Raw genomic sequence first — 144,179 nt, 5'->3', positions numbered from 1 at the left:
TTTAATCAAAGAGGGTTTTTATCCCCCACTCGCTCAATACTATGTTGTTCTTGATTAATTCGATTTTTCGTTTCCTACGCTAAAATGTCGCGTTTAGTTGTCACACACTGTAAATAAAAGAGAACCAAAAACAAAAATACTATATAAATATCGGAAGATAACTAATTATCTTAGCACATGACTCTTTTTATTTCATCAATGGGTCCTAAGGGATTTTTAGTGGCCCATCTGCTTACATTAACGGTCAAATGATGAGCCTTGGCCCCATGATTCAGAATGATTGAACTGGCCAATTTCATATGTTCGAGTTAAGGTAAAGTATTATAAACTTTCATGTTCGATAAGAGCCTTCAAAAAGTGCACCTCATCTCCCTCCCATGTGCCACTGCCACAAAATAGGTCTCCCAAGCGTTTTTCTATACTTTATTAGCCATTTAACCCGTATTTATAAAAGTAAAAAATATATAGAAGCTTTGATTTCTGGAATTTTTTGTAAGTACTATTGGAACAGAACGTTAAAATCTCATTTTTAGCTTTCACCGTCTGTCCATTGAATGCACGTTCCATGGAACAACATTCAATTTTGCTTTTCGTTTACAAGCCTGGAATTTCTAAGTCTAGAATGTATTTTTAACACTTAATAGAAAACGTCATAAGTTTTAATAATTCTGAAATTTATTAGAAGTCTAAACTAAATATAGATAAAGATCTTTATTAGCAACTATTATTTTGTATTAATGTATACAGTTTTATGTTATCAATTTAGGGTATTTAATTTCTAATTATAATTGTTTAGTCTCCTTGTACACTAAAACAATCGTTTGTTAAGAGTTAGATTTCTGACATTTTGATTACTTTCTTCGATATTTTTCAATAAATTCTAAAAAATCAGTAAATTTTGAATTCCAAAGGCCTGAAGCATCTCAAGTCTCTCCTCAATTGTGAAAAGCAGATAACAAGAGTAATTGATCTTCTCACTCAATGTCGCACATTATAAGATAATAGGAAGTGAGGCTTGAAGTGTCAAGAATTAGAGAAAAATGCAACCCTATATATGGATTAAGTGTGATAGAAATGAGTGATTTGCTACATTAAGGACACTAAAGGACTCTGCAAATCAATGAATGAGTTATATTATATATGTAGTAATTCATTTTATGTGTGTATCGCTATTCTGACAGCAGTTTGTTCACTGAAACGTTTTCGCAAAAATGTTAATTTATTTGAATTTGTATGATTCTAGCAGAATGTAAGAGGTTTTGTGAAGCTTCATAATTAAGTCTGGCCTCTGTTGTTCATAAATATATATATAAATATAGAGCTTATGACGTCACTCAATACAAGCTTAGAGATAAATAAATAAAAGTTGTTAAAATTAATTTTTATTTTAAATTTGAAATAAAATACTAATAGTACTCGATGAAAGGATCTTTCCCCGGAGCGTACAATTCCAAAATTCAGTTCTCCTGTTGTTCTTGCCATTTCGAATATAAAGTACTCGATAACAGGCTCCATCATACTACTCCCAAGGTTCGAGAAAAAGGATACAGGGACCTGGTTCGTTAGGACAGAGTTGCTTTTTAATTCTCAAGTTTATAAACTGAATAATAATATCATATAATAATCATAGTCTGAGAGATGTACCTCCTAATGATTGGGCCTCATATAACATTTTGAAGTGTCAAGCGAATAAGAAGAGTTATTGAGATTTGTAACCGTCTCTTGCAACTTGTTAGGGACTCTTAGTAAAGATGTTATAGAAGGTATTTACCAGTTTCTGATTTACTTATGGGACGCCGAATAGTCAAACTAGATTTGTTTGTTTGGCTGAATGTTGTGACTTTCTTAAGCATTCAGCGACCTCAGGTTCTATAGCCAGTTTTAGTGAATTCTACCACCCAGCCTTCATCCCTGGGTTAAACTCATGAAGATATCACAACAGTTTTACAACAGGAAGAATATAGTATAAAATAGGGAAACACGAATATACCGACAGCATATGACTTGCCTCAATTACCCTTTTCATTTTCTGAGGTCATAAAAATTAATAATACTTCAGCTATTCAAAGCTGAAGTATTTAATTTCAACACAGATCTACTCTGTAAATACTATTATAATTTATATCAACTAGGTTAGTCCTTATGCTTCCAAAAAACCGAATCTACTCTCTCTCTCGTTGTTTCATAAGGATATGGAATCATTTCTGCTGGAATTTAATCGATGGAATCGTTTTAGAAAGGACAATGTTATTGGACCTTTTTGGTTGTCAATCAGGCACAACTCATTTTGAGTGCTGTTTTTTTTAAAGAGACAAAGGTATATCTATAGAATCAATCAACGATTACTACATAATAGAACACGATAGTATGAAATAATATTATACGAGTTAGCTCCTATTATTATCATAACATCAAAAATTCAGATTCGTAATTTGATCTCTAAAGTTAAATCGTTCTGGTCTGGAAATAGGAAACGCTGACTTCGTGATTGAAAATTTTATTTATTTGCTTTATGAAACTGTTGAGAATATAAATAGTAACATAAGACAATCCTTAGAATTTGAATTTTGTAAATCAAAAAGAACTCTTAAATGCAAATTGGTAATTATTGGTTTTAATGAATTTATCATTTTTATATTAACTTATTGCCTTAAGATTTAGCAATGGCTCTTATTTGGAAAAGAGCATTGACGTCTTTATATGTAATTATATATGGAAAAAAAAGGATTATAAAATTCCTTCCATTCAGTAGGTTACAAAAATTACAAGTTTCTTTGAAGTTGTGTCATCAAGAAAAATAATATTTGAAATAGAGAATACATATTTTTTACAGCATTCAAAGAATTGTTAATGCCATTATTGATTATGTTTATTGATAAGTAGCTGGAAATTCAAGTTATTTTTTTAACAATCATGAAATACATGCTTATTGTTTCTTTCAGTTCAAAACTATGTGCAAGGATATGAACTTTTTAACAAAGTAAATACATACCAACTAAGACTTCTCTGCATATAGTTAATTATCAAAGGCTGAACTTATAAGTATGAAGACACTATTGCGATGTTATCATTAACAAAATTAGATTCAATAATTCCAAAGAAATAGTTTAATTTTACAGTGATGAACTATTTAGTGGTTCATTGGATACGGAAGTAATCAGTCCCTTTAACATTGATAAGAAATTGTATCATTTGATTAAGTACATATATTTAAATGTATTTACAACAATTTATTTGGAGAAACCCCTTTATTTGATGGAGAATGGAGAACCGAATTAATCCATGTTAAGAATGATCTATAAAAAACAAAGACTGTTAAGTATTTCTACAAATAGAATGATATAGTCATCAATCCTCATCCCATGGAGAATACTAATGTAAAATTAGTGGATCCCTTGCATGAGGGTAGTATTCCTGGGATATAATGATTTATTAGATCCCAGAGTATTCATAGATTTGATTTTTATGTTTAGAATGTCTATCTACAGCTTCAAACAACAACCAAGCTAATAAGTTCATTGGTGGAACTTATTCAGTTTGAAATCTTCAACCACATGACCGAAAAAGCAAGAAGCCAATTGAGAGACAACTAAAACTATGTATTATGACTTTTGTGATAAGCTCATATACTGGTTGGAAGAGTTTCAGGACACAATCAACAAAGGGAAAATATTTTAGTGCAGAAATTTTTTAACATTAAATCAAATAACTTGTGCAACGAAGGAATTGACTCAATATTTGATTTCTGAAAATCTGACTGACTGAAAAATTAATGATACCCATTATAAAGAATTTTGGTTTCTACAGATACAATAGTTATTAATAATGATTATACAAGTCAAAGACAGCAGTTCCTTCAAACAGAAAAATTTATCTCTACTTATGAACTTTAACAAAATGAATAGTATATAAATTTATGACCATTTCGAACAACAGGATGAGAGTGGCATTTGGACTTCAATAGATATCTTATTAGAAAATATCATTGTCGGATACATCTCCGACTATATTTCATCTACAACTAAATGTTCTGAATACAAATTCAAATTAATAATAGAAGAAGAAACTTTGTAATGTAAGTTTTCAATGAATTTTACGTTTAATGATATCATTACTCAAAACATTGAACCATACAATAGTTTTATAAATGATATTCATAAGAAAAACTCTTAAAACCATTAAAGGAGCTATTTATTGTGAATAAAGAGACTTAGAAGTGTTATTTATTTATTTTGTAGGCTATTTTACATTAAATAATACTGGTTGAATATCCAAATCCACGAAATTTGATGGTTGAAAATTTGATATAACACAAGAAAAACGGATCTCGTTTTCTTCTTGAACGGAGATATGCAAATATTATTATTTAAATATGTTATACAAGGATCATTTCAATTGTTTGTGTTCATGAGTAGAATCTTTGCACAGAAAGACATGTAAAATCAGTAGACTATAGGGTCCAACATAAGATATTAATACTCACAACTGAAAAGAAATTAACTTTATTCCATTTATTTGACTTCGAAATGTATGTCCAAATTGATATGTATAGAGATTTTGTCAGCCTCAGTGATAAACAAATTGCTTTTAATTCACTTCCCCCATTAAAAATGTAAAACATTGCCTATGTTACAACGAATCATTCTATCCATTATGAAAACTTGATGCAGAGTTTTAATGGCGTAAATCATTCAGCACCCAGGGTTATTCCTGAGCCTCCTTATATATTTAGTGTCTGTTTTAAATGTTTTCATAAATATTATCATAATTATTCAATTTTATTTTATTTGTTTAATTCAGTTAATCTACTAATGTTTTTGATTCCTTCTATATATTACTAGCTGATCCAAACTATTTTTCTCGTCGTTCAAAAACTTTTCATTATATATACGTATAGCCTCAAGCACCTTAGCATATTTTAGGTATACACACAGACAATTTTTGTTTCAATTTCTGCTATAGCTTTGGTATTTATATACAAAACTCTGTTAATCCAAAATTTTGAGCCTTATTCTACATATAATTAATGAGGATTACACAACTTTTATTTTTATGACAAAAGCCTCTATTTTGCTCTGTTTTGCAGATAAAATCTCTATCAAAAAAGTTACATAAATACATGTACCTATGATTTTATTCATTACTTAACAAGACCCGGTATCACAAAACGTTAAAAATGTATAGTCTACCATAACTTAAGAACAAATTGACATACATCACTAAATTTGATTTTAGGGGAGGTTTTGCACTCTATCGAGTACCCATTCTAGGTCTTATCTTTTTTGCTTTGAATCCCTGCCCGAAAAGAAATCTTATAAAGACCTAGTGAACCTCATTTTTAAGCTTGACACTTCAAATAACAGGATAGGGTTGAATGCTATTTGACCGATATTTTTGTGGGAAATAAGTTCTTACAAAAGTGAGAAAATGGTATTTGTCGACGCCTTAAAGACGTCCTGGCGTTTGGTGTAGAGTATCCAAAGAGACTCATATTTCAAAAATCAGCTCAATCCATGTAGCTGTTTTGAATTTTATACATAACAGATTGACTGAAGTCAACAACTTATATAAAATGTAAATTCTAATTAGATATTAATGCATTTTATAATGGACGCAGACCTGAATGACCAATAGATAGTGATAAAAATCCATGTATTTTGGGCATGTTAAATGAAAATCAACATGGTAACCCGGACTATTTGAAGAATGTTTTGGAGGAGAACAGCATAGTTGTCATGACGTTTCAATAAAATCAGCTGTGACAAGAAATCAGGGGAGAAAGAAATAAACATGGACATTGACAAGAATTACTCGATCCCCAAGGACTTACAATTATAACTCCGCAGCAAATCTTCAAGGTTACTCTCCGTCTTTTAGGCTTTGAATATAATTGAATGTAGTTGAAAAGGAAGTTCATTAAATAGGAGTTAAATAAAAATGACAACAGCTAAGGAAAAGAAAATTCATTCTTCAGATTACCAATTCCAAAATAACGGACTAGCTAATAAATGCACACGATTTACAGCACTACCAAAAGATCCCTTTTAGTTTCTATGCAAAAATAACTTTGTAATATATTCGGTCTTTGTTTGTAAGGTTAAATGGCGTGTTCGCTTATATTAATAATAACTATTATATTTAGGCGTTTCAGTTTGTAACGTAACACACATGCTTATTGCTTACACTGCATGAAAAGTATATAGAATATTATCCACCTACTTTTCCTACACTGTATAGGAGACACACACACATCGTATAAAAGAAGGATACTTATTTGTTTATTCTATCGAGACTTTGCATTGCGCCTTCATAGAGTGTATGAAGACTACTAATTACGGGCAATCGTCTAAATATTTATGAATTTTCTGCGAATATTCGTCGTCGACGCTTTATTTTTTTTTTTCTCTTTCTTTTAATGAGGAACTGAATCTCAGTCATATTTTGATAATGAAGGAGGCCACTTACTATTTTCCTTCAATAAAGTGACGTAAATGTATAATATAAAGTTTGTCCGTGCAAAGATTTTCGTTAATATTATGTGAGGACTAATGAGTCAAACACTTAATAAAGATGAGATTTGCCCTTACCATCAAATTTAAAATGTCATGGTCAACACCTTTCAACATAACACACGTCCTCATCCGATATTTTCTTCTCTTGGAGTGGAACTTTATATGATTCTTGATGGATTAGAATAATTATATTCATTTTCATTTATAACCCATATCTAAATTGTGTCTGTGATTACATTCTCTAATGGAAGTATTAATATGTCTGATTCTATAATAAATTTTAAGGCTGTTTTTCATCAAATATTTATTATTTATTGATTGACTATTGAATAAATTATCCAAGTGTATTAAGGAAATGAAATGAACGTTGATGCTCTTTCCATGTGTATCCGTCCCCATGATCCAATGATAAAGTCACCTAGTATGGTGTTTTTTTGTATTTGTTTCATATACGATTGATTCCATAGTATTTACTAGTGCTGAAAATCGGCATGGAAAAAATAGTCGTCTGGGTGGTTATGAAGAGACGAAATAGAAAAATCTAGATTGTTAAATTTTTAGGTTGTATGGTTATTTATATATGTTATAATCAGTTCCTCCTAGCAGATAAAACAATATTTCTAGTGGACAACTGAATTTAGAACAAATTGATCACATGGGCCTCGATTGTATCCTGGTTTATAAATTTGGCTAACATTAGCTGCCTGTTACATAATTTTGGGAGAATAATCATAAGATGCACAATATGCATATAATACTAGAAACCTTTAAGTGAGCGAAGGCTCAAGTGCACCTCCTAAAAATGATGTAGAAGAACTGAGAAATTACTTCAATGGCATAACATAAGTTCAAAAGGCCATTTCTCATATTTTTATGGAAAATAATTATTTATTAGATTTAAATAGTCAAACATATATCTATATACAATGTCAGGACTGTGAATATCATAAATCGTAGTTTTTATGAAATTATCTAATTCCAATATCAAGCCCATCACATGCCTCCTTTTATGGTGTAAGTATTTGACTATTTGAATCTAATAAATGAGTGTTTTCTTCATAAAAATGAGACAAATGGTCATTTTGAACTTATATTATGTAATTCTAGTGATTTCCAAGGTTAATAGAAATACAAGGTTATAACATAACACATGTACAACTGAACTTTGACCTCCACCCACCATACTTTTAATATTGACGTCATAGACTATGAGTGGTTGCGTGTTTTGTCAAATCTGTTTGTCTTGCCCAGCAGTCGGTACGATACATCCAATTGAAAATTATAGCAATAGTGACGTCATATACTATGAGTGGTTGCGTGTTTTGTCAAAATCTGCCTGTCTTGCCTAGCAGTCGGTACAATACATCAGATTGAAAATTCTAGCAGGCCCTATTACATGATGGTCTAATCTTGTATTTCTATTAACCTTGGTAATTTCCTAGCTATTCTATAAGATTTGTAGCGGGCCCGCTTCAGCTTTCGCTTACAGGTTTCTTGTATTATATGGAAAAACTAAGAATTTTCCAAAACGAAATAAAATAAGTCTATAAGTCATTTTATTATCAATTTGTCCTATTTTTTTGGGAAAAACTTATTTATTAGATTTTATTAGTGAAAATATAATTCTATATAAAAAATATCAGGACATTGAAATGTATAAATCGCAGTTTTATGAAATTATTTAATTCCTGTCACAGGCCTCGTTTTTAGGTATAGCTATATATTTGACTATTTGAATTTAATAAATGAGTGGTGTTGTTTTTTTCTTCATAAAAATAGGACAAATGGCTTAATGAACTGATATTATATCATTAAAGTAATTTCTGAGTTATTACTTATTCTACAACATTTGTAATGGGCGTGTTTGAGCCTTCGCTTACAGGTTTATATTATTATATGAGTTTGTAAAGTATGATGGACGCCTGCCAGACACTTTTATCTAAAAATTATCGACTGGGCACCTTAAAACTAGTATATATGGTGACCCCACTTTTTGAGAGTTTACAATTATCATATATCTAGGTCAGAGGTCGGCAAACTGCGAGTGAATTTTGACCTGTTCGCCATTTTTTCATGCACCATCATCTAATTATAAGCATACTAATCCAAAAATTGAGAGCCCATATATACATGTGAACAACTTTTTTCCAAAATGAAGTACACTAAAAGTTATTTGGGAACAAGATTGCGTGACGACCACCTGGTTGATGTTTTGCTCCAGTCATTGACAAATATTTCACCTGGTATAGAAAAAATATATAAAAAAAAAAGCAGAAACAAGTGTCTCATTAAATAATTAATTAGCATATTTCCTTTTTTTATAACTAAAATATACAATTTTTCTTCTAAATTGTGTTTATATTTCATTTCATTATTAATACTCTAGTAAAAACAAGGGTATTCTTTAAATAAAATTATATTTTATCCTTGTTTTCTCTAAACACCCAGAAAATCAATTATATATTTAATAACATGGTTTTCCACAATGCCTCTACAGCGATAGCTGTTTGATCCCTACTCTCCAAAAGGTTGCCGACCTCTGATCTAGGGTGATCATATTTTGATTTCCAGAAATACACATGTGGTCCAATTAGTGTCTGTTTTATGAGGGTAGAGGGTAAATATAGTAAAAATTTAGGCTAAATTTGGATTCTTGTTTATTATATTTGATTTTTTTTGTCCTTTAGGGCTAGGTACGTATATTGCATACTCCAGTATATCTCAAAATACATATGGATCAAAATCTAAGGATGAAAGCCATGTATCTAACAAAGCTTAAGAATTTAAAATATCCTCATCTGGATCTTCTTAACCATTCAAATTATAATTGCTCATATCCTTCGAAGAACTACATATATATATTTCAGAGGTGGGGGACCAGGGGCGTTCATAGGATTATATATTTTGGCTTGTTTTTTTTTAAAGTTTCAAAAATTATTTAATAAAAAATCTAAATCCATCATTTTTTCTTGATAAAGACAAATGTTCCTTCATTTGAGGGGAACTACAGTCCCTCCAGGATCCCCGCCCCGTGGACGCCCCTGGGAAATCAAACTTATGTCTAATTAAACTGCAACTTTATACTTGACTTGGATTTGTAAAAAACGACGCGTGAACAGCTCTTATATACATTTAAGAGATATAAAGAAACACATTTTCAACTTGTTAAGGCTTATATATGATATTATCATTCCTCCAGGGTTATTCTAAAAAAATGAAATGTAATTGAAAAGTAAAAAACTAATATGAAAAATGATGTTGCAATTTATGAATACTTGATTATTTATTTATTTTTTTCCCAACTCATGATGAGTGTAGGAAGAAAGACTTTGTTAATACCTTATTAAAATTCTTATTATGTCTAAAATCATTGTTTTTCTTCCAGAGAACATTGACAATATTTTGAAATTAGCTTTAAAAAATTAAGTGTGGGCACAGAATATACAAGGTGCGCCAGATATCTGTGCCGCCGATTTGGCAGGCTCTCTTGAACAAACAAAGCCACTTAGGAATGTTTTTTTCCATATATATATATTTTTATATATGTAGCTAGTTCAAATGTTGGAAAAAAAATGGAATCAATTAACGAATTCGTTGCCCCAAATATTTGGAAAAGGCACGGAGTCCTCCTTGGAATCTGCACCAAGAGCGTCAACTTAACTCTTGCTCAACCTCTCTGATGTGTGTTTGCAAGGTTAGAAGGGTATTTGAGGCCTTTAAAGGACTCGGCTCCCCACCATGACCTCAAATTAAAAGTCTCAAAATGGCTGGCAGACCATTTTGACGACTTCATCTTGTAAGATTTAAATTGCGATTCCAAAAACAAAATTATCAGTTGGATCAATGAGAAAATTCAAAATTTGCCAAGGGACCAAGTGCCGAAGGCTAGCACGCGCTTTCATCCTAGTATAGAGACTGCAATTGAGGTTGAAGGTGATTTTTATTAAATAATATAAATTAGAATCCATCAAGTTTCAGAATCTGGTTATATTTTTTAGAATATAACAACTGTTTGGACAGAAAATTGCGTTTAAAAAAATCATTTTCGCGGCACAGATAACTTGAACTGTATTGTTGGTATGAAACACAAAGATCGAGTATGATTATTGAAGATGAAATAATATTTACAGCAAAGTATGTGAGTATACCTTTCCGACATTAAGTACCTATGTAAAACGTTTGAAAGGTTCATTTTATTTATTAGGAACGAAGCATGCATAAAGTGATAGGAAATATATTAGAGAAATGCGTAAGCAAATATGAACAAACAACTGAGCATGAATAGTTGTATTATATTGTATACTCAGGTTTGAGTCACGTTGAATAGTAGTATTACGTAACGTGCTTCATAATTTCTCCTGTGAGACCTCTTTTAAGGCTTAAAAAGAACTCTCGAGATGAGCAAAAACAAGTAATATATTTTATCTATTTACGATGTATAAATAGATCAGAAAAGGAAATCTCTTAGTTTATTGGATAAGTACCAGGTTGTCCATTGAAATCTGAGCACTTATTTATTCAATAACTAATGAAGATTGAGTGATTGAAATTAATTCATATTTTGATACATAAAAGCATAAACAATTGGTTACAAAACAACCCAAAATTGATCTCTACGTACAAGTCGAAAAAATGACAATTGAACGTGATCGACGAATATCCATTTGTGCACTCCAAGCTGTTTGGTTATTCCAGGACCCCCGACTACACCGTCAGCAAGTCTGAAACGTTAGAGAGGAAGAAGGGCTCTGTCAAAACGGCCAAATTGAACTCGGAGGAGTGAAGGAAAAAGTGATTGCCAACCCCCTCAAGTACATGAGGGCATAATTGCAAGAGATCTAGGGGTTTCACACCAGATTGTCCAGAAAACCATCAAAAAAGTGGGTGGAAAGAGCCTTGTGAGGGTAGAGAGGCCGCTTATATACCAGCAATGGAAAAAACACATCTCCTCTTCCGTTGCAAGACTCTTTTGAGTTCTTTTGAACTCTTTTAGCCCTCCTACAGCTCTGATGCTAACTCCCTCGACTACATTTTTTGTGTGTATGCCGAGGGGAAGGCCTGCAGTGTCTATTATCCAATCACCAATGCCCCAATGTCACTGTCAGCCAGCACTGCGACGCAATATCAGTGGACTTCATCCGCAGCGAGGCCTTCTGCCACCGCCAATAGTTGCCATTAAGGGTGGCTACATTATTGATTAAGAGATCTCAGACACACATATACCTATAGTACTAGTTTTGTTGAAATTCTGTAGTTAATTAATAAATTATATCTTGTTGAAGTTTAAAATTCAAAGTGTTCTGATTTTAATGGACCACTCGGTACATATGTACAATTACACCTATCTCTAGATTTATTTATACATATTACAACTCTTCCTAATTCAACTTTGAGATTTTTGTAAAGAATAAATTTGCAAAAGCATTCTTTATATAAACAATGTTAAAATAAATATTGTAACAAAAAAAAATCAGACTCATAGTAACTATAAACATATATTTGACATTTACACAAATAATAAATTACAAGAAATTTATCTTCGATGTATGATTATATAGAATTAACCATGTCTTAAAAGCTGTGTGGTGTGTCAACATAAAAATAATCTTAAATAAAAGCGAGAAAATTCCAATTTATTATTTTACAACTTGCAGTTGTTATATAACAACTGTTTGAGTGAGTTGAGGTTCGAGATGTCAATAATATATATTTTTTAAAGTGTAACCTTTAAATATATTAAAACAATAGCGTCTACTTGGTTTTTTGATTTTTTTAACTTAAAAATTAAAATTTTATGGAAAAAAATTCAAAAATTAAGCTTTAAATATTAAAATAAAATTGGAAAAATTAATTTTTTTGAAAAAATTTCCAAAATTTCTTTTCAAATACTAAATTTTTTTTGAACAAAATTTCAAAAATCCATAGTTGTTTATAAAAACTTTCAAAAATTACAATTAAAAAAATTCCAATTTAATCATTAAAAAAAAAATTCCAATTTAAACTTAAAATTTCAAATATTCAATATAAAAAAAATAGGAAATATAAAAATTTTTAGTAAAAAACCTCTCAAGATTTTTTATTCGATTTAAGATACTTTTAGGGCTCCGATATCGCCCCTATCAAAAGCATAAAATCTATCTATTTCTACTCGTTTAAAGTGACGATCCGTTTTGGCAACTTTAATCTGAATTTGTAGCACACCCAAAGAGTTAATTAGTATAATTTGTTGATAGAAATTGAGGATAATTTTGTTGGAGAAATCAAATGGAGGTAATCCACACTCCATATTGAGAAAAATCATTCTAGCTTGCTTTTGTGTTGACGAGCCACATATATATATATAAACAAAATAAGAATTTAATCGATTTGACGAAAATGTGTTATAATTAAGTAACCTAGTTACTAATATTGTTGGCAAGTTATGTTAAGATATATTAATAAATAATATCGCACGTGTAACTGATGCATGAAAGCGCCACCTGGCTATTCAACTGTGTCAAAAGAAAGAAACTATGTGTTATTATAGTAAGTAATATTATATTAGTTAATATATAAGTGATGTGTCCTACTTAAATGAGAATATTATATACTATGTGTACAAATAACTTGAATGATAACTTAGTTCCTCGTTTTATGTATATGGATGTCTTTATACATCAAACCATCCTTTTACTGACCTCAGAATTAACCATTACCATTATCATAGGAAAAAGTATTCCTTTATATCAATAAATAACTTGTATAAACTTAGTTCACAAATTGGATATTGACCTTCCTCTATAAACTCTTGAATCTTGTACAAATATTTACTAAGGAGAAATGGAATTATCATTAGGTATCAGTGGAAAATGGAAAAGGTCAAAATCCAGGTTACTGCAGACATACCCCGTATACCAGTTGGCCATTGAAATCTAAACACTAACTAATTCAATAATTAATGAAGATTAAGATGTTGAAATAAATTCATATTCGATAACAAACTTGAACTCTCTAGCTTACGTACAAGAAAAGAAAATGACACTTGAACGTGATCGACGAATTTCCATTTGCACACTCCAAGCAGTTAAGCGTCTACGCTATATGCAAGTCCAAAAAGTTGGAGAGGAAGAAGGACTCTGTCAAAAAGGACACACTGGACCCGGAAGAGTGAAAGAAACAGCCTAGGTGAATCCCCTCAAGTCCATGAGGGCCCATGGTTGTATTCTTGAGGTTTCACACCAGACTGGCCAGAGAGCTATCAAAAAAGTGGGTGGAAAGAACCTTGCGAGAGTGGAGAGGCCACTTTTGATACCAGCAATGAAAGAAACCCATCTCATACATTGCAAGACTCTTTTGAATGAGTCTTCTGAGCTTTTCTGGCCCACCTACAGACCTTCGACCATTTATATCATTAATTTTGTTCAAATTCTATTGTTAATTAATAAATCATATATTGTTGAAGTATAAAATTCAAAATATTCAGATTTAATGGACAACTTGATATTGGTATTTTTCTCCTAAATCGAAATAAATTCTATTTCCTTGGTTGCACCCAAGAAAGTAATATTTAATGTTGAGGTGTTAATCAAGTCACATGAAAAATGAGCTCTCATTTCTTCAAAATTCATATCGCTGAGCCCATTTGAAATCATTTTGTTTTGGCCGAAACAAGTCATTTTAACCATTTTATACCAGAAAGTTATTTTAGTAACATTTACTTGATTTTTAATACGTTCCTTTCATTACTGTACAATTTCACAAATAATCGGAACATAATCAAAATTTATTCAGCAACCTTTTTAATTTCAACTTTGTATAATAAGTAATAAGTCTAGGTATCAAATCAAATACTTAATGGATACTCCCTCTCACCCTATCCAAAATAATACACTTTTATAAAATGAATATATAGTCATTTTATGAAAGAACTCATCAACAACTTCATAAATTCTCGTTTACCTTAATATATATATTTTTTTATAATTTATAATCATACTATAAATGTCAAGATATTAGGAGAATATACTGCACTATGCATATTACTGTTTTTTCGTTTCTTTAGTTCGAAAATTGACTCAAATCTTTAAAAAAGTAAAAACCTCAAATCCAAAATTTGATATTTGCTTGAAACAGGACTTTATTTTTTCAAAAATGAGACAATGAGGATTTGCTCGGTGTTATCTTCAACATGATATCGTATAATAACAGCATGGTCAATTTAAACACTCTATACACGGGCAAGGTGACTTTATATAAAAGTGAGGCAACAAGGATCTTCTAAGTCAGTCTGGTTGGCTGACTCAGCTGATTTGGTGACGTCACTGTTGCGGCAGTTCAGATAATTTCATTGAAGTTAAGTGCACTTATTTGGATCTGTTTAGTTAAAATGGTATTATCTCGAGGTTTAAAGCGTGTTTGTGCCATGGGTTACTGTCCCAATCCATGGGATGCCCTGTATTTTGCATTTCTTCAGATATTTTTGATGCTCAGCGTCTTAGGATCTCGGTCTGTAGGAGAAAAGACCCAATTATTAATTAATATTAAGAATGCCAAGATTTGTGATAGGCATTTTACATCCAAGGATTTTGAGCAGAATCTCTATGCTGAGCTACTTGACTTAAAGGCTAGGAAGAAATAAAAAAGTGATGCAGTCCCCTCACTCCATCACTTCTTTACTTTTCCCAGTTCAGATGAACCCAAATCCTCCAGAGATATTTGGAAGGAAAGAACTTGTGAAACAACTTTTGGGCAAAAATAACTTTCTTTGACGAAAAGAGAATTGTGTCAGTACAAAACCAAGTGCAAGTTACTATAACTCAAAGAAGTTTAAACAAAATTTAATAAGGACCACCCTAGAAAAGATCCTCTCCAAAATCCAAGTAAGAAGAATTATAGATACTTTAAAGAATTTCAATCGAGGATACTCTGAAGAGGATGTAACCACTGCTCTCATCTTACAATGCATTAGTTCTCGATCCTTTGAATATTTACGTTCCAGGAAACTTCTTCCATTGGCCAGTCGCTAGACTCAAGTAATCTTTCTATAAGATTTTAAGAGTGAACCTGGCTTCCTCGAAGATAGCATCCAAATTATCTCTGAAAAAATGAGTATTTCAGAAGAATATCAAGAGCGTATGGCTGTTCTTTGTTTCGATGAGATGGAAGTTAGAAGGACGTTCGAAATTTCCTCTAAGCTTAAGCAAATATTTTTACCTTGGTTAGAGCCCTTGTATTGAATTGTTCTCTAAGGGAGGTCTTACGATCCCCTCGTGTGAGTTTTTGAATTTTTTGATTGTCTGGAAAAGCATTTGAAAGCTTTACATTGTAACCAAGGAGACGCAATTGACAAAAACCCAAAACGTATTTGAAAGGCTGCATAATCATCTAATTGAATTAGATCCTAATTGGCCAAAAGAAGTCATCATATCCTTGTGAAAACAAGGACAAGAATTACAATAAATAACCTTAATCTGACAAAGCTTAGACAGTATGGTCAATTTACAAATTAATATTTATTATTCATGTATGAATGTTAAAAAATATGAATACTATAATTTTTAGTCATTGCTATTCTTTTATTCCTCACTATTATATTATGTAATAAAATGGCAAATTAGATAACAGACATGTAATAAATTAAAATGTACAGAAGTTCAAATTGATTTTGCAAATTAGTTCTAAAATTGATTTTATTATTCTATAAAGTATCAAGCAAGGATATCATCGTCAAGTTTCACAACAATCGAAATAAGTATTGGAAAGGATTTACTTTTATAGATATTAATACCAATATAAATGAAATATTTTTACTTTTTATACTTTTTGACATGGTCCTAAGTTTACCATCTTGTACTATAGATTAATATTAATTATATTTATTTAATTTATTCACATAATTTGTGTTGTCTTACAATGAATTAAGTCTGAATTTTAAAATTATTACTTTACAATTATATAGTACAGAGTGCTCTGTGCCTCAACAATGACGTCATTAAATTTTCCTCTCTTGATAATGAAAAAAACATTAGCGTATAATTTCTTTGCTGCCTCCCTTCTAAATATATAGTCACCTAGATACACGGCGTTACCTCCCTAACACAAAAATACCTATATATTTTGTTGTCAGCAGTCAATTCCCTCTTTTCCCTTGGTACTTCATGGCTTTTTCATGATTTATTCCTTTTGATAAACCCACAAAGGAAAAGGTTATGCAATACTTATGCTCCGTTTCAAAAAGTATAGGAAAACGATTTCTTGTTGATCCCTGTTTGTTTATATTATATTTATATTGCCCATTTTATTATTCCTATCAAGAAATTTGGCTATTATCATACACAATTACTAATGCATAACTTCCCTTTTAATAAAATACTATGTCGATGATTTGAATAATATGTAATTCATTTTTAAAATGATGAAGAAATAATATGTCAGTGATAATCTGGGAGTAAAAAAGAGATAATTTGCAATTGGTATGAAATACATATTTGGCCAACTATCAGATGATTTCGGGCCTTTTTCCCTGATTCTTTATGGAGGAAAGGTTGCGTGATACAATAAAGGTGACGACGTGTAAATACTATTGACTTGTTATTGGTCATTGATTAAGGATATAATATATAAAATGGTGTCTAGTAATTTGGCCTCATTTTGCTTCGGGACATTTTCTCTCAAGGATATTTTACCTTACTATATAAATAATTGAAGTTTATACTTCGTTATTGTTCAGTTCTGGTTAAAGCTAATGTTCCCTTTGAATATTTTAAATCAAAACACATTAAATGGTTGTTTTCTGTTGTAATAATGATGGAAATGTGCTCTCACGTCATATTATTCTTGTTCGTCTATCCATGAGTCATTTGTAGAATGAATAATCCATCATGTCTAATGATAATTACTAAAGAAGAAGTGATTGGAAATTAATCGTTTCGTTTTATTTTTATGATACTAAATTTTAATACCTTTTTTGTCTCTGGTTGGAATTCATTAGATAGTGAGATTTTGTTGATGTATGAATTACTTATAATTAAAGCACTCGATTTTGAGTCGGGAGGAGGGAGTTAAATCGATATAAATGAGAAATTGTCTTGTATAAAAAAAGAAAATTCAATTTTTAAGAAATAATAATAATAATGCGAATCTCAAAATACATCAGGGACCCCTCCCAGTGTATGGGGTAGAGGGGCTGTAGCTCCCTCTCCCCCCCCAAAAAAAAAAAAATAGTAAAGGAGTTTTACTGCTACTACAATTTTTTTTTGGGTCAGGATAAAAAAAAAAAAATTCTGAAAAATCCGGATAATAGAAATTTTTTTAAAATTTATTTTCTTAAAAAAAGGTCGGTCTGGAAAAATATGCAGCAAAGCAAGAAATCTAATATTTGAAATTTTTTCCCAAAAAATTCAATTTTTTCAATACAGCTATTGATTTTTGAAACTTTTTTATAAAAAAATTTTTTTTTAAATGCTGAGAATTTTTTAATTTTTTTCGATGAATTTAATTTTTTGAGAAAAGCTGTCGATTTTTGAAAAAAAAATTCCCGAAAGTTTAATTTTTCATATTTTTTTTCCAAAAAAATAAATTTTCTGTAAACACCTATAAATTTTTGAAATTATTTGTGAATAGCTATAGAAATTTATATAATTTTTTTTTTTGAATAGCTGTGAATTTTTGAAATTGTTTCCAAAAATTTAATTTTGTGTGAATGTTCGTGAATTTTTGAATTTTTTTTACAAAAAGTATATTTTTTCCCCCAAAAATTTAATTTTCTGCTTTTTAATTTTTTTCGAAAAACAAAGCCCCCCCCCCTCCAAAGCCTCCTGTATATGCATTGAAACGTCACATTTTTTTTATTTGCAATACCTTTTAAGTAAAATTTGTATATTTTAATTGTAAATGCATTTATTCCGTCTTCCTAAGGAGGTTGTTTGTAATGAATGCTGATGTCTTTTTAGCAGATGTGATCCGGATGTTGTAAATATCTAAATACAATCACCGGATCTCCCCATTATTTCTTTTAATTACACAGGCTACCCATGTATGTATATTGTAGATATTTGTTGCTCGATCGACATATGATAATGCATATGGCTAGAGGCAAATAGACCTCACACTGACACACAATATCCATGATGATAATTATATATATCGTGTTGTACAAGTGAGGATTCTATACAAGTTGTAAGTTAACACAGCAAGCAAGCAAATTATCACATAATCCAGATTGTCCAACTGACATCTCATTTCTCCATTTCACATAATCCATAGGTGGGGTCGTCATCCTCTTGTGGATACTGCCTTGACATATGTCTGTGCTGATCATATTGCAGTATGTATTCAAGTACCATCAGCGGTTGGATAGAAACTTCTTTCTAAAATCATTTCTTAATCCCTTATTCATCATTAAACCAGTGCTTATCATCAACCTTTGGACTTGTGTTCCACAGGTCAAAAGTTTGAAATGGCTTCCTATATTTTTTAATAGAGATAATACTTGAAATTGAGCCTCGCTCCACTTTTGGAACGAATTCCACAGTTTGAGAAGCTCTCCTTTATGTCTAGAGAATATTGTTTGAGTTTAAGTATTTGCATTATAAATTATAATTGATACACTCTACTTGGACTCTGCTGAGAGGTCCATTAAAATCTAAATATTTTAACCTCAACTCAACTGGTTGACAGTTGCTTTTAGGGTCTCGGTGTTGGATGACGGACACTCCAGCCCTTCCCCTCTAGAAACTCAATTTTCTCGACTTGTCCGTAAGCTACAGAGCTCAAATCTGTATTGTCTTGTATCTAATTGTTTAGGCTTTAATATATCGAGATATGAATTAATTTCAATCACTCAACCTTCATTAATAGCTTAATTAAATTTAAAAAAACTATGAGACGTACAAATTACAACCCGTACACAATATATAGTAATATAATGCCTACCTATAATAGTTAAAATAAAACACAATATTTCAACTTTTGTCTGGGGATATTTTTATTGGTATTAAGATTCTTTTTTTTTAAATTGTTTAAAATGTGTTGCTATAAGAATACGGTAGGTTTTTTTTGTTTTTTTTCTTAAAAAAATATTTGATTTTTTTTCTATGTATAATATAATAAATTATTTAATTACCATAAATAGAGATAAAACACATACATAGGACAACATATGTTAAGCTAAATATTATTAAAAATTTCATTGCATAATATGATAATTGTTCTGACAAACGTCGACAAAGAGATAATATAATTTGTAAAAAAGGGAGTGAGGGAATAATTATGTTATGTATCAATCTATCTATTCAAACAAATAATAATTTATCTAATATTGTTACAAAATAAATGGGATTAAAATTAGAGAGAAACATTGGATTTGATATTCTTACTTTGTACCTGGCTTTCATACAAAAATGAAAAAAATATATTACAGATTTATGTATAAAAAAACAAATGTATACATATCGATATATAATTAATATAATATATATATATACATAGCTATAAATATATATGATTTTACGGAAAGAAGTATGTACTGAATGAATTGCGCATCGTTGGTTGAAAAGTCACCCATTTCCAAAATGAATCATTTACCCCAGAATCACTACATTCAAAAATACTTCTAAAACCATGAGGAAAGGGGCACAGTCTGACAATAGAGATGACGCATCAGATTCCACCTCAATTTCAGTTGTTGAACTAGTAGGAGAAGACGTGGAGGAAGTAGAGAAGGGATTCCAATTATTCCAATCCTCATCACTCTCTTCATCATCTGGTAAATCTTGGCCGGAAAAGGACTCATCCAATTCATCCCCTGAGAACATCACATTGTCAAAAATATCACCTGATCCATATTCTCCACTTGCTTCTCCTCCACCATTTAGCAGAAATCGCTCATCAAAGTCACTCTCTTGGTCAAACCATTCAACATCCTGTCCTCCAGTTGCTAATTTGACTTGATTCAATACTGAGCGAAGACGGAATTTTTTTTCATGAAAGACACTAGGTATGGGATCATCATCTAATGCACTTTCATCATTATCTTGATCTCGAGAAGGGATACCGTTCCTCAAATGCTCAGAAGAAGGAACATTAACATTGAAGTTAGGGATAGATTGATGTGAGGCAATGGGATTTTGAAGAGACTCTCCGTTCCAACAATCAGACTGAGGAGGATTTTCAAATGTTTCGTCGTTTCCTTCATTGCAAAACTTGGCAGGGAGGGATTTCCAGAAGCCTTTGGTGGAATTTAGCTAAATCAATACAGAAAATTAGATAAGTATAATTACTTAGTACAAGTAGTATGATAGCTTACAACTTCTCTGACTTCCTCAACAATACGGTAAAGCTGTGAACCTTGAGCAAAATATGCAGGAGATAAGGAGTCTTCACTCGGTTGTTCAAATATGAAACTAGTCATTGGTTCATCAACAGAACGTTTCATTAATTTGGGGGAACCACACATTTCAAACACTTTTGAGTTTACCTATATGACATTTCGTTAGGCTTAATTAATATAAAATTCAATAAACTTACGCCTGCAACATTTGGTTGATAGTTCATTATGGCATCGGAAATGGATATATCCTTTCGTTTCATGACGGCTTCAAAATCGAATGGTCCAGATATGCGATCCAAAAGAGCTACAGTACTATTGATGAAATCATCCCAAAGCTCTTGTAAATTTAAATGCCTTGAAACACAAGATTGCATAACATCAAGACAAAATGGTTGACATATTCTGACAGAGGAGACACCCATGCAGGCTGGACATGTATACATGGTTTGAAGAGCCTTAAAGCACCAAGTGGAAGGCTCTGCAGCATCTCCCAGCTGAACTGCGACTTCTAAAGCATCCTTAAGAGATTTTGATAAGGCTCTAATTGCCACCATAGAATGTCTAAGTCCCATAGCAAGGTGTTTAGGAATGTCATTGAATGGAACGACAGCATTCATGGTTTCAGCGACACAGCTCATGTACTGATCATCCAATACATATTGAGAATTCATGACCTAAATAGATGGAAAAGAACATTTATTTATATTAAAGGAACATTTTAAGGATAAATTCGAGATTTTACTTTAAACATTTTTTGATACAACTCGCTGAAGAAAGTATAGGTTGCATCCACCAAATTCGTTCTTCCACGAACATAGTAATCCCTTATTTCATCCCAGAAGCGATCAAATATCTCCTCATTTTTAATGTAGAAAATGCCATAGGTCTTAATGAAAAAATCATTCTCTTGTTTTTGAGTATGATCTATAAGTTGTTCAATATACTCTAAATTTAAAAAAAAAATCAAGATTATTTAAAATGAGAAAATATCCCAGAATCCTTACTCACTCTCTAATTTCGATGCGTAAAGCTTCAAAGGAGCAGCGATTTTTTGTGTATGTTTCTTCATTTGCAAAACAAAGTCTGTTTTTGCCCAATTTCCTAGATCCTGTTCTGTTTCCTTGCTGCAACATGACGGACCTCTAGGGCAATAGTCCAGCTCTACATCTGCAATAAAAATAAAAAATACATTCATGATCAACAAAAATAAACAATGGTTATTAAAGTTAAAAAGTAGTTGTTTTGCTCAAAAATATTTAATCAATTATAAAGTCGGCGCATTCAAAGGATTGACATTGGGATGACATACTTTAAGGAATCGAAAAAAACTCAAGTCCCCTAATTAGTATCCACATATTTATATCTTCTATACAATTTCAAGAAACTAAAAAGGAGTGAAACATGGATATAAACATCTATTTATTTATGTATGAATAGGATTAAAGGTGTCTAAAAATAGTTATTTATGTTTAATCTGTATCAATCGATGAATTTATAAACGAAAGAAATATCTCATATTGTACATGTTTCAACAACATTAAATAAATGTTCAAGAAGGTTTTATCTTACATTCAATAAATCATCGTAAATGATGATGATATACTTTAATATATGTCAATAAAGCAACGAAATACAAGTTGTTTAAAAAGTTCAAAAGGTTAAACGCTATGCATGATCAGAATAACAAATCCCTTACTCCATATGTTCAAATTATCCTATTGCCACTCAGTAATACTATTTAACAAGTTTGTTCCCTTATCGGTCTAGCGGTTCCAGTTCTAGAAACGAAACCGACAAAGTCGACCGAAGACCGCAATATATTACCTATCGGTCTCGGTGCTTGTACAAATTTCCGTTTGTTGTATTTTTTCCTATATTTATCACCAATATTCCACCTAAATAATTTTGGCGTTGAGGAAACACGTCGTTACCTCTATGGTATTACGCAAACTTTCCTCTAAAAAGCAACAAAAATGAAGCCATAAATCGACTGGTAGGTAGTCAAATAAGTCATCCATACCAACAGCTCTTAGGTACTACGAAACTATAATTGTCATATTATTTCTTCATAATTTATATATATATATATATATAATCATAATATTAAAACCACCCCCACCCCCTAGCCTCCTCTTACGGCTACCACTTTGAACCCCATTGTCTTAAGCAACCTTAGTTTTCGGAGCCCCAGCTGGAGCTTGGAGTACTACGCACTCTGCATATAAGGTAGCTGCATCCCTGTTTGTATCTAATATCATTTTCTGGGACCGAATTTTCTAACGACGCCCCTTGTTTTAAGTTCCTGTTATCAAACTGAGTCTGTATTAAAAAGAACCGAGACCGATAGAGCCACTACACCTGAACCGGGAACACCCTTGGTATTTAATTAATAATTAACCAATCAAAGTATATAAGATTACTAATTAGTAATACAACGGTAATGTTCCGTCTAAAAGTATTCAAAGTCGATTACTAATGAATAATTTTAGACTGACCCTGCTAGTTTATATATTAAAATATTACACAGTGAATGAAGCAATCCATACATAAATATAGTTTCAGTGAATAATACATTCAAATGAATTCATCATAACCCAGTTATTTGGTTTTAATATTATTATATTTATTAATAGCAAAATCATTGGTTACTCCTTCTAATTATAGTCATTTTAAGAAATATCCATTTATCAATCTATTTTTGTATATTTGAGCATATAGAAACGTAATTACCATTGGAATGTCGCCTCTAATCCCCTCTCAAAGGAACAGAAGAGTGAACCAAATTGTAAATATTGTTTTAACATTGGATTTATATATATTTAGAAACATAGAAAAAGGTTATTTATTGAACTAATTGTTTCACTTAATGACAGAAGATCCACCCAATTCCATCCTAGGTATAATCTCCTCCCATAAAATAAACCCCCTAAAAGCTTTTGTACGTACATGTCCACGTATATTATAAGGTATTTAGGTTGATATAGATAAATGTATTAATTTGAGTGAATCTCTGAGCGATGGATGCTCCTTTAAGATTTGTAGGTATTGTTATAATACAAAGATTCTACATTTTATATGCAGTGACGGCGGACGGTTATTATCCACCCATACCTTCATTTTGCATTGAGATACTATTGGAAAAATGTCAAAATATGGATTCATATTTTACAGATGAAAAAGGGAAGCACTTGGTAAGTAAATGATATCGGATGGTGGATTGCATCCCGTGAATAGTTACAAAATTAAATTTCAAATATCAAATTTTTGTAAAAAAAATTTTCTAAGATATTTAATTTTTCCTTTATTTTCTCCTTAATTTTTCCATACTGACCAAAAAAAAATCTCATAAAAAGCAAAAATTCCTTAATTTCCGAGGGGATTAGGCCCCTACAGCCCAACCCCTGAAAAGGATGGGACTTCTCTACTAAGGACATCACATATCTCGAAAGAAAAGAAATTGAGAGAGAAAGAGATCAATACATTACCATTAATAAGAGACGATGAAAATCCAGAGAGTCGAATCCCTTGACGTTCCTTTTCTAGAGAAATTTTTACATTTTGACAATGAATCCTTTCTCCCCTGGGCTCCACATATCTCAAGGATAGGAATAAGACACTTGACACAAAATAAATTCCTTGAGTAAACATAGTTGCTGACAGAGACACACTTTCCAACACGGAAGCCTTCAATAGAACCTCACTCAACACTGACTGGAATTCTTGAGAAAATATATTACTACAAACTACATTAAACGACAACAGAAACATTGAGCTATTCTATTCCAGGATAATATATGCCGGCGAGCTCGGGGGAGGGGGTTAAAAGAAAAGTTCTTGCAGCAGGGTCAGTTTCTTCTTTTTTTATTTTGTCCGATGATGATGTTTCTCAATTCTTCTTCTCTCCCCCGGCCACTCACTCAACTCCAGGACCCAGGTGATTCCCTGTCTAGCTAGCTCAAAATACAGGGTTATATTTTCTCTTTCTTCCTTCTTTTAAAACTCAAACACAATTATTATTTAGGGGGTGAATATGAGTTTGAGTTTCTATGAATGAAAGTTTATAGCTTTTCATGATCAATATAATTAATCTGTTTATGAGGTAGGGTTCATGGCACACCGTGTACACTTACAAGGAGAGGGAGAATGTGTTTTTTATTTTTTTAAATAGAGTGGGTGCATATTTGAAATTATCCACATGATTGGAATAGGGAGGGGGGAGGGGAGTTATGTGTTGTTTGAGCTTTTGTCATTCTTCCCCAATTAATTGAAGAATATTTAAATATCTTTCTAATTTACTTTATATTACTGAGTGGTCCATTAAAATCTCAACACTTTGAATTTTAAATTTCAACAAGACTTAATTTATTAATTAACAATATAATTTTAACAAAATTAATACTATTAATAGATGTGTATCTTAGCTCACTTCATCTTTTATCAAGCCACCCTTAGCTGCAATGATGGCGTCCATGCCGCGGTGGAAGGCCTAGCGCACCCTACAGATGTAGTCATCTGTCAAGGTGTTCAGTGCTGGCTGACAGTGGCCTTGGTGTTCCAATGAAGGACACTGCAGGCCTTCCCTTAGACATGCACCCAAAAGATTTAATCGAGGAGTTTGGTACCAGGGCAGTTGGGGAGGAAAAAGTGTTAAAAAAGAGTTCAAAAGAACTCAAAAGGCTAATTCAAACGAGTCTTGCAACAAAGGAGATGGGTTTCTTTCATTGCTGGTGTCAAAAGTGGCCTCCCCATCCTCCTAAGGCTCTTTCCACCCACTTTTTTGATGGCTTTTTGGACGATCTGGTATGAAAGCTCGAGATCTCTTGCTGATCTCGAGATGGCGTAGACTGTGGTCCTGGAGACGTCCAACTGCTTGGAGTGTGCGAATGGAAATTCGATGATTACGTTCAACTGTCATTTTTTTTTTTTGTATATATGCCATATGCTTTAATATATTGAAAATGAATGAATTTCAATCATTCAACCTTAATTGACAATTGAATTAGTAAGTGTTCAAATTTTAATTGACTACCCGGTAAACCAGACGTGCTATTTGTGAACCCTTTCTAAGATTTTTTATTCTTGTAATTTTGTACATGCTTTAAATATCATATGAATGCATTCAAAAATAATATATTAAAATTTCAAGAATGTATTTTTGGGAACACTCTTCAGACATTGTTCCTGGTACACGTTTATGACTTTATGCCAAATTTGAAAATGATGATAGATTGAAATTTAGTCTAATGCATTTTTCATTGAATTTATAAAATTTAAATTTTTTTAGATATACATGAATCTCAATCAAAAGCATGACAAAGGTTTTGTACTAAAACATATTTCAAGGGGACTTATTAAATCAATTATTATCAAATACCAAGTGTACCTTCTAAAAATACACTTTTGAATAGGTATTGTTGATTAAATCTTAAACTTCGATTATTTTTATACAACTTACATTCTAAGCCTTTGATTGATGAAAAAATTATGTATATGTCGCGATGGAGGCGAGAAGAGCCATCCTAGGGAATTTAATTCGTACTAGGAGGACTCCCTCGGACATCATGAAGGCCTTAAACGTAAGCAAGGCCACAGTCTGTCGGGTCAGACATCGTTTGGCTGATGGGAACAACCTTAAGGACAACCCCAAGAGTGAAATACCCATCAAAGTGAAGCCTGAAGACATCATGGAGGCTTTTAAGCTCAACCCAACGATGAAGATGTCAGAGTACGCTAAGAAGAAGAAGAAGGTGCATCGGTCTACTGAGGACAAGGCCATCCGAAAGGCTGGAGGAAGGTCGCTTAGAAGAATTGAGAGGTAACTCCCTTTCCAACGTCAAAAATAACTTCGTTTTCAGCTATGTCAACAACTCTTGAATGGTCTTAATCACCATTCTTTTCTCTGATGAAAATACCTTAAACCGTCGACTCCCTAATAGTTTATGAAGCCCCCAATTTTTTTTAATCATAAATACATGTCATATACAAGTTAAGACATTGTAAAAAACTAAAATGATCCTACTGTAATAATATAATATTACATGGATGATCCACATATTCATGGTGTTATTTTTGACTATATCATTACAAATAACTAAAATATAAGTATTATAAGGTAGATTATAGAGTTCAACTGCCCAAAGTTATATTGCTCATAAATACATAACAACCTTATTCTTTTAATAGATCAAAATGAAATGATAATATCAATCAATAGTTGGTAAATAGAATGATAAATGTTGTAACTAAATAATGCATTTTAAGACAAAGAAATTGCAAATTGTACACAGCATATATATGATATATACATTGTTGATAATTTTTGGGGCTAGCCCTCCCAATGACTAAGGTTAGCTGAACCCCTGGTCCAACTTATGCTGAAACCAGCCATGTTCATTTCACAAGAACACATTGATATTTTTATTAATTATGATACACTAATTGTAAGTAATTAATGTTCCATATACTTTAATTATTTTCGACAAAAATTAGATCGTTCATAACACGATTCCCCTCATCACAAGTTCACCAATATCAACCATGGACAGATATTATGACAAAAAATAAAAATAAATTATTCCTTTGATTCACCGACTACGTCACTGTGTTAAAAGAAAATCTGTATTAGGGGACATTCTATTTTTATATTATTTAGTTTTAGGGGCATGGATCCCTACGATTCCGAGTTAATGTTATATTTTTCCTCCTTGTTAATATTATTATTCTTGCTTAGAAACGAGGGACCTCCCTTGAAATAATGAGTGACATCATTTAGATTTTATAACCTGTAAAAAGATTTATTTAAAAAAGTTTCCTTCAAAAGACGCGGAGAGAAAGAAAGAACAATGTTTTACGATCTGTAAAGTCTCGATATTGAACATCGATAAGAGATTTTATTTATAAATATGATAATATATATGACGTTATAAATGTTTTTAAAAGATAGGTCTTTTGTTTTGTTAAACGAAGAAACAAAAAACTCAATAGTTGTTGACAAAGTTCTAATCATAATAATTACATATTTTGACGAATTGGAAGGAAGTTGTAAAAATACATCTTGTGGGTAAACACTCAAACTATACTTCAAGTAGGGGACTGATTCTTTTGTAGAGGGATCTGGTGGGACCTTGACAAATCAAAAATTAATTCGTGTCCACTTAGAAAAAATAAAGCTTTCACTTTTTCTAAATTGCTTGAGGGAAGAGCGATTCGAAAATTGTCATTTTTATAAAATAATGCATTGTTTCAATTTATGACTAGATGGATAATTTCAAACCAATTAGTTGTAATTATTGTTATTGCCCAAGTGATGTTACTTCCATGTGAGGAGTAACACTGCTTAAAAGTAACAAAATACCGGGTGTTACATTAAAATCTGATCACTTATTAATTCAATAATTAATGAAGGTTGAGAGATTGAAATTAATTCATATTTCTATATATAAAAGCATAAATAACTACAGTTTTACAAAAAAAAACAAAAAAACCTAAGCTCTCTATCTTACGTACAAGTCCAAAAAATCACACTTGAACGTGGTGGAAGAATTTCCATTCTGACACTTCAAGCAGTTGGACGTCTCCAAGACCTTTGTCTACGTCGTCAACCAGTCTGAAACGTTGGAGAGGAAGAACATCTCTGTCAAAAAGGTCAAATTGGAACCGTGGGAGTAAAAGAAAACATCCCAGGCCAATCCCCTTCAGTTCATAAGGGTCCATGCAAGAGAACTTGAGGTTTCACAACATACTGCCCAGACAGCTATCAAAAAAGTGGATGGAAAAGCCTTGTGAGGGTGGAGAGGCCGCTTTTGACACCAGCAATGAAAGACTCTTGTGAACTCTTTTTTGACACTTTTGGCTGCCCATCAGCCCTGATTCCAACCTCCTCGACTGCATCTTTTGAGTGCATGTCAAGGGAAAGGCCTTCAGTGTGTGTCATCCAAACACCGCGGCCCTCAAGGCCACTGTTAGCCAGTACTAGGATGCCATGACAGAGAGCCACATCCACAACGGTTGCCAGGCCTTCTGCCGCCGCCAGGAAGCCATCATTGCCGCTAAGGACGACAACATTATTGATGAAGAGAGCTCAGACACACATCTATTTATAGTATTAATTCTGTTGAAATTCTACTGTTTAAAAAATCGACTTGGACTCAAACTTGGACCGGTTTTAACATGAAATTATTTCAGGGGCATTTTTATTTCCTTTTTGTAAAAAAAAAATATAATTTAGATTTGTTTCAAAGAAATCATTTCTAATCCTAGTCTTTCTGATGTAGATCCACTATTACGTTAAAGTACATCCCCTAAAACCGACTCTGACTCGACTTAAATGACTTGAAGATTGAGTTGAATTTGCGAAACACCTCTATCTAGGATGTAATATTATAAATCTGGTTGTACATAAAAAAGGAATGTCGTGACGCGTCAAAGGAAATTCGCTTCCTTTGAATGTCCCCATTATAATAATAATATATTAGTAGTTAACTTATATGTTAATATTTTTGGGTTAACTCCTTGGGAATTCTCTTGGATGTCAGTTGGCTCCAATTGTTTAAAAAACATTCCAAAGGTCAATCTCATTATTGAATTCGAAACAAAGGGACAAATGTACATTGTAGACCAAGTAAGAGCTTTATAGCAAAAAGGAGCTTTCGAAAAGGTTTCGTGTGAACAACCGGTGTCGGAATGTTTATTTACAAGTGGGGGAGGGGGTAGGACCGTTTGATATTATAATTTTTTTTGATAGAATGTCTTTATTCAATGTATAATACATTTAAAAGTTAAATTTTTAAAAAGAGACAAAATTTGAACGAATCACCAGACTTTTTTTGGAATGATAGGTCGATGTTTGGTGGAAGAATGGGCAAAGTAGAACTATGCCTCATGACCCTATGGGCCAATTGCTGGTATCGTTTGTGGTACAGTCTTTATGTCAGTTTTTACGGAATTATTGGTCAAAGAGAGTTGTTCTTATCTAGTAGTACACATTTTATTATTTTCAAGAGTAAAACTTAAACGAATGGTTTTGTGAGGGCATTTATTTAACAAAGTCATCTGAAAATAGTGATCGGCACAACTTTAATGAAATATGTGAGCCCTCAGCTCTAATAATTACCTCAATACGAGGCCTAAATCCATTGGAGACCCTAACTATGTAGTCAGACTCAAGCTTGGTCCACTCCTTCTTGATGGAAGCCTCTAGAGATTGTACCCTCCTGTAAGGAGTAGCACACATCCTCTCATTCAGAGGTGCCTAGATAGAGTAGTCCAAGATGTTCATGGCTGGGAAGGATGGTGGCCGCGTTTTGAGGTTCCAAAAGTACGAAAAGTTGTCTCAGAGGAAGGTGTATGTTTTAGAGGCCTGATGACATGGAAAAAAGTTGTCCCCGAGCTTTATCTCTGGCCCAAGGAATTGCTTTCTTATCCAGAAGTTCTATGTAAGCATCTGCAAAAATGTGACTTTGCCTGTGCTGGCTACAGGATTTTATGTTCAGAGGACATGTTTCACTGAAGCAGAGACATTGTCTGGATGTTCGGTTGTGATGTAGCGACTGTTCTGCTTATTCAAAATGGCATAAACGGTGATTTTTTTTCCAGCAAAACTTTCCCCAAATTTTTGTTGGCCTTGCAAAAATTTAGAATCTTCTTTGCTCTTTCCAACGGTCTTAGCAGCTTGCTCTGTTCAGAGATAAGATGTGTCGTTGTCCTTCTCCTTGATTTTGCACCAATGTCCTTTCGATTTGAAAATGACAAAATGTATAACACTAGATAAGATCAACCCTGTAGGACTCTATGAAAACCATATTCCACAAAATCACGAAAAACGATACAGGCAACAGGGAAGCGTCCATAGGACAATGAGGCATAGTTTTATTTTGTACGTTCCTCCAGCAAAAATCGACCTTATGTTAGAGTTAAAAATTTTTGAAGGGATAGAATTTGATAGAGGAACATTTTTTCCCTCCCAAAAATTATGACATTTATAATTTTTGTTAAAAAGACAAATATTTTTTACTGCAATTATAATAAAAATTCCCCAAAAGTGTATGGGGGGTGGGTGAGAATGGTCCCTATGGTTTCGGCGCCATTGGTGTGAACAGAATAATCAGTTAAAAGGTCCAATCACACATGGTAATATGTAATAATATTCTGTCCCCTTAATTGTTATAATTTATAAAATATATAAACCCGTATTACGTAACTATTTTAGGAAATTTTTGAAAAAAAATATATATTGTTTGTTTGATTTATTTTTTAAATATTACCCATATTTCGGTTTAGACCGAGAGTTCAGACCGTAGACTGAAATTTATTAGTTTTCAAATCGTGGAGGAAATGTGTACTATCCCTAATTTACTATTAATTATCATTAGACATGATGGATTATTTATATTGGAAAAAATACTCATGGATTGACAAACAAGCGTAATTTGAGGCAAGAGCATAATTCCATAACTAATTCAACAGAAAACAACATTTTAATGTGTTTTATAGTAATACTCATTACATATTTTGATTAAAAAATTCAGAGGGACCATCAATTCAACCAAAAATAACATAAACGACATATAAATCTTATTTCTTTATATATTAAGGGGAAATATCCTTGATGGAAAAAGGCTGTCAGGCAAAATATACTAATGTACCGGTACCCTAAAATTCATCTCTATATCCATTAAAAAATGATGAAAATTTATAGATGTACTATGATTGCATTTTATTTTTCTGAAATTGATCAAAAAAACAACTACGAAAAGACCCAAAAAAGTGAACGATTAAACAAATTCAAATTGAACGATTTAGTGAGCTAAATGAATTAGAAAAAGTGAATCATGAAAGTGAACTAAACGAGGATTAAAAAAGGTTAAAGGCAACTAGTCGGGTCATGGTATATTATAAAGGTAACGGCGTACTTAATTCAATAAAAGCATAAATCTCCTTATCCTGAAACTCTCATCCGTGGCTATTTGACATTTTAAATATTATGATACCCAAAGATTGAGTCATCCTTTTGAATGTAAGACATTGTATAATGAATCTAATTTTATAATATTTCGGTTAAAAAAATTAAATTTGTTAAAATGAAATAACATAAAAAAAATTTGTTGGAGTTATTTTCCTTCTTTTTCAAAAGTGTGTTTAAAGTTACATCTATGTAGTTAATCATACAACTTTGATCTTACCTATTTCTCAAGTCAATTTTTGTTCCTTTATCCAATAAAAAATTAAGGAAACAAAAAAAAAATAACTGCCACAACAGTCAACAGATATATATGTATATAATAATTCAACATCAAAGAATCCTGCCGCTTTAAGATAATAGTGATTCCGTTGCGGCAAGTCTTAAAACTCATGTGTGTGGAATAAGCTTCATTTGGTTCAAAATATATAATAATAAAAATGTAATGTGTCCCTCTTTGAAATTCTTGTCAAACATTTTTTTGAATAAAAAGGTACATATACCAAGGGTGTTCGCAGGATTATATTTGGAGGGGAGATTTGGAGTTTGCTTAGTTTTTGGATTTATTTATTTCAAAAATTATAATTTTTCGGAAAAAAATTGATTTTTTTTTTAAAGTTCCAAAATCCATGGTAACAGTCAAAATCTTATAATTTTGGAAAAAAATATTCAGAGTTGGTCACAAAAATTGAAATTTTTAGGGGAAAAAATTTCAAAAATTAATTTTTCGGCAAAAAAAAATTCATATGCTCAATAAAAACTCTTAAAATATTAAATAGGTAACCGTGGAAAGGATCGTTTCACGTAAATTATGATCATGTTAGGTACCTTATGGTTCTTATACCGACTGGTGCATTGAAATCTGAACACTTACTAATTCAATAATTAATAATGGTTCTGTCATTGAAATTTATTCATGTTTGTTTAGCTCCAGGATACACCCCCACCTCGATGGAACTCAATCCAGTATTACCCGGTAAAGGTTCCTCTATGAGTTTCTAACTATATTGTTATAATATAAATCATAATTACACAATATATTAAAAATCCTCAAAAGTTGTTCCTCCATTCATCTTTTCTTTTCCACAGACCCCATGGCAAGATCAGGCATTTCCTCCATTGTATGTCCACAGTCATAGAGAAGATTAAATAGTGTTTCCTCATCTTCTTCACAGAGTCGACAGATGGGCTCAGGTTTTAACCCATTTTAAAAAGATGTCTATTGTACGTAGCCACTAGCCATACAGACTATACTTGAGAGTTGATGTCTCTTGTATGTTTAAACTTTTGCTCCAATGTATGGCTCGACAATCAGCTGCTTAGATTGGCGGCAGCTACCCAACTGTTGCCAGATAATCCCCCACTCATTCAAAGTGGATTTTCTGATAGCTTTCTTAGCCTGACACACGGAATCGGAGACAGAGACAGTACCCCCTTCAAGACCCTCCTTAGCCAAAACATCAGGAAACTTGTTCCCTCTGCTATTATTATGACCCTTGACCCATCCAATTTTGAGAACACTCTTGGAATTCTCGAGGGCATTTTTACAGCAAGAAAATTATTTTCTCAATATACCCCCTTGTTTTATATTTAAACCATCTAAAGCGGACAGGATTATATTAATATTCTCTTGCCATTCGTTTCGTCAAATGGGAAATTAATTACTATATTTCTTATAGCTTCAACTTCAGCTTGGAATACTGTGTTTGTATCATCCAGTCTTAATGAACATTCCCAAATTACGGTGTCATGTTGTGTTAAGGCCCATCCAGCACCTGTGTCACCATTTATTCTAGATCCGTCACTATATCCAACTATATCGTTTTCTTCTATATTCCATACCCTTGTCACTTTGTACCGTCGTTTATATGGCCAGACCTGTGTACATTGGCTCGGGGTTGGAAACTTTATACCTCGCTAGGTAGCCATCAAGTTATTATAGATGCACTTTACGTGAATGATCGAACCATTTAACTGGGTTGTCTATTTTTGTTTCTAGTCTTGTCAGGCAGGCACATTCCATCACATAAAGATGTAAAGGAATTAATCCATATAAAACTTCCATGGTTGCTGTTGGCGTTGACCGCATAGCCCGGTAATTCCTCAAAGACATAATCTTTGTAGTTTGCGAAGCTCAGTTGTCATTAACTCGCGATTAAAATTATTCATATTCCGATATATTAAAGGATAACCAATTACAAAACAAAACAAACCTGACCTCTCTAGCTTGCATACCAGTGGAGAAAATGACACTTGAACGTAATCCACAGATTTCCATTGGCGCACTCCAAGCAATTGGGCGTCTTAAAGACTCGCGTCTACGTCATCAGCAATTCCAATAATTTGGAAAGGAAGAAAGGCTCTGTCAAAAAGGTCAAACTGGAACCGTAGGAGTTTAAGAAAACAGCCCAGGCCAATCCCCCCAAGTCCATAAGGGACCGTGCAAGAAATCTTGAGGTTTCACACCAGACAATCCAGAGAGCTATCAAAAAAGTGGAAGGAAAGAGCCTTTTGAGAGTGGAGAGGCCGCTTTTGACACCGCCAGCAATGAAAAAAACCATCTCCTCCGTTACAATACTCTTTTGAAATATTTTTTTAACACTTTTGCCCATCCCCCCCCCCACAGCCCTAATGCCAACCTCCTCCACGACACCTCTAGGTGCATGTTGAGAGGAAGGCCTACAGTGTCCTTCTTCAAGACACCAAGATCTTCAAAGCCACTTTCAGCCATTACTGGGACACCATGCAAGAGGACTACATCCGCAGGGGGTTCCAGTCCTTACTCCGCCGACTGGGAACCATTATTGTCGCTAAAGGGGCTACATTAATTGTTAAGAGAGCTCAGGCACACATCTATTTATGGCATTAATTTTGTTGGAATTCTATTATTAATTGATAAATTATATCTTGTTGAATTTTAAAATTCAAAGTTTTCTGATTTTAATGGACTACTCTGTAATCTGTGGATAAATATTGAGGACAATTCGTCTTAGAATGAAAATATATCCCATACTCAATCTTGAAAAAAAACATTCCAGCTTGCTTTAGCGTTGACGGGCCACATATCTATATTTTTAAACTATAAAAATGCAAATGTGGGTATTTCAATCAATACGGAGTATTGCCCATACATTTGCAAATATTTCTAAAATGTATATAATCTGATAATGAAAATATTCGATACAACACTAATTTGCGATGTATCAAATATTTTATAATTCAATATTATACAGAAAGTTAAACAAAAAATATACAGAAGCCCCAACACATCAATGGTGAAAATGGCTTAGAAGATCAACGTTTCAAGGATTTTGATGAATCGAATCATCCATAAGGACCAAGGGATTGTTTCTCTGAAGTCTTGCTACGGTTAGAATATCACGGAAGATACACGGATGAAACGGATTCAAAGATGTAAAATGTTATTAGAACTTTGCTCAAGGAGAGGAAATATTGTCTTTCTGGATGAGAAGAAATTGGGCGTGGATCAAAAATTCAACCGTCAAAACGACAGAATCATGGCATTATCATTAAAAGTTGTATCCTTAGATCAAAGAACAATTCCGAAACAGGTTAATAGTCAATCCCTTTTGGTTTGGGCAGGGATTTCAAGTAAAGGAGATAATCTTCCTGTGGGCCTTCCGTGGTTTAAAGCCAATTCATCTGAAACAGCGAAGGTAGAGGGAGCTCGAATACATACCAGCGTTCTATGCAAAGAGTGGTTGAATGCAAATATTCGTTTTTGAGACAAATATATGTGGCCCCCCTCTAGTCCAGATCTTAACCCCCTCGAGTACTTTGTGCAGGGTTATCTCGAGTCCAAGTTAAAAACTTGTCAATATTTAAATTTGGAAGATCTCCGTGCCTCAATTCAGGTGGAATAATCTCAATCACGTCTAAGGGAGGTAGTCGATAAAGAAGGCAGTTATATTGATTCATTTATAAAATATGGAATAAAATTTAATAAATTGGACCCATGACAACAATGCAATCTCCATTAGTTTTTGCCAGCGTCCAAAAGTGCGCGGGCAAAATTTGTTGGACACGTTAAGATGACATTTTCTCGGCTTTTGAGACACTTAAGAAGATCTAGTTTTTTTTAATTTCATTATTTTTTAGTATTTGACCTGAATTTTTTTTACTGTGTTCACAAAAACATTGATTTATGTAGCAAAAACAAAGTGTAATGATTTTTTCGCCGCACTCGGTATAAGGGGTGATCCATTTAATCATTTAAAGATTTTTTAAGATGAGCGGGAAGAAGTTGGTATGGGATATTTCAGAGTTCTGATCACTGTTTCACTGATCAAAAAAACCTTTCAATATAAAGTAGATCAGCAGGGGTGTCCATAGGGAGGGGCTGTAGCCCTACCCCCAAAGGAAGGAATTTTTGTTTTATAATATAATTTTTTTGGTTAGTAAATTTTATGAGAAAATATTTTTTTATAAGAATAAATTTACTAAAGAAAAGGACTTTATTCGACCAAATTATGCAACCCAGCGCCCAAAGACATCGAAGGGTTTATCAAATTTTGGACAAAGAGATAATAGGGAGGTGCAATCAAAAACTGTACATTTTGTGATCGTCATAAATGTAAACCCGCTAAGTGAAAAAACATTGATAAAAATATTTAATTTACTTATTTTTGGCATTTGATTCGTTCACTCTTGCCCCATATGAGGGCCTAGAAAGTAGACCTACTAACTCAAATTATTTTTTGTAAAACAATAAACAATGAACGAAACCTTACTATTGCATAAAGAGTAGGCCGGCCGTTCGAGAGAATGGCAATATTGGCTAACTAACATTTGATTGAAGTTTTTTTTCGTTTTCTTTTTACATCAGTTCTGTTATTCCGGGGTTTTTTAATTAGGGAAAGGGGACTGATTTGAATAGCAATGGATAACTCACCAATAACAGAATGATAAATATTACTACTGAAAAAATTATTGTGGTCCAGACTCTCATTCCCCTCAGTGGCATGGAAAGATAGGTTGATATAAGATATGTGCAATAAAAGTGACTTGTCTTTGAAAGGCTATAAAAATTTTTTAAATCAGATTCAATAAAAAGTCTGAATGGAATTAGATCAATAAAAATAAAAATTCATTGTCTTTAAGTAAAATGGTTTTTGGAAATGACCGTTTTTATTGGTTATAGAGACATTCTATTTTCCGTTATGTAGGTATTTGATCACATATTATCATGTCAGTTTTAATCAGTTCGTTGATATGTTCTTACTCTTTGTCAGTTTCCTGTCAAAGAGTGGATTATTATTGATCCAAAAACCTAGTTTTGAAGTTTTATTAAGTGAAAGAATTTTTATTGTTGGGTGAGGATTTATGGGAGAGAGTGCTTCACATAACCATCCTTTTTTTCTTTTAAAGAAACAGCAAATACGTTCAACCCACATTGACAAAATTTATATATAGAAATGCAGGGGTATATGTACCTCCCTCCCCTCCCTAAATAAAACTTTTAGAAAAAGAAAAAAAAAATATTGGAAAAAAATTAAATTTTTTGAAAAAACTAAGCTGCTTTTCTCCCAAAAATTTGTAAATTTTTCTGCTTCTTTTTTTAGCATACCGGTAGAGCATATTATTTTCAACTATGGTAATATTTGGGGCAATATAAAGCTATCAAAGTTATATTACTCGTAATACATAATAAATACGAAATTTTAAAATGTAAAAATAAAATGATAATATGAATTAATTAGGGGTGTACCAATGCATCGGAATCGGTTTGTTTTTTGATCGTCCTTTTTTGAAGTATTTGAATCCTATGCATAAATATTTATATGGATAATATGACTTATTTGAGCTTATTTTTGGATACGAAAATTAAGGTTACAAATCTATTAATTAGCTACATTAGACCAAGGATTCTCAACCTTTTTTTTTTTAGTAATTTGCCAAATATTTATTTAACCCAAGTACACCCTTACCAACACAAAACATTTTTAGATTAAATAACAGCGGTGTCTCGAGGATTATATTTTGGAAGGTGTCTTTTTTTTTTGAAAATAAATCCAATCAAATAATATCAAAATATTTGATTTTTTCGAAAGAAAATTCAAAAATCCATAGTTATTCACAAAAAAAAATTCAAAAATTCTTACCCATTCTAAAAACGTTAATTTTTTGGGGAAAAAAATCAAAAATCTACACCTATTCTCAAAAATCAAGTTTTTGGGAAAACAAGTTCAAAATCTACAGCTTTTTTAAAATGAATTCAAAAATCCTTTCCTTTAATAAAAAGTAGAAAAAAAAATTCAAAATTGATATCTATTCGCAAAAAATTATGTTTTTTAAAAAAAGAAAAATGAAAATACACAGCTGTTTCAAAAAATTTCAATTATAAAATTTGTTGAAAAAAAATTTCAAATATTAAATTTTTTGGAGAAATTCTGTTTAAATCCATAAGTATTTACAGATAATTAAATCAAATTTCAAATATTACATTTTCTAATAAAAATATAAAAAAATCTTAATTGGAGGGGAGGGCTACAGCCCTCAAGCCCACCCCCCGCGGATGTGGACTTGTAAAATATTCTTTCAAAATCTGTAGTACCCCCTGGAGTTCCTCCAAATACCCTAAGGGGTATGCGTACCCCCATTTGAGAACCACTGGATTAGACGATGTCGTTCAGACAAATTTTATAAAAAAGGTGGGGGAAGGTCTGCAGAAAGATTATAAAATTTGCAGGTTTGTACAGGACATATACTTGAAAGTAACAATTTAGAATAAACACAAAGGAGTTGGGTGTAGCGGTTCACTCCGAAACCATTTTCGAACCAACTTCTTTTTCACTAAAAAAATTAATTTTTTTCTATATGTGTTGAATAATATAATTTATAACAGAAAAGGAAATATACTTTATGTATATGGACTTCAAAGAAGATTCCTAGGTCAGGTGGAGTGAATGTAATATTATAATGTTAACTTATGATTCATAAAAAAATAAAAGATCAAATCGGCGTATCTTTCAAAAATCTGTAAATTATGACTGAGACTACATTTTTCGGCGGATTTACATATAAATTGGCTTGAATTGTACATATGAATTTTGAAAAAGAGCTACTTTGATGTATCCGCCTCCAACATAAATTACGGCTTGTACATATGGCGTTGACGAAGTAGTTCCTTGGTATGTTGGTCATTGTATCCTTGGTGGAGGGGATCAGAGAGTCCCTGAGGGCAAAAAATATTGGATTTGTTTTAGATTCAACATATATCTAGGCAAAATAATACATCAAATTAAGGTCTGGACTTCTGGGGGCCATATTTCCTTCCCATTGAAGTGATAGTATTGCTCAAGATGCTGAGTCTGGTTGACAAGGGCGATCTCCAGCGATTTGCTTGATCCAAGAGAGCACAATAACCATTTTGTAGTGGACCAAAATCATCGTCACGGCGCAACCCCGTTCCTCCACTGTAAATTCATTCTTCTTTATATCTGGAGCAGCTGTTCCAATGATACCCAAAACTTCACTTAAGTCAGTTGACACAACAATGTTTCTCTCAAAGAGATGTTATCAGAGAGCTGCCTTGTAACAAAATCCCCAGAGCACACAAGCGCCGATTTGATCTTAACACCCTGTATATCAATACCATTGTTTCTGATTAAGGATATAAGTATCCTTTTAGGTAGGCTAACCCCACCAAGCAAAATCTTTTGGAGCCCCCAGTTATATGTGTAGAGGTGATCTATAGCAATGGTTCCCAAAGGAGGGATTGTGAGACACGACAGAGGGGTTGCAAGGTGATTTCTAAAAAAGAAGGGTATGATTTAACTTGATATTACTTTGAGTGGTATCAAAACCTTTAATATGCTGAATGTAAATATTTTATATAATTTTCTTCTGGATTATTTTAAAAAGCATTTCCCAGAAGATAGTGTTCCACAAAGACATGACTGAATACATCCTTTCCCCACCATATCTAATCATCCGTCGTCTCATTTGGAAGATTTTATCGAGCTTTTCATTTGACCAAGCACAAAAAAAAACAAATTCTAAAACACTTGATGAATTCTGGATTTCTGTGATGAATGATCGTCGAACTTTATAGGGTTGAAATGGCCTTTAAGTCTTATATTTGTAATGCACTCCAAATGTTATATTCATCTCTCAATGAGAGTTGTGGGGGTCCTGCAACATATTTTTAAGGGTCGACAAAAAAAGTTTGAGAACCACTGATTTATGGCAGTGGTCAACAACCGGTGATCCGGATAAAAATTAAGACATTGCCATATCATACCGCCCATTTTCTTTATTTCTTTTTTGAATATTTGCAATTAAATTCGATCATTTTTTTCGAATGACCTTTATTAAAAAAGAATTTTTATTTCTTTTTTCAATCAAGTGTGGAGCCCATTGCGACCGCCACTGGGTATAACCCAGGACAACTAAAGAACTTGATGCTAATGTTGGATTGTTGAGTACACTTTGATGTTATTTGGGAATGATTTTATTTAATTGCAAAATAGATTATTGGCACTAAAAAATATGATTCATTTTGGAACTTGTAGTTATATATTAAAAACCCTTCCAAATAGATAATGATTTTTCTCATAAATTTATCTGATATAATTATATCTAGATACAATCTTTCTTAACAACCAATATATTAATAGCTCATGAGAAGCAATATAAATTAAAAGTATTTCACCCAATACCTGGACGTCTCATGGAATCATAAATCATAATATTTCTTAAAGTGTTTAGTGGTCATATAATAATAAATATCTGTTTGTGTACTCACGAGTGAAATATTTGTCAAAGTGCCATTAAATTATTTGTTTTGCCAAAATAAAACAAATGCAAACAATTAAAACATTAAAATAAAGTAACTCAACGCAACCATTAGTCTGAGGAGATACGCTGCACGTGTTTTAACATTTTTCGTAAGATGTTTCTTTTCCTGACGTCACTCTGTTATTTTCTTACTGACGTAGTCTGGCATATAAATTATAATTTCTAATAAAGAAGGATGAAGCACTCCTCACTCTAAAATAGCTGATGGGAAAAGTGAAATTATTTTCTTCTTGGATTTTTCCTTTTTTGAATATCCTACCAATGAGGAGATGAGTTTTCAATTATACATTTACAACTTATTAATTGTTATTATAATTATTAATAGTTTTATAATAAATGTATAATTTAAGATACATTTGTCAATTGTTGTCAGAGGTGGGAACTTGGACTAGATACTAGGCTAGAACTCCATATTTTAATTATGAAATATATATTTTTAGATTAATGACTTGCACAAACAAGCTATCTTAAAGATAGCCAATAGTTAAAAAGATTTTATTCATATTTAGCTTATTTATGTAAAAATTCTAAAGTAATACGATTGACTATAAACTATAATATTATAATGGGTAAATTTATATGCTAAAACCTCCTTTTTACAACATTTATATTGTTTTTTGTCCATTTGATGTAAATATAATCAAACCTCCACCCCTTTTTGACACTCTTAAAAATGCAACATATAATTGTCCATATGAAAATACTGATTTTATCACTGTTTTAATGAGGAATAAATTACATTTATCATAAATACAGTAAAATCATCATGAACAACAGCATGAATGGTCTCAAAGGGGGTCTTAGCTTCAAATGGCGTGCATATAGTTTGTCTAACATCAGTTTCTTCATGTGTTAAGACTTGGGTAAGTTATTATTGATGTATTTACATATTCAAAAATTAATTAAACAAATACTTCTTCAAATTTAGGATTATCATATAGCTAAATGTTCAAATTCTCCGAGATAAGGTGTAAGAAAACTATTGTAATATGGTCAAGAACAGCAGTATGAATGGTGTCAAAATGGCTTACAAATAGTTTGTCTAACATCAGTTTCCTCGGGTTAAGACTTGGGTATGTTCCATGGACTCCAAATTGTTGAAGTCAATTTATTTAAGATAAGTATAAGTCGTGTTAAATACTTAACATATTAATTTACTTTTTCTTTTCTTAGATTTACAAATTACTTAGATGAGGAAGAACAAGGATTCTACATGGAATTTGAAGAATGATAGGATAAAGACGGATTTTATTTCTATTCATAATTACTATATTTTGTTCTGAATAAAGATGTCCCATTATATTTTGTTTATTTTAACTTCAATTTCGTATCCTTTGTCTCGAATAATTTGTTGAATCCATTTGTAATATTTAGTGTTAATAACTTCAATTTCGTATCGTTTCTTATTAATAATTATTATTACCTTCTGTGTATGTATAACTACTATTAAAATTTCTAATTGATATATATTTCGTAATAATTAATCGGTTTTTTTAGTTGTGTTTTTATTTTACCAATACTTCTTTAGCTGAATATCACAAATATACGTTATAATACTTTAATTTATAAATTTACTAGTAATTTTCTGCTACTATAGTTAGAAATATAGAATATTTTCATTTCTATACCCGCATCACTTCATATTCTATCCTCCAAAACTGTAACATTAATCAATAGTACCATATGTATCGCCCTAATTTTTACTCACACTCGCTCGATGCCCATCTCTAAATTGATGATATACATAAGAGACCAATAAAAAAACCCAGAAACATTACTCTTGTTATACATGCACACACCTGCAATATTTCATAAGTACGAATACGTAATCGTTCATTGTGCAGATTTCCCTTAACATCAAGGTCCATCATAGTGATCTTTCTGGGTATTATTCTGTCTTTTTATGAAAGTCTATAGTTCTTATAAAAGGGTACGATGATTCCGTAGAAGATCTGGAGAACTTTATGTGTTCTTGCGCATAGAGGTTAGAAGTCACTATCATAGACCTTGATGTTAAGGAGAATATCTGCACAATGAACGATCCTTCCAATAAAGGAGATAATATCCACTGAGTGAGGCACGAGAGGCAAGATCCCTTGGACAGAAAGTTGAAAAGAAGATCAAAAGGTGTGTGGATTGGATATCCAAATTAGAATATATGAGTTCCTAGGAAAGGGAAGGATGACTGGATGCGGATGTATATATCCGTATGCAAACTGTATCACTGCTTACCCATGTAGAGATAGATTCTATCATATTCTTGTTGCTAAGTGGGATTGTAAACAGGGTTAATAGATCCAGGAAGAGTTGGAAAATGGTCAATTAACTTACACTATGGAATTATAATTATTCAATGGTCATGTTCCTCCTTGGACGTCCTTATTATATACAGAAACCCCAAGATTATATGAATTTTCTAAACTAAAATCCAAGAACCCAAGATGATAGGTAACACCGAAGATCTAGGGGCAAAACTCAAGCATTGTCAGTCCTTATAATGATTCGTTTGCCAATGCATTATAGGCAGAGTGTTGTAATCATCAGAGGAGCCAGAAGGGCTAATCCCACACAATATTTTTTTAAGAAGTAGTATTATCTGTCTTATTAATCTTCAATGATTACTCAAATCTGGCTTCCAGCCTCTCCAATAATAATAACTTTATTTCTGTATGGAGCACTTACATCTGAGTGTTTTATATTTACGATGTATTCGATTTTTTTGTGTTTGTGTTTCTTATTATTTTTCTGCAATTTATCCTACGTAGTATTAAAATAATTTATGTCTGTGTGTGATGTAAATCCCACTTAGAAAAACAATAATGAAAACGCATTTATCTATTTTAAAGACAGATACAGGCTTTAGGTATAAAAGTTGTTTAGAATTTTAAGTTAAGTACGTCGGGCTATGTTTAATTCTGATTAGACCATATTCCTGGGCTTTGGAGGGCAAGTTTGATTTTTCGTTAATAATTTTTTTTGTTTTCTTTTTTTTTTCATAAAACAAGATCGATTCCCCGTGTCTCGAAGTTTTATTTGGTTTTTTTAAGGCAGGGGTTGTAGATTCGAAAATGCAACAAAAAATTGAAAATCTCAAAAACGAATTATTGTACTAACTGAAAAAATATATTAATTACAAATTAAAAAAGGAAATTAAGAAGAGCGAGTTAATTTTAGTATTTATCCTCAATCCTCACTTTGGTTGAAGAAGGAAAATGGCAAGTTAGCAATGACAATGACAATAAATAAATAAACCAGTGGGTCAAACATTTGAAAAAATTGCTTTAAATTTACCAAAATCAGTATTTTCATAAGGATGCATTTTTAAGAGTGTCAAAAGGTGGTGCAGGTTTGATTACATTTAAATCAAATTTTACAATTTTTAAAATAGAAATTTACCTTCCATATATTTAAAGTTAACAATAGATCGTTTTAGTTTAGAATTTTAATATAAATAGATCTTTTTTAATTAAGATAGCGTGTTCGTTCTGGTGTAGAATATTTTTTTTTATTTTTTTATCAATAAGGTCAAATAACTTAAATTATTTGCCTCTGGGTTGAACTTTAAAGGTGTTATATTGCCTTTAAATCATCTACTTATATAAAATGTCCAGTAAATTTTTTATTTATTTATCAAAGGGTAGATGTCCCACATTGTATAGCCACATATTTTAAGGATCGAACTCAAAAAAGTGGGGGAACAACTGCCGAACATATTGTATCCTTTTATGTTTACAAAAAATTATTACTTTATATTGCATTTTATTTGAGCAGGTGTATTTTTCTTCTGGAGCCCCAAACACAGCCCTTTCACCCTACAAAACATCAATCAATAATCAAAGACAGGTGTAAGAAAATGAGCATTCAGATCCATAACAAACACTGCATTTTGAATCAAAGCTTTTTAATAAATATTTGTTATCAGGGACTAGATAGACTAGAATCACAAATAGGATTTGATTTGTGTTGAGTCTATGTGATTTGTTCATGACTAATTTTTTGAAAAAAAAATTAGAAATCCATAGCTATTCACAAAATTATTTAAAAATTAAGTTACAAATTTTAAATTTTTTGAAAAAAAAATTAAAATATTAAATTTCTAGGAAAAAGTTCCAAAATCCATACTTATTCAAAAAAGAAACTTACATTTTTTTTTTTTTTTTTTTTTTTTTGAAAAATTTTTTTTTTTTTTTTTTAATTACATTTATTTTGATTTTTTTTGAAAAATTACATTTTTTGGAAAAACATTTCAAAAATTGCTTTTTTTTTAATTTAAAAAATTTAATTTTTCCATAAAAATTCACTAATTCACCTCTATTCACTATTTTTGGAAAAAAAATTTCTAATAATAACTTTTTGAGAAAAAATATACAAATTCATAGCTATTCATTGAAAATTTAATTTTTTGGAAACAAATTTGAAAAATTAAATTTTTTGGAAACATACTTGAAAAATTAAATTTTTTGGAAACAAATTTGAAAAATTAAATTTTTTGGAGAAAAAATTTAAAAACGTAATTTTTTTGGGGGAAAAAAATTAAAGATTTAATTTCTAATATTCAAATATTGAATTTTCTAGTAAAAAGTGAAAAATTCCTTAATTTGTGGGGGCTACAGCACCTCCAGCCTACCCCCCTGGGGACGCCCCTGCTATTAATTAATTCAATCACTCTTTTCAGACAAGACAATATATATTTATTACAATTTATTTCAATATTTATTTTCGTAGCCAAATGATAATGAGTTTTTTTTATTACCTTTTTTACAATTTGAATGATTAACATAATAATTATTAAATGTCAACCCTCCTCTATTTGGCAAGACAAGAGTCAAATCCTTTTACAACAGGGAGGCTTATAGAATACAATAATCTTGTCTTTCTCAAAAAAAAAAAAAAAAAACCATAAAAACGCATCCCTGTTTATCAAGATATTGCAACATTCCATAAAGAGATAAGAAATTATAGATTTAAAACTCACTCCCACTTGGAAAATCAACAAACAAAAGTGTTATATTATATCCATTGATAAATGAAACTTTGATGTTTAGAATAAAGTAAATTACCCAGAAACAGTGTTGAATCAATCCTAGAACTGATTGCCAAATCAATCTTTCTTTCTTCTCTCTCCTGCATTCTTTTTTGTCTGTCTGATCTTTTAACCAGAGCCCTATAAGAAGAGTTACGACACCAAGCAAACTGCCTGACGTCAGCTGACAATCAGCTGTAATAATTTTGTTGGCTTATTCAACTCTTATAAACTGTGAAAACAAGGTAATTTTTATAATAAATCGATCTAAAATCCCAAAATTAGAATAGAAATGCCTTCGTGTAGCTCTGTTAAACACTTGAGGAAATCTGGTTAAAAAGATTCCACGCTTTTTTCCTTTCCAAAGGATAAGAGTATCTCAGAAAAATGGATACTACGAATGAACCAACCTGATATCCTTAAGAAATTAAACGTCTTCAAACGGCTCTAAAAAATTTTTAGAGGAATTTTCGAACGTGGAAATCATTTTAAGGTCAATGATTTTTTTAAAAATGACAAAAGTTGAAAAATCTATTATCGAAATGACTATTGGAATGATAACGTCCTCTACAGAAATTCTTAAATGCCAGTACATAGTTAATTTTTTGATTAGTTGCTATATTCATATTCGGTCTACACATACATTTACGAGAAAAAAACAAAATTATAATAGAGGGTAAAAAAGTTTCAAATAGTTTCAGGAGTCGTAGAATGTTCATCAAAATAAATGTTTTTCAAAAAAATAATTGATTATTATTGCATTATTTCCTTATATAATCGATTTTTTTGATATTATAAGTTTATAAAATCAATTTTTGTTTGGGGGGAGGGGGATTCTTAAAGCTAAAGCATTATTCAGTTCATTTTAGATTTAAAATATTGGCATGTGTTGTTCTTTTTTTAATTACAAGCAATTGCTTCATTTTCTATCATTTCCACTGAAAATTAAAGACTAAAATACAATGATAGTTCCAGTTGCTCCTCTGAGAGAAGAAATCAATTATTAAAAATAAATTTAGAACAAAAAGTTTATAAAGCAACAGAAATTTAAAAATATTGTATAAAATAATCGTCGAATCTAATTGAAAATTGGAAGCCCATAAGAATAAATATTTAATGAAAAGGTTAATTCCTTATTACGATAACACCTTCATTTAATTTACATTTTTGGTCATTTATAATTGCAGCCAAACATTTTCTGTAAATGTTAGTTGTCATATTTATGGAGCATATGTATAATAGACAAGGTTGTCTAATTTTAGGTCGTACTTGTATGGTTATTTAATTTGAATTAGATGTTTAAACTAAAATGAACGTATTATGTTTATTAAAAAAAATAATGTTATCATAAAATAATGATTTTATTAGGTTTTATCCACTTTCAATGTAATGGATTTAAATTGTTTAAGGCTTCAATTGTAGTTATATAAGATCGAAGCAATGTGGCACTCAAGCCTATTGTCCCAACTCTTATTATAGGACTCTGTTTTTTACCATTCAACGGTCCTAAAGCTTTAACCCAAGTAGCAAAATAAGGACCCACGTTCTCAATACCATAAAATATTTTGGTCCACAGAAGCTTTTTTTCTCCGTTAGAGGTATTGTGGTGTTATTATTTGGAGATATATTCTCTAATATATTTTATTTTTAAGAAGATGCTCATTTGAGTTTCGAAAGACGGGCTTAGCTTAGCTAGAGAAGATATTTGTTATTTGAAGCTTTATTGACCCGCTAATTTTTTTATTTTATTCAAATTCAAAGAAGATGATGTTAATTAATGTAAAAATATATACAAGTATTTTATAATTAAACTATGGAGTTCAAGTCAAGTCACGACTCCAAGTTCCTATCTCCGACAATAATTGACCCTTGAGTCTTAAATTATTCATTTATTCTTATACTATTAATTACTATAATTAATAACAATCAATAAATGATAATTGTATTATTGAAAACTTATCTTCTCTTTGGTGGGATATTCAAAAAAGTAAAATCAAAGAAATAAATGATTTCTTATTTCCCCACAGCAATTTTTGGGTGTTTTTTTTTTTTCAAAAAATGATGTATAAGAAATTAAATTTTGTAATTTTTTTTGCTAAATCTTTTTAACTGATTTACAACATGTTAAGTATGAATCAACATCACACTATTAATTATACAATTAATGCAGTAAATAGACATAGGTATTTAATACAATCAGTGAATGAATACTATTATCAAGTATAAAGACGTTCAATAAGTTGCAACTAAAATCTGTTAAAGAAGAGTTCTTCTGATATTCGACATCGTATTTTCTTTTCTTACCTGGTTTTAAAATTTACTAAAAAAATATTATTATATCCATATTCACAAGTAATAGAATATATGTTGTTTATCAATTAAAAAATTTGAGAGCTGAGCACTGAAATTGTCCATCAATTCAAAATAAATAAATAAATTTGCCTTACTAAATCACAAAAACTTATTATTAATGCAAGTAAGTAATTGTAAAATAGGTTAATCAAATAAAATTCTTAACAAATCAGATTTAAAATCCAGTAAATATTTTTTTCTAATCCTGCAATGAAACCAAAATAACATAATAAAGTTGGGTAAAATTGAAAGATCTACTTGGGTATAATTAATTATGGCAGGGGCGTCCGCAGGATTATATTTGAGGGGGAAGGTGGTTGGTTTCTGGATTTATTTATTTTTTGAAAAAAATTAAAAAATTACGATTTTGTGGAATAAAATTTGTTAAATAAAATTTTTCTTAAAAAAATCCAGAAACCAACCACCTTCAAAAATTTCAAAAATTTCAAAAATCCATACAGATTCTCAAAAAACAAAAATTGTCTAAAAAAAATTTAAAAATTCAGAGCTGTTCATAAATAAATGAAACTTTAGAAAAAAAATTCTAAAATTAATTTCCAATATTAAATTTTTCATAGAAAAATTTCAAAAATACATAGCTATAATAAAATTAATTTTTGGGAAAAATAATTCAAAAATCCTAAGCTATATTCAAAAAATTCATTTTTTAGTAAAAAAAATTCAAAAATCCAGATTTTTGAAAAAAAAATTAAATTAAAAAAAAAACAGTAATACTACATTTTACAAAGAAATTTTTTTTTTTAAATTCATAGTTATTCACAGAAAAATTTGTTAAATTTTCTAATAAGAATCAAAAATTCCTTATTTTGGGAGCTAGAGCCAGTCCGGCCCTATCTTTGGGGATACCCCTGTATGGATTGATTGCAATCTATATAAAGAAACATCATTAGAATGGGCACTGAATAGAGTGTAAACCTCCACGTGAAACCATCTTACCTAAAAAATAATATTTATCCGACTGATGTATATCGATTTATTCAAAAGTTGTGGTCAATTATGCATTTTTATTAAAAGAGACATGGCATTACCAAAATTTCAGCTGATTCAGATTCTAATACCAACTATATCCGTGAACTCTGATTACTTATGAAAAATATTAAGTATAAAGGAATTTAATAAAGACAAAGGACAAAATGATTTACTTTTTTTAATGTTTGATTAGGCCTTGACAAGAAAAGACATATAGCCATGCGCTTCAGTCTTGGGACCCCACATAAAAAAAAACACGTTAGGATAAAATGTTTATTGATCTAATGATTGATTAATTATCTAAACTTTGTCTCCTTTAATTAACAGGAAAATTTATACTTTTTCATTTTTGAGGCAATAATAAAATTTAAAAAAATATATGCCAAAAGTATTGGCACCTCTTTCATTAGTAGTCAATTATGTAAAATTTATTTATGATAACTACGCTGAATCTTGTATTATTATTTACAATTAAGTTCAAACAAGATGTAGAAGAAATATTTCGCCACTATTCAAATCTAAATGACTCTAGTTCTGGAATAATTTTGGGTTTTCTGGCATGAACCCATTCTTTTAACTAACTCCAAGGATTGAGGTCTGGATTGAAGAAAACACCAGTCCAAAACCTTAATCTTACTCCTTTGAAGGCATGAGAATGCATATATGATGGAATGTTTTAGGTCATTGTCCTGTTAGAATAACATCTGACAACAAAGGTTTAAGCTTTTTGCGGAGGATTTCAAATTTTCGTCTAAAATATCGATATAACCTTTTTTTTCATTTTTCTATTCACTCTTACATGCCTTTGAGTACCTTTGGAAGAAAAGCAAATAGAGGCGTTCACAGGGGTTGGATGGAGGATCTGTTACGCCCCCTCCCTAAAAAAAAAAGGAATTTTAATTTTTTACTAAAAATTTTATATTTCAAATTTACTTTAATTTTTTTGGAAAAAAAATTAATTTTCTCTTTGAATAGCTATAGATTTTGGTAATTTTTCTCCGAAAAATTTGAGATTTGAAATTTTTTTCCACATAAAGATAACTTTTTGGGAACAAAAGTAGATTTTTGAAAAAAATATCCCGAAAAATTTAATTTTTTAAATTAATTTTTCTCAGAAAATTAAATTCTTTGGAAAATAATTCCAAAAGTTCATAGTTGTTGTAAAAAGTTAATTTTTCAGGAAATTTTTTCCAAAAAAATAATTTTTTGAATTTTTGAAATTATTTTTCAAACAATTTCATTTCCTGAGAATAGTCAATGTATTTTTGGTTATTTTTACTAAAAAATCTACTATTTGAAACTTTTTCCAAAACATTTAATATTTGAAATAATTTTTGAATTAACATTTTGATTTTTTTTTCTCAACTACAAGGTCTTTTTTTGCAAATATTTAGATGTGCATAACTAAAAATCAACACATAAATGGAAATTACTGTTTGTAACATCCTTTACAATTATGTTATAAAATGAATTTCCTTCTAAAAGACCTAAAAACTCAAAACAATCAAATAATTAAGCTAATAAAGACGACGTTTCGCATAATCAAATACTGACACCCAATGTACTTAACATAAAAAAACAACAACAAAACAATTCAAATAAATAAAACATTAAAAGAAAAATCCGACTATATCCGTATTTTCTTTTCTATACTTCTTATATACCCGAATAATCATCCTAAGACATTCATATCGAAATGATATCCTTGGAAAATGTCTAATTAATTCAGTGGTATAGTTCCATAATGAGTCTTGCAATTGGGAAATCCTCAGGGATAAAGTGGTGTATCTAGCTGCAGCCAAGATTAAGATATTCCTTAAATTTCTTCGGTCAATTACCCTATCTTTTGTGAGCTGTTGAGTCATAAAAGCTTTAAAATTACTGACAGCCACACTAATTCATTTTTCCTCATCTGAACTCTGCTTCCTGTAAGAAGGAAAAACCAAATAGCACAAATGCTTCCCAATGTCTTGCTTCAAAATCTAAACTATTCTTGGATGCTTATAAAGAACTTGTCGAGTGAGTGATGAACATGGGGAGCGTTTTCACCAAGAGATTCACACCAAGAGTTGGTTGCTGTATCAAGAGAATCCAACCAAAATATACAAAAGAAATACACATTCACAACGTTTCTAATGTATAATCTTTATTGCATATTGTTGTTTCGTGTTCTCAAATTTAGACTATTTGCATAAAGTTTAATCTATGTCATATAAAATTTCAAAAAAATGATAAAATGTCAAACCACTGTATTTCCAAAACTCAGCATCCTACTGTGACGAACTTTTTATGTAGCGCCCTCTGTACAGATAAAGAATAAGTAATCGTATGTATATATATATAAGTCGATAATATGAGTATAGTTGATAATATTGTAGAGAAAAACGCGTGCAAGGAGAGGGGGGAAAGACATATGGTATCATTGTTTAAAATACTGATGTGATTATCATCTGCCTGCTTTATTATGATTATTGAGGGTATAACGAATGTATTTATTAGCAAAATGTTTAATGAAGATATACTAAGTATAATTGACTTCGAAGTTTTTATCCGTTACAGTAGATTTGAAAACGTCACACTCCGTGAAATTGTAATTCATTATGAACCTTATTCTCAGAATAATAGCTAATGAAACGACAAAGGAGAGTATTTGAAATATATTTGAAGCTCAAAGTTTAAAAAAGATGGCTTTAATTATATATAATCTACATACTAAAAAATAAACCATTAAACATTTAAGTTAAACATACAAAATTAAACAATTAAAATCATATAACTATTAATAATAATAAATTATAAATACAGAATATTGAAATAATAGATTGATCCAGATAATTTTTTCTTGTTCTAACATCGGAATTCAGTTAAATATGTCATAACTTTAGGTTGCAATACACAAGCGAGACGTGGAGTTTAATTAAAAAAATAATGACCCCTCTTCTTCATGTGGAAGTTGCTATATACAATTGTGCACAGGATAGATATATCTCTACCGATGAGATCTAACTAATTATTAATAATAAAGTAAATGTCAAAATCATAAAATTAGACAATAAATATATTAATAAGAAAAGGTTAGAAATAAATTAATCGTAAAGATTTAGAGCAAAAGCTAATTATGTAGTAATGTCCGGCGATATTACTCCCTATTAAGAGCATCAAAAAAGATTTTTCCCCGTTATTTAGGTATGCTTATATAACATACTATTATTATGAAGGATATACACAATTGTTAATTATAATGCAACACCCAATGTAACTACCCTCGTTATTGTGACCATTTAAACAGTTGTTTTTGCCTTTTATGAGTTTTCTGAACACCATTTCTTGGAGCCCATCAACCATAGCTAAGCCTTAAGTGATAAAAAAGTAATATTTATTAACTATGTAATATTGGAAAACCTAATTATCATACCCAAGTCTTAAAGCGAAGTAAGTAGTCTCAGATAAACTAGTTGCAAACCATCCAAAGCTACTACCCCTGTTGTTGTGACCATTTAAGCAGTTGTTTTTGCCCTTTACTCAGTTGTGTAACATAATTCTTGATATGTTTAGCTAAAATAGAATCATATTTTATGGTTAGATTTTAAAAAAATTGAATACTTACTGTGAGATAGTACAAAATTCAGAGTTCCATTTCGATATTCGTAAATACTTTTTACTGATAACTTGATCGTCATTTGGTGTGGATGACTCAAAACATTTTTATATGTATTTCTATAAATGACATCAGTAACAACATCCTCCATTAATTTAATGATGGTTCCTCGGGAAGGGATATGTTTACCCTTGTATTTCTCCATAAATTTTTTGAACGTAGATGGTTAGCAATGGATAAGGTTATATCACATGCAATAAGCATCGTTGTGAGATCAAAGTTAAAGTCTGACTTGATGTATTCATCGTTAAATTGATTTTATAGATGAATATCCATGCTCTTGATATGAGATGAGGATAATGAGTGGCGTGTAATTCTAGACAGGGGACTAAAGGCACATTTATATCGACAAATCCGACAAACCATCTGTTTCTCATCCGGTAAGTATTTTCCAAATTCCTAGGCCTCCATTTTCAGAAATCCAGACAGAAGGCGACGTTATTTTAGGCATTTTATTCAGTTCTATATCGACTATCCCCATCTAATATTATTATATTAATATTGAATAATAAAGGCGGGAATGATAACGTTCATGATTGACAGAAGAAGATGTATATTATTTAATCAATGATGCCATAAGTATTTCTTCTCTTCTCCTCGCACGCTTTTCTATTCTTACCAAAATTATCACCCTTAAATATGAGATATTAGAATATACTTTTCGAGTAGTAAAGATATCCCTAAATTGGTGACCCCGAACGTTAGAATATCGAGGATGGAGATGGACAACAAAACAACACAAATCGTCCGTGCACTGTCCGTTAAACTTCCGACGTTTTATACCAAACGACCTTCGTTATGGTTTGCTCAAACTGAATGCCAGTTTCTCGTCAGTGGCATAACACAAGAGGAAACGAAATATGACTACGTCTGCTTGTCACTGGACGATATAACAGCTTCTTGAGTGCCACCACTGATAGAAAATTAGATTTGAAATCAAACCGAAAAATGCATTTAGAAGAATGGCTCCGGAAGTTGCCCGGAGAGGTGTCCGTCGCCCCCCTAACGTGAACTCCCTCAAGGCCGCAGTGGACAAGGCCTAAAGTAACTTTGGAAAAGCTGCACCGCTTTTTGACCTCGCCTCGAGAGCTGGATTACCGCTGAGAGTGTCTATATTGATTAAAAATGCTAATCAAAAGAATACAAATCTATTCCATATACAGAGTGAGTGGACAAAATCTGCCACTTCAAAAAACAACAACTACAAGCTTATGTAATAATATTTATTGATAAAATAAAAACGAATATCTTTATTAGGATATAGAGCAGCTATCTATTTAATGTAGCCGCCGTCTGCGGACAACCCCCGCTCAATGCGGCTACGAAACCGAGAACAGGCATTTTGGATCTGCGCTGCTTCTATCTCATTGAATTTCTCCTTGATGCAGGTGATGAGAGACTGCTTGGTGTTATGGAAGGAGCGGTTGGTCATGTTCTCCACGTAAGACCAGACAAAGTAGTCCAACGGGCTCAAATCCGGTGATGAGGGAGGCCAAGAGGAGAAGGGTACGAACGCAAAAATATTGCTTTTCAACCATTCTTGCGTCCTCTTAGCTTTGTGGCCCGGAACCGAGTCCTGCTGCCGCATTCACGGCCTGTCACTGACAACAGACTTGCCATGACTCTCATGGAACGCTGGGGGTCCTCGTCGATGATGTCCCTGACATTGTTGATGAAGGTGACGTCCCAGACAATCCTGGTGCTCTTCTCCTCCTTCTTCTTCCTCTCAACAACATCCATCGGATCCGATGACTCCTTCATCTGCTTCCTGAGACTTCTGACCGTTCTAACTGTCATTGACAGAAGGCTAGAGATGTCAGCATTGCTTAATTTCATGATATCACTAAGCATAATCTGATTAGCAGCGCGCATACAATCTCTCTCATTGAACATAATGACATTTCTTGGGCACTTAAAATGATGCTATCGCTACATGTGGTAAACAATAACTGAAGCCTATGACTCGGGAAAAATTTTAACACCAAAAACAGACAGATTAGACATCAGCTGATGGAGTAATGTTGTCTTTAAAATGCGGCAGATTTTTGTAAACAATGATATTTGCTAGATTACTCCGATGTCGATCCCCATTTCGACTCTGAGTCCAACAAGAACTAACACTTATAACTCTGCAATAAATCCTCACTCCGTCTTTTATGTGCACAGTCGAATGTTGAATCAGGTTTTGAATATAACTACCCAGGAATTAAATGATAATGACAACCGCTAAGGGAAAAAAAAATCATTCTTCTGATTACCAATTACAAAAGAAATAAAACTGGCCTCCCAAAAAATTCACCGGATTTACATCACTACCAATAGCAACAAAAGAATATAGGTGTTGGAAAGGAATATTTTTAAAGTACCCGAGTCCCTTTAGTCCTTTGGTAAAGGGAAGTCAATATCAGGACCTCATCTAGCCCCAAGAAAAAAAAAAGTACCCAACATAAATACAAATTATTGACATTTATGCAAATGTATTCGAATTTTGAAAAAGGGGATGAAATAATGAACATTTTTACAACTATTTTTTTTTTTTGTCGATGAGTGGTAAAATATTACCACTGAAAATGGATTATGATTATTATATTTTCTTAAAAAATTTGAATACAATAAGGTAACAAGCGTTCGTGACTTAAAAATTAGCAACGATTTTAATAATATCTGATAGTCATGAAATAAAGCTTAAATACATAGTATGGGTGATTTGAAGATGATAATATCAAAAGTTGATAATCTCTCATGATTTAAAAATGCATTATCATTTATCAATTGCTTGAGTGTAGAAATAAACCCTAGTTTCTATCTCGTTTTCCGGGATTTGTCGGGATCTTACACTCACAAGAAATTCGAGAAAATATAGCGTTTAATTATTTAATGACATAAGCTCCATTCATGCAACTAATTCAGTGAAAACTTAAATACACATTGAAGATTCCCCCTATATTAAGTTTTTAGTTATCTATACTACAGCATCGACAAAAAATAATGCAAAGCACCTACCGGGTAAAAACGTGAAACTTACATACTTTTATTATATTGGTTAGAGAGGTTCTGTGTGGAGATATTACAACTGTCTGTAATTATAAAGGTAGCCATGTATTTCAATCCCCTGCTGCTTTTTGAATCTTTGAAATCGGACGAGAAATGTCATCGCAGCGAGATTCAAGACTTATGACATCAACTCTTCTTCTTACGGTTCACACTCCAACAGAGGTAGCCAGGCTGACGGGAATGCCTAGTAAGACCATCTACAATGCTAAGAAGTGGCTAGACTATAACAAGACCATAGAGAGGAAGGAGGGCTCGGTAAAATGCACATCATTAATGCAGACCGTCCTTGGGGAATCCGCATTAATGATGGGTATTTTCTAGGTCAACCTGCTCCTTCGGGTACAGATAAATTTCCCTAACGCAAAGTCGTCTTTCAGCAAGATGGGCCCCCCGCTCATACTACTAAAATTACTCAGACCTTCATAGCTAACAGCATCGCATTCTGGGACAAGAGAATGTGGCCACCATACAATCGGGATGTGAATCCTCTTGACTTTTCTTTCTGGCTTCAAATGGAGAGGAGGGCCTGAAGCACCCATCTCCCAAACACTGCTGAGATGAAGGTCTCCGTCGACGAGGAGAGGGCTTCCATGGACCCGAACTTCATTCACGATACTTGCAACTTTTTTAGCAAGAGGCTTGTCGTTATCTGTAGAATAAATCAATTTGACATTGGCTAACGATCAAAAAAAGAAAGACATGCTATTTTATTTTTTCTTTCCAAGTGTAAAAGTTTCAAGTTTCCACCTGTTATAACAAACCAACAAAGATGAAAATTAATATTTAATTATAACTTCCTCTTCTAACATTGAAAAAATCAATGTATTTCTGATCTTTCACGAATAAATGTGTATTTCTTGAAATATAGAATAAATCACTTAAAGTTCACAGTATGTAGAGTGTGCGGCAACATGACATCCTTTGAGTGGCAGTAAGACCCTCGAATTAAGGAAATTAGCTTTTTACTATAAAATTAAATATTAAAATTAATAGTTTCATTTTTTATTTCCAAAAAGCATTATTTTCTGTGAATACCTATGGAATTTAATAGATATAAATAATCCTGTGGACACCCCTGATAATGTTGTTATTTAATTTGTGTATATTTTTGTATAAAATAACTACTCCTCTAAAACCTTTCAATAAAAAGTCATTTAAATGGAAACAAAAAATTGAAAAATCATTAATATTAAATTTATATCATTGGTATATTAAAATATCAAAGTTCGATTTATTCACTAATGGGGATTATTAATATTGATATGATTTTTAAAACTATGTAAAACAATTCTTTAAATGTGTACTATCATTATGAAACAAAAATATAAATTTATAAGACTTGTGTTATTGTCTTTTAAGATAAGGAGTTTATGTATACGCATGCATTAAATTTAAATATTGGTTTCCCAGTAAATGAAAAATATGGACTCTTCAATTTCTCATACTGAAATACGTGAATGTTCGTCTATTGCAGAGGTGGGGTAACTTATTTTAGCGTTACCCCAAAAGGACTTGTAATAAAATTAATTTACACCTAACCAAGGTTAATAGAAATGAAAGGTTAGACCATCATGTAATCGTGACTGCAAGAGTTTTCAACTGGATGTATCGTATCGATTGCTGGCCAAGGCAGACAGATTTTGAAAAATATTGCAACCAATCATACTTTAGGACGTCACTATTGCTAGGATTTTCAATTTAATGTATCGTTCCCATAGCTAGGCAAGAAAAACAGATTTTGACGAAACACGTAACCTCTCATCTGCTATGACGTCAATATTAAAAGCGTGGTGGAAGTCAAACATCAGTCGTACACGCGTTATGGTATAACCTTGTATTTCTTTTACCCTTGCCCACAGCTGTTCATGAGATTTTTTTTTTTTTTTGAAAAGTCTATAGCTTTTTTCAAAAAGAAAAACTTTTTGTAAAACTTTTCAAAAATTCACAGCTGTTTACAAAAAATAAATTTTTTGGAAAAAAATTTTTAATAAAATTTGAAGTATAAAAATGAGATAATTTTTTTTTCAAAGATTACATTTTTTGGAGAAAAATTTCAAAGTTATTCACAGAAATATAATTTTTTTTTTGGAAAATTATATTAAATTTTTTGAAAAAAAAATTCAAAAATCCACAACTGTTAACAAAAAATTAAACTTTTTAGAACAAAATTTAATCAATTCATTGCTATTCTCAAAAATTTGAGAAATTCATTTTTTTAGAAAGAAAATTTGAAAAATTAAATTAAATTTTAAATATAAAAAATATTAAATTTTTTTGTATAAAGCAAGAATTCTTTAATTTGTATAGGGGGGGGGGTATAGGTCATCCCTTGCGGATGCCCCTGTAGTGGCATGATGTTTATTCCCTTTAACATTAGGAAGTAAAAGTCTTCCTTTATGGCACGGAAATTATATCCACTCCCATTACCCAGAAAGTTTACTAAATTACCCCATTCGAGGTAATTTACCCCTGTTCTTCGAACAGTGCTCTATTGAATAAAATATTATAGAAATCTGTCAAAATGATGTTGAAGCCAAAAAACAGGAGGTGATATGTACATGTTCAAAAGGAACACAACAAACATTAATAATGAATGCAGTCATCCTTCCTGTATATATAATATGTATGTAGTTTCTACATCAATCCATTATCCTACTTCTATGACACAACTGTATAACAAGAAGAACGTTATTCAGTTTTATGCATCTTCATCTAGTACTTGATTCTATGCTTAGAAAAATCCCTGTTTTATATATGTAAGAATACAATTAACAATATCTCGCGCTCAGTCACGATTTACAGTTTATATTTTGTAAGGCAAGAATTGTGTGTTTTATTTTTTAATGTAACGAATTATGAAGTTTGAGACCAAAATCTTCATTACATTAATCCATCCCTTTTACATAGAAGAAGAACTTTTAATCGAAGATAGGATGAAAGAGGTATGAAGTTCTCTATAGTATTTTGCAATGAAAAAAGTGTGTTAGCTCTTTCCGACAATTGGAGTGACCATTGTTTTGACAAATTATGAGGAGCTTATAATATTCCCCCTTACGTTAAGGAACGGTACAAATTGTGAAGGAATACATGATTGTGTAAAAAGAAGGTATAGGTAATCATTTCAACAATTAAGAAAATGAGTAATTATAAGTTACTCCATCGAAATTTTCTAAATAATATCTAGAACTAGCAGAATATATTAGATTGGGGAAAAAGTAATTTCGTATTTTCCCATATCGCCATATTAGTAGTCGTAGCATCGCCAAGGAGCTGAACAAGGATCATAAACACCGTTTTGAACCATTTGCAGAAGGCTGGCTACAAAAAAAAAAAAAAGCTCGAAGGGAATCTTGTTTCATCAAGACAACGACAGGCTGCACAGACCTTTGATGACACACCAGAAGCTCCGGGAGTTCGGATGGGAAGTTCTTATGCATTCACCCTACAGCCCAGACCTGGCATTAAGTGACTACTACCTGTTCCTGTCTATGGCCAACACGCTTGGGGGTACAAATTTAGCCTCAATAGAGGCCTGTAAAAATTGGTTGTCCTATTTATTTGCCAATAGGGACAAGGGTTCCTACAAAAAGTGTTTTATGAAGTTGGATCCTCGTTGGCAACAAGTTATCAAACATAACGGGCATACTTGACTTAAATCGGATGATTGTAACACTTCTTATATAGCATTGAAATAATACGAAATTATTTTTCCCCTAAACTATTATTTAGGTATAATCACACGCATAAAAACATAATTTGTTTTTATTAGATATTCTGAATTTTGATGATTTCTTGCTTGAGAAAATAAATTAAGAAAATGAAATAATCGATTCGAGGATCCCAGACCCAAAGTTTCAATTATTATTACAATTACTTTTAAGTTTTCCCGAAGTTAACTTGAGAGCAGTGAAATGTCGATATAAAAACATCTTGATATTTTATTTTACAAATATACTAGGATTCTCTACAATGATAGTAATGAATTACAATAAACATTCATGCTTGAGTTATAAAAATATAAGTTAATTTGATTCAGGAGATCTAAAAGGTAATTTCTAGGAGGAGAAGTATGGGATATAAAAATCGTTATCCACGATTATTTAGTATAATGGTTAAGTATACGTATATAATTTACATACATATATCATAATAATATGTAAATCTATATAATATATGTATTAGATAGAAAATTTAAAATATATCTTTGCGTCAAATATGATACTTCCTTAATTTATTCAATTATTACCACTGTAGTGATTAGTGTCCATCGGTTCATTTTTAGAGTTTGACAGAGGAGAGATCCCTGGTAAATGCAAATGTGTATGTTTGTGTTCATGACGTAAAATATTAGGGGAATGCATAAAGGGTGGGCCTCGAGGAAATAAGTTGTGCAAGGGTCCCTTGTTCATCATAACCCCAGGATTTCCCAGCTTGGCTGGGTCCATCATTGTAAAATTCGAAGGTGAATTCTGGATGGCCGAAGGAGCTGACATATCTGGATGAAGACTACTAAAAGCTTTTTCTTGTAGTTCTTGAAGCTTAGACGCTGCAAGAAATTGATTAGGATTACTTCCATGAGAAAAGTCAACAGCTGAATTAACTTTATTCATTGCGTTCAATGGCATGGAGAATGTCCGATTGACAGGATGAACCATTTCAGCAGGTAATTTAGGATCCATTTGATGTAGCATTCTACGTGAGTGATGATTATTAAATATATGTGATTCACTGAGATGCTTATCAACAAATGGTTGATGAGGTTTTGCTTGAGGACTATGAGCTGAACCGAACATAGCAAAATGTCTGAAGGCTTGTGATGCAAAAGGAGAGCCCTGATTCGGAGGTGTGGATGGTAATCCTGGAGCAAGTAAATTACCCTTGTGGGCACTGTTACTTGGACTTGAAAAATGAGACGTTGATGGTTGCAGCATAGGAGAATGGGAGACAGAACTAATCAAGTTAATATTTTCATTTGACCCTGTATTGGGTGGTAGTATGTTGCCATTGTTTGTTGAGGTAGGTACAGAGGTTACATTTGGTATAACTGTCGAAGTCCTTTGTGAATTATGAGATACTGATGGAGTCACATTTGTAGGTAAACCCTTGTCAGAAATACCCGAATTAAACGTTTCAGGTTCCTCATCTGAAATATCAGAATAAGCATTACTTTCACAGCTATCTTTATTAGATGAAGAACCAGTCGAAGATGTCAGTCTTGCTTGTCGAGGTAAAGTATTCAAAGGCATTGGAGGTAATGTCTTTTGGGAACCATTTTCAAGTTTTTTTGGTACATTTTCCGGCATTTCAACATTTGAACATGACTTTGATTCAATTTCTTCAGCTGGAGTCATCTCACACTCCTCAAGATTGGAATCCTCATCAGGTACAATTTGAGACTCCATGGGCTTCTTAGGCCGTTTTAAATCATTATGTGCGAATGATAGATGAAATTTTAAAGCTTCTAAATCTCGGAATTTTTTAGAGCAATTACTCTTGGGGCACTCAATTAAACAGTCCCTACAGTCATTCTCGTCATCATCATACTCATCCACTGAGTCATCGTCCTCATCAGGCTCTGTTTTCTTTAAGCCACACAATGCATTAATGGCAGCTTTTCTTTTAACTTTAGATGGGACATTTGCTGTTGGATTTGGTTCAAGTGTTTTTGGAGGAGGAACATTTTTACCATTCTTTTTTGATAATTTAGAATTTCCATTGCCTGAAACCGGAGGAGTTCGAGATCGTCCACCACGATTCCTTTTACTTCCACGTCCTTTAATCGATGAAGGGTCACTGCAAATAATGAAATTTCATTAGTAAATAAATAGGTATTTATAAATTTAGATTTACATTAATGGGCCCCATTTGTGTGCCTCAGACTGTCTATTACAATCCAGCAAGGTTCCCATGTACGTTTTACCCTTCCACGTAACATTCAAGACGAGTAATCCTTTTGAAAAAAATCAAAAAAAGTATTTAGTAGAAGGCAATCATATTTTCATTAAGAAATAAACGTAATATACCTTTTTCTGTTTCTTGCCAGACGATTCCTTGTAGCCTAACAGCAGTTCCTGGTTCACAAGGGCCCAACTTATCAGGTTCTGTCATGGTGGATGCTTCATTGGACCTTTCATCTTCATCCCCATTGAAGATAGATCCCTCGCGTGAATTATCGTCATTGCTACCTCCACTGTTTTCCTGTTAGAAGAAGAAAATGAAATGATACTTATTACAAGAAATTCAAACATCAAATAAATGTGTTTTTACCTTTAGATTTTGCTGTTTTAAAATTAAATTTTGAAGAGGATTCTCTTGATCCTTCCCAGCCCCAGTAGCAGCAAGGATGAAGTCATGAACAAGGTCATTTTTTCCATCACTATCTGTTCTTGAGTTGCATGAGCTTGAGGGTGATGCTGCACGTGAGTTATTTGCAGAGCTAGATGAGGAACTCGTCGAACCTGGCTTTATTTTTCTTGGAAGAGATATTTCAGTTTTTCTCGTATTTTGAGGCAGTAAATTTTTTTTTTTTTTCATTTTTAAACAAATATAAATCCAAGCCATGACTCAAATTGTTGATCAGACAAATTTGTCAATAATTGATTTGAAACTCTTAATATACTAGGCCTTAAAATAGGAGAAACACTTTTCAAACCCATTTCGTGTAATCCTCATTTTGAGACCATTGCCCAAAGATGGAGAAGATGACACTTTTCGTTCACAATCCTTAGTGGAGGACTCTGTATCACAAGTTGATTCATCATGAGATAAATTCAACACAGAGGACATAATTATTAATAATAATATTATACCATTAAATTCCCAATATTAAATTATCATTCTCGAATGATGCGCAGAGAAAATAATAAGACTTAGAAGTTGACTCTGGATTCTAAGAAATATGATAAATGTCCTATGGTAAATAAATAAATAAATTAGAATTTCGTCAAAACATACAATGAATTAAAAAAACTTATTTTTCACCACTCCTTTTCCGCATCTTATTTTAGAGAGTTCTAAAATGTATTTTAAGGGGTGGCAATGGACTAAAATTGTTGAACTAAATGAATGATTGAAAAGGGGTTCTCTTCAGAGACTCAAAGCACAACCATGACAAATCAAGATGGGAATAAAAGTCCATCATCCGTCCGTCCCAGGTGTTCAGTGCTGCTATACATTCACATCATATACAGTTTAATTAAACAGTCTACAACATTTTAGGGATAGTCATGGCATATGTATACAAAGGGGTAGGATTCGAATCACTCGCAATTACTTATTATTGGCGATGGACGAAAGAAACTTTCTCAATAGAATAAAGTTAGATAATAAATCAGAAGGAAAATAAACCCAAGCACCTTTTTCCAAGGAGGAATGATTCTATTAGCCGAATGTTGGGAAATTATGCATAAGAAGGGCAAGACGCCGAAAGGAGTAGAGGAACGGATTGGATACGTACGGATAGGAGTCGAAAAGATGATCTCTCTTTCTCTTTCTTTCTTTCTTCCTTTTCTTCTTTCTTTCTTTCCCTTTTTTTTAAATAACGGAGGGGGGCCGAGGGAGAGAAAAAAAAACTAAAGAAGGCACACACAAACAATCACTCCAATCAACGCACGCACTCAATTCACTCCCTAGCTCCCCATTACAGACGCATGACCCGTCCATACACTCACTCACTCGCTTAGAATTTTTATATTGTATCTAACGTCTGCAACATATTGACGTAGAGGCTACAGTTAGAAAGAAGAAGAAAGGAATAATAATAATAATAAAACGATCAGAAACATGAGAAGACTGGAGTAGGGAAATCATTAAGCTCCATTTAACCATTAGCATGAGGAGGGACGCGAGTCCCGTTCTTTGTAATATCTATTATTAATTAAATGAAATAGAAGCATCCACGGATTCATCCTCTATTAATGAATCTTCTCAATCACCTCACACGTCACTCATTTTGTGATATGAATGCGGGTATTGCAGGCACATTTCTAAATAATAATGGAACCCTGGAGGTTTTTGTAGAGTAAATATTGCCAGCAATGAATGTTGTTGTTATGACAACGAAAATATGTGATGGATTTCCTGTAGTGCCCGAAGGGGGAAGCATGACGTAGCTTTAAGTGAGTCAATGTATAATCAAGCTCTTGAAGAGATTATTTTATTGTAGCACGCAACCTTTTCTCCGAAAATAAATCGGGAAAAAGTCCCAAAATCAGTTGGTAGTTAGCCAATTATTTCTATCTATGGAGCAATTGTTTGGAGCTGTTTGCGACTACACCGGAGCTGATAATAATTCAACCAATCAACGTTCAGAACATTGATTAGAGAGAAAAGAAGGAGAAACCTCGACAGCTGACACCAAAATACAGCGTATATTTTTGTGTTAGCGAAGTAATGCAGTAAGAAAGAGAGAGAGAGAGAGAGAAGAAGGAGAAGGGACGAAGGGAAGAGAATTGAATAGAATGGATGTAGTCCTGACGTTGTAGAAATAGATATTATTACCAGATGAGAGTAGAAGTCAACATCTTGCAGTAAAGGGTCTTTCCATAATTAATTATTTGTGTTCACTGTGGGTTCAAGGGGTGAGTCGTAGGAAGGATCCTCCTAAATCTCCTTCCATTTTGATTTGTCATCAGTCCTTTCCCCCACCCTCAAACTGAAACATTCCATTTTGAAATGGCTTTTACTTTTTGGAGTCTCCTCGAGGCCGGTTTACTCGTCCTAAATGCTATTTGTGTTTTGCATCAGAAGAGATTTCTTGCTAAAGGTATGTGAGCAGGAGAACTGGCTCCCATCCAATGTCCCTATTCTCTTTTTAATTAATTATTCCTTTTCTTTGATTTGTATTTAGTTGGATTGACGGCCTCATCAAGCAATCACGGTTTTGGAGAGCAACCCGGAGCTAAACATCGATTTGTCAATTTTATTCTTTCCACACAAACTGTTATGCGATGTGAGTAGTCAACTAGGGAAAGATATTCATGTATAAGACACTTCCACCTTCCCGTTTCTATCAATATTTGATGCATCATCTATTTTAATGGACGTATCTCATTTAGGGATTTATATTCTATACGTGAATGTAGGAGTTAATTCGGAGAGATGCGGTACTTTAATAGTTTCTCAAAGGATATATAACACTCTCTTTGAGAAAGAAGTGTAATTCTTTATTAGGAAATTAGATGTTTTCATATCAGTCATGTATCAAACACAGACAAATTTCAATGCTTGAATACATCCTAGGTTTATAGCCATTAAAAAACATATTTATGATAGCAACACTTGCTGCAATAGTCTTGCCACATTTTCTTTTATATCATATACATACATAGTGATCAAATTACTCGAGATGTTCATTGTTCCTCCTTCTTATGATGTTCTTTGTTTTTATATAAAATCATATGATTAACTTGTGTCAGAATATGTTGGAATACTCTGTTACTTATATTTCATGTGTATTTGCATATTCAATTATTATATACACGTATTTCTACGACATATGTTTTTTTTAATCATTTATATTTTATCTGTCCACTTGTCTTTAAATGTGCATATTTGTATTTTTTTCATTTTTCAGTTCCCTTAATATTTATTAATGCCATCGTTATCTTCAAAAAAGTAATCTTGGGTTAATTATATCTACTCATATTCTCCTAACTTAATGGAATTGTACACTACAGTATATAAATAAGTACGTATTATATTGGATTTGTTAGTACAAAACGGAATGTTCTATATTATTATCAATTTCTTCTTTTTAGATCAATTTGTTTTAAGAAGAAAATTTGAAGATGCCTACAAGAATTAATCGAAAGCCCCTCATCGGAATATGCCTATTCTTTGTTTTAATATATTTCATATTTATAAAATGGAAAAATCCGGGAAATTTGTGTCCCTTCCAAGTATCTCGAAAAACTTCTGTGATATCAGAGGAGGGATCTCTCTATGAATATGATCGAAAATCACCCATCATATTTATTGGTGGAGTACCAAGAAGTGGGACAACGCTAATGAGAGCAATGTTAGATGCACATCCATCTGTTAGATGCGGGGAAGAAACTCGAGTTGTACCTCGTATTCTACAAATGAGATCTCACTGGATGAAATCTCAGAAAGAATCTACAAGACTGGAAGAGGCGGGTCTCACGGGTGAAGTTCTTGATCAAGCCATTTCTAGTTTTATTTTAGAAATTGTCGCCAGACACGGTGAACCAAGTGAAAGACTTTGTAATAAGGATCCATTCACGCTACGCAGTGGTGTTTACCTTAGGAAATTATTTCCAAACTCTAAATTTATCTTTATGGTTCGAGATGGAAGAGCTACGGTTCATAGTATAATTACTCGTCAAGTAACCATAACTGGATTTGACCTTAAATCCTATAGACAATCACTTCAGAAGTGGAATAGTGCCATTTCTGCAATGAATACACAGTGTGATGAAATTGGTCCCGAATTTTGTCTCATTGTGAAATACGAACAACTCGTCTTACATCCTAGGCCCATGATGACTAAAATATTAAAATTCCTTGACCTGGATTGGACTGAAGATGTGTTACATCATGAAAAGCAGATCAATAAACCCCATGGTATTTCTTTATCTAAGGTTGAAAGATCTTCGGATCAGGTAATTATTTTTTTTCCTCAACTTGAATTTTTATTCTATTAAAAATATAAATTGTATTTCTTAGGTCGTGAAACCTGTCAATTTAGAAGCATTATCTAAATGGGTCAACAAAATGCCTGATGATGTTGTTCAAGATATGGCGGAAATCGCTCCAATGCTACAACATTTTGGATATGATCCCAATTCAAATCCTCCTTCTTACGGAAAACCGGACTCTGATGTCGTAGAAAATACCAATGAAATCAAGAAAAACGCAAATAAGTGGGATGAACAAGGAAAACTCGTGAAAAAAATATCCAAAAAATTGTCGGATCAAAATTAAATATTTCAATAATCCTGTTTACCTTTTTTTTAAATATATATTTATATTTTTAAGATCATGAGCCTGCAAGGTAATCGAGAAATTTTTATACATCCTAGCCACTCGTTTTGTCATTTTCGTTTCATTTTCTTTTCTCGTCTATTAATTTATTCTCTAACATTTTCATACTCATGTAATTTAATTTTTAACGAAGTTTATCATGTGATCTTGTCATGTATGAACATTTATAGTATAACCTGTATGTGTTGACTCAAATCATACATTTTTAGAGAATATTATTTTTTATGAAATTTTAATCCATCATGGAGAACAAATGAATGATTGACTATATTATAGATTAGTTGTGAAAAATATGATATTTTTCCAAACTAAGGATTTATCTATTTTCAACACTCATTCCAAAAATTATGAAGGCTTTCATTTTTAGAAAAGCTACGAATGTCGGAGAGCAATTTATCCATAAATAGTATGCTCCCAGTGGCACACGTATTACTCTTCATTTTCCAACGTTTAGATATAAAATTTTATGACCCAATAAAGCTGGCCTTGCTATGGTCGTACAAAGGTCAGAAATCTGTTTAATCATATTTTCTTTCAAGATTTTCGTTAGTGTTAGATACCACTGAATTTCTGTATCCTTGAATTCCGGTATTCAATTTGAGTTGCGTTGGAATTAATTCAAAATAGTTACTGTACTGGGGGTGAGTGGGAACAACTGAAGAAGCACGTTATTGGTTGTAACAAAGAATGAAGCCAAATCGTTTTGAAATTGTTTCATGGAAAATAAAAGTCCTTTGTTCGAACGTAAAATTGTCTCCTATTAGTGAAGGTGATGTTTTCACAATTTTTTGTTTATTTCAATGAAAATTGGTTCACGAACTGGATCACTATTCGGAGTTATAGGGAGTGAAAAAAGATCACTTGTATATATCGTTAGGCTTATTCATAAATATACTTTTATGACATGTTTCTGTATTTTTTTCCCATACTGTAAGATGTGAGAAGCTGGGAAATCTTTTTTTAGGGATCAAAATGTACCCAACCTCATCCCCTTAATTTTTTTCCAAAATGACATTTTTTATGACTGGGTAGTTTTTGACAAAAAGTATAGATATTAAAACACAATTGAATATCAAAAGAGGCAATAAACTAAAATATGATTATTTTTAAATAATACTTTTTATATATTTTTTTATCTAAGTATCAAAACAAGGAAGGTAAAGACAATGAGTTCTTATACTCTTCGGTAAAAATGAAAAAATTATTAAAGATTAATATTTTCGACAGAAAATTACCTCAATTTCTTATTCTAGAATAATTTTTCAAATACCAATTTAAAAATCAGAATGATATAACTTTTATATTATTTTATATATTTTCTTAGACTTCTAACTTTCAAATCGTTGCCTATTATACTCAACGGCTTGAAGAAGATACACTCTCTGCTTGGAATTTTTAGTTATTATGTTTGCATAGAGAGTCTTCAATTTTATTTCCACTCTGCGTTACACAAAATAGAAGATTATACATATAATTTTTAGTTTTTTGTAGTCTTCTTTTCCAGACCATGATGCAACAGGCCCTTGAAGCCAATCTAATTTTATATTCAGTATGGCTACAAAAAGATGCGATTCTGTACCAATATGATTATCTAATTTAGTTTTTTCACTTATAATCTGAAATACAGGTTTGCCTCTTCTACACCTGTAAGGTTTTTTAGTCTAATATTATTACAGGGCTATATTCCTTTTTTGATAATAATCTAAAGTACATGTGATTACAAAGTTTCTTCATGTCGACCTCTGCTATATCATTGACAATTCATAGTCAATTTTTCTGAATAATAACATGTCCTGGTAAAATTTCAAGTCATTGACATGAGCATTCGCTGTGAATGCTCAATGATTGTTAATGTGAGCATCTGCAGGATTATATTGGGGGGAGGGGGGAGGGGTTTGGTTTTTGAATTTAAAAAAAACAAACCAAAAATCCATTATTATTCCCAAAAAATTTCGAAATTCCATAGCTATATAAAAAAAATTAAATTTTTTGGAAAAAAAGAAATTAAACTTTTTCGAAAAAAAATCAAAAACCTACAGATATTTACTAAAAAATTATTTTCTTTCGAAAAAAATATTAATTTTTTGCTCTGCTGCATAATTTGCTCGAATGAGGAAAAAAATTTATACTAAAAAGCACAAATTCCTCAATTTTTAGGGGAGGAAGGTGCTAAAGCTTTCCAGCCCACCCTTGCGGAAGCCCCTGGGATATCCGGGTTCCATGAAAATCATTCAACATCTTCCTATTCTAGTATAGTGAATAAATATAATTTTTAGTGAGCAGCTGTGGGTTTTTCAAATTTTATTCTAAAAAAATTTAATTTTTAGATTTAGTTTTAAAAGAATTCCATTAGCTAAGCTCCCCCCAATAAAAATATAATCCTGCGGACGCCCCTGGTGGCACAAACAACAGCTATTTAGATGTCCTAATCCTAAATATCAATAGAAGAAGATCATGTTTTTCCTTCTCTTTACTGATTGACTTAAAATTGTCAACTACCTTAAGGACTATTTTAAAGGTCTTGAAGACAATTTATGTACTACTTTGTGAGCTTAATTTAATTAATTCTTATAATTAGCCAATATTTATTAGTTGCAATATATTTTTCATTATGGTAATGTGTAGTGCAGTTTATTGTAATATTAGATCAACTTTGAGTAAAAAGTCTGCAGACTTATGGCCCATGGCCCCCTTTATATAGTCCTTTATATTCCAAACCAACCTTTCAGTGAATTAAAAGATTATAATTCAAATTGTATATTAAACAATATACAAAATACAGTTGTTAATAACAATTTTAAATTATAATTTAAAAACTATATATCATACGAAGACATTTCCTTATAGAATGACATCACACTTTTGATTGAATGGTTTTTTATAGATGACGTCATAACGTATTTTTCATATTTTGTTAAAAGTCATCGTACTTAAGAAACAAAATTTTACCCCTTCTAATAATAGCTATATCAGTTGATATTATTTTGTGGAATTATGTTATATGGTAGATAAAAGTCTAAAGTTTACCGAATTCTTCCTTTACTTGACCGGAGATGTCCGAAAGTTGACGAAAATTAATCTTTTTTAAGACACAAATTTTAAAAAGTGAATTTTGAATCTATTAGAGCTATTTAAAATGAATTTTTTCTTAGAAAGAGTTGTCAAAACAATTTATTTGTACCCATAGACAAATGTATTTTATATGTCTCGTACACAAAAAAACTGAATATGTTATTAAAAATCAAATTTTTGCAAGTCTTATAATTTTGATGTCAGCTAAAATGAATTTATAAAATCAAAAGTTGATAGACAAACCCTAAAGTTTTCCGGATCCTAACTGTAATTTATAGGAGATTTCTGAAAATTTACCTTTTTAAAAAATTAATTTTAAAAAGGCAATTTTGAATGTTATATAGATATTAAAAAAAAAAAAAATATGCACTAAGTTGTAGCTGACATAAAAATGTATTCGTAGCTTTATATAGAAATCTGTTTTCTATGTCTTGTATCCTACTAAATTTGTAATTAGGTAACAACATTTTGCAAATGCAATAATGTCTATGCCAGCTGAAAGAATTATATAAAAAATTTCTAGTTGATAGAGAAAAGCCAAGCAGAACCACGACACTCTGGTCAACGACCTCTTAGTAAAGAAGACAAAGGCTTCCACAGATCTTCGTAACAAATTCCGAACCGCACTGGTGAAGAACACTTCTGACCTCGAGGCCCAGATGACCTTGTAAACAAACAGCCTCTTGGAACAAATGAGGACTCGCCTATGTCAGAGCACTACTGCAGACCCCTAGCGTCACAACGAATTTATCACTGGGTGCAATAGGATCCTCACCGACCTATGCAGCGGCACCTCGCACTTCAACCACACCTCCGACCGCACAACCTGCATACAATCCTACACATACCAGGAGCCATGCACACAGTGAAGGCAGCACTACCATCACCTCTAACAAAAAATACTCGATACAGCAAACTTTCGACAATTCCGTCACTGGTGGGAGAACTGGCATGCTTCATCGTAAGCAAAAAAAATGGTATCCTTCCATCAGTAACAACATAGATGGAACTTTCTCAGCACTCTGGGAACGCACGTTATACAAATCCTGGAGTACTCGTTTAAGATAGACTTCCAATCCTCCTCTCTCACAATTAACGCCCTACTCGAGCATCTCCATGTTTACTGCAGACGAAAAAATAGCAAAGTTGTTACTGAAAAAGAAAACAATTACTTGGGGAATTATTTGATAAATATTTATTCACACTAAATAACATGGCGGTCTAAGCAGAACTATGCAATCATTTCTGCGATGCACAGATTGTCAGGCAAATTGTCGTGGGGATCCGTGACTACGATACAAGATTTGCTGTAGAGAAAGTCTACCTTCCCTACTCTAGATAGAGTAATCCCCAAATGTTGGGCCAAAGAGTCGGCTAACAGATCTTGCTCAAAGATTTCCAACAACAGATTCAGCATCTTCAGGAAAGACACAGATCCACATCACTTGGATGATCTAAAATCTCAGCCAACCCTTTTCATCAATCACCGATGGACCCAAGCAAATATGTAGAAACTACGTCAAAAACCCCTCACCAAGTAAACAAGCATGCCCTATAAAGAGACAGGGTTGCAAAAAAAGGTACATAGGCTTTTTTGAGGCTGTTAAAAACCTCCTTAAGAAATTGGACATAATTTTGTAAAAATTAAAAGCATCATTTTTACTAGTATATTAGAGCCCTATATATTTCAGGACCCCTGGGATTGTGAACGGGTATAAGCCTGAGCATTAGTGAGCGGCACACAAAATTCTTGAGTGAGAGCAAAACATTGGATTAATCATTTTATGGATTTTCTTAAATATTTTAAATATAGTTTTAGATCTTTAAGTTTTATTCATTCTTGTACCTTATTTCCCTTCATTTTTTGGAATAAATAAAATATAAAAATTTAAGGAAATTAATTACATAAAGAGTTGTCAAATTCAAATAAGAAAAAATGAGACCCGCTCATTTTTGATTGAGCGGGAGCACGCTCATTGCTTTAAAAAAAACGAGTGGGAGCGACAGCATGCTCACAAAATTAGTAACTAAGGGGGAGTAGGAGCGTGCTCAGGATTTCTTCAGTGGACTAATGCTCTGACTAAATATATTAGGGATGAAGTTCTTTATTGACAAATGACTTTTTGGAGGCTCAGCCTAAAGGACTCAAGGCACAGAAGGAAGGACTTAGCAGTTTCAATTCTGATTAGCTTAAAATTAGAAGCTGCCACATGTTCCTCCAGGCACGCAGCCAGTTTGAACAAACTGTCAGCCCCCTAGTGAAAAGTGAAGAATAAGGGCGACTACATCACAACAATAACACGATATTATAATTTATAGGTCGGTGTTAGGAACATAGTCTTCGTCGTTTATAGATTGAATTATTTATTTTTCTCTTAACCGCTCTTTTCCTAGAGTCCTTTAGCTGAACCCATTCCATATTCATCTATTTCAAAGAGGAAATACTTATTTCCTATCTTTATTAGTGTTGCGTTTTCTGAGACCGTTATACCTTTAGGCTGAGACCATTAAAAATCTCAGTCTGGACCGGTCTCATAGAAAAGTTCGGTCTAGTTTGGTCCCAAAAAAATCGGTCTAGACCGATTTTACAGATAAATTATTTATAACATGACATCATATGTATTTTCAAGTACAATGACGTCATACCAAGTTTAAATAGAGATAGCTCGCATGAATAAATTTATGTTATATGTATACAGTTTAGTTCTAGAACATATCGTTTACTTTTGAGATTTTCAAGGTTATCCAAATATTTATTCTTTTTTAAATATAATAAATAAATCAATAACGGTCGATCTAGAAAAAAAAGAAATTGGTCTCTCGTAATATACATATGAGATCGAAAAAAATCTGTCCAAAGGGTAAGACCGAAAAAAATCGGTCCATAAATTGAGACCGAAAAAAATCGTAATAAGTAATTTTTTCTAGACCAATCTGGGCCGAAATATCGGTCCAGATCGGTCTAGAAAAAATTAGTTAAGACCGAACCGAAAAAAAAATTCCGTGCTGGACCGAGTCTCAAAACTAATCTTTATATCAAATCAATTTATTTGTTGTTCAAGAAGAAGCAGCAGAGGCCTCTCACATATTATACATGTTCTTACTTTCTCTATGATTATTATAAGAAACTTGCAAGAAAGTTTCTAATTGTACTGCATCACTTTTGTACCATGAAATCATTGATAGTTGATTTCTTTCAATAATATTCTTAATTGTCATCCATTTTTGTGATGCTTTTCAGAGGTCAGAACAAGAATTTCATTACTATGGGCTTTTTTAGAATAGATTGTAATGCTGGGGATATATATACATATTTGTTCAAAAATTAAAACCTGTCTAAACTGGTAGGTTTGCTTGGGACACTAAGAAATTTAAATTAATTAAGAATTCTGACCGTCAAAATTTTAAGAATGATTCTCGCTCCATGCTGGAGTTGGTCACGGCTAATAGAAATACAAGGTTAGACCATCATATAATCGGGCTTGCTAGAATTTTAAATCTGATGCATTGTTCCAATCGGTAGCCAAAACAGGAAGATTTTGGCAAAACACGCAACCACTCATAGTCGATGACGTCATTATTGCTAGAATTTTCCATTTAATGTATCGTATCGACATCAGGGTAAGGAAAACAGATTTTGACAAAACACGCAACCATTCATACACTATGACGTCAATATTAAAAAGCGTGGTGGAAGTCAAACATCAGTCGTACACGCGTTATGGTATAACCTTGTATTTTCATTAACCTAGGGTGTTGGTTTGTATGTTTGCACCCTGTTTTTAAAAGGAGAGTAGATATTGCCAGGGACATTAATAATTTAAAATTAATTGTGAATTCGTACGTTTTTTATGGAAGATTATAAGTTTCAGAGAGGAAAAAAATATTCAAGTTGAACTGTCATTCACTTAACTTTCATTTTATTGTCAAAAATCTTTTTTCTTATTGTCTTATATAAATAGTCGTTTGTTAGTATAAAAAAATACTATATAGAGGCTGCAGTGACCTTGAAGATTAAAAAAATGTTACTAGAATCACATTTTGAGCCCTAAAAACCTACATCAAAAATTTCAGCAAAGTCCATTAATTGGTTTGGCCGTAATTTCCGGATACACGTACAAAGAAATAAACACATAGACAATCGCATTTAATATTATAGATATTAAATATTAATATTCTCGCTTGAATAAGAAAATACCGATGACTCACAAGGAATATATACATATGTTACGGGCAATATGTTAAATCGGGCATTTATGAAAATGCCCGTTAGAGAAGGCAATGGGCAAAATACCCGGGCAATCTATAAAATTTCTAATAGAGTAGTCATTTTACGTTCCTTCACATTGTCAAGTAAAAGGATTGTGGGTAGTATGATTGTTAAACAATTCATTGAAGGCATACTTATATTTTAGGTGTATTTGAATATTATGTACACGTATTTCTATGACATATGTATATTTTTAAATCATATATATTTCATCTGTCCACATGTCCTTAAATTTGTGTATTTTATTCATATATTTTAGTTCCTTAATATTTATTAATACCATCGTTATCGTCAAAAAAAGTTATTTCGGGTAAATTATATTTCCATATATTCTCCTAAATTAATGGAATTGTATGTATTTATTATGTTGGAGTTATTAATTCAAAACGTATGTTCTATATTATTATCAATTTCTTCTTTTTAGATCAATTTGTTTCTAAAAGGAAATTTGAAGATGCCTACAAGAATTAATCGAAAGCCCCTCCTCGGAATATGCCTATTCTTTGTTTTAATATTTTTCATGTTTATAAAATGGAAAAATCCAGGAAATTTGTGTCCCTTCCAAGTATCTCCAAAAACTTTTGTGATATCAGAGGAGGGATCTCTCTATGAATATGATAGAAAATCACCCATCATATTTATTGGTGGAGTACCAAGAAGTGGGATAACGCTAATGAGAGCAATGCTAGACGCACATACATCTGTTAGATGCGGGGAAGAAACTCAAGTTATACCTAGTATGCTCCAAATGAGATCTCGCTGGAGGAAATCTAAGAAAGAATCTACAAGACTGGAAGAGGCGGGTCTCACGGCTGAAGTTATTGATCAAGCCATTTCTAGTTTTATTTTAGAAATTGTCGCCAGATACGGTGAACCAAGTGAAAGACTTTGTAATAAGGATCCATTCACACTACACAGTGGTGTTTACCTTAGGAAATTATTTCCAAACTCTAAATTTATCTTCATGGTTCGAGATGGAAGAGCTACGGTTCATAGTATAATTACTCGTCAAGTAACCATAACTGGATTTGACCTTAAATCCTATAGACAATCACTTCAGAAGTGGAATAGTGCCATTTCTGCAATGAATACACAGTGTGATGAAATTGGTCCCGAATTTTGTCTCATTGTGAAATACGAACAACTCGTCTTACATCCTAGGCCCATGATGACTAAAATATTAAAATTCCTTGACCTGGATTGGACTGAAGATGTGTTACATCATGAAAAGCAGATCAATAAACCCCATGGTATTTCTTTATCTAAGGTTGAAAGATCTTCGGATCAGGTAATTATTTTTTTTCCTCAACTTGAATTTTTCTTTATTAAAAATATAAATGTATTTCTTAGGTCGTGAAACCTGTCAATTTAGAAGCATTATCTAAATGGGTCAACAAAATGCCTGATGATGTTGTTCAAGATATGGCGGAAATCGCTCCAATGCTACAACATTTTGGATATGATCCCAATTCAAATCCTCCTTCTTACGGGAACCCGACCTCTGATGTCGTAGAAAATACCAATGAAATCAAGAAAAACACAAATAAGTAGGATGAACAAGGAAAGCTCGTGAAGAAAATATCCAAAAAATTGTGAGATCAAAATTAAAGATTTCAATAACTCTGGATAATATTTTAAAATATATTTTTATATTTTTGAAATCATGAGCCTTCAAGGTAATCGAGTCATTTTTATACATCCTAGCTACTTGTTATGTTATTTTTCTTCTCAGTTTATTTTCTTGTTGTCAGATTTCCTTTGTTCACTTTTTTGAATTCGTTTACTTCAGATTTAATTCGTTTAATCGTTCATTGTTCACTTTTTAAACGACTTTTCGTTTCTTTTAAACCAATTTCAGAAAGATAAAACGCAACTATAGTTAATCAAAAAAAATTACAACATCTTCAAATACAAGGATCGTCAGACTTTTCACGGGCCAAATCCGGCATAACATGCAATTTTGCTGGTCCTCTTATTACATAAACACATCCAAGAATAGGCTGGGTAAGGCAAATTGGTATCGCTCTTTTAACTGAATAATTATTTGCATGAAGTTGTGTAGGCTGTTCCAGCAAGTTTGAGTCGGCGTGACCAATGCTGTCTTGTCACCAAAGTTAACTTTAACCTCATCCCAGAACTTAAAAGGGTGGTTGTATCTTGACTATACCCCTTGCAAACGCCCAAAAATTGTATGTGATATCTGACATTGTTCTTTGGAGTAGAAATCGTTCCTCGGAAAGTTGCATTTCATGTCACTTCCATTGGTGATTTCTCTAGTCCTTGAGGACCTCCTGTGTCGCCTTAGTTACGTTATCGAACGAATGTGTCCTTCTCATTTGACGACAGGCAATCATAAAGTTTTCATTCGAGATCCTTACATTCTTGAATACCAGCACGTGTGAAGTCATTCCCTGACAACTTTTGCGCCTCTTGACGAAAAATCGCTGGTTTCTCTGATAAAATCCGTCTCTTGCAAACTTTGCTGGAGATGGATCTTCATATCATTGTATACACTGCCAATTTTTCCCATTAGGACATTCCTGGACGTGTTTTTTAGGCTGAAGAGTCTTGATCAACTTGATGAAATTTTTTTATTCAACATGATTAAGTAAAGACCGCTCTTAATGATCTACTCTACGACCATTTTTGTCCCCGGTTGCACTTTCACTCAACACTACAGGGATTGGTTTCTGCTTGAAATGATGAAAACGATGTAAAATAATCATTCTCAACATGCTAGGGATTGATAAGTCATGATTCCTCCTCATCTGATGTTTGGGATTTGAATTGAAAATTGCTGAGGCTTGCCACGTTGTCTAGGATAGATTGAGAGACCTTCTCATTTAACGAATGTAAGCCTTGAGTCACTACATACTAAATTTTACTACAGTGAAAAACAAGGACTTACAATTATAACTTCGCAATAAATCCTCAGGGTTACGCTCTGTCTTTTATGAGCAAACACGGATGTTCAATAAGATTTTTTTGATTCATGTATGTGTCTGACGTTCGTCCCACTTGGAAAAACAATGATAAAAACTTCAAAAACAGAGACAAATACAGATTTTAGACATAAAATAAAAGTTTTTTCAGAATTCTGAGTAACGTATGTAGGGCTATGCTTAATTCTGATCAGACTAGATCCTTGGGCTCGGATGACAAGTTTGTTTTTCACTAATAAGTGTATTTTTTTCATAGAACAGGATCGATTCCCCTTGTCTCAAAGTTTTTTTTTTAAAGGTATGAGTTGTCTATTCGAAAATGCATAAAATAAATCCAAAAAACAAATTATTGTACTAACGGAAAAAGGGAAAACGTATTTGAAATTTGAATTTAAAAAAGGGGACTTAGGTAAATGAAGAGAGAAGAGGATTAGCGAGTTATTCTTAATATATACCTTCATTATGATTGAAGAAGGAACATGGCAAGTTAGCAATGGCAATGATAATAAATAAACCACAAAGTCAAACATTTACCTGTGGACCCGGGTGTATTATAGCATCTTAGAAGGGTTCTATCCTGGCATGTTTCTTCATCATTCAATGTTTTATCGTCCAAACATTATATAAATTGCAAGGAAATTGTACACGATAATATTGTCTTGCAATGAAATGACTCACAATCATATTGCTTCACAATGATCCACAACGTTTTTGTCTCACAATGATAATGGACACAACGATATTATCCCATCGTTTTTAACCGCAACCTTTTTAACACAATCATTTTAGAGCGAACCAAAAATCTTCTCTAGCTAAGCTATGTCCGTCTACGGGACCTCGAATGAGCATCTTCTAAAGAGTAAGGTATATTAGAAAACCTTATAGCTCCCAAGGTTAATAGAAATACAAGGTTAAACCATCATGTAATCGGGCTTGCTAGAATTTTCAATTTGATGTATCATACCAACAAGACAGACAGATTTTGACAAAACACGCAACCACTCATCTATTTTGACGTCAACATTAAAAATGTGGTGGAAATCAAACAACAGTCGTACACACGTAATGGTATAACCTTGATAGCTCCTAATAATATATCCAAATAATAACTAAACTGTATCTCTAACGGACAAAAAAAGTTTATGTACACCAATACATTTTCCAGCTATTATTCACGTGGGTCTTCGTTTCGCTACTTAGTATAAAGCTTTAGAATACTCTAGTCTATAAGAAATATATTATTATATCGAGAGGAATATAACTATTTTGTGAAAAAATTAATCAACAATTGGATTATTTATAGAAGATATTGAACAATTGGGATCTGGGATAATTTATTCTAAATCAACGATTAAGTACATATATTTTTAATTCTTTCATCGTTCATAAAGGATTATCAACAATCTTTGTTAGTTTCTTCTCTATCCTTTTCATACTCATACAATTTTTAATGAAGTTTATCAATGTGATGGGTGAGTGATCTTTTCATGTATGATTGTATGAATATTTATAATATAATTTGTCCCACTCTATGTGTTGTGTCAACTCATACATTTTATGAAGAATTTTTATTTAATGAAATTTAAGACGAAAAAATGAAACAAATATTTATATATTAGAGAATATTATTTTTAATGAAATTCCAATTCGTGATGGAGAACAAATGAATGATTTACTCTATATTATCGATTAATTGTGAAAAAATATGATATTTTTCCAAACTAAACGTTTTTCTATTTCCAACACTCATTCCAAAAATTTTGAAGGCGTCCATCTTCATTTCTACAAAAGCTACGAAAGTCAGATAGCAATTTATCCATAAATAGTATGCTCCCAGTGGCACCCGTATTACTCATCATTTTCCATCGTCTAGATATCATAAAATTCCATGACCAAATAAAGCCAGTCTTGCTATGGTCATACAGAGGTCGGAAATCTGTTTGATCATATGTTCCTTCAAGATTTTCGTTAGAGTTAGATACCACTGAATCTCTATATCCTTGGATTCCGGTATTCAATTTGAGTTGCGTTGGAATTAGAAGAAAACAGTTACCTGTACAGTGAATGTACTGGTGGTGAGTGGAGAAAATTGAAGAAGAACGTTGTTGGTTGTAACAAGGAATGAAGCCAAATCGTCTTGCGATAGTTTCACGGAAAAGAAAAGTCCTTTGTTCCAACGTAAAATTGTCTTCCTCTAATAGCGAAGGTGATGTTTTCCAAAATTCTGTGTTTAGTTCAATAAAAATTGGTCCACGAACTGGATCACTATTCGGAGTAACAGGGAGTGCAAAAGGATCGCTTGGAACAGGTATAATGAATAACCCGTACATTTGTTGTCCTTTACGAGACCACCCATGAACTAGTTCGGAAACAAGAGCACCAGTTGCTACACTCCATTGAAGAGTCACCTCAAAGGCAGAGTCAGAATCCACATGGGTTTGATATTTCAGATGGCCCCATTCCTGACGATCAGATTTATTATTTGTATCAATATTTAGAGTGACAGATCTATAAGTAGGATTCCACTCCTTGCTATACTTATTGATTGTTTTTTCTAACAGAGAATTACTGATTTTGTCGGCACTAAATTGAATTTCGACCCACTCATTGTGAAATGCTTCCACATCACCTATTCAAATATATAATTGAATCAATATAATGTAACTTGATAACTATGTTTTCAAAAATTCCCTAATGACTGCAAAAAAAAAAAAAAGAATTTAAAAGCCGATTTAATTTAATACTTTACCGTGATAATAAGTTTCCGAATCTTCGTCAACAAAATAAAATAGTACAAAGCCATCATTAAAAGGAACGTTAGGATCTCCAGATGCATGTTGAATAATACAGTGTTGACGCAATCCGTCTAATTCTGCTACTATTTCTTGTTTTTTGTTCAAATCAATTTTACGGAGTTCTAGAAGGTACTGAATTGCTTCTGCAGCAATGAATGTGCTGGATGGAAGGGTTGCTTGTTTATTCAAATAGGTTAGCTTAGACTTTAAATATTGTACCACATCTTCTTTATCAATAGAAGATTTTTCATAAACACAGCTACAAAAAAAAATTTAGTTAACTTTTCTCCATATTAAATGTTGGACGGAAGCAAAATAAAATATAAAAAATTACCCTGATTTTTTTGAGCGTCGGATATTGTTGAGGCAGGTTTCTGCAAATTTGAGAAACCCTTCTCTAACACAATTGTGAATGTCCAAACACTCATAAATATCACAGTACTTGGAAATTCCGTCCTTAATTTTTTTTGTATAAGGTATAAATGAGGTTAAAGGCATGATGTGCATACGGAAACGCCAATATTTGAGAGACTCTGTAAGTATAAAGTCCCTATCTCCTCTAGTACACACATAGTAATCCATATGATTCCAATTGAAGTTTTCTAACTTCTGCGTATTGAACTCAACCCAAGAAACTTCGTAAATGTCATTATCTGGAGCTTGAAAACGATATTTATATGAGTGATTAGATGTATTAACAGGCGTTATAGGACTGTAACGAGTCACGTGAATAGTTTGCATATTCGCACTTAGAGATACCTTTAATTAATACAAAGTCAGGAATGAACCCATAAATATCGAATGGATTCATACTTTTATTTATTATATGACCTACCTTATGGTATATTTGTCCAATAGATAACCAAAACTCTATATGTGGTAGTTGTTGAACCGTTTTCTGTTTGATAAAACTATTTTTTATTTTTTCGGAAGGAAACTCTACGATTTGAAAGCCTTGAGCAAGTCTTTGGGATATCAATTCCCTAAAAACTTCCATATTATCACAATAGCATTTGACACTTGATCCAGAATTACCAGAATTGTCATTAATTTCATCTGGATTTAAACTGTATTCATTGAATACATAGTTAAGCTCAATATCCTTTGAATCAGGTAAATAGTCTGTGGTGATAGGAAGTGAGGCTGGAGTAGTAAGAGATTTCCAATCAACACCCATTGTGCAGTTTAACACTGAAGAGGATGAATATTCTGAGAAGATATGTGTCCATCTTCGACGATTAGATGTAATGCGTTTAGATTTTGACTCCGGATCGAACAACAAAAGGCCAGGTCGAACGTTATCAGCATTTTCTTCTGGAATGGGTAGTTTTTTGAACTGAAAATCATCGTATTGTTCAAAAAAATCGCTTGATTTTGGATCAATATGATCAAAAGTCCCTCCTGGCATAAATGGTTTGGTGATTCCATCTGGCACAATGTCATAGGGAACTTTGATACGAGGGATAAAATTGCTCTTTAATAACGTAGATCTATTGGAGGTATAAAAACTAAGATGAATCCAATGGGGTATTCTATAACAAATAAAAAGAACATTATATGAATAAATGTGGGTTCCTAATTACTTTAGTGGCCCAATTACCCATATTCTCCTTTTTTATCATCATGACTTTGAAATTTAAAAAGTGGTACTGAATGCAGTGGCTGCTCTCCTACACAAAGTAAGTCACTTCCAACTCCGGAATCGATTATTCTTCTTTTAGTTATTAAAGATAATTCTCTATCAACAGTATAAACTCCTACTCCAGGGGTAATAACAATTGTTTGTTGACCGGTCCGGTCCAAATTCCGATTGTGATAGTGGTTGTCAAACGTATTTAGAGACATGTTGATTACCTCTAGAAAGTTCCCTTCAGAAGCACTTGATATATAAGCCTCAGGTATTTGAGTTCCTTTAGATTTATGATAGTCTAACAAACTTTTTTTATAAGTAGGAAATATATTTCTAAGCTGAACTAAGGTTGGCCTCCAGTCTGTAAATCTTTCATTCTAAAATAGAGGGAGGAAAAGCTTGAAGTTGAATAAAAAATTACTACTGATATATTTTTACTTGGATTATAACACGGTAAAAATCTTCATAAAAGCGTCCATCATTCTTTTTTATCACACAAGATCTCATTTCCTCAGGAAAATCTTCAAAAGCATGTGCAGTATAATAACATCTAGAGAAAAGAACAATAGTTACATCATGAACGCACCCTTGTTGTACCCATCTTTCAAACAGTTCTGAGAGAAACCCATCCACAATTTTATCAAAATAATCATTTCCGCCCCACATTTCTGAACTCATTTGAATATAAAGGTACACCATAGCAGATAAAGATCTAAAAATGACTTTGGTTTCAGGAGTAACAACTCCACATGCTTGAAGAACACCTCCTGGCCCTTTAAGTCTTTCTACTGTAATCCAAATCCCAGAAAAATTGATGCGTTTTAAAATATGAAGACAGCGAGATTCAGTGAGTAAATGGTTTTTCAATCTGAAAAAAAATATATTAACGTATGAGCATTATGTCGTAAGTTTGGACGCCCACAATTTCGAATAGGATTTATATAAGGAAAAAAGTTAGTATTTAATTAATAGGAATATTGAATTCGATATACACAATAATAAGACATTTAGAGATGAGAGTAATATATTCAAGTCTAAAATTATTAACACATTTATGAATCAAAAGAGTAAGTCCGTATAATATTTATCCTATAATATGATGATATTAGAGCATTAAAGAAAATGGTCTTTACATAATTCATAAAAAAACCTTTCTTTCAATATCCTTGCAACTATAATAATGAATTATAAAACGATCAAAATTTGTCATTTTGATAGTTTTTAGATTCATTAGTCACGATTTAGCATTTTGAGATTCATACTATAACAATACAAAGATTAATAATTGAAAATGTTATCAAAACATAGCAAGATAAATAAAACAAAAATGTATGTTAAAAATTTAACCGTCAAAACTAGGGCTTAACCAATATGTTGATGAGTTGTTTAAATTAGCCAACACTTAACAATGACTACCAGTACATTAATACCTTTTGCTTTGCGATCAAAAATTTGTATTTAAAAAAAAAACTAATAACATTTTTTTTTAGATTAGAAGCATATTTATGTAAATAAAATTATTTTAAAATTTATTATTCGTATATACAAAGTAATTTTCAATTACATTTTTTAACTTTGTTTGTAATTTGCAATATTTTATCTTTGCTCAAAATATCTGCAAAGAAGCAATGAATAATCCCAAATAATCTACTATTTTTGAAAAAATGTTTGGATACGATTTACCAGACAAAAAAAAACAACTATTAAAATGATAATACTTTCAGTTTCAATAATTTGCTTATGATATCTATTACCTAAAAAACCATAGAGATTAGTAGTATATCCAAAGAGACTAAAAATGAAAGAGGAGACAAGATTGGTTAAAATAAAAAGTAAACAAAAACGGTGTAAATGATTTATGTTCATGCTTCACGTAACCTCGATCAAAAAATATAGAATATAAATATCCTTCGTAGATGATTAGGGTTATGTATTTTTGTTTTAAAATAACTTTTATTATTTTTTTTAGAGTATAATTATGATGCAATGGGTTTAATTAATATTTTATGTTCCTGGTTTATTCTAAAGAAAAATACATAACCCTGTTCAAAACGTTGATTTTTATTAAATGACATAAGATGAATCTTAGTCAAAAGACGTGATAGCAATGAAGAGATGAAAAAGCGCATCAACATAATTTTAGACGAATCAGAATTAGAGATAAGAAAAAATATTCTTGATTGATATACATGACGGCTTTTATAGTCTCTTTAAATATACTCATGTTCATATGAATAAATGGGTACATACAAAATTACTCGCTAATGTGGAATAATCTGATATAAATCGATGGATGAATCCAATAAACTTATATTGGTCTAAAAAATCAACGTTTTAAAGAAGCAGTCAAAATGTTCTAGTCAATAACAAATTATGATAGTTCAAATTTAAAAGCATTGGTACTTTTTAACTTGAGAAAATTGGTAGTAGTTTTTCTAGCGATATAGAGAAGCACTCTCAAAATCATTTTTGCAAAGTGTATCAAAGCTTTCATGAATAAATACTATACCCACCTCCACATTTCACTTCTTCCCAAATACTCTTCCTTAAAAATAACTTCCAGGGATTCCAATTTTGGAATTTCATCTTCTTTGAGCCTTCGTAATCTAACTGGTTCATAATTTCTAAGACCAAATGCCTCTGCAATTTCTTTTGCAATATAAACTGCATTTCCACTACAGACCGAACTTCCTCTTTAAAAAAAAAAAAAATAGAATCAGTAGACAAGGAATAGTTAATACAAATTATGAATGAACTCACCCAGAATTGGTGTGGTTAAGGGAAGACTCTTGGACTTCGAGTATGAGTCTTTTACATGCTTGCTCCTCTTCTTCGTCTTCCGTGTGATAGACTTCTACAACATCATTCGGATGGAGATCGGGGAAATCTATTGGGCTTAATAATATCTCTTGATCACTAAAAGTCTTTGGAAAGGTGGATAACTTCCACGTTTTCGTCATTTTTAAATATATGTTAATGTTAAAAAATAAAATATATAATAAAAAATTATTTAAAGGGTGAGTCGTCGTTACATGATGTAAAAAAACAGAAACTCAACTTCAAGACTAACGCAACTCTTCATTGATTTCCTTTGGAAATACTAATAATCAATACGTTTCAAAGCAACTCATCTTTAAATTTGATCAAAAGGGAAACAACCAAGCTTAAATCTAAGAGATTAGTTGTAATTAATTCTTCTTATTTGGTATGTTATACAAATGATTATGTAAGAGGTTGTGTGACTCTAATTAAGGAGTCAGTATAGATTGGTAATTACTGATATATGTTGTTTTGACAGAAGACGGATTGATTTTGTAGTAAATACAAATAGTCTTCAACTTGCTGCTACATAAATTCCAGCTAGATGCATAATAATATAGATAAAATAAAACTATTTTTATCTTTTTCCTTAAAGAAATAAAGGCTATAGTAAAGAAGATAGTTAACATAGAATATTATTCGGCCTTTGAAAAATTTATTTTCTACACACCAAAATTATTATTTTTACTTCCAATTTTATGGATTTTGTATACTGTTGTGATATATATTTTTTACGTCTTGTATGATTATTATTATGTAACCTAAAAAATTGTATTTTAGACGAATATGATGACCAGATTATCAAAAAATTTAAATGACTCCGTTGTTGTCGAATAAATACAGGGAGTCCTCAACTTGGGGCGGTTTTTTGTCATTATATAAAATCTGCGTTGTACGTGGACTTTTTTAGTACTAAAAACCTTAAAATGTGATAACTTATTTTTCAAAGTCAATTTTGTACTAATTTTCTTTTTTTTTAAAGTATAATTAAGACAATAAAGACCTTTTATTAGTTATAGTCAAAAAGAAGTTGTAAGCATTGTTCTAGTATATATAAAAATATATATAGTCCCAGGTCTTACTCATGTGACATAACTCATAATAAGGAAGACCTGGGAGTTATGTCCTTGTTAATTTTCGCCTCCTTCCCTTCCCCCTCGTCACAAATGTTTTTTACTGATTTAATGAATGAAACGTTTCTTCAATTCAAGTTTTATAGAAATCATGGACATCTCGAGCTCTCGTGCTCCATACGTCCATAATAGAAATGCATTTATATTAACCTTTTGTTTCTTTAACTGGCCCCGTATTCTAAAACTAGCATAAGTGTAGCTAATTTCTTATTTTTGGAAATCAAAATATGGTCATTTAGTTTCTTGATTAAGCAATCCAATTTGCTCTTACTTTTGCCCCTCTCCTCACTTTAGTACCTAAAGACCTGTAAAGGAGCCCTGGAGTTGTAAAGAATCAACTTTAAGAGTTGTAACCGATCATTTTTATAACATTTTATTACTTTTTGAAGGATAACTATTGAAATACTAGAAAATTACATAAATCATGATTAGTCAATGTATGTATGTATATGTTAGAGAGGCAACTTTATTTAAAATAGAGATCAGAATCAATATAACACATAATAATATTGTCAACTCTATGGAAGTTATTCGTATTAAAATGAAATTAAATAGGAACAACTCTATTTTCATAACAAAATATGAGTAATTATTGTTATCTAACCAGATCCGTTGTTATCAGACAGATACTAAGTAAAGTTGATTAATTATAGACCATTTAAATATTATCTATAGACAAGATTATTATTCATTCAATAGTGAATTTCTTTTGTTTAAAAAATAATAATTATAACAATCTAGTCATTTTTTATGGATTTTGACTCTATATTACCTGATTTAATTAATGTTGATGCATTATTTATTTATAACTTGTTAGTTAATTTATAATTAGATGTTAAATAAAATGATAATAGCTAAAAGAAAATAAAATATCCTGTTGAGATTACCAATTAAAAAAGCTTTGGACATATTTTCTACACCTCTTATCCCTACTATTCATTTACATATATGACGTTATGCAGGCTTCCAATGTTGCCAGAATGAGTAAGGGATTTGTTAGTATTTATTGCCTATTGAATATGAAGAAGGCTTATCTGGCATGCCTCTTTCTGTCATTCCATACACCATTTACACATTATTTCCCTCAGTAAATATTGAGTCATATTCGCAGAATTCGTCGTAAGATTAAAGAAAAAGAAAAGAGCTAAAAAGAAGGAGGAGGAAGCGAAGAACTAAACGAAAGAAGGAAAAGCAAGAAGGAGGAACTTAAAAAGGAAGGGATCTTTCTCGATTGTGTCGTAAAGTAACGAATTCCAACGAAAATGCTACTTTTAACCATTCCTATCAAGAAGGCAACGAATATCGATGTGACCAAATCTATCAAGAGTGCCATTAAATCCACATCAGCCCTCTCCTCGGATCAAATTGACTCCATATTAAGGGAGTTTCAAAACCTGAGGGTCAAAGCTATTAAGGTTCACTCCACTGGAGCAGATCCTTCATTGGACTCTGTTGCTCGGTATTTATTACTCAACGTGTATATAATGGGCCAATCATATTTCATACATTTTAGCTCTAATTAAATTCCGCTTTTCTGTTGACAGTATTTCATTTTAGTATTCAAATACTTGTTAATTATTATTAGCCTTTCATTTACATATTAAATTAAATTCATTGTAAATGTAGAAAGGAAGGCCTATTGAGAGTATAGAGGCCTGAACCCTACGGACATGGATGTATGCATCTGAGTCAAATATAAAAAAAAACGGTGCTTATCCACCAAGTAATTCAAATTATTCTATGTACATCACTTTTAGACAAAATATGAGTGAGAAATCATGAGTTACAGCCTAGAAGTCGAGGTCGTATAAGAGGTTTTGAGTCCCTCATGTCTAATAAATGCTCAAACTTTGTAGTTCATGTGTGAGATCGTGTTTTCGCCTTTTTGTTTGTTCAAATGTATTGTCGAACTGGATTTACATTTCATGATTAAATTGAGGTAAAAATGTGAATCATAAAAATAAAATGATGGTTAGCATATGCAATCATTTATTTAGTTTTGATCATACATTGAATACACAATTTGTTCATTATTATCCTTCTAATTAAAGGAAAAATATAGAGGGTTTCTTGGTAATGGAAGTATTCAACATTATAGTCACTTCATAAGAAATCGTTGTATTCATGTTTTTTTTTTTTAATGGATGGATTGATTTACTACAATACATATACGTTATTTTTAAGTTTATATAATTTAATATTATAATATATTTTAAAAGGTACTATGATCAATTGGCGTCTTTGGAGTCCAAAATTCCAATCCAAGAAGTTCAAATATCGTTTAAGTACAAGGATGCATTTGATAAAGGATCGATCTTTGGAGGGCGCATTGGACTGTCTGTTACTTCCCTTCTCTATGAAAAAATTGGAACTTTATTCAATCTTGCAGCCCTGCATGCCAAGTAAATAATACTCGTATTTTTATATTGGATGAAGAGTAATTAATTATTTTTTTCAATACTAGCTCTGCTGCAGAACAAAACCTTGGCGATAATGACGGACTTCAATCAGCATTGAAGAAGCTTCAAATTGCCGGAGGGCTATTTATTTACTTAAAACAGAGCGCAGTGGGAATGATACAACAAGATCCGACACCTGATTTGGAGCCAGATACGTTAGGAGTTTTAGCAGGTAACCATATATCAAAAGGGGGCCTAATAAATTGGTTTATTATAATTATATAATATTTGTAGATTTGATGTTGGCTGAAGCTCAAGAAGTTGTTGCTCTAAAAGCAATTAACGGTAATATGAAGAGTTTAACTCTGTCAAAGTTGTGCGAACAAGTTGACGAATATTATTCGATAACATTATGTAACATGCAGAAAGAGAATTTAAAGAATCTTTGGGACTCTAATTGGATTGCTCATGTTAGTGCGAAACAAGCATTTTATGTTGGTCTAGCCCATTACTACTTAGGTAAAGTCGCTATGGAGGAGATGAAAGTTGGTCATGCTATAGCTAGGTAAGGATATAACAATTTATACCAATCTCTTTGTAGATTAATTTATCACATTTTTTATTAGGCTTCAACACAGCGAAACGCTTCTCAAGGGTGCCATCAATAGATCCGGCTCAATTGGCGGGGATTTCCCCGCTAAAGTCAAACAATTCCTTTTGCGTGCACAAAATGAATTACAAGAAGTAAAAAAAGATAATGATTTCATATATCATGAACGAGTTCCTGAAATATCTTCAATGGAGGCTCCTTCCAAAGCTTCTGTGGCCAAACTCGTTCCTTTCTCGTTTGAGACGAGATATTGTGCTGGAGAGAAGGATTTATTCCAGGACCTTATGCCTGTTCAAATTCAGCATGCCATCAACACATTTGAATCGAGAAAAGGAGATAAATCGAATCAAGAATTGTGTAAATTGAAAGGAGCTACAGAATTGCTAAATGACTTATTGGCCTCATTGAATCTTCCTGCTGCAATTGAAGAGACAAGTGGAGATAGTTTGCCCTCTTCACTTATTGAAAAGTCAAATGCTGTAGTTCAGGCTGGTGGACTTGATTCAATTGAGGGGAAAATGAAAGAAATCCCCTTCTTACTTCAAAGGAATTTAGAGATTTTGAATGAGTGTGATCGCATGATTAAGGAAGAAGAAGCTTCGGATAATCAGCTACGTCAGCAGTTCAAGGAAAAGTGGACTCGTACTCCTTCTTCCAAATTATCCTCCTTACTTCTTGCTAATTCTCAAAAATATCATACACTCATCGATAATGCTTCAAATGTAAGTGTTGGTTGGAGTATATTTTATATCAAAAAATATGCTGTGATTATAATTCATTCATAGGCTGACGAACTGGTTAAAACTAAATATGCCGAAAATAAGGAAGGGATAGAACTCCTATCTAAAGGTCCTGATGCCCTAAGGTCCATTATACCTCCATCTAATACTCCAAAATTTAATTTTGGTAATCCTGCAGTTGCACAACTTAAAGCTTTAATGAGAGAAGTAGATGCCGTTAAGAGTGAACGAGCAGAGATAGAAAATAGTGTAAAATCTCCTATTATGAATATGAAGTCCATTTTTGAGTCGGTATTCATGCAAAAGGGGTCCATTGATGAGATGAACATATCTACTTCTGCTTTGAGTGAAACGTTTGGTCCCCTGGAAACTAGGGTAATTATATTTATAAAGATATTGATGATTCCTATGTTAGATGTATTGTTCTTTAGATTTCTGATAACTTAACCAGACAAGAAAAGCTAATTACAGAGATTCAAAAGAATTATGAATTGCTCGTCTCAGATAGTGAGGGTCAACAAAAACAACCTCGTGATGAGCTTCTCAAAAAGCTTGCTACTGCTCATGATGGATTCTTTACTCTGTCTGATAATATCAAGGAAGGCAGTAAATTTTACAACGATTTTACTAATATGCTCGTTAACTTTCAGTCCAAAGTATCAGACTTTTGTTTTGCACGTAAAACAGAGAAAGAAGAATTGTTGAAGGACTTAACCTCCGGAATGGCTTCTTTAGGTCTAAATGATCAAGGTAATATTACTGTTCCAGCTCATCATAATCAAGGTACTCCAGATAGGCCTCCCCGAAAAGTGGATACTGCTCCTCCTCGTCCCCCTCCACCACAAATCCCTACTGAAACTGCGGCTACACCTATGCCCATGACAATGCCTGCGCCTAATCCTTATGCTGGAGCTCCTGGACCTTTCCCACAGCAAGGAATGCCGCAACAGCCTCTTCCCTATCCTACTCAGCCAGGTGCTGGAATGCCGTTCATGCACCCTATGCCCTATTATATGCCACCGGCTCCACATGCATACTTTCCTGGATATTCCTCGTATCCTACTTCTTACCCTAATCAACCATATCCCTTCCCACAAAATCCACCCAATCAATAACTCAATGGGTGAATGGATTAAAGCTTTCTATCTACACTTTAGGATTATAAATTCGGCAAAAATGAAGCAAGATGAAATTGTTATATTTTTCTATTTCTATCGTTTTAAAATTGAAAATATTATATTGCTATAAAGTATATCCCGTGTAATAATAATAATAATAATAATATTAGTTTTTCTTGATTTCAATTCATTCAAAGAAAAATATTAAAATGCATCAATTCGTTTGTTGAACTAATAAAAATAGTTTTATATCATGATTGCATTTAGAAATCAAATTCATTCTCTTTCTTTCCGGCATGAAAGTATCTCCAATGTAGAAAAATATAGTCCAGTGCGGTTCACAATATGTCATTGATATAGTATCTATTCAAGTTCTTTTCCAAGTATCTCCATTCCTTTTAGAAAGGGGTGGTGTGGACAATCTGTCTTTTAATTCAGAGGAGGAACGGGAGGAAGACGTTGTAGAAACATTGTCATATTCTCCACTACTAAATCTATTAGGAGAAAAATTAGCTCCGTTGCAGGAGGAGGTATTATTGAAATGGTGATGTCTATCCTGAATGTATGGTGATGAAGCCTTGGGACTACGCCCGAGAGTCCTTATTTGTAGTCCTGAAGGTGGTAAATGCGTAATTACTTTTTTCCTTTGTTCAGGCGAGTCTCGGCGGTTAAGTGGAGGAGGGGCCGAGTGCTGCCTAGTAAGAGACTGACATTTCTTTAACGTGTCTTCGTAAGTAGGACCATCACGTTTTTGAAGGTAGAATCTGTCCAGACTCGGTTTTCGAACAAGTGAAGGTGTTTGACTACTCAGAACAGGCGCAGGTCTCTTTGGCTGATGACTAATGTTATTTGTACTCTGCTTTGAAGCCGAACTACTGTTACTGAGAATAGATCCCGTGTGAAGCATTGGGTTTGAAGAAATGTTATCTGAGGAAGATAGTCGATTCAAAGCTGTGGTTACAAGATTGTTTTTAGTGAACTTGTCGTGAGTAATATTAGTTTGATTTAGGATTTCCTCGATGTTGGCATACAGGGATTTATCAAGTCGGATAGGATAGGACTCATCCTCTTCGTCGTCAGATTTTACTGAAAATGTGTCTTTAAATCTGACATTTTTAGGTTTAGGAATTTCTCCATTTTTGAAATTACTAAAATTTGGCTTCTTCTTAATCGTACCTCCCTCTGGAGAATCACAACTAAAGCCTAGTTCAACGGATGATTTTTCACTACTGGAGGAATGATTATGTGACTCTGGGATGATTAATGGTGGAGGTGGAGGTGATGGACATAGTGCAGAGTCAAAGCTTCTGTTTTCGGATTGAGGGGACTTTTCGGCTGTAGCGTTAGATGAAGAATATCTAGCTAACTTGTCCAAGTCTTGATGTGCAAGGTCTTCAATAATGGCTCGATAATTTTGATTAAGTATTTTACCATACTTTGCCAAACGTATTCCTGTAACCCATCGATTCAGTTCAAATTCAGTTTCAGCACAAAGATATCGAATGTACTTCGGACTCTTTGCTTGAATTTGGGGATGTTTGATAGAGAAACAGTGAGGAGTAGGAGCTTTAAATTTGGGCTGCCATTTTACCCCGAAGTAAACTTGATTTACATCAAAAGTAGCGAGACAAATGAGATCTTTGGATGTTTTTTTACCCTTCGGGGCATAGTATAGACCAGAAGTTCTCAATACAAAGTAGAATTTCTTCCAAGTCTTTTTCCCTTCAGCTTTAAGAAATAAAAAGCCTTCAACGTCAGGAGCTCCCACTCCAGTACTACAAAAGTACTCCTCAAGTAACTCTATTCTAGAGTGGTCCTCCATCTCTGCTCCACACTGAGAGCTAGACGTACCCAACAAATAAGTTTCCGGCCTGAAAAAATAAATATATATATATATTAATTGATAAGCAGATAAGAATCTTAATAAGGTAAAAAATAAGCAAACCTCATAAACAAATCGTAGACTTCAGGTCTCTTGATAAACCAAAGAGTATTTTTGGAGTCTGCTTTCCAAAGAAGCAAATTTTCAACAAGATACTCAGAATCCTCATATGCTCTTTCCATATGAAGATCTGGAAGTAACTCCACGAGCCCCCAACTCGGATCTCTTTTAACGTTATTTTTTTCTGCTAGCATAGCACAGACTTGAGCCACCGTCATACGTTCATCCACAAGAAGACTTTTAGTAGAGCCGTCCTCACTGAATACTTTGATAAATATTTTTTTTATGGCAGCTTCTTTCATTTTTTCAATGGCTAATCGGATTTTTTCTGCTTTTTCCTCTTTGGGGTCGAGTTGTGCTCCCTTGGTAGGAGGCACAGGGCTCTCCGCCACACTTAATTGTCTTTTAGGCATGATGGAAGATGAAGAAGAAATACTTGCAATGCCGCCCAAAGTAGCGGAGGAGGAGGTATTTCCTGAGCTGGAGGAGGCGTTGTCTCCAAAGGCAGAGTCGTCGTCTTGTGGAGGAGTTCCCTTTGCTTTGAGTTTATTGAGTCTAACTGACTCTGCAGTGATATAGGCAGGCTCACTTAGCAACTCACTCCGACGATTATGATGATGACTGTTGTTAGAGGAGTTGGAATTGTTGCTGTTATTGCCGTTGTGTTTAGTCAAGTCACTTTCAAGAGCACAGAGTTCACCTAAAATATTGTCCAAGTCCTGATCAAGGCTTTCTTCTAAATTAACTAATGAATATCGGTCGGTATCAAGTCGTGGAGATTCAATGCGAGGAGTAGACATACGCCTCATTTGCACATGAGGCGAAGATCGAATAGGAGTGTGTGGTGAGCACGACATGGATAAATCCAGTCCCTGCAAAATAATAAGTATCATGCATCATTAGAATATTCTACAAATACATAGGTGTTTTTTTTTTTTCTTCATTAAACCTACATTCTTAGGGACTGTGGTGGGTGAGGAGTTCTACATCTGTAGGAAGAGTGCACGCACAAGTACCTATCTACAAAATTCTTTCTTATATGTAGAGATTGTGTCTTCATCATATCAGAAGAAAAAGAAGTAAAAAAAAACCATATGGTGAAAATTTACGTAAAAAATCTGGTAATCCAGCGACTTTGGGGGAATAAATCCCAACCAAATCCTCATTTTCAAATAGATAAGGCCGGGGGTTTAACTTTTTATGGGAGATGAGGTGCCTAAACAGCTTAAAAAGCTGAATTATTGTACAATCATATCAAAATTCTAAGGTCATTATGAAAATGATGTGCGGGCATTCAAAAGATACAGGCAATACCTTTGATTTCTGGTTCTACTCACACCCGCAGTCCCCTATAGCTCCTTCTCTCCCCCCTCCCATTCTTTATCATCTCAAGAGTGCGTACACACTCAAAAGGAGAGCATTTTTCAAGGATGATGGCTTTATGTTTTCTTTCCTTTGGGTTCTTGAGTAAGTAAGCAGTTATATATTTAGTTATACTTATATATATATATAGGATAAAACTCAACACGCTCATTTTTTTAATCATTTATTAAAAGCTTTACTTTGCTTTAATTATCCTAGTCACTAACTAACAAATCCCCCCACACCATGAAAAGAAAATATGGAATAATAAAACTACAACAGTATCATCTCACCTTTTGAATAGAGTCTAGTTCACCCAACCAGACATTTAGAAGTCGACCCGGATCATCATCATCAGGTGTACTACTATTATTTGAAGTCATATTCACATGTTCGTTGTTACCTTCCTCTCCGGTCCTAGTTGATTTTGACACTGTCTCTGCTCTGTTATTTTTGGGCGCCCATTCTCTAAGTGCAGGCTTTTGGGCGAACGTTCTTCGACGATTCAACTCATCGGCCCTGAATAGAATGCGGAAATAATAATTCTCATCATCAGTTTAATTTTATTTAAAAATATGTACAACATTTTTATTTTGTGTGTGTGTCTGTGTAAAAGGCACTCATAGTACAACCATGTTGGTGATGGTTGTACTATGAGTGCCTTTTACACATACACTCTTTATTTAAAAAAAAAAAGGTTTATTTTTAATTTAATAATAAACATATTGAAAAAACCAACCCAAAAAGGCTCCATAAATTATAGCGAGGATTCCACCCCCTCACTTATTAGTAATACATAGTACAAACTGATTCTTTAATAATTACATATATGAATCCATTCGTAAGGCTTCTTAAACATTTTTATCAAATGTTTAGAACTGAAAGACTCTCAAACGGATTATAATCCTGCCCTACATTTGAGAGACTTTGTCAGTTCTCATGGACTGAACAGAATAGCAACGTTTTGTTCTAATTACTTTGAAAACATTCTTATCTCTGAAGTAAAAATATTGTTCCTTAATTCTGGTGAATTAAAACGATTGATTACTACGCCAAGCACGTTAATTCTGTGTTGTCCCTTAAATGCTTTTTAAGATCCATTCATTTTAATATATCAAATATAATTAATAATGATCCTTAATAATGAATTAAATTTTTTGGGAAAAAATTCAAAAAAATCGACAGCTATTCAGGAATTTTTTCAAAAATACATAGGCATTCACTTAAAATTATTTCTTTCCGAAAAAAATTACAAATATTAACGGAGTTGTCATTTTTTTAATAATTACATAATATGCAAATGAAAATACTTTGTTTTTTCACGTCTAATTTGATGTAATTACAACATTGATAACTAACACTACGAGCATAGTCATAATAGTTTATGACTTGTGCAAAGATATTATTATAATTTGTTACATATAAGTATGCAATTATTCCTCAATTATATTAAAAGGAATTCATTCATGGTGGCAATTCTATTGCAAGAACTCTGCAGGATGGAGAAAAACTCAATCCTGAACACAACCACAGGGGCGTTCAGCAGGATTACATTTTGAAGGGGCTTGGTTTTTCAAAAATACATAGCCATTCACAAAAAATTAAATCATTCGGAACAAAAAGTCAAAAATCTCCAACCTTTCCGTTTTGGGAAAATATTTTAAAAATGAAATTTCAAATATTTAATTTTTGCGAAAAATTAAATTGAATAATTAAATTTTTTAGATATTTGGGGGGGGGGTACAGCCCTTCTTCCCACCCCCTGCGGACGCTGAAATGTCAAATATTTAATTTTATTTACAAAGCCATTTCAAATCGCACAACATGTGTATACTGAACATTAGTATTTAAATACATGAAGGCCGGAACTCTGGTACGTTGACTTGCTGATTATTATGTGAGGTGTAATAATCATTCTGCATTCTTTTTTGTTTGTAAATTGTTGTGGCTCTCTATATATACAAAGAACATACAAGTCCTGACTCTTCCATTCCATATATTGCATAATAAAGTGAGTGGATTTTAAAGTTCGTATTTAATCACACTGTAGTATTATACATAATATACGAGTGCTTTGAACAATAATTAACTATTACTATTCACGGAGAGCACAAGTTGTTGTAGTCACTAATAATTATCTTATATCATCATTCTTATTAGTAGTAATTATGACTACGTAGGAATAATTATGCATTAGGGTAATTCTATATTATGATAAATCATTAAATTGAGTGTTTGATTTTTCATTTACAAAATCATAAATAAAAAGTTTTTCATTAAATACACATTTACTATCTAAACATAATAAATAAATCAGGGGCGTCCAAAGGGGGTGGAATGTAGGTCCTCTCTCCAATGGAGGAATGTTTGTCTTGTACTAAGAAAAATTATCGCCCTGGATGTAAAAATTAAAAACAGGGGTAATTTTTTTTTTTTTGAAAGGATTTCTTTTCTAAAAGAAAAAGTCATTTATCCAGTGGAGTAAATTCAAAAGCCTCCCCCCCCCTAAATATAATTCTGCATAATCCTGTGATTTTTTTTAACTGGCCGGTTTTTTAGAATTGGTAATCCGACGAATGAATTTTCTTCTCCGTAGCAATTCTCATTATTATTTAATTCTTGAGTAGTGAACATCCTTTTATGTATAGATTCAATTATATTCAAAACCTGACTAAACATTCGTGTGTGCTCATAAAAAACGAAGCGTAGCCCTGAGGATTTGTCGCCGTGTTTTAATTGTAAGTCCTTGATAGACTTAGAGTGAAATTAGGGATCTGGATGGGAGTATAAGCAATTCCAAAGCGTTGCAAAGGAAGAAGAGCTCTGTCAAAAAGGCCAAACTGGGGCCGGAGAAGTTAAAGAAAACAGCACAAGCCAATCCTCTCTAATCCATGAGGGCCCATGCAAGAAAAAAAGTGGGTGGAAAGAGCCTTGGGAGGTTGGTGAGGCCACTTTTGACACCAGAAATGAAAGAAACCCATCTCTTTCGTTACAAGACTCTCTTGAATGAGTCTTATAAGTTTTTTTGAACTCTTTTTTTACACTTTTTTACCTACAGTCCTGATGGTAACCTCCTTGGCTACAACTTCTTGAGTGGATGTCGAGAGAAAGACCTGCAGTGGTCGTCATCCAAACACCGGGGCCCTCAAAACCACTGTTGACCAGCACTGGTACGCTATGACAGATGGCTACATCTGCAGCGGGTGCTTAGGTCTTCTGCCGGCAGTGACTGGAAGCCATATATGTCGCTAAGGGCGGCTATATTGATGATTACGTGAGCTCAGGCACCCATCTATTTATCGTATTAATTTTGTTGAATTTCTATTGTTAATTAATAAACTATGTCTGAAGTTTAAAATTCTAAATCTTTAGATTTTAATGGACTACTCGGTATATATGTATCTAAAATATCTATTGATTAAGTAATTCTTAAATATTGAGCATTTTCTAATCAAGAATATATCTACTTAAAGTTGTATCGATCCTATTTTAGAAAAAAAGTATTACTATACAACTAACTATGAAGACTTTGTTTAATTGATTAGGGCAGTTGTTCTCAAACATTTAAATTCTATAACACTACATGAGAAAATAATAAGATAACACTATTATGACTTATTAATCTACAAGTATTTATGACGTTCTTCCACGCAGGATCGGGACAAAAAAATTTGGATTTAAGGCTTAAAATGAGTCTCACCTCATTTGCAGTCATTTGTGATGCATTTTTGCATTCATTAGCGTAAAATGATTCCATTTAATTCAATTTGAAAATAAAAATAACAAACATGAATTTTACTCCTTTTTTTAATGAGTTCGAACCGACTTCTGTCTAAAATTTACACATGACCTACATTGTGAAAGTTGTGTCCCCCTCTGCCACTGAACACATCATAATTAGTGTAGGGTCCCAAGTCTGTAAATGTACTGGTTTTGGATAGGTAACATGTAACTTACAGCTGTTCAATTTGACTGTCTAAAAGACTCATGATCGGTGATGAGGAAGAAGAGGAAAATGGATTGGAGGATGCTGAGATTAATGGAGGATAAGGGCTCTTTTTCCAGGAGGAGTTCATGTTGAAGGATGTTATATTCTAATACATTCTGAAAGAAAATCAAAGTATGCATATCTTAGTTTTTGATTCTTATGAAATATATATATATATAATATGTTTGTGTATTGTAAAAAAAATTATCGTTTTAAAATATCTTTGTATAAAATATGTATTTAGAGATAAACATTTCTTTAATGTCGTGATTTTGATATTATATTTATTGTTATTGCTATTTGAAGAAGAGGGCCGAGGGAGGGGGGTTCAAGAATATTTTATTTGATATATGTTCATTCATTATTTAAAAAATATATATGAATTACATACAATATACCCAAATTTGCGATGAGTTGCTAAATGAAATGAATACAGTTGTATTCAGTACAAGAAATTGTAATACAAATATTAAGGTGGGAAAATGATTTGTTTTGTCACGTGAGTTCTTTCATAGCGTTTTCAACAATAATGGAGCAAATTATGGTGATCCCTTAAATGTATTTCAGCACGCCAATTCTTTGCTGCATAGGATCTCTTAACAGAAGATTTGTATAACCATCTGCATTTGATGATGAATGGTATTGTATCTACTTATATGCATTTTTAGGTTTTTTTTGAGGAGCAACACGTGGGTGTTTGCTAAGGAATAGGAGGAGGATTAAGTATGCGTTTGAATAAGGCATTGATTAGACAAAGAACGGAGTTCCATTCTAGAGCCTATCTCTCTTTCTTTCTTAAATTGACAAGTCCACATCGGAGGACTTAGCTAAGTCATATACACATGATTTTTGACACTAATTATATGAGTAGTTCCTTGTTGGACTCGGAGTGGAATTGAGGATTGAAGTAATTCACTTCTGTATGTCCATACTATATACTGATTGGGATTTGTGTACGACTGATTGCAGATAATTAAATGAAAACGTAATGACAGGCAAGCAAAAAAGAAAAGTTATTAAAAAGAAATTATACTAAAAATTGTTAAATTTACAACAAAAAAGTAATTCAAAAATTTGAAGTAGTGCCTCCCAACATCCCAAATAAAAATCCTAGTCCTGATTTCGTGTTTCCTACTTGCGGATTAGTTGTTAATTTTCGGGCAAAATTGAAGTTACACCCCTAGGCCGATATATAGAGTGATACTATTTGTAGGTTTATGTAAAGTTCATTTAAGAATGAATGTGTATTCTTACGAATTTTGAATTAATTTAACGGGATTAAACATAAAAATTCATTATTTATTGCTGGCCCTGGATTTTCTACTGCTAATGCCTTTTAGCTGTGTTCTGAACATTGATTGGTTGAGCTCGAATGGTTATTTTAAACAATTTCCTACAAATAAATTAAAAATAGTAATAAAGTTGTTTGATATTAAACTACGAACGGATTTTGAGATATTTTTTCTGACTATTTTTGGAGGAAAGGTTGGGAGATATACATAATAAAGCTGTCGTTTTTTTCAATTTCCTGCCCCTTTTTTAACTATGTATATCTTGTTCATTATTGATCAGATTGGATCATACGATAAAGCACGGTAAATTTGTGAGTGTATACTACAAACGCTTTTTGAACAGTATCGTGCTTGGCTGTATCAGCTGTGAATGATCGTGCGCGTCGAGTGTGAAGATTTTAAAGGAAGAAATTCGTCATACTTTATATTTTTACTACTTTCTGAATGGGAAAAACGCGTCGAAAGCGATCAAGAAAATTTGTGAAGAATACGGGAATGATACTCTTTAGGCTCGTTTTGCACAACATTGGTTAAAGGGTGGCCCCCTCCCGCTTAATTCTGCCCTCTACTGATCAAACAGAAGCAGCCATCATTTGTGAATTGTAATGTATTTGTGTTTCTTTCCCCCTTGTTCTCTTCTCTTATTTTCTTGTATGTATATATATGTGTAAAGTACAGTCTTTTACATCGTTTTAAGTATAAATAGTCATGTATTTTATGTATGTATGAGAGTAGGTTTTTGTATTTATAAGAATATAATTGTTCCTATTAGACAACCATTGTATTATTCCTCCACGTCTTTCCTCTCCTCATTTCTCTCGGTCATCCAGGATTCCTTGGTTTAAATAGTTTATTTCTCCTCATCTTCCTCAAGACGCAACATTGGCGACGAGGATGGGATCAGGATCACGTTACGTCCCTGCTGTGGGATCGTCGGCGAAGCTGGCCCTGCTGGAGTTGGATTTCGTCGACAGGGAGAACGCTCATTCGTCTACGGGTGTGCCTCAGTTTGGGCCTCGTGGAGGAAGGAAGAGAACCATGGTCACTTACAAGAAGTGAAGTGGGCGTCAGGGTCGGTCCAGAAGCTCCGTGCATTCGGATGGGAAATTCTTATGCATCCACTCCACAGTCCGGACCTGGCACCAAGTGACTACCACATGTTCCTGCCAATGGCCTACCCGCTTGGGGTTACAAATATGGACTTAGTAGAGGCCTCTGAAAATTGGTTGTCCGAGTTTTTTTGTCATTAGGGACAAGGGTTTCAACGAAAAAGGCATTATGAAGTTGGATCTAACTGACAACAAATTATCGAACAAAACGGATCATACTTTGCTTAAATCGGATGATTGTAACACTTCCTATAAAGTATTGAATTAAAGCGGAAAAATCGAAATTACTTTTTTCCCAACTCTATTATTTTGTGTACAAGTTACGATTTTGTACAAATTGTAACTTGTATGAGTAACTTGTACACGTTGCAATTAAAAATAATATGAATAGTTTTAAATAAAGAATTTAGAGTATTTGGAATGAGGATCATGCGATAACTCAAAATTCCATCGTTGTATTAATGCTGTCATCTTTGACTATTTGAATAGAAATGACTAAAATATAAGTATTCTGTGCACACTTGGAAGTTCAAATGCCCACTGTATATTAGTCATAAATACATACTAACCATGTAATTTACGTAGATCAAAATAAAATGATAATATCCATTAATAGTTGGTAATCAGAATGAGGAATTTTGTAATTAAATAATGCATTTAAAGACTAAGAAATGACAACTTGTACAATTTGCTTATACAAGTTACAATTCGTACAGGGATTGCAACTTGTACACGACATATACACTATACAGGGTTGTTCAGAGGCGTGTTGACAAAATATATTACCTAATAATTCAAAAATAAGACATTTTAGGCGGAAAAATTAATATGTTAATATTTATTTTTATATTCTTGAAAAGATACAAAAATATATTAAAAAAATATTCAATAAAACCACCTCCCTTGTCGATAACTGCTTGAAGTCTTTATGGAAATGATTGACAGGATTTACACACTAAGGGTTCAGGTATTCAATATTTTGATGTCGTATTGTTCCTACCTTCGACTCTAGATAACCTTAAACGAAATAATCAGTGGTATTAATATATGGGTACGAATGAGACCAAAATTCCATATTAGACTATAGCCACTCTTGTGCTCGTCTTCTGGAATGTGCAGGGAAGGAAGGAAGAAAGGACAATATTTCGGATATGTAGCGTTCTTGATTCATCCGAACACCATTTTGAAGAAAAAATAAGGGAAGCTTGAAACCTTGACTTGAAATTCCGCTCCATACCATCAACGAAGTTGCTAATTTAGACTTGAAGACTGTGGAATCTGTTGATCTGATAGAACCAGCTATGATTTGGTCATTTTGACGGTTGAACTTGGCGTCCTGTTCAAACTAGTTCTCGTCCGAGAAGATAATTTGCGTGCGTCGCGTAAAAATTTGAATCAAGATTCGACTCCGTTCCAGACAGAGCCCTGCCCTGGCCTTATTTATGAACGGCCGGGGCTGTAGCTTTAGGAATTGCATTTTGAGATCATCATGGACTATCCAAAGTACAGAGCTATGCGATATGTTTAGCTACTAGTTTAAGAACGGATCTTCTTGGGTTCCTATAAATCTTGGCACGGAGGGCCAAGCCAACTTTGGGGGTCCTTGCAGTCCGAGGATTTGGTGCTCACGGTCATTCTTGATTACTACCAGTATTTTCGTACTGTTTGATAGCTTTGTGGATGCATTGCCCAGAAAATGTACCCCAAAGGGCGTTTCTAATTTTGCTGGCTTATTTCGTTTTGTAAGGAGCTCAATAACTATTTCTCTACGACCCTCCATCTTGACTGACTGGAAACTGATTTTGACTTATTTCTTTATATAGATGTATATGATTAAAAAAATGGGAGGGGGGTTAGTGACCCCCTGACTCCCATGGTTCCAGCGCCACTAACGTAGGGTGTTTACAATATTAACGTAAACCACAATCATACCGTCAACTAAGAATATAATGCTTCAAATCGAAACTAGGAAAAAAATCACTCTGGAAGAAAAAATTTGTTGGAAAAACAGATTTTTTTTATTGACTTCTTTAGGAAGAAAAAAAGATTTTTGAAATTTTTTCTAAAAATTAAAGAACCCAAACCCACTCAAAATATAATCCTTGCATTTAGCATGATATTTTTAAATGAAAGTATTATTATAGTTAACGATGATTGAGTCAATATTCTATATACATTGTATATAGAATATTGACTTCCAAATGGGGTCACTCTCAGTTTATTATACAATCTGTGACGTCAGTGAAAACACGTTACATACATGTATATAATAATATCAAGCTCTATTAATTCTGTATACCATACTATTTTAGTTATATTGAGACATTTATATCGGGAGAGGTCTAAAACATAGTAAATGGTCCATTGGAGAATAACAGGCAAATTTAATTTTTGATCTTAAAAAAGGGCATATTATCATTAAAGGAGAAATATATTCATGTCGATCTATGTAAATTATTAGAGAGAAATAATTGTTTGTTGAAACTAGACCTGGGCTTTTATAAAGGGGCCCCTGCATAACGCGGTTTCAATAACCAAGGATTTTGTAGAACACGGTATTGTAATTATAAAATAAATAATAACAATAATATGACAGGAAGCATATATTAACAAGGGTCTTAATTCAGGTGTACCATTAGTGCTGTGAATTTTATAACTGGCCTAGTTGTTTTTTTGGTTTTTTTGAATTTGTAATTTGACAAATGAATTTTCTTTTCCTTAGCAATTGTCATTATTATTTAATTGATGAGTAGTGAACCTCCTTTCCTAAATAGATTTAATTATATTCAAATCCTGATTAAACATTCCTGTGTGCTCATAAAAAACGGAGCGTAACCCTGATGATTTGGGATCGGAGTAATTTTTGCCAATGTCCTTCTTTATTTCCTTCATCCCCTCCTCCCTTGTCACAGCTGATTCTAGCTGATCTCTTTCAATACATTCTTTAAATTGATAGGGTTAGCATGTAGATTTTTGGTTTCGTTTTTTGACGTGTCCATTTTACACAAGATTTAGATCACTAACTATATGTCTCGCTCACGCCTTCTCCTCGCACTCTATCTTCCCTTACAAAAAAAGGGGGGGATAGTCAACATATACCTATATGACGTCCTTTTAGATTATTTCTCATTTTCAAAGCAAAAAACTATGTTTTCTAAGGCAGAGCAGTATGGAAATATAATATTAAGTGGTAATGATTATATATATTAGCATAGGTATTATTATACCTTGTATATTATCTGGATATATGATGGGAAGTTTGCATATTTGCACGTCATTGAACTGTGAATTGCCATTTTTATTAAATTGAAAGTAAAATTTTACCTAAGTATACAAATATTTTCTATTTTTTCACAAGGTACAAAAAAAAAGGGTCATAATATTATATAAGCATTTTTGTAAGCTCAATATTCGACTATACAATCTACAAGCAAAAAAAAAAAAGTAATTTATTTCAAAAATTGTTAAAAATATTTCCAAATTATTGAAAGGTTCTGAGTATAATATGAATGATGGAATATATACCTAACATGCGATTTTTTACTCATTAATGAATATAGTTTCAGTCATATCCTTATGTAGGAGAAAGACTTGGTTCCTTCAATATACCGGGTGGTTTATTCAAATCTGAACACTTACTAATTTAAATTAATTCATACTTCGATATATTAGAGCATAAACAATTATTTACAATAAATAAAAAAACATGAGCTCTCTAGCATACGCACAAGTCTAGAAAGTGACACTTGAACGTGATTGACGAATTTTCATTCGTGCACTCCAAGCAGTTGTGCCTCTCCAGGACCACTGTCTATGCCGTCATCAAGTCCGAAACATTGTAGAGGAAGAAGGGCTCTATCAAAAAGGTCAAAATTGATCCAGAAGAGTTAAAGAAAAAAGCACAGGCCAATCCTCTCAAGTACATGGGGGTTCATGCAAGAGATCGCGGGATTTCAAACCAGACTCTCCAGAGAGCTACAAAAAAAAAGGAGGTGGAAAGAGCCCTGTGAGTCTGAAGAGGCCACTAGGAATGAAAGAACCCCATTTCCTCTATTACAAGACTCTTTTGAACTATTTTTGAATACTTTTAGTCACCCTCTACAACCCAAGGTTAATAGAAATACAAGATCATACCATAACGCATGTACAACTGATATTTGACTTCCACCACGCTTTTAATATCTACGTCATAGTAGATGAGTGGTTGCGTGTTGTCTCAAAATCTGTTTTTACTGCCCTGCAGTCGGTACGATACATTAAGTTGAAAACTATAGCAATAGTGACGTCATACACTATGAGGGGTTGTGTGTTTTGTCAAAATCTGCATGTCTTGCCCAGTAGTGGGTACGATACATCAGATTGAAAATTCTAGCAATCCCCATTACATGATGGTCTAATCTTGTATTTCTATTAACCTTGCTGCAACCCTGATGCCACTGTCAACTAGCACTGGGACGCTATGACAAAGGACTACATCCACAGCGGGTGCCAGGCCTTCCGCCACCGCCTGGAAGCCATCATTGCTGGTAAGGGCGGCTACATTAATCATTAAGAGAGTTCAGATACACATCTATGTAGAGTATTAATTTTTTGTTGAAGTTCTATTGATAATTAATAAATTATATCTTGTTGAAGTTATAGTTTAAAAGTGTTCCGATTTTAATGGAACACTCGGTATATTGTACTTTTGAAAATGTCTTAGAATCATGCACGCATACAAAAAAGGTGAAAGATTTTCTTCTTCTTAGTAAAGTACTAACTATGTATGAGTACCTAAGTGGACTATCTTTTTATTTTATTTTATATAAATTTAATTATTTTGAAAGACCAAAATTAGAATAGAATACAGATATGGGAAGAAAAAGGTATGGGGTTCAAACATTTTCTACAAAAGGCCATAGATATCCCTATAATATATATATATATTAAAGCCCCGCCTCCTTGCATGGGAAGTAGAGTGGTTGCTTCTCCAACTTTTTTTTCAGAAAAGTTGTCATGTGGTTCCAAAATAACCTATGCAAAATTGCATTGCCCTACAATGTCATCTTTAGGTAGCAGATCTAGTTCAAAGTTTGAAAGGAGACAAAAGTTCTTTATTTGTCCGTAAAGATTAAAATATCATTATTTTACATTAATTAATTATGATAGACATTAATCTAACCTATAAAAAACATAAGTAAACTTTTTTTTTCTAAAGCTACCCTATGTATAAAAAAAAGCGAATAACCCAATCGATCTTTTTGAAAATCATCACATTTTCCTAAATGTAGTTGTTTTTTTTTGTTGCTTTTTTGTACCATAAAACAATTTTAGAAAAAAACTTTTATAAGTACATTTTTATAGTTTTACAAAATGTCTATCAATGATATCTTATGGAAAATAACTAAAAATGATCTGTTAGTATCAATATTCACTAAGAAAAGAGTTTTTGGCCTTGGACTCGACATGCAACCAAAAAGTAAAGCCCAATGGGTTAGCATCTGATGAATTTTAATGAAATATTGGATTGGTAGATATAATAAAGTTTTTTGTCTGGAAATTCGTTTCCATATGTCATTTTATGAATAAATTTCCCAATTTTTTTTTTTTTTCCCATCCTACATCAATTTTAAATTTTAAAAAGAAATACCCCAAAACGATGTATTTTGTGCATGAAATTATAGACTTTAATGTAATCCTAAAGTATTTTTCAATTTCTGGAACATTTTATTTGTTAAAATTTTACAATATTTGCAAAAATGAACCATTTATCAAGGGTTATTTTTCAACAACATTATTCTCAATAACTTTTTTGTTTCTGCAAGTAAAAACAAATCTCAGTAGTTTTGTGTTCTTCAAACAATCCCAATATATACGATTAACTTCTTTTTTTCCCGAAAAAATAATACATTTTATATAATATACAGACGCTATATTACAATGCATGTTAGAATACCCTAACGCTCGCCTGAGCAACTCCAAGTAACCTTTTGCTAGTAATAGACATGAGTAATGTATCGAATATCCAAAAATGCAAGTAAGGAAATTTCAAAGCTTATGTATTAACAGATAATTGACCAAGTATTTACCATATTGGAAAAGTTCGGATATATCTACATTAGTGTTGAAGGCTGGCATCCGTAATTTAAGTGGTATTTTCTGCCGTGAAAATGCCACAGGAACCGTTTTTTCTACGATTATTTCACTGACTCAAAAGTAAACAAAGATTTATAAATCTTCTAAGGCTTAACTAGAGGAGAAGAATTGTTGTGCATTAAAATGCTGTTATAAAAATTTATAAATGAAGGTTCGAGAATTTCAATTCAGTTGTCTATATTATTTAATTAATGATAATTTATCTGGGATTATTTATTTACAATTTTTGTATATCTACTTTATTCTGTAGGACATTTTAACAGTTTCTTGAAACTTTTTCTATAATATTATGTAGGGCCTGCGAAAATATGTTATGTTGTGAATTCGATTAAAAGGGGGAATTAAATACATTTTTTATGAATTATTTATAAAATAATTCATGGAAAATGTATTTAATTTGAATAAAAATTGACACGTTGTTATCGTTTAACCACTCAGTTTTATATCTTTGGTGAAGAGTGAAGGTAGATTGTCTGTATAGACCAGGTAGGGCTAGTACACCCATAAAATTACTATATAGGATAAAACCCAATATTTCTACCCAAAGAACTGGAATATATGTTATTTTTACCAAAAAATTTAATGGATTTTCTCCTCAACTAATCATCCGATTTTAATAAAAATCAATTTCAAATGAAAGCTAAATTAAAAAAGTAAATATTATTATTCAATATAATCGCATTTAGAATGAATAACGCCCTCGACTTGACCTCGAAAACGGAAGTAAGTCTTGATGATAATCTCCTTTGGCATATCCCAGAACTCCTCCTGCATCCTCTACATTAGTTCTGATTTTGTGTAGGAGGAGAATCTGTTGATCTATCCCTAAACTACATTTTCTTTGTAGTGTGGCATTGAACAGAGTCTTCTTGCCAGACAAATGCCCTTCTGAATCTCCAAACAAAGGATCTGTCCATATTCAACGTTGTATCTCAATGACTGGACTATAACAAGGACACTCTGCCTTTTCCGAACTTTTGAATAGCCGCTAAAACAACAAATAACGTCCTAAATACGCAAGCCCATCTATCACAGGCGTTGATGGTTCATTGTTAAGCAACTGATTGTACGTAGTGTATTGTTCAGCCCTTTATACTAGGTATGCATTTATGAAATGAGACTTTCGGCATTTGGTCCCAAGGTGTCGCCAGTTAGACATTATAAACCGGTCCAAAAATATAAATGCTTATTTCGACAGTGTCAACAATATTTAATTGATTATTTGTATAGTTTCAATCAACAACGCACTTTTTCCCCTGTAAAAATGTCTAATTTTGTGCCTACAAACTACGATGTGCGGATATAATTGATTTTCTGTTATCAATTGAAGAAAAACGCTTCTCAAGTCCATCAAATCCTTGTGGAAGCTTACGGTGGACATGCTCTAAACGGAGCACAGTGCTTCAGGTTATTAGCAAACGGTTAATGTTGATTGTTACCAACAACAATTGACCAATTTGAACCATACTATACGACAAAAACGCACAAAATATGAAGCTATGCAACACAAGGTAATTATCCTTGATGACAATGCACCACTGCATCGCTCACTAGCCACCCGCCAGCTTGTTGAATCGTACAACTGGGAACCTTTTGCTCATGGCCTTACTCACCAGACCTGGTGCCTTCTGATTATCACTTGTTTGCATCGATGGGACATGCACTCAATGATTTTTTCGCTTCGATTCTCACGTTGAAGCCAAAAAATGGATCGATGGTGGGTTTGCAGCCAAAGATGAACAACTTTTTTTGGAAAGGCATCCATAAATTGTCTGAAAGATGGGGAAAATGTGTGGCTAGCGAAGGTGCATACTTTAAAAATTAAATTTGTAACTATTTTTTCACAATAAACGTTCAAAGTTTTTTTTTTTTTTAAAGTCTCATTTCATAGGCGCATACCTGGTATATGTCGGCATTCATACCACAAAGTATCATTGAGTAAGTTTCAAATTTGTTATGTGTAAATGTATTTTGGAGTACTTTTGGCAAGATGAAAATTTGAATAGCCTGAATTTGGGGGGAAAATATATATAAAACTAATCTAATTACTTTATGAGTATATTGTGTGTGTGTTTGATTTTTTCTCCTTGTTTAAAGTCTAAAAAACTACTAATGTTGAGTCCATGTCTTACACACATAACAAGTGCCCGTATAATCTTGACTCATACATATATCATGTCAAAGTAATAAAAAAGTGAGATAAAGTTTCCAGGAAAAATGATTTTATTTTTTTTTCATAAAAAGAGTATTTAAAAAAAAAAAAAAGATGTCTTCAAATAACAGTCATAAAATATATGTAGACATGTTTAAGTATTTATAAAGACTACAAGAAAACAAACACCAATTGGTGGCCTATTTTTTTGATTTTTTTATTAATACTTTGGTTCTTCAATGTAGGTATTGTATCCCATCCTACCCGACTCATGTTTTAATTTAAAAGTCTTACATTCCAAATGACTAAGTGAACATTCCATAAAGTTTTTTAACTAGCCTCATTTCTTATTTTTTTACGAATAACATGGGGTTTGACATATTTTCGATTCATCTACTTAAAATTACATTTGTTATTGTATTCTATGAACTGTTACACGCTGTACAGATTTTTTATGCAGGTCTATTATTATTGCACTCATTATCAGTCGAAATAAAAATTACAGAACAAATCATGTTATCCGGGGCTCTACTCGGAGGAGGTCCTAGTCTTAAACTTAGGTTAGTCAAACTATGATCCTCCACTTCCTTTGATTGCTTGACCATCTGAAATAATTTTTATTATAAAATAATCTGAAATAAAAATTTTCTACTTGTTTTTCAAAAAGGTAAAATAGTCTTACGAGTACTAAGGAAATTGGGAGTGAGTCTTCAAGTGTCCAAGATGTATCATTGACCATATTTGCAGTACAGCGCAAATTCAAACTTATTAATTGAAATGAGATTTGTCATAGAGATTATTTAGTATTGATTCGTGCGTTATAGGGATTAAGGACACTAAAGGACGCTTATCAAGGAAAGAGTTTACTTAAAGTAGGTGTTGACTTTCGGAGGATTGAACACTAGTGGTTCTATGAAGGATTCTTAGGTAGAAAAATGATCAATTTCTTTTTTCCTCACTGTATTTTCCATTATATAGAACAGCCTGTATTGCTCTTCAAGTTAATTGTATATAAGATTTGGTTTTATAGAATGATCTATATTCATATGGCTATTCTATTTTTTTCAAAGTTATATTGATTTAATTCTTTTACCTTTTAATGATATATTAGTTATGTAAGAGGATACAAATAATGTATCAGAGTGTTCTAATAATGCTTTAGTCTGTAAGCTCTACAAACTGTCATTCAAGGGAGCAGACGATATACTCATTTTAAAGGGAACGAAAATAATGCTCCTTATAAACCATTAATCTGATTGCCATCTTAGAGTCTGAATTACTTAAATTGATGGTCAAATTTAAGGGACTCCTACATTTCCTTTGAAGATCAGTGTTGAGATGTCGTCCCAACTTCCGATTTAACCTCATCAATTTCCATCAATTTATCCACCTCGTGAGGTATCCCAACAAATTATAGCATGACAGATTTATAGAAGGACCTTTGAATTTGTCAGAGAAAAAAACAAACAAACTGAATTCACCCTCCTCAAGGACCTCCTGGTGAATTTTAGAATAGAACATCTCCAAAACATGTAGACTAATGTTCCAGTGGGTATACTCCGATAGTGGGAAGCAAGGCCTTACAGTACTTGTAGGGATTAATTGACTAGCAGAGTTCTTTTCTAATTAAATTATTATTGTTATGGTAGAAAAGCTCATCCGCTCCCTTGATGGACAATTTGCTGATCTGTCAAAGTATATTCCAGCCTCTACTTTCAACACATTTTTTTATTAATGTACGAATATATTCTAGCTAGAGTTTTTATTTTTTTAAAGGTAAAAATAAATAAAAAATAATGCCTCTGGCGGACAAAAAAGTAAATTCTGACCAATACATTTTTCACCTGTCTATTTTTTTTTTTTTTGTCATTATTTCGCTACTTGGTTTAAAGCCTTAAGTAGCTACTATGTAGATCACATCCTGATCCCTGGACTCTTCATTGAACTAAATGCCACCATCAAGAGATTACGTGGATGTGACTACTTTAATATCATATAACCATTAAACATAGGTATTTGTACAATCATAATATATAACGATTAAGGCTAGGGAGACACATATGTGTGTATGAACGTACTTAGATACAAACGTAGGCTACTTCTTCTTCATAGTATTTTAATGCATTATTATTTCATCTTCTCTTCCGTCATTATTCAATTTTGGGAAGGCCAAAAAAAAGCCTACATATATATATATGTATGTAATACGACAATTTAATTGTCTTGACCGAGAAGAATATTAAAAAAAAAAAAAAACCTTAACCCAATGCAATAGATAAGCACTTTCATAAAAATAATAACGATAATGATGCGTTAAATCGAGGGTCATTCTAAAGAGTTCCTCTATGGTTTCTCTCTCGGGATCCCAGGATTTCTCGGGATTTATACCTGCATGACGTTCTTCGCAAGCCCTGCTTTTAATTATTCGATAATTTAAGCTTCATTTAATTATATATTTGATTAAATTAAATATTAAACCCATTTTCTTAATATTCTTATCAAATCCGGAAAAAGGAAAAGGATTTTTTCAGATGAAACGTTGTCTCATAACGTTGTTTTCTTATATCTAAAGTATTAATAAAAAAACACAATTTTTGAATCTCTGTGTAAATTAGTAATTTTGACAGTCTCTATTTCTAGGCAACCAGTGTTTGATTAGATCCTGTTTTTGATACATCATCGAGGAATTTTAGCTTATCTTTCTTCAAAAGTGCATTCATAATATGTATCTACATATATTTATTAAAAAACAACATTCTTACTTTAAAAATGACCTCGATAATTCTATGTGCGATATTACAGTTGGCACGGATCAAGGGTCATAATAATAACACAGATTGCAGTTTATGTTCCCGATTCCGTATTTCAGACTAAAAAAGCTATTAGAAGATCCACTTTGAATGAGATGTGAACTATCTGGCAACAGTTAAAAAACAGCCGCCCATCAAAGTAGTTTATCGTCAAGCCGTACATCGGAATAAAAGTTTACAAATATAAGAGATATCAAATCTCAAGCATAGTGGCTATGATTAGTGGACCCACATACAACTTAATAGACATATTTTTAAAATGTGTAAAAACCTGAGCCCAATCTGTGGACTCTGTGAAAAAGATGAGGAAACACTATTTTCTCTTATCTATGACTGTGGACATACAATGCAGGAAAGGATTGATCTTGCTATGGGATCTGTGGAAAAGAAAATATCAATGGAGGAACAACTTTTGAGGATTTTTAATATGTTGTGTAATTATGATTTATTTCATAATAATAAAGTTGGAAACTCATAGAGGAACCTTTACCGACTGATATCAGATTGACCTCCCGTGTGGTGGGGTTGTATCCAGGACCTAAACAAACAAACGTTGACCATAAGCGTATTTTTATTATATCCAACTGTATATTAAATTAATCTCTCTTTGATGTCCACCACATCCGAGTTCATTTGACTTCATTGCAAGGTGGTGAAAGACTTATTCACTACCAAGTACATATAAAACCTTTTTGTCATACTGAGGTTTACCTGTGAACAGAGATTTTATGTACGTAACTCAAACGTCTATCAGTACATAAGGAGTTACCTATATAAGTACATATTTTTGGACAATATTATTATAATACATACATTATAGATCATATAATTGATCAACATATTTAGCCTTCAGAGTGTCTCCCTCTGGTCATACGTTCATTCTATACTCAGTCTTATCAAAGACGTATGTATGTAGTATCTAGGAAACAATCCATTAAAAAAAGGAAAGAGAGAAAAAAACATATTGACGTATCAAGGACTCCACCTCGAAAGGTGAGATGGAGTTATCCGTTAAAAAAAAAAGATAGTTACCAAGTGTTTCTTTAGTTAAACCATTACATTCTAAAGAACTGAAATATAGTAACGCAAATTAAGTGCAACACTTTGATAAAGTGAAACCTTCCTTATCCTTTGCAATTGATGTCATAATTTATTTATCATCATGTCAAAAATTGAGAGTTTTTATGGAGCCCATCAAACCAATACTCACCATCCAGCTAGGGTGTCTCTAATGAGATCTCAGTATTGCGTTTTCCGGGGTTTTATCGGGACATTCATACATACAACAAATTTAAATAAAATATCGCATATACATACGAAGTGTGTTCAAACGGTAAGATGACTTCCAAACTTTGCGGGGCACGTACATATGGTTTGCTCGATTTTTTTATGTTAGTACACTCGGCACGAACAAATATTAACTGTTTTAGATATATAGTATGTTTAGTTTATTTGTGATAAGTGTAAAGGTTAGAAACATTTTCCGTGTTGTCTGATTTTTTGCTATTGAAAAACATGGATCAAAGAATTTGCATCAAATTTTGTGTAAAAAATGAAATTAAATGCTCCAAAACACGTAAACTTTTGCCAGTGGCATACGGTCAAACTGTTTTAAGTAAAAAAAAATGTTTACAAGTGGTATAAACTCTTCTAGGATAGCCAGGAATATTCTAATGACGTGCCTCGCTCTGGACACCCAAGTACGTCAACAATAGATGAAAATGTTGAAGCAGTGAAGAAAATTATTTTTGAAAACTGTCGAATCACTATCAGAGAAGTTGCTGAAGATATTGACATATAGTTTGTCTGGTTTTTTCGAAAGTTTTGGGCATGAGACAAGTGTTAGCCAAGTTGATTCCGAAACTGCTTAATTTTGACCAAAAGAATGATTTTGGGTTAAAAAAAAACCCCCACAATCATGATTCAGCCACAATATTCACCGAATTTGACCCCTTGTGATTTTTTCTTGTTCCCAAAACTGAAAGAACTATTTTTTCCTACAAATACAAAGTTCCCTACCATTTTGAACCCACCTCGTACATAAATATTAAATATTATAAGCTTCCTTTATTTAATACATTCAATAAAAAGTAGATATTAAATTGAAGATTCAGTTGAGATTAAGTTTTTAACGATTTATGCAACAGTACATAAATGAATATTCGATTATAACTTTATCTTCTAACATAAGATGACAACATAAATTAATTTTTGGACCTTGCATGAAAGTATAGGCAAACTAGCCTAAGATATCAAATAAATTACCTAAATTTAACAGTAAATATTATTTGCGAAATTTAAAAATGGGTCTAACCAAGAAATGAGTTTAAAAGGCCATTTGTCATATTTTTATGAGTAAAAAGTATTTTTTAGATTTAAAATGTGGAATATTTACGTATACCTAAAAATGAGGCCTGGCATAGGTTTGATATTGGAATTAAATAGTTTAATAATAACTTTGATTTATGAATTTCACAGGCCTGATTTTTTTAATATACATGTTGGTATATGTTTGACTATTTAAATCTGATAAACACTTTCTTTCCATAAAAGTTTGATAAATGTTCGACAAATGGTCTTGTAATTTCTCCGTTCTTCTAACCCATTTGTAGCATATGCGTTTGAGCCTTCGCTTGCAGGTTTCTAGTAGAGATGGGACGATTAAAAAAAACAAAAAAAATATATCCGAATTCCGTTGCGATTCTAGTAAAAATTACCGATTCCAATACCGATTCTTTAATATTATAAACAATAGTTAAAAAATACCATTTTTCTATCAGGGACATCAACAGTCTTGGTCTGTAGAATTTTATTGATTAGAAAGTCCAAAAATTAAAATATTTGATAAAAAATTCAAATATACAATTTCATATTTAATTTTTTTTGAAAAAACCACAACTATTCACAAAAAAAAATTAAGAACCCATGGCTATTCTCAAAATATTTTTTTTTGGAGACAAATGTCCAAAATCTATAGTTTAAAAAAAATTTAATTTTTGAAAAAAAAAATCAAAATTCCCGCCAGATCTAAAAAAAAATTGCAAAATTAAATTTTTAATATTTAAAATCAAATATTAAATTTGTTGGAGAAAAATGTCAAAAAAATACATAGTTATTCTCAAAACATTTAAATTTTTTGAAAAAAAATTTGAAAAAATTAATTCAATATCAAAATATTAAACTTTCTTGTTAAAATAAAAAAATCCTTAATTTGTAGGGGGAGGTTTTTTTTAAAATTTTTATATATAACTTAGAAATTAATAAATGGTTTAATACCAGTAACAAATAAGAATTGAAATCGCAAAGTAAACATTATTTTCTAGATTGCAGAAAAAACACCTGATTCCGATTAATCATGTTAACACTAGTTTCTAGTATTATATGGTCTATGAACGAACGAAAAAGAAAAGAAAAAAGAGGACACGCAAACCCCGTTTTTCATAGCTGTTATTTTACTCTACGTTTTGCCCATCCCTATTAAATACATATTATGTAGATATCGACTATAACGTTTTATTAACTATGCAGTACAATATATGATAGGTGTAGACAAGCTGTATGAATAACAATTAATTTGGAGGGCGAAGACTCACACGTACAAAATTCGCTCATTATTAAGTATATAACATAATATGCAAGGCATTTCATTTTTGACATCGTTTAAGGATGAGGTCATACCCCCCTCCCTCCCTTCCCTTCATCTTGAGGAGGAGGTCATTCATAGTTTGTAGAAGGAAATGTCCGTGATGGAACATTCTACATAGAGTGATTTAATTGTATCATATTTTAAATGATGTAGAGATATGGTTCGTTTCGTATTTTGATCCCTTCATACCAATGTTAACTTTTCATTTATTCTGGTGAACAGAGGAGTCGTTATTATAAATTGTCCTCTTTCAAAAAGTAGAGCATACATGCAATAATATGTAGAATGTACATATTTAGGTGAGTAATTCAATACCCTTGCCTCTACCTACTCATTAATGCATATATATCAAGTCTAATGATCTTACATACTTAGGGAGGAGAATTGATTGTTGATGGGGATTAATACGTACTAGTGTTGAGACTCGGTCCAACACCTAATTTTTTTTCGGTTCGGTCTTATATGATTTTTTCTACTAGACCGATTTGGACATACATATATCTCGGTCCAGACACCGGTCTCAGACCCTGGAGCGATTTTTTCCGGTCTCATATATTATGAGAGACCAAATTTCTTTTGTTTTCAAAAAATCCCAAAAGTACAAGATATTTTCTAGAACAAATATATGTAATATAAATTTATTCATTTTACTATACATACAAGCAAATCTGTGGTGTAATACGTAATAGGTCGTATAAGTAATAGGAATTATGAATCTGTTTCTAGGCACATTGGTTTGTTTTATTATTAAATGGACTTCTATGTTCTCCAAGAGTTAGGACCAAAGGAAGAAAGAAGGAATTGAAGATACAAATTTCTAGAGATGCTCAAATTCTGAATTCCGTATTCCACGAGAGACGACGGGACTAAAATTCCTCTGAGCTATCTCTGTTTAAACTTCATATGACCTCATTATACTTGTAAATACATATGATGTCATGTTATAAACAATTTATCTATAAAATCGGTCTAGACTAATTTTTTTGGGGGAGGGAAATAAACCGAATTGTTCCTTTGTACCGATCTAGACCGAGTTTTTTTGTTGAACCGAATTAGTTCGGTCCAACAAAAATATAACGGTCTGAGACCGGTATAGGATTTCCAGACAGAAACCTAACACTACTATGTATATACATTCAAATTATTCATTAGAGGATAAATTAACTATTGAATTAATAATTTATTATTATTTAAAAAAGTTGTGAAATGAAATCAAATTGGATATTCAAAATGCAAATCATTACTTTACATAAGCAAAAATTTACATTCAAAGCCTCATATGTAGATAAACAAAAAACAACCATATAACGAATTAAAATGAAGCTATAAATATTCAAACATTTACTTCAAAAACAAAACAAGAAGATAAAAGCCCATTGAAGGCACATAATAGTATGTCTAAAGATAATTTGCGTTGAATATCAATTGATTCTAAATGATTAACAGGGTCGTTCACGTAAATCCGGACCATATTTAACTACATCCTGAAGAATAAGGATATAATTTTACTTGGTTATTTCATTTAAAGTGAGAAGTTGAGGATTTAGCTCTAAGTTAGTTGCGCAAATTTGAATTCAAAACAATGTAGGATACCTGGAGGAACACCATCATCGAATTGGCTTGGGTGGGACACAGCCCAGCGTAAATCAAGAAGATGCTCGGTTATCCAAAGAGTACAGTCTAAGATGTCTATAACCACTAGTTGAAGAAGGAGGGGGCATATAAGAGAAAATCCCACAAGTCCCAGAGTGATAAAACGCTTACTTCCTTTTCCTTGTAGGCTTGAAACGGTCTGTGAAGGCATTTCCTGGGACTCTGATACTTGTACTTGCCAAAAAGTGCCAGGTAAGCCATGCAACAGTCTCCAGGATCATAAACACTGACCTGAGGATGAAGTCATACCTTCTCTACAAAATACATATTACAAATGAAGGCCACCTGGGCTGTCCAAGGAAGAAAATTGCTGAACTATTTGAAGTCTCATGGTATCCAAATTATCTTTTATTCGTATGAAAAACAATGGATTATCGACAGATCCCACAACATCCAGAACGGCAGATGGTTGGCCACAAAGAGAACTAATGTTCTCCACGTCTTTAAAACCAAGTTTTCGGGCAGAATTATGACCCTTTGGGTCATTGGGAGCAACGCCGGCGGCATCCCTTTTTATGTAATTTGAGCCAAAGGAGAGGGTGGTTAACGACAAGTACTGTAAACTGTGATACCTTGGATGAAAGTTGAGGCCAATGGTGTCGAATTCCTATTTTAACAAGACACTATCAACTATATAACTTTAAATTATCCTTGTAAAAAACTGCATTTAAAAAATTGAAAGAAAAAAAAATTGCTCGATTTTGATGTTTTGGATGCTCATTTTTCAAAATTATAGGCCTTTTTGTTGCTCATTTTGGCCAAAATATCGCTCAAAATCCGAGGTTTATTAATTAGATAATATTGTGTGAGCAATGAGACGACATTTGAGACTGGATGGGACTAAACGGTTCTTTAGTTTGAAAATAAAACGGATAGTTTCATTGTAAGTATGATTTTATTTTTAATTTATGTCGTCAGTTAGCGATTAATTCTTTTTATAAGTTGTAGATATCTCGCAATATAACTTGTGTACATACGCAAAAATAACTGGACCCTCTCAAAACAACATCAAAAGATATATATATATATATACAAACCTTTAAAGCTTTAATTAGTGCAATGTAATAATTAGGCATAATATTATAGGTTATATGTAACTAAGTCGAGCTCTAAGGCAATTATAATAATATGTTTTTCCAAGGACGATTGGTCGTGTACCTACACAATAAAATATGTAAGAATCTATATGTAATTATAGGCTAATTTGTTCTTTTTGATAAATAAATATAATAGATATTTATTTTCATTCCATTATGTTTTGAAACCTGACATAAATAGGGACATCACCCCTGTGGACAAACATAGCTATTATGTATGTGGACAAAAGTAGAAAAGGAGCCCTTTGTTAAAGTGTTGTGTTCATGAACTTGGGCCTCATTAATAATTATCCACAACAAAACGTTATTTCTATGTAAGGTGTTGAACTAAGGCCTGACCTTTGGAAGTCAGGGCTTTTAGTAGATAGAACATCCATACAAATACGTAGATATAACTAATGATATCTCTTTTAATTGCCGGCTGATAATCAAAAATAGATCTCTCTTAGGCATCGATTTAGGAAAAAAGAAGGAAACTAATTAGTTAAATTATACGTTTGATTATAACAGATTTAAAAGAGTTCCTGCTTTTTTTCACAGAAATATATTTATTTCATTAGAGTGCATTTTGTTTTGGTTCCATGGAAATGACTAATTAGGTAGATTTTTGGTAGAACTATTTATTTAACATTTGAAATGTTTTTCATAAATATTTAATTTTGTCAATTTTTTTTCTAAAAATATAATTTTAATGTTCTATAGTTATGGTCAATTATGCATTTTTAATTAACGTTTTCTGTTACCTTGACCTCCCAAATTAAATGGCCTCTTAATGTGAGCATATATAATCTTCTAACCAAGTTAGATCAAAATCGATCAGTAACTTTTGCCGTAATCCTGATGACTAACAAACAAACAGAGGCCAAAATAGAACCTCCCTTCAACTGTCTTGGCGGAGGGAATTTAGAGCCTAGGTTAGACCATCATGTAATCGGGATTGCTATAATTTTCAATCTGATGTATTTTCCCGACTGCTGGGCAAGACAGGCAGATTTTGACAAAACAAGGAAACACTCATAGTTTATGACGTCACTATTGCTAGAATTTTCAATTTAATGTATCGTACCGACTGCTGGGCAAGGAAAAAAGATTTTGACAAACACGCAACCACTCATCTACTGTGACGTCAATATTAAAAGCGGTGTGGAAGTCAAACATCTGTCGTAAACGAGAATACTTGCTCAAAATTTCTTTTAAATATGTGATCCCCCACCCCCCCCCACACACACTCATATACACTTATTACGCCTATGTAACTACCTACTTGACAAATGACCCACAAAAAGTAGCCGAATAAATAATACTTGACCTCATCAAGTCTATAAGTATATCTAGATACATATTTGCATTGGTTCTATGTAAGTTTGCCTTAAGCTATTTCAACTATTTTTTTATTTACATGCCGTAAAAGCCATTTTCCCTTAGAGACATTTTTAAATAGATGAGATTTATATATAATTTTCGTTAGTTTTGGATAAAATTAATGTTCCTCTAGAATTTTTTAATCAAAACATGTAACGTGTATTACTATAAAACACATTTAATGGTTATTGTATGTTGGAAAATTGATGGGATCATACTCCAAAATTTTAATGAATACACCAACAAAATATCACTATTAGTGTTGGGTTTCGGTCCGGAAATCCTATACCAGTCTGAGAGCGTTATATTTTTTGTTGGGGCGAATTAGTTCGGTACAAGACCGAGTTTCAACAATGATCACTGTGTAATGAATTTGAACCTGAGACAAAGTAGCCAATCAAAGTAGTATAATCAGAAAAACAGAAATAATTATGCACGGCAACAATTCGAAATGAAAAACTGCAAATCACTTCTCCGTTAGTAATTATCATTAGACATGATACTAGAAAAGACTCATGGATTTTACGAACAAGTAATTATGAGGCAAGATCATAATTCCATGATTATTCCAACAGAAAAAAACAACATTTAATGCATTTTAAAGTAATAAATATTGCATATTTTGATTTAGAAAATTCAAAGTGAACATCAATTTCAAGCAAAAGTAAACAATAACGATGTTTAAACATCGTTATTGTTTACTTTTGCTCACTTACCTCATTTATTTATATGTTAGGGTGAAATATCACTGAAGCAGAATGGCCTAAAAGCTAAATGTCGTATGGCAAAATTGTTTTAGGCAAAATTACTGGGGACCAATTGCATTGATATGTTCCATTCATTGATTCCAGAGTTCTTTTATTTTATACAATTATTGAACATTGTACATTTCCAAGGAATTAACTCAAGAGTCATGACTTGATAACCCATGCTGATGATGGATAATATTACACAGTCAAATTACGTCAGCTGTATATTGTTTTTCTCACTGTAAATACTATTAATTGTATACGTATAAACTTTAATTATAGATTCTTCTCACTTAGTAGTCTATAAAGAGTTAGTACACATTCAAAAAGAGTTGGAACAATTATGCAAGTGGGTTTACAAATTAATATGTATATGGCCTTGATAGATTGATTGCCCACATGCTGTCTCTAACTTCTTCCTCAAAAATAAAAAAACTCAATAATATCTCTAATCCTCCTCTTTTTTATTAATTTTCTTATAGCTAGGAGATAAAAAAAAAAGAAGTCAATTACTGAAGGAAATGGCTAACACTAGATCAGGTCCGGTTCTAGCTAATTTGACACCCTATTCAGGGGCGGAGACCCGTGCTACGCCCTATGCAAGGTTTTAGATTACACCAACTAAACAGTAATTGTAATTGGATGACCCTTTTTACAAAAGACACTGATTTTTTTTTTTTTAATGAAACATTTTTTGACTTACGCACTTATCATTTGTCATATTGACTGTAACTTTCTGGACCTGCTCAAAAGCATGTAATCAAAGTTGAGTCTAGTTGACATGAATTCAAAATTTGTATAAAAAACTTATTAAAAATCAAATATTATTTTATTGTGTCACGCAGAGTGATGAATTAAATTACGATCATCAATATCACAATTTAAATAGGAATTGTCAGCAAATTGAATATCTGACGGTAATCTTAATACGTAGGTTGCTACTTATATTGATAGTTTTTAAGAAACTATGTAAGATTCATCTGTTGTATCCCGTTGATAGCTTGTTTTTTACAAGTATCAACTTTATAATAACGTTTACTTATTTACAAGAGATTTGAGTATTTCATAGGGATTTGATATTAAATAAAAAATTAAATAGCCTTATTTTGATCAACCGTCGAAAACAGATTTATGAGGACCTTCACGAAATTCGTCGTGGACCGAACTCCTGAATCGGTAGGATTTGTTATTCCAGTTATTATTGTACTGTAGGACAGTGCATGATTGTCATATGTGGAATTAAGTTCATCGATGCACAGTTGCCTTGACAACCTACGTCGAATACTATGAAAAATGATTGCACAAAAGTATTCACGACTCATTTACTTTTTTTGAATGGAAATAAGATTTCAAATCAGTTAAAATACTCAAATTACGAGTTGAAAAACAGACAAACATAAAAAACAATTGGGATATAATTTTTTGTATATTTGATTTGATTTATTTCAAATAAAATGTATCCTTTTCTCATTATTTTATTGTGAGGATCAATTTTTGGGTATTACGAGTTTAATTTGCAGGACACCTAAAGGATTAATAAAAATAATCTGTTAATGGAAATTGAAGAAACCAAATGTAATCCACACTAAATTTTGAGAATAATCATTCTAGTTTGCTTTGGTGTTGACGTACCACATGTTATATATTTGAAGATGTCCATATATAGATTGTAAGATCATACATTGTTTAAAGTACTCTTTTTTTTTTTTTAATTAATTATAATTAGAGACATTTTTTGTAAGATGATGAGAGGTTAATTAACATCCTCATAGTGAGACAATTAAGTTGTTGAATTAACCATGAAATCATGACAGGAGGAAAAAATATTTAGAATTCTCCTCACTCTTTCTTCTATGAATTCTTATTGTATACAGGGTGTGTGGAAATAATCTGCCACATTTTAAAGACGACATTACTCCATCAGCTGATGTCTAATTCGTCTGTTTTTGGTGTTAAAAATTTTCCCGGGCTCATAGGCTTCAGATATTGTTCACCACTTGTAGTGATAGCATCATTTTAAGTGCCCAAGAAAAGTCATTATGTTCAACGAGAGAGATCATAGGTGCGCTTCTATTCAGATTATGCTTAGTGATCACATGAAATTAAGCAATGCAGACATCTCTGGCCTTCTGTCTATGCCAGTTAGAACGGTCAAAAGTCTCAGAAAGCAGCTGGAGGAGTCATCGGACCCGATGGACGTTGTTGACAAGAAGAAGAAGGAGGAGAAGAGCACCAGGATTGTCCGGAACGTCACCTTCATCAACAAGGTCAGGGACATTATCCCCAGCGTTCCATGAGAGCCATGGCAAGTCTGTTGTCAGCAACAGGCCGTGGACGTGGTAGTAGGACTCGGCTCCGGCCCACAAAGATAAGCGGACGCAAGAATGGCTAAAAAGGAATGCTTTTGCGTTCGTACCCTTCTCCTCTTGGCCTCCCTCATCACCGGATTTGAACCCGTTGGACTACTTTGTCTGGTCCTACGTGGAGAACATGACCAACCGCTCCTCCCATAACACCGAGCAGTCTCTCATCACCTGCATCAAGGAGAAATTCAGTGAGATAGAAGCAGCGCAGATCCAAAATGCCTGTTCTCGGTTTCGTAGCCGCTTTGAGCGGGGTTTGGCCGTATACGGTGGCTACATTAAATAGATAGCTGCTCTATATCCTAATAAAGATATTCGTTTTTATTTTATCAATAAATATTATAAAATAAGCTTGTAGTTGTTGTTTTTTGAAACGGCAGATTTTGTCCATGCACCCTGTAGATACACACTTCAAAAAAGGGAAATTGACTTTAGTCTTTGGATTAGTGTTGGATCCAGGGGAAGGGGGCTTGGAGGGCTATAACTTTTGTTTTGAACTAAGAAAAATTATCGCACTGGAAGAATATTTCCAGTCTATTGGTCTACCACTTCTAGGCCGATCTCCGAGTCTTTCTCCATCTTCCACAAGCTTTCTGACCTTGTACACTATGTGATAGTTAACCTTCAGCATCTTAACAATGTCAGAGTTCACATGGCCTCGCTAATCCTTTTGCTTCCATATTAAATTAATATATATAATATAACAATACTATACCACTTTTTCGTTAGCTTAGAAATCCAGCAACAGCTGATATCAATGGAAAAGTTTGATTTTACAAAACTTCTTTAATTATCCTCATATAACACGGCGTTAAATTTACCTTTTGTATTTTGTTGTCAGTTGTCAATTCCCTCATCTAAATTGATACGTCAAGGCTATTTCAAAATGTATTCTTTCTTATCCAGTGTAGAATGCGCATGTTAAAAGAAACCCGGAAATCCACGTGGTAACACTAACAGTTTGAAGGATGTTTTGCAGGAGAGAAAGAATAATGTTTCATGCCGCTGTTCAGGATAAGATCAGCTACAATCAGCTGTGACAAGCAACAAAGGAAGGAGTTCAAAAGGATATAAAAAGGAAAATTCTATACGTGACCTCCGTTTCCAAAAGGACATTAATACAATTTTTTGTTGATCCTTCGTAGTCGTTGCATGTTGCTTTTTATTACTTCTATGAATAAATTTTGGCTATCATATGGAAATACAAATATATAGTTACGTTTTGAATAAAATATTACAAAGTAAATTTATACTACAGTATCGAATAAAATGCCATGTAGGAGTTTAATTTTATGAAGTATATATACCTAGATATTTAAGTCCTCTCTTGTAATGAACGATATTTAATTATTATAACACAGTTCTGCTTGAAACCTTTAACATAATGTTACATTCTTTCCTTGCGTCCCCCTTCTTCTAGTTGCATTCTTTTCTTAAGTTTCCTGACCCATCATCAATTAGGCGACGAGTAAACGATATTAATTATGTATTTATCCAGGTATTGTTAGACACAAGAGTATGTTTAAGAATTGTTGTGTAATAATTTGACAATGATAGCCAGGGAAATAAATAGCAGTTGGTATGATTGACTTATTTGGCTAACTACCAAATGATTTTTGGCTTTTTTTATGTTTATTTTTCGAGGAAAGCTAGTGTGATATAGTAAAGGTAAAGACAAATCCAGGCAAGTCTTTTATGCCAAATACAACAACTGAAATTACGTAGTTACTAACCAAAAAATTCCAAAAACCAAGCCTCACCCTCAAATATTATATATATATATATGTTGCACGTAAAGTAAGGAATCCGTTAATATACAAAATAACTAGTTAATGTGCATAGTAACTGAACAAGACCGATAAAGTGCATATTAAATTTTTGTATAATAACTGAACAAAACTCTTAATCTGCATAATAACAGAAAAAGATAGTTAATGTAAAAAATTATAGAAATAATAAATTTCACACAATCTTCCAAGACATTTTCAGAGGCACAAATTGATGCTCTGACCATGGGATATGGAGCATGTCCACAGGGCTTGAGTAAGAGTAAGCACCCTTCGTCGATTCATGTATTACAATCAGGTACGCCATTCACTGTAACCTCGGTGGATATCCCAGTCCACGGGTAATCTTGCGAGGCAGCACGACTAAAAAACGGGTTGGAACCCACTGCCATCTCATGTAGTATCATCAGGAACTCCATCCACTGTAACTCTGGTTGTTTTAACAACCCAGGGGTTGTCTTGCGTACCAGCACGACTAACAAACGGGTTGGAACCCACTGCCAAGTCCAAATATGATGATATTACATGAATTAGTGGTGGGTTACAACCCGTTTGTTAGTTGCTTTGTCCAGCAACACAATCCGTTGGCCGGGACTGCAACATATCTATATATTCCGACGGACGCCCCTTTATAAACAATATACAAGATCAGATGATTAAGACGCAAATTTCCATATAATATATTTATTTAAAGAATGTGAGTTCTTAAGTACTTAGTATTAATACTTGTATAAACTCGCATAGGAAGTGGAGTTGACACACGCCGGTTGCTATTTTTAGAAGAAGGCAAAGAAATAGGTCAATAGATTAAGTACAACAGCTCACATAAACAAGAAGAAATAATCATAATTAATTATCATTTTTATTATAAGTTGAAAGTCGGTAAATTTTACATTAATGCATAATTTGTCGTTCACTTCACTCACAAACTGACAACTTTTTGTAGAAGATACTACATATATAAAAATTGTCAAGACGTTTCAATGTACAGAAAAAAGATAGGGCAAAGACTGAATAAAATAGTTTTTTCTAGTAATGAGACGATTAATCAGAATCGGATGTTTTTCTAGAATTATAATCAGATTCGGCACGGGAAAATAATATTTAATAAGTAATTCTTATGTATTACTGGCATTTAATTTTTTTATTACTTTTCTAAGTTACAAAAAAATAGAAATTTTTTTCGCTTTTTGCTAAAAAATTTATTTAATTTTCAATTTTTTTTCTAAAAGTTTACTTCTCTGTAAATAATTATGTATTTTTGGTTTTCTAAAAAATAATACCTTATTTGAATTTTTTTTTCACAAAAAATTACATTAAAAATGTAACTTTTTGAAATTTTTTTCCAAAAAATGTATTTTTTTGAGAACTAATAGGAATTATAGAAATTTTTTTCCGAAAAGTTTAATAGTTAACAGCTGTGGACTTTAAAAAATTTCTCAAATAAATTGAATTTTTTGAGAATAAACATGTGTTTTTCAAATTTTTTTTACAAAAAATTGAAGTTTTCGTGAATAGTTCTGAATTTTTGACAAAACTTTAAATCTCAAATTGTATATTTGAGATTTTTCCCAAAAAATTTAATTTCTTGTGAATAGTTGTGGATTTTTCAATAAAATTTAAATATCAAAACAGTATTTTTATATATTTTTTCCAAAAAATTTCATTTTTCCAATTTTTTTCTAAAAATTTTTAATTATTGGATTTATTTTTTTTTTTCAAAAAATATCCAAAAACCAAAAAAAAAAAAAAAAATTATATACATCCTGTGAATGCTCCTGATACCAAAATGGTATTTTTAATAAATATTTTTTGAAATATTAAAGAATCGGCATTGAGAATTTTTACCAAAATCGCATCGGAATCGGTTTTGTTTTTTAAATCGTCCCATCACTAATACATATTTAAAATTGTCAGGACGTTTTACTTTAGAAACAAAAAGGAAGCAATTTAATGAATAAAGTGGTCTCTTTTTTTTTCAACACTCTTGACCTCATTTTATAGGAACTATTTAAAATAATTGCTATATACATAGATGGACGACAAATAATTTGCATATGTCTATTTAATCTTAAAAGATTGAAAAATATAAATGTCTAAATGAATTTGCTTAATTATCTAAATACATCATATCCCTGCAAACAAAGAAACTAATGACTGCCAAAAGACAACTGCTAATCCATTGACAACTTTATTTTTCTACAAAAGAGTTTTATTCTTACAACAAAGGAATATGTGAAGACTAGAGATATAATTTTTGTTAGAAACGAGGGGAAGGTGTGAGCAAGACATATGGCATTTCTGAATTAAGACCATTGTTAATATTCACTGCCTGTGATTTGATTTATGGTGGATCGGTGAGAGAAACGGGGGCACTACTTTTAATAAGAGAACTTTCTACATTTTAAATAACAAGGAGTAAAATTTAATATGTTTAATCCTTATTTCGAGTGACGAAATAAGCTGAAGTAGGTTCCCATATGTAGAGATGAAATATTTGTAAGGAAAAAACGAGTGGAAAGGTGAAAGAGAGACATATGGTACTACTGAATTAAGAACCTCGCTCATGTCAGGTCCCTGTTATAAAACTTTATTATGCATTTTTAAAACAATTGTCACCAAAGATAGGCAACAATGCTTACTTCAGAGAGAGAAGTTAACACCCAGGACTTATTAAATAATATATGTATAAAAAAACACATCAACCTTTTTTTCTTTATCCAGATACCTTCTTTAGTTAAGGATAATGTTTGAACAGTTTCCATGATTCTCTATGAAAATATATATTATTGATAAAAAACTTCTTTGCGTATTGTAACTATGTCTCTTAAATTTGTTATACCATAGCTCTGGCTGAATTGACGTCCCTGGGGACCAGTCAATATTGTTTGAGTAATGAAAAGTCTTTAATAATATGGAAGATAACTGATCCACTTTTTATGAGGCCACTTACACATGACTACTCAATACTTTTATACATATGAATTAATGTAAGATATACATAGTGGTGTGTCGGTCCTTAGGACTGTACATCATTGGGGCCAGCCCTTAAGACCGTTGGTCCTTGGGACCCAGTCCTTAGGACTGTCGGTCCTTGGAATTTTCATAAAAATATCCATGGATTATTGAACCAAATAAGATATATGAAATATGTATTAAGACTATTGCACATGTGTTGCAAAAATCATGTGATTTTTGCAAGACAATTGAACATATTATTATATTGTTACTTTCTTCTATAATTTATTGTATTATATACCGGAATAATTAAAAACAGAAAACACCCTCATTGACGTCACGAGGGATGGATTTTAACCTTTTTTAAGGACTGTTTCAGTAGTAAGACTACAATGTTACGTCTCAGATCAAAAATATGTATATGATGTACATCAGGGACGACTATATACAATGTACCTTCTGACTACTTTTCATGTGTATACAGATAAACCTTGCTTTATTAATAAGATTACTCACGTCATTCTCTTTTTCGTATTTCACAACCTTTTCTCCCAAAAAGAAACAAGTAAAGGCCCAAAATCTGTTTGTAACTATGGAATTATTATTTATATGTTTCACAGCTTATAAACAGCGTTTTCAAATTCAATTAATCAACATTTAGAAAGCTGATAAATGAAAAGGTGTAGAGGACTTCACGGATAGCAACAAAATACATGGTAATTTTTATGTTTGTTAGTTTCCCTTGTAGTACAATTTTCAATAATCCATTAATTTGGATACTTTAAAATGGAATACTTAATCACTAAGGTGCCATTTATTCTTTTAATACAAAAAATTAAAATTGTTTGCTCCACTTTCTCTTATTTCAATAACTTTTGCTCGTTACCTATTTTTTAATGATGGGATGATTAATCGGAATTTGAATCGGGAAGTAAAGAATAGGGTGTATTTAATAGAATCAGCATCGGGAAAATAATCTAAATTATTGCAATTCCGATTATTACTAATTACTGGTATTTATTATTTAACTCTTAATTACTTTCCTAAGTTATGAAAAAAAACCTTTTCTTTTTTACTAGAAAACTTAATATTTGAAATTTAACTTAATTTTTCAATTTTTTTTTTTTAAATAATTTTTTAATTTTTTTACAAACAATTTAGCATTTGAATTTTTTTATGAAAAAATTTGTTTCCTCAAAGATCATTTCATTTTTTGAGAATAGCCATCGGTTTTTAAATTTTTTTTGTGAAGAGTTGTGGATTTTTGAAAGAAATTAAATTATCAATTATTATATTAAAATTTTTTTATAAAAATTTAGTATTTGAATTTTTTTATCAAAAAATTTACATTCAAAATTAATTTTTCAAGTTGTTTGTGAACAGCTATGGATTTTTGAAATTTTTTTCCAAAAATTTTAATTTTTTGAGTATAGCAATGGATTTTTGAAATTTTTTGTGAAGAGTTGGGGTTTTTTGAAAGAAATTTAAATATCAATTTTATACTGAAATTGTTTTCTAAAAAATTTAGTATTATAATTTTTTTATCAAAAAATTTTACATTAAAAATTAATTTTTCAAATAATTTGTGAACAGCTATGGATTTTTGAAATTTTTTTCTAAAAAAATAACTGTTTGTGAATAGTAGTGGATTTTTGAAAAAATTTTAAATATCAAATTGTATATTTGAAATTGTTTCCCAAAAATTATAAATTTTTGGAATTTTTTTCAAAAAAATTCCAAAAACAAGCCCCTCTTAAAAAAATATAATCATTGTGGACGCCCCTGCTAGCAAAATTGTATTATTTTACCTATTATTTAAAATATTAAAGAATCGGCATCAAGAATTTTACTAAAATTGGATTGGAATCGAGAGTTTTTTTTGGAATCTTGCCATCACTACTATTTTTTTAATACATACGTAAGTTGAATTAAAAACAAAATGAAATTTTCAAAGCGTTTATAAAGTAAAGAAATTATCCATGGCATGTAAATGCCTTGAATATGTAAAGGAAACAATTGTTATAAAGTCAACCCTTGACAATTTAATCCATTTGTAAGACAAAATCTGTCTTAAAAAAATTGCGGAAATGGATTTTGGGTTAGTAATCTACTACCTACCTAGCATACTCTTTTAAAAGGTTTTTTTAATAAATTAAAATATCAAAACATTTACATTCTTATGTATCTGTACAAGGTAAATTACTGTGTATCGAGAATTTCCCAGCAGGATCAAATCATTATCTTTTATTAAAACATGAAGGTACATTATACACATAGCATTTCAAAATTTCAATCATCAAAAATCAACCTCGGAAATAAGAAGAATGTATTAAAGAGGAGATTTGTATACTCTTTTGTAGGTATACCAGGGTAAATCTTACATATCAACAGGTGATCTTTTGTCCTTATTTTATGGAAATCCATATTTTAACATCAAAATATTCGAGCATACATATTAATATATCCATATTATGGTTAAAGAGATGCTTCGGATATGTAAAAATGTAAAATAAAATTACGAGAAACAATAATAAACAGATTACGTTTCCTGAATAGTATCATGCAGCCTTTCATCTGTAAAGAAATAAGACAACCAATCAACGTTCAGAAACTGATGGCTAGTGTCGTGACGGTCTTTATTTATTCGGTCCATTGCAGTCCAGCTTAGTTTTTGACAAAACATAAACATATATCTCAGAATTGGTGATTCTTTTTTTTTTAAACAAGATGTAGATACTAAATCTTGAAAATTTGAGATCAATCGGTTCATTTACTATAGAGAAATGTGCATTTAAAGTTAGCAAAATAAAAAAAACGTATTCGTCAAAAGAAGGCCCCAAATTTTGGTAGAGATCCTCACTTCAACATCAAAAACGCATTCATTTTTAATCCAATTAAGTCCAAAAATAGTTTATAGATTTAATAAAGTATAATAATAATAGAAAAATATGGCCGTTATCTAATGTCTATAACACGGAGGGTTGGACCCTGGTGTACACCAAAAAACTAGGATTTAGCATCGGTATCCCAATAAAAGATGAGGGTGTTTGACATTTTTGGAAGAAAGACTCCTACTTTGTTATCCAAATTGAAGTCAGGGATTCCTATTATTCACGAAACACTTTCTGTCCTAAATAACTACTTTGGATTACGAGCAGAATTGATATATATATAAATCTTTTTCATAAATTGCTTCTTAAGGATAAATTTAGATTAATTTCATTCCAAGTATTCACGTATCTCTAGTTACATAAAACTAAATTGTTCAACATGATTAACGTAGAGTAGAGTCTCACAAACTTTTTAACTTTTCAATCCCTCATTCAAACCTTACAATTTTCATCGATCCCAACCTTAAAATTAAAAAAATATATTTCTCTACATAGGCACATTTTGTAATTGTCTTCTCAAAACTGGAGAAGGGGACCCACTGTCCCTTAATGAACTGCAGCCCTAGATTGTACTAACCAATGTGGATCATAGAATCCCAGGATCATAAATTCTACAGTTATTCATCAAGCTTAACTCAAAAATATAACGAAGAAAGAGTTTGAAATAAAACTCTTTATATAAGCAAAAATATACCTATATTTACTAAACTGTATATAATTTTTGTATGTATGTATATAAAAACACTTTTATGGGAGTAGAATTTTGTGATGATATGAATACAATTTGAGTCGATATATTCATATACAATTCTGAAGCCTGACACAATATTTTAGCCCACACATTATCAGATGTTATGTACGATAGGCTCTATCAAAAGGCTTATGACCCTCGTAGATCAATAAGAAGGATTGTATTCTTAGGATCGATTCTGGAACATACTTAAAAAACAAGTTTTATTTTGTTTTGTAACGAATTGACCTTTTAAATTTATTTATCTGCATAAATATATGGGGGTATATTTTGTGGATCATATTCAAAAAGGTTGTATCAAGGAACTTGTATCTACATAAATAGATGATGGATTAAATTAAAGTTCACAACCTTTTCCTCTCCTTAAAAAATCCTCCAAATAATGATCTCTCCTTCCTGATTTTATAAATATGTACAGGACATCATCTACCGCCTCCCCTTGATTTTACAACAGAATAAGCACCCCCCTCTTTGAACCACGTAACATTTCACTTCCCGGACCACCATCTACCTCCTAACTCTTTAACTTTCATCCTTTTTTGACATCATTATCGTGAAGTTCAGCTAGTAAACGATAGGGGACCAAAAACATAAATGGAGGTTATATGTAGACACTAGAGTTGAGACTCGATCCAGCACCGAGTTCGGTTCGGTCTTAAGTGTTTTTTTTTACAACAACGATTTTTCGGTCCAGACCATGTACCGATTTTTTTCCGTCTCACATTTTAGATTGATTTGTTTTCTGTCTCAATTTATGGACCAGTTTTTTTCGGTTTCATATGGTATGAGAGACAAATTTTTTTAGATCAACTGTCATTCATTTTTTTCAAAAAAATCTCAAAAGTACACAATAAGTTTTAGAACAAATGCTGTATACAGATAAGAGATCAAAATCATTCGAGCTATCTCTGTTTAAACTTCGTATAACGTCATTAAACTTGAAAAAACATATGATGTCATGTTATACAGAATTGATCTGTAAAATTGGTCTAGACCGATTTTTTGAGACTGAACTAGACCAAATTTTTCCTTTGGACCAATCTAGACCGAATTTTTATATGAGACGGGTCCGTACTGAGCATTTTTACAAAAAATATGATGGTCTCAGACCGGTGTAGGATTTCCAGGCCGAACCCCAAAACTAGTAGTTAGGAGCGGTTGTTAGGCAATGCTACTTGTGAGTTCGAACCAGAAAGTAATGATTAATTAGGAGAGATAAAAATGATAAATTAATATTTTCACATTAATGCGAAATCATTCCTCTCCGGGTCTGAGAGACCTTTTTCGTAAGAGAGCCTCAGGCAAAATATATAAAGGGACTTGACTCCATGATTCTAGCGGAGCATTTTCTAGTAAGGTATTTGTGAAGATAAGTTGTGTGTATTTCATTTTAATTAAGTCGTTAACGGCAGAGGTCCTTGGGACCAATCGAATCTTCAATGCCTCTTTACCGATTATTTATAAAAATGAGATAATATGTGAACTTTACCTAAATCTTTGGGTAGCTCATAGGATAGCCTACACGCTGCCTGTTACAGGTGCCTCCACAGAGACGAGCTTTTCCGTGCTTAAATATATTAAAACAGAAGGAAAAAGTAATTTTTGAAAAAAATATATTGTTTGTGGCGTGAATTGGATTAGAGAAGAAAGTCCGATACATCGTAAATACATACGTCATTGAGTTAAATTAATAATTACATTTCTATGCAAGGTGTAACCTCGCTAACACAAAAATATCCTATGTATTTTGTTGTCAGCTGTCGATTCTCTCGTCTGACTTGATACGTCATGGCTATTTCATAATTTATTATTTTTGATGAATAAACAAAGAAATAAGTTATACGATACTTATGCCCGTTTCTTAAAGGACAAGAATACAATTTCTTGTTGATCCTTCGTCATATATAAACATATTTGGGTAATTTTATTATTTCTATGAAGAAATTTTAGCTATCATATACAAAATCAAATATACTGCCGCGTTTTTAACACAATATTATATTATGGTATCGAAGTAAATACTATGTATGTAGGTTTTGAATAGTATTAAATATAAATACGTAATTCATTTTAAAAATTGTGAATAAAGAATATGACGGTGATAGTCTGGCTATAAGAGATAAATAGCAGTTGGTATGATTGCCTTATTTAGCTAACTACCCGATGATTTTGGGCCTTTCTCTGCTTCTGTTTGGATGAAAGGTTGCGATAGACAATAAAGGCAAGGACGTGTATAGTGGTTGAAAGATTAAATGTTTGGTTGTATGATGGCTTTTTTTTGAAAAATGGGTAAAAGGCTGGAGGGTAGATGTTTCAGGCAATAAAGTCACAGGGGGTAAAAGGGTAGAGTTAAGGGCTCCAAATAACCATTCAAAAGTCATGTAATTTAATATTTTTTCTCGTAAAACAAAGTAAAAAATAAATTAAAATACTATTACATTCAACCATATACACAATATGTACATTGTACAATTTAGGTACGTGGATCCACCCACGTAGATAATAATATGTTGATATCAAATGAAAACAGGTTTTTGCATTGGTCCACCAGGTTTTTATAGGTACAACCATAATAATTACATCTTGTCCCTACATAAAATAATGCGTTATTTGCATTGAAGCCCTCCCACAAATTTGTGCATCATGCTACTAATAATAATCCCTACCACAATTAGGTATGAAACAAATGTAATGTTTTCCTAAATTGACACCTATGGTTCATATAAAAATTGCTCATGATTCAAATCAGAGCGTTATGTAATAAGAAAAGAGGACTCTCAGTGAATAATGTGTCTAAGAACTGATAGCTGGGATTTCATATCTTATCCATTTGCTAAAAATAATATAATTTAAAAAAGTGTCATGAAATGAATTACTATGTAATTCATTATATATGTACCAGGCGTTCAAAAAGTATGAGACCACTTATCACGTAGTTACCTTTATTATATCACGCAACCTTTCCTGAAAAAGAAGCCCGAAAAAATGCCCGAAATCATCTGGTAGTTAGCCAAATAAGTTAATTACACCAACTGTTATTTAATTTTTAAGTACTCTGAGACATTCACTGATATTATTTCTGCACAATTGTACACACATATATATATATTCATAAAATTAAACTCCAACAAAGTATTTTATTAGATACTGTATTATAAATTTGCTTAGTAATATTTTGTTATAAGCGTCGCTAGAGAATTGTATTTGTGTATGATAGCCAAAACTTCTTCAAAGAAATAATAAAATAGCCAATATATATACAGCAACTACGAGGAATCAGCAAGAAATTGTATTCATGTCCTTATGGAAATGTAATTGTTTATATCCTTTTCTCCTTCCTCTCAGCTGATTGTAGCTGATCTAATGAAACGTCGTGAGCCTTTTTCTTTCTCTCCTCCAAAACATTCTTCAAATTGTTAGGCTTACCATGTTGATTTTTGGTTTCTTTTAACATCCCTATTCTACACTGGATCAGAAAGGATACATTTAAAAAAATAGCCTTAACTTATCAAGTTAGATGAGGGAATCGACAGCTGACAACAAAATACAAAAGGAGGTAACGCCGTGTTATATGACGATAATTAAAGAAGATTTGTAGAAGTGTTTGATCAATAAAATTGGAACCAAGAAAACAATAATTTCTGAACCAAAGGCTTTTGGTCATAACAGTCTCCTTATCTGAATCCTTTAGACTTTTCAATAGCGTGGTTGGAGTCATTCTTTGACATATGTCTCCTGCTAGCCTTCTGAGCTCAGTTGGTTTGACATCCGATCGTGCCCTACACACAAAAATCCATCAGATCCAGCGAGTTTGGAGGCCCAAAGTCCGGGGAGACAAAGACAATTATGATTGTCATGCTGGACCTTGGGCATATTGAGTACAAAGCCTGTAGAGTCTACCACAGGAACACCGCCAACCTCAAACCCTCTGTGGAGTCCCATGTGAGGAAGATGTCCAGAGCTTACATTGCTTAAGTACTTACTACTTCTGACCTCGTCTGGATGCTTTAAATGAAGCTTATGGAAATCAAATTGATAAATAGTAGTCTTCATGATGTGTACTCAGGAAAAGTATAAGAGTTTTGGTATGTTGCGGATGGTTATGTATCACAGTGAAAGTTATCAAAAACTTTTTGACCAACCAGTATAATAATATGGGGTTATACATTTATGTCATCCAGTTGACGGGGAGGGGATTTAACGGATTGTAGGTATTGATTTTTAAATCAGGATGTGTTTGAGGGAGGGTGTATTGTATATTTGGAAGTTCATTACATTAAAACCTGATCACTATTTCACTGATGAACAAAACCTTTTCTATACGAAGTAACTCATTGGTCTTCAAGATAACCAATATATTTTATTTACAAATCTATACTACATACATCAATATAACACACTTTTCTAACTGGGAACCCCTGGTGCATAAAATCTATGAAAACCAAAGAATGAAGGATTCACACAGTGATGGGCAAGTTAACTCATCTTTTCAACTAGTTAAGGTAAAGTTAATTATTATTTCATTTTTTAATAACTAGTTGAGTAATAGTTAATGTCGATTTCTATGAAAAAGAACTAGTTAAGTTAAAGTTAATTTGAGTTTAATTTTTGGGACTAGTTACGTTTAAGTTAATTTACTTTAGAGTACTTTAAGTTAAATTAACTAACCCAACCTTGGTTAAGTTAAAATTAATTTTGATATTTAAAAAAAACCTATTTAAGTTAGTCTATTGAGCGATTTATCAAGACTTTATAATAAAAACTATTCTGCCCGTTTTTATGGCTGAGATTTTCTCTACTTCCAATTGAACAATCAAGAAAAAAATAGAGATTCAAACTCCCAACAAATTATGTTGCGAAGCAAAAATCTATGCAATATAAATTAATTAATGAAATGGAGGTCAAAGAAGGGTAAAATTTTAGATTTTTATAGTTTTTATATAATTTTAAACTATATGTAAAATTATAAAAATATCGGAGATAATATAAAAACAATTTGGGTTGGACTGACCTAGTCCCAAAGTTTGATGATAATAAAGATTGTCTACACAGTGTTTAACTAAATTATTAAAGAACTAACAAGATTTTTTTTTTTTTTTGTACTTCAACTGAGAATAAAAAAATAATTTAACTGTAATTGAACTTATAAAATTATGATTAATTATAATTTAACTTACTCCTCCCAATCAAATCCCATTTCGAAAAAGTATCAAAATGAATAAAGAAGCACATTATAAAAAATTGATCAAAGTTTATTCCCGAGCTTATCCCATTTAAAGAAGGTCAAAAAACAGCTCAGGAAGACTGAAAACGAATTAAAGAGTCTCCCGAAGAGTAGTAAAACATTGTTCAATCATTGGAGGGCAAGGCTGCAAGAAGAAAATCCATTTGATTAAATTGGTGGGATATTAATTATAAAGATACTCCAACCAATTTAAGTGAAAGTAATATCAAAGATTAATTGGGGGAGGGCGGGGGATATCAAGTTTTGGACAAACAAAGTCAGGGGTAAGGTTAAAATTGTATTTTTACCTCACATCATTAATGTTAATAAAAATGTTAACAATTAATAATTTGAGAATGAATTTGACAACTACATAATATTACATACTTTTTTCGAAAATATTCTACCAATTGAAATAATTAATTTTCCATTCAATTCCTTTGAAGAGTAGCTATGGAACTAATTGGGATCTTTGTTGTATCTCTTTTGTAATCTTTTGTTTTCAAAATGTGAAAGAAAGTAAGGAATCCAAATGAACATATGTGGTAGTTATTTAACTGTTAAAATATTCTCTATATTCATCAAATTCACTCACATTTTCCTTTACAAAAGGTGAAAGAAAGTAGAGGAAGACAAAATTTTCGAAAAAAACGTGAGGCACTTAGCTAATTAGAAGTTTTTATGAGCCATTTTTATTTTTTTTAATCCTAAAATTAATATTTAATACAAAAAAGGTTGAAAAATTAAATTTTTTGGAAATAAAAATCCAAATCTGTTCACACAAAATTTGAAAAATTAAATTTTTTGGACAAAAAAAATTTGAAAATCTAAAGTAGTCAGAAAATATTTAATTTTTGAGGGTAAAAAATTATCTCTCAAATATTACATTTTTGTATAAAAAATTCAAAAATCCATAGCTATTCACCGAAAAAAAATGAAAAATTAAATTATATTTCAAATATTAATTTTTATCGGAAAAAAATTTACAAAATCTACAGCTGCTCGCAAAAAAAATTACAAAAATTATATTCCACATATTTAATTTTTTGGAAAATAATTTAAAAAATTACATTTCAAAGATTTTATTTGTGTACAAAAATTTTAAAAATCCATAATTTTTAAAGAAAAAAATTTGAAAAATTAAATAAAATTATTTTATTTTTTGGGGAAAAAAATCAAATATTACATCTAGTAAAAAAAATATTCCTTAATTTGGGATGGCTACAGCCCCTCCAGCCCACTCCTCGCAAAATATATTTTGATCAAGATTATTTTATGTTGACACACCACATATGTAAAATATTTTTTTAAGTCTAAAGCTGTCTCGAATCCTATACAGGTCGTAATGTTAATTCTTCAATGTCCCTAGTAACTATATCTGACATACCAATAACAGACTCCAGTTAACACAATGGTATCCCAAAAACATCAACAATTCCTTCTCTTATTTGTCAAAAGATTTCTACTATAATCATTTCCCTTATTAGTGTTCAAAAGTGTTTGATTGGTTCATCTTCAATTGACTCTTGTTAAGGAGTGAACAAAATGAGGAATATTTCCCACAGTTGAGTAGAATAGGCTAACTACTAGTTGATTTTGATGACGTTGTCATCTTAATTGTATCACGCAACCTTTGATTCAAAAAGAAACAGGGGGAAAGGCCCGAAATCATTTGGTAGTTAGCCAAATAAGTCAGTCATACCAACCGCTATTTATGTCTCTCCCATATTATTTATTCACCATTTTTAAAATAAATTACATAGTATTTTATTGGATACTGTATCATTTGATTAAGAGAGTAGTTATGAGTAGTTATTTCTATGAAGAAATAGCCAAAATGTCTTCATAGAAATAATAAAATGGCCAACATATATATAATATAAACAACGAGGGATCAACAAGGAATTGTATTCCTGTTCTTTTGGAAACGGAGTATCACTATAGAATAACTGATTACTTTGGGTATTTATCAAAAAGAATAAGTATTGAAATATGACGTCAATACGTATCAAGTGGAGAAGAGGGAATCGACAGCTGATAACAAAATACATAGGGTATTTTTGTGTTAGCGAGGTAACACCGTGTCATGTTGTCCCTTGTGAATGAAATGTTGAGAAAATCAATGAAGCGGACCCATATGTAAAAATGTATAAAATATGAATATAAACTAATTATGCGTGAGCTTTCTCATGAGAGACGGGGAGTAACACAGAGGAGATTTATTAGCAGAGATGGGATTTGTGTAAGAGCGCAAGGAAAAGGCGGGAGTGCGAGACATATGGTAATATTTAATAGAGGCCTAAGTGAATATCGGGTGCCTGATACATGACTTTGGAGGGAGAAAATGAACTACTTCTATAAAGAGGATTTAATAGAGGTTTAGTGCAGGGAATATATATTATAATTATATTTAAAAACATCAATATTTATTTCATTATGCATTTTTAAATCAATTGAGAGTATAGATAGGCGAAATTCTACTGTAAGTGGGAGATGTTGACATCCCCACGGCTGATTGAATAATGGGAAAAAAAGATGAAGGAGCGCACGCTCAACCTTTTTTTTCTTTTATTGGGCCAAAATATATGTACTATACAATACTGTTGTGTTGATATCCATATTTTTCGTACACATTTCCGTATTTTTAAATACTTTCTTGACCAAAATGATAAAACGTTAAGAACAATTGGTATTAACTTGGAGTGGTGTCCGTATGATTTTGCTTAGGCTCGGATAATTCTACTTTTTATAGTCACGACTGATTAAATAATGAACAGAAAGAGCATGTGCACAACCGTTTTTCCTTTTCTAATTGTTATTCTTAGTTTTTTCTTTACACAGATCCCAGCCATAGTTATTAGTGTAAGTCTTTATTGTCCTTCTTACATTTGGGTTTATTAGTTTTATCTCACGACGGATTGTAGCTGATCTAATACAGTCCCATGGCAGCTAAACAGCTCTCCTTCCAAACGTTCTTCAAATTGTCAGGAGTACTGTGTTCATTTGCGGTTTATTTTATTTCTACAGTTGTTCAGAAGTCCGATTTATCATACGGAATATAAAATAAAACTGACGTCATCTCTTTGACAAATTTATATGGATATACATGGTTATACTGGTGATCACTTTATAAATTATACATCAAATATTATTTAGGTGAGAATGGAATGAGATTTCAATTGATCTTACGTACATTTATTTATGTAGATGATGACGAAATAAAAACTTGGCAGTTACAGCTTCTTGATTTCCACTCTATGACAATATATTAATATATATAATGATAGATGACACTTCTCATCAAATTGTGTATTTATTTTTTTCTTTTCTCTCTCTCTCTATTAGCTTCTAAACATATCATGAATTCAGATTTCAGTAGTAATAATAATATTAAAACTATATTAGGCTGGAGGAAAAGTAATTTCGTATTTCCCGGCACTTTTATTTAAATAAGTATATCTTGTTCATTATTGGTCACATCGGATAATAGGATAGATTGTTGTAAGAGGGTGAGTGTATACTACAAACACTTTTTGGACAGTATTGCGCTTGGCGGTTTAGTAGTGAATTATCGTGCGTAAAGTATGAAAGTCTCAAAATGAAGAAATTTGCCCATATTTTACATTTTTCCTTACTAAAAGGGGAAAAAGTGTTTAAAGTGATCAAGAAAATTTGCAATGGGGCTAAAACTCTTTTGGTTTGTGTTGCATAACAGTGGTCCGAACATTTTTCTTCCAGCTCAATTCTGCACTCTACTGTGAACAACTCGACCATTTGAAGCTGGTGATGGAACAAAAGCTGACAGGATTGGTGAATAGGAGACGATAAGACATCATCAAGTCAAGGCCAGGCCGGACACATCTTTGATGATACGCCAGAAGCTCTGGGAGCTTGGACGGGAAGTTCTAATGTGCCGGCCTACAGTCTGGACCTGGCACCAAGTGCTTACCAACTGTTCCTGTTTCTTGCGTGTACAAATTTATCCTCAATAGAGGCCTGTGACAATTAGTTGTCCAAGCTTTTTGCCAATAGGTGTTATGAAGTTGGATAGCCAACAAGTCATTGAACGAAATGGGCCATACATGGCTTAAATCCTTAATACTTCTTATATAAGAATTGAAATAAAGCAAAAAATACGAAATTACTTATTCCCCAACCTAAAATATCATTCAATACTTTAATTGCTTCATAGATTTGCACACTTTTACATATTACAACATATTCGTTAGTTATATATAAACAAATCTGTTGTAAACTAAAAAATATATATAATATTTGTATTGATAACTCACGAATTCGAATACCCGGAGTACAAATCAAATCACGCAACCTTATACAATTTGACTTCCCCCTCATTCCTTTTATGTACATATGTTTATAAAAATAACGTAAAATCATCTTACCCTTTAAAAAACCTCTAATAATAATTTAATTATTTCCTTGTAAGATAAATCTTCTTCTATTATTTTCACTACACTAAATCTCTTAGAGTATAGGGGAGTAGAGCATCACTTTTTCCATTCTTAGATTGTCCCATGACTCTTTCGTCTTGGATAAAGTATCTATCTAGGTAGGTAGGTATGTAGGATGGGGAAAATCTTTCAAGATAGTCTCTGAGGAACAAAGTTTTAATAAATAATGTGAGTTTTATGTACGTGCTATTGCGATCCGCGATGTTCGAAGTAAAACAAATGCCAGCCCGTCTAAGGGGTTGTTGATTTTGCGTTTGCTTTTTCAGTTTCTTTCCCTTTGCCTTCGTTTTTCTTAGATGCTACTCTAGTACTAGGACTTCTAAGTACTGTCTAGCAAAGTATGTGTACGGTAGGTATGTACATCTATTTATTATATTAGTTAGATATTTCTCTGTGCCAAATTTTGTGTCTTGGGAGACTGAGAATACACATAGTAATAATAATATGTTATCTCATATGCAGTCGAACGGACTTTCAATTTCCTATGCGTCAGATTAGGTCTTTGTTTTTTTTCCAAAAAAACAAAATAATAATAAGGAAACAAAATAAAAAGGTAAAAAATGTGGATTCATTAGCAAAAATATCTAAAATATGGGGGCAATATTTTTTTTTTATAAACATTCGGGCAAATTATGCACCATAGCAAAAATTTTAATATTTGAATTTTTTTTTGAATAGATACGGATTTTTTTTTTACAAAAAATTAATAAAAGTTTTATATTTAAAATTTAATTTTTGATTTTTTTTTTCCATTTTTTTTTTAATTAAATATTTGAATTTTTGTTCTATAAAAAAACCAAGGATTTAAATTTATTTTTGAAACAATTAAATTAAATTTTATAAAAATTAAGAATTGTGTCGGGGGGGAAAAAACCCCAAAACAGTTTGTATTTACAAAAACTCCTAAAAAAGAACCCAACACCTTTCTTTGACAGTGTCCTAATATTCTAAAACTGTTAGTGGTTAGCAGAGATGGGGAAAAGTCCTTATTGTGCAAGTCTACAAAGTTGAGTCTCAATTCTTTGCTCACAAATTCAAATCCTTGAATGTTTTAATCATCGAGTTCAGTTCAAAGTCCTCAGAAAAGATAAGATATTTGAAAGAGCCTTATATCTAGTGAAAAAATTGAAAGGGCTTTTAAGTTAAGATCGAGTTTTGAGTCCAAGTCCAGAGTAAAGTCTATGATTGTGTGATCAAGTCGGGTGGCAAGTATTGAGTTCAAGTACTCACCTCTGGTAGTGAGGCCAAGTGTCTTTTCTGGGAATCAAGATATAGTCACCCCCAAGGTTAATAGAAATACAAGGCTATACCATAACGCCTGTACGACTGATGTTTGACTTCCACCACCACTTTTTAATATTGACGTCATAGTAGATGAAAGATTGTGTGTTTTGTCAAAATCTGTTTTTCTTGTTCAGCAGTTGGTACGATTCATTAAATTGACAATTCTAGCAATGGTGAAGTCATAGACTATGAGTGATTGCGTGTTTATTCAAAATCTGCCTGTCTTGCCCAGGAGTCGGATTGAAAATTCTAGAAAGCCCGATTACATCATGGTCTACCCTTGTATTTCTATTAACCTTGGTCACCCCTAATCTAATGTGTAGCATTGTTCCTATACCTACTTATATAAAATACTAGCAAATGTTTACCTGACGTTGCTCGGGCCAAAGAGGGAGCGGGAAATCACATTGACAATGGTCAATATTATTTCTTTTTAATAGTTAGACCCCGTTGGTGAGGCTAACATTATAATATATCTATTATTATAAATTTAAAATTTACATAAATGTGTTATAAACTTCAAATAACAAATCAACATATATGCATCAAAAAATTGTCTAGATGATGTGTCCATTTTTTATTTATGTAAAAAAATTGACAAATCGAAATTTTCAAAGAAAATTGGAAAAACTTTTTTCACAAATTTTTGGCAAATAAATTAAGTAAATAACATTGATTGAAATTGTAATGAGGAACTCAAACCTACAAAAAAAAATTGTGCTCGCAAAAACAAAAAGTATGGAGAGCTGCAAATATTGCTAAAATTTTGTAATGAAATGTTATAGAAATTGAAATTGTAATGAGGAACTCAAACCTACAAAAAAAAATTGTGCTCGCAAAAACAAAAAGTATGGAGAGCTGCAAATATTGCTAAAATTTTGTAAGGAAATGTTATAGAAATTGAAAATATTCAATAGAACATCTAGAGTCTAAAATTCTATGTACAAAATACATCAGTTTATGGCATATCTTTTTAAAAAATTGATGTTTGATAAAAAAATGTTATTTATATTTATACGCAAACGAATCTTTAGACAAGTTTCTATAAATTTTATTTTATTTACGAATCCCAATAACGTATTTGATTGGAAGTTTAACTTTTTTTTTTTTTGCACCTGAAAAAAACGAAATGACAATTTTCACTGATTTGTTTTTGTGCCTATAACTGTTTTTACTTTGCATAAATTTAGACAACTTTATTATTTATATAGTTGTTTTTGAGACGACAATCACTTTTTGATTTATAATTCAATCCCCTATCTAGTCTCCTTGCCCTCCAAAAAGCAGTTTATGTGGTTTGGTTATAGAAAATAGCCTGACCAGGTTCAAAATTGTAGCCTCCTAGGTCCATAATGGACACACACACACAAAAATTATGTTTTATATATATAAATATAATTTTACATCAAATCCATGAAATAAATATTGATGGAATTAATATATTCATTTTGATAAGCTTTTAAATATTATATATATCAGAAAAAGCTGTTCATCGAATGTGTAAGATTATTATTAAATGATTTTCTGTCAACAAGTCAACAAATAATTCTCTTAATCTTTATAATTGAGTCTTTATATATAACAAATGAAATATATTGATCGTCTTCTTAATTAATAATAAAAAGTTAGTTTGTTTGTGGGTCATGGAAGGAGATTGCAATTATTGTACTTTTGAATGATGAATGTACAAATATCAAGGGTGCAATGTTATATTTAATAGTGTTGATGTATGTTTTAAAAATAATATTCTGCAAAAAAAACAAAAAATGTGAATGAGTTGATGAGTTATTGATATAATTTGATTCGTGGGGTAAATTTATGAGGGCAATTTTTTTTTAAGCGGCTAACGTTAAGTACTCGTTAATATCTGATTTCTTTAATCCTTCGACAAAAATGTCAGGGGCGTCCGTAGGGAGTGGGCTGGAGAAGTTGTAGCCCCACCACCAAATAAAAACATTAAGGAGTATTTGTTTTTTCTAGAAAATTTATAATTTGAAATTTTTTATGAATATCTGTGGATTTTTGAAGGTTTTTTCCTTAAGTTTAATATTTTAATTTTTTTCCCAAAAAATTAAAAAAAATTATGAATAGCTGTGGATTTTTGATTTTTTTTCTTCCAAAAATTAATTTTTTTGTGAATAGGTGTGGAGTGTGGATTTTTGAAATTTTTTCCACAAAGTTTAATAGCACAAGTTTCTTTTCAAAAAAATAAAAATAAATTGTAAATAGCTATGGATTTTTGACATTTTTTTTTTTCAAAAAAATGTAACTGTTTGAAAATAACTCTGGATTTTTGAATGTTTTTCCAAAAGTTTAATATTTAAAATTTTTTTTGAAGAAATTAAAATAGTTTATAAACAGCTGTGGATTTTTGAATTTTTTTTCCCAAAATTTATTTTTTTGTGAATAGGTATGGAGTGTGGATTTTTAAAAAATTTTTCCACAAAGTTTAATATTACAAGTTTCTTTTCAAAAAAAAAAAATTGTAAATAGCTATGGATTTTTGACATTTTTTTTTTCAAAAAAATGTAACTGTTTGAAAATAACTCTGGATTTTTGAAGGTTTTTCCAAAAGTTTAATATTTAAAATTTATTTCCAAAAAATTAAAAAAATTTATGAACAGCTGTGGATTTTTGAATTTTTTTTCCCAAAAATTTATTTTTTTGTGAATAGGTCTGGAGTGAGGATTTTTGAAATTTTTTTCTACAGAGAAATTAATATTACAAATTTATTTTCTAAAATTTATCAATAAATTATAAATAGCTATGGATTTTTGACATTTATTTTTTTCTAAAAATTTAATTGTTTGAAAATAACTCTGGATTTTTGAAGGTCTTTCCTAAAGTTTAATATATCAATTTTTTCCCAAAAAATCAAAAAAATTTGTGAACAACTGTAGATTTTTGATTTTCTTTTTCCAAAAATGTATTTTTTTGTGTATAGC

At 32.0% G+C, this 144,179-nt stretch overlaps 7 protein-coding genes and 4 long non-coding RNA genes across 21 annotated transcripts; 6 read left to right on the top strand and 5 right to left on the bottom strand.

Annotated features, from left to right (window-relative positions):
* Nucleotides 1-20,053: 20,053 nt before the first annotated feature.
* LOC121129308 (glypican-4) lies at nucleotides 20,054-24,584 on the bottom strand. The gene is made up of 6 exons (XM_040725017.2): nucleotides 24,306-24,584; nucleotides 21,829-21,987; nucleotides 21,563-21,765; nucleotides 21,018-21,494; nucleotides 20,797-20,967; nucleotides 20,054-20,734 (listed from the first exon to the last, which is right to left on the bottom strand). Exons 1-6 carry the CDS (start codon nucleotides 24,466-24,468, stop codon nucleotides 20,072-20,074), a joined length of 1,836 nt encoding a protein of 611 aa, XP_040580951.1. The 5' UTR covers nucleotides 24,469-24,584; the 3' UTR covers nucleotides 20,054-20,071.
* A 16,775-nt stretch (nucleotides 24,585-41,359) lies between these two features.
* LOC121128892 (uncharacterized) lies at nucleotides 41,360-41,914 on the top strand. Its single transcript, XR_005868293.2, has 2 exons — nucleotides 41,360-41,460; nucleotides 41,526-41,914. It is a non-coding gene; the product is annotated as an uncharacterized lncRNA (long non-coding RNA).
* Nucleotides 41,915-52,261: 10,347 nt separating this feature from the next.
* On the bottom strand, nucleotides 52,262-55,034 carry LOC139907249 (uncharacterized). Its single transcript, XR_011783698.1, has 3 exons — nucleotides 52,570-55,034; nucleotides 52,378-52,517; nucleotides 52,262-52,315 (listed from the first exon to the last, which is right to left on the bottom strand). It is a non-coding gene; the product is annotated as an uncharacterized lncRNA (long non-coding RNA).
* Nucleotides 55,035-55,629: 595 nt separating this feature from the next.
* LOC121129906 (uncharacterized) lies at nucleotides 55,630-56,537 on the top strand. Its single transcript, XR_005868564.2, has 2 exons — nucleotides 55,630-55,929; nucleotides 55,996-56,537. It is a non-coding gene; the product is annotated as an uncharacterized lncRNA (long non-coding RNA).
* A 3,051-nt stretch (nucleotides 56,538-59,588) lies between these two features.
* On the bottom strand, nucleotides 59,589-64,683 carry LOC121129939 (uncharacterized). 8 transcript variants are annotated; one of them, XM_040725650.2, is made up of 7 exons: nucleotides 63,131-63,350; nucleotides 62,484-62,584; nucleotides 62,318-62,411; nucleotides 61,942-62,146; nucleotides 61,698-61,872; nucleotides 61,525-61,624; nucleotides 59,589-61,467 (listed from the first exon to the last, which is right to left on the bottom strand). In XM_040725650.2, exons 3-7 carry the CDS (start codon nucleotides 62,344-62,346, stop codon nucleotides 59,910-59,912), a joined length of 2,067 nt encoding a protein of 688 aa, XP_040581584.1. In that variant the 5' UTR covers nucleotides 62,347-62,411; nucleotides 62,484-62,584; nucleotides 63,131-63,350; the 3' UTR covers nucleotides 59,589-59,909. The 8 variants fall into 8 exon arrangements, with proteins under 8 accessions (XP_040581584.1, XP_040581585.1, XP_040581586.1 ...); XM_040725651.2 differs by having other exon boundaries at nucleotides 62,327-62,411; XM_040725652.2 differs by having other exon boundaries at nucleotides 61,942-62,136; nucleotides 62,327-62,411.
* Nucleotides 64,684-65,248: 565 nt separating this feature from the next.
* LOC121129941 (protein-tyrosine sulfotransferase) lies at nucleotides 65,249-66,715 on the top strand. Its single transcript, XM_040725654.2, has 3 exons — nucleotides 65,249-65,362; nucleotides 65,433-66,296; nucleotides 66,361-66,715. The coding sequence occupies exons 2-3, from the start codon at nucleotides 65,463-65,465 to the stop codon at nucleotides 66,616-66,618; spliced, it is 1,092 nt and encodes a 363-aa protein (XP_040581588.1). The 5' UTR covers nucleotides 65,249-65,362; nucleotides 65,433-65,462; the 3' UTR covers nucleotides 66,619-66,715.
* A 7,512-nt stretch (nucleotides 66,716-74,227) lies between these two features.
* LOC121129671 (protein-tyrosine sulfotransferase-like) lies at nucleotides 74,228-75,681 on the top strand. The gene is made up of 3 exons (XM_040725401.2): nucleotides 74,228-74,330; nucleotides 74,445-75,308; nucleotides 75,371-75,681. Exons 2-3 carry the CDS (start codon nucleotides 74,475-74,477, stop codon nucleotides 75,569-75,571), a joined length of 1,035 nt encoding a protein of 344 aa, XP_040581335.1. The 5' UTR covers nucleotides 74,228-74,330; nucleotides 74,445-74,474; the 3' UTR covers nucleotides 75,572-75,681.
* A 2,834-nt stretch (nucleotides 75,682-78,515) lies between these two features.
* Iml1 (GATOR complex protein Iml1) lies at nucleotides 78,516-84,470 on the bottom strand. The gene is made up of 8 exons (XM_040724853.2): nucleotides 84,148-84,470; nucleotides 83,901-84,080; nucleotides 81,826-82,255; nucleotides 81,358-81,764; nucleotides 80,593-81,289; nucleotides 80,092-80,516; nucleotides 79,712-80,016; nucleotides 78,516-79,591 (listed from the first exon to the last, which is right to left on the bottom strand). Exons 1-8 carry the CDS (start codon nucleotides 84,345-84,347, stop codon nucleotides 78,696-78,698), a joined length of 3,540 nt encoding a protein of 1,179 aa, XP_040580787.1. The 5' UTR covers nucleotides 84,348-84,470; the 3' UTR covers nucleotides 78,516-78,695.
* Nucleotides 84,471-86,322: 1,852 nt separating this feature from the next.
* ALiX (programmed cell death 6-interacting protein-like protein AliX) lies at nucleotides 86,323-90,464 on the top strand. Its single transcript, XM_040725369.2, has 7 exons — nucleotides 86,323-86,799; nucleotides 87,560-87,742; nucleotides 87,805-87,971; nucleotides 88,034-88,304; nucleotides 88,366-89,071; nucleotides 89,135-89,464; nucleotides 89,521-90,464. Exons 1-7 carry the CDS (start codon nucleotides 86,603-86,605, stop codon nucleotides 90,202-90,204), a joined length of 2,538 nt encoding a protein of 845 aa, XP_040581303.1. The 5' UTR covers nucleotides 86,323-86,602; the 3' UTR covers nucleotides 90,205-90,464.
* LOC121129638 (ras-associated and pleckstrin homology domains-containing protein 1) lies at nucleotides 90,282-140,296 on the bottom strand. 4 transcript variants are annotated; one of them, XM_040725366.2, is made up of 5 exons: nucleotides 139,882-140,296; nucleotides 97,469-97,615; nucleotides 93,805-94,030; nucleotides 92,153-93,021; nucleotides 90,282-92,078 (listed from the first exon to the last, which is right to left on the bottom strand). In XM_040725366.2, the coding sequence occupies exons 2-5, from the start codon at nucleotides 97,585-97,587 to the stop codon at nucleotides 90,575-90,577; spliced, it is 2,718 nt and encodes a 905-aa protein (XP_040581300.1). In that variant the 5' UTR covers nucleotides 97,588-97,615; nucleotides 139,882-140,296; the 3' UTR covers nucleotides 90,282-90,574. The 4 variants fall into 4 exon arrangements, with proteins under 4 accessions (XP_040581300.1, XP_040581301.1, XP_071749446.1 ...); XM_040725367.2 differs by having other exon boundaries at nucleotides 97,366-97,615; nucleotides 139,882-140,090; XM_071893345.1 differs by lacking the exon at nucleotides 97,469-97,615 and having other exon boundaries at nucleotides 139,882-140,118.
* Nucleotides 93,481-93,922, top strand: LOC121129641 (uncharacterized). The gene is made up of 2 exons (XR_005868465.2): nucleotides 93,481-93,616; nucleotides 93,731-93,922. It is a non-coding gene; the product is annotated as an uncharacterized lncRNA (long non-coding RNA).
* Nucleotides 140,297-144,179: the final 3,883 nt, after the last annotated feature.

Source organism: Lepeophtheirus salmonis, chromosome 14 (assembly GCF_016086655.4).
Source record: "Lepeophtheirus salmonis chromosome 14, UVic_Lsal_1.4, whole genome shotgun sequence".
Classification (NCBI taxonomy): domain Eukaryota; kingdom Metazoa; phylum Arthropoda; class Copepoda; order Siphonostomatoida; family Caligidae; genus Lepeophtheirus; species Lepeophtheirus salmonis.
The sequence above is the reverse complement of the archived record's forward strand: the minus strand, read 5'-3'. Positions and strand labels throughout refer to the sequence as shown.

Bases quoted from the DNA above. Each gene is read 5' to 3' on its own strand.
- ALiX (XM_040725369.2), top strand. From the start codon at position 86,603: ATGCTACTTTTAACCATTCCTATCAAGAAGGCAACGAATATCGATGTG. The intron at 86,800-87,559 runs GTATTTATTACT...ATATTTTAAAAG, and splicing joins TCATTGGACTCTGTTGCTCG to GTACTATGATCAATTGGCGT. The intron at 88,305-88,365 runs GTAAGGATATAA...ATTTTTTATTAG, and splicing joins GTTGGTCATGCTATAGCTAG to GCTTCAACACAGCGAAACGC.
- LOC121129308 (XM_040725017.2), bottom strand. From the start codon at position 24,468: ATGTTTACTCAAGGAATTTATTTTGTGTCAAGTGTCTTATTCCTATCC. The intron at 21,495-21,562 runs GTAAAATCTCGA...CCATCTATTTAG, and splicing joins TGTATCAAAAAATGTTTAAA to GTCATGAATTCTCAATATGT. The intron at 20,735-20,796 runs GTAAGCTATCAT...GTATTGATTTAG, and splicing joins TTGAGGAAGTCAGAGAAGTT to CTAAATTCCACCAAAGGCTT.
- Iml1 (XM_040724853.2), bottom strand. From the start codon at position 84,347: ATGACGAAAACGTGGAAGTTATCCACCTTTCCAAAGACTTTTAGTGAT. The intron at 81,290-81,357 runs GTAATTGGGCCA...TATTTGTTATAG, and splicing joins GATAAAAAAGGAGAATATGG to AATACCCCATTGGATTCATC. The intron at 80,517-80,592 runs GTAGGTCATATA...TATTAATTAAAG, and splicing joins TTGGACAAATATACCATAAG to GTATCTCTAAGTGCGAATAT.
- LOC121129939 (XM_040725647.2), bottom strand. From the start codon at position 62,460: ATGTCCTCTGTGTTGAATTTATCTCATGATGAATCAACTTGTGATACA. The intron at 61,873-61,941 runs GTAAAAACACAT...TTCTTCTAACAG, and splicing joins TAAAACAGCAAAATCTAAAG to GAAAACAGTGGAGGTAGCAA. The intron at 61,625-61,697 runs GTATATTACGTT...TTTTTTCAAAAG, and splicing joins CTGGCAAGAAACAGAAAAAG to GATTACTCGTCTTGAATGTT.
- LOC121129941 (XM_040725654.2), top strand. From the start codon at position 65,463: ATGCCTACAAGAATTAATCGAAAGCCCCTCATCGGAATATGCCTATTC. The intron at 66,297-66,360 runs GTAATTATTTTT...TGTATTTCTTAG, and splicing joins TTGAAAGATCTTCGGATCAG to GTCGTGAAACCTGTCAATTT.
- LOC121129671 (XM_040725401.2), top strand. From the start codon at position 74,475: ATGCCTACAAGAATTAATCGAAAGCCCCTCCTCGGAATATGCCTATTC. The intron at 75,309-75,370 runs GTAATTATTTTT...TGTATTTCTTAG, and splicing joins TTGAAAGATCTTCGGATCAG to GTCGTGAAACCTGTCAATTT.
- LOC121129638 (XM_040725366.2), bottom strand. From the start codon at position 97,587: ATGAACTCCTCCTGGAAAAAGAGCCCTTATCCTCCATTAATCTCAGCA. The intron at 94,031-97,468 runs GTAAGTTACATG...CATTCTATTCAG, and splicing joins GACAGTCAAATTGAACAGCT to GGCCGATGAGTTGAATCGTC. The intron at 93,022-93,804 runs GTGAGATGATAC...ATTATTTTGCAG, and splicing joins AACTAGACTCTATTCAAAAG to GGACTGGATTTATCCATGTC.